The sequence below is a fragment of the Meles meles genome, chromosome 7 (assembly GCF_922984935.1).
Source record: "Meles meles chromosome 7, mMelMel3.1 paternal haplotype, whole genome shotgun sequence".
Classification (NCBI taxonomy): domain Eukaryota; kingdom Metazoa; phylum Chordata; class Mammalia; order Carnivora; family Mustelidae; genus Meles; species Meles meles.
In genome coordinates, this window is record NC_060072.1 from 53,342,769 (window position 1) to 53,486,947 (window position 144,179).

At 38.4% G+C, this 144,179-nt stretch overlaps 1 protein-coding gene and 1 long non-coding RNA gene across 2 annotated transcripts; one reads left to right on the plus strand and one right to left on the minus strand.

Annotated features, from left to right (window-relative positions):
• Positions 1–13,750: 13,750 nt before the first annotated feature.
• On the minus strand, positions 13,751–65,677 carry LOC123947309 (pregnancy zone protein-like). The gene is made up of 36 exons (XM_046013446.1): positions 65,535–65,677; positions 63,162–63,345; positions 62,069–62,222; positions 61,857–61,909; positions 61,308–61,328; positions 60,681–60,849; positions 59,353–59,437; positions 57,135–57,258; positions 55,128–55,242; positions 51,099–51,208; positions 49,035–49,196; positions 48,188–48,415; positions 46,763–46,826; positions 42,098–42,240; positions 37,762–37,911; positions 31,175–31,339; positions 29,134–29,239; positions 26,552–26,696; positions 25,941–26,169; positions 25,317–25,443; positions 24,878–24,999; positions 24,615–24,663; positions 22,546–22,629; positions 21,615–21,791; positions 21,240–21,327; positions 20,723–20,879; positions 20,252–20,326; positions 19,789–19,966; positions 19,277–19,500; positions 18,135–18,353; positions 17,852–17,982; positions 17,180–17,270; positions 16,238–16,306; positions 15,763–15,865; positions 14,727–14,768; positions 13,751–14,095 (listed from the first exon to the last, which is right to left on the minus strand). Exons 1-36 carry the CDS (start codon positions 65,615–65,617, stop codon positions 14,073–14,075), a joined length of 4,449 nt encoding a protein of 1,482 aa, XP_045869402.1. The 5' UTR covers positions 65,618–65,677; the 3' UTR covers positions 13,751–14,072.
• On the plus strand, positions 36,258–37,892 carry LOC123947310. Its single transcript, XR_006819737.1, has 2 exons — positions 36,258–36,302; positions 37,861–37,892. It is a non-coding gene; the product is annotated as an uncharacterized LOC123947310 (long non-coding RNA).
• Positions 65,678–144,179: the final 78,502 nt, after the last annotated feature.

Consider the following 144,179-nt stretch of genomic DNA (forward strand, 5'->3'; position numbering starts at 1 on the left):
TTATTTTGTATCTATTGACTGCTAGGTCATCATCAACCAAATTTTATGTGTCCACTCTCCTAGTGATAGAATCAAGATCACCTCCACCTTCCTGATACCACAAGTAATGCCTTAATAAATATCTTTTTAACATGTTTCATTGGACACTTGGATTAACTTTTTGGAGGGCCCATACACAGAGGTGGGCTTGCTGGATCTGAGGCATGTTACTCTCTCAGGATGGCTGTAACACACTGATTCCACCAAATAGTGCAGGAGGATTTTCATATCCTCACATTTCTAATGGCAGCTGGTCTTTACATTTTGCCAAACAAAAAGGTGTGAAGTGATATTGTATCATTGTTTCCATCTGTATCTATCTCACTATCAATGACTTTTTTTAGTTTTAGTTTGTAAATTTCTCGTTCATTTCCTTTTCTCATTTTTTAAATTATAGTTGCTATCTTAGTCTTGTTGATTTCCTGAATTTTTTTTGTATAAACCTAGATACAATTCCTAATCAGTTTTAAAGACATTATAGACATTTTCTTTCATTTTCTCGTCTATAACTGTCGATACTATCCTTTATTTCTTAATGTTGCACTGATAAACTTCAACTTCTTTTCCTTGTGATTTAGCCTTTTGCAGTTTGCTTTAAGATATTTTTTCCCAGCCCAAATTTGATTTTTGTGTTAATTTTATAGTTTGACCTTTTATAAGTGTATCAGCAAACTATCTGTATTCTAACTTTGCATGTAGTTTTCTTTACAGATCCAAGTTTTGTGTTTTTTTAAACTTTAATTTTCCTAGCCCCTTCTACTAACAATCTTATTAAATCCCCTTGATTTGTGGTGCTACTTAGATAGTCTGTTAAAGTCTCATATATACATCGATCCATATCTGAACTCTTAATTTCCTACCACTGGTCTTTTTGTTCATTGTTGCACTAGTATCCTTCTCCCTTGCATACATGTGATTTGAGCTTATTCATTTCACTGCACAAGTGTTTGATATTCTTGTTTTTTTTTCCCTCTGCAGCCCCTGTCAGTTAATATTTATTTTGCCTTGCAATTTAGTTCCATTTCTGTTTGTATACTTTTTTTTTTAAATTAACTCTGCTGTATATAATAGGACATACATATTTTTCTGATAGAGTTATTTCCAGTGTCTTCTGGTATTTCTATTCACATTGGTTTTTTTTTTTTTTGTTTTTTTTTTTCCTATGCACTTTATTTCTTATTTTTTATAAACATATAATGTATTTTTATCCCCAGGGGTACAGGTCTGTGAATTCGCCAGGTTTACACACTTCACAGCGCTCACCATAGCACATATCCTCCCCAATGTCCATAACCCCCCTCCCCCTCTCCCAACCCCACCTGCCCCCAGCAACCCCCAGTTTGTTTTGTGCGATTAAGAGTCACTTATGGTTTGTCTCCCTCCCAATCCCATCTTGTTTCATTTATTCTTCTCCTATCCCCCTAACCCCCCATGTTGCATCTCCACTTCCTCATATCAGGGAGATCATATAATAGTTGTCTTTCTCCGATTGACTTATTTCACTAAGCATGATACCCTCTAGTTCCATCCACATTGTCGCAAATGGCAAGATTTCATTTATTTTGATGGCTGCATAGTATTCCATTGTGTATATATGCTACATCTTCTTTATCCATTCATCTATTGATGGACATCTAGGTTCTTTCCATAGTTTGGCTATTGTAGACATTGCTGCTATATTGCTATATTGCTGCTGTAAACATTCGGGTGCATGTGCCCCTTCGGATCACTATGTTTGTATCTTTAGGGTAAATACCCAGTAGTGCAATTGCTGGGTCATAGGGTAGTTCTATTTTCAACATTTGAGGAACCTCCATGCTGTTTTCCAGAGTGGTTGCACCATCTTGCATTCCCACCAACAGTGTAGGAGGGTTCCCCTTTCTCCTCATCCTGGCCAGCATCTCTCATTTCCTGACTTGTTAATTTTAGCCATTCTGACTGGTGTGAGGTGATATCTCATTGTTGTTTTGATTTGTATTTCCCTGATGCCGAGTGACGTGGAGCACTTTTTCATGTGTCTGTTGGCCATCTGGATGTCTTCTTTGCAGAAATGTCTGTTCATGTCCTCTGCCCATTTCTTGATTGGATTGTTTGTTCTTTGGGTGTTGAGTTTGCTAAGTTCCTTATAGATTTTGGATACTAGCCCTTTATCTGATATGTTGTTTGCAAATATCTTCTCCCATTCTGTCAGTTGTCTTTTGGTTTTGTGAACTGTTTCCTTTGCTGTGCGAAAGCTTTTGATCTTGATGAAATCCCAATAGTTCATTTTTGCCCTTGCTTCCCTTGCCTTTGCCGATGTTCCTAGGAAGATGTTGCTGCGGCTGAGGTCGAAGAGGTTGCTGCCGGCGTTCTCCTCAAGGATTTTGATGGATTCCTTTCTCACATTGAGGTCCTTCATCCATTTTGAGTCTATTTTCATGTGTGGTGTAAGGAAGTGGTCCAATTTCATTTCTCTGCATGTGGCTGTCCAATTTTCCCAGCACCATTTATTGAAGAGGCTGTCTTTTTTCCATTGGACATTCTTTCCTGCTTTGTCAAAGATTAGTTGACCATAGAGTTGAGGGTCGATTTCTGGGCTCTCTATTCTGTTCCATTGATCTATGTGTCTGTTTTTGTGCCAGTACCATGCTGTCTTGATGATGACAGCTTTGTAATAGAGCTTGAAGTCCGGAATTGTGATGCCACCAACTTTGGCTTTCTTTTTCAATATTCCTTTGGCTATTCGAGGTCTTCTCTGGTTCCATATAAATTTGAGGATGATTTGTTCCATTTCTTTGAAAAAAATGGATGGTATTTTGATAGGGATTGCATTAAATGTGTAGATTGCTTTAGGTAGCATGGACATTTTCACAATATTTATTCTTCCAATCCAGGAGCATGGAACATTTTTCCATTTCTTTGCGTCTTCCTCAATTTCTTTCATGAGTTTGTATACTTTTAATGACTCTATATTGACAATGGACATATCTTCCTGCTTTATATTTCTTTTAAAATATATAATGTCCCTCACAGTCCCTTCTGATTTATTTTTCCTTAAATTTAATTTTGACAGATATAAGATTGTTACCTGGGCAAGCTTTTCTTTGGTTCATATTGATTGCTTTATCTCGTCTCAAGCTATATCTCATTTCAAATTTTCTTTTTTCATACTTTTTCTTTAAGTTCAGGCAACACACAGCTAGATTTTTCCCTTTTTTAAATCAGCTAGTTTAATAGTTCCTCTCATTTAATTTCTAAGTTTAATGCATTTACAGATAGTGTAATTTCTGAAATTTTTATTCATCTGATTTAAAATATATACATTCTGTTTTGTCTTATGATTGTTGTTTTAACCTAAGACATACTCATGTTTATTTATTCCTGTGACAGTGTAGACTTTCCACATCTTCAATGTAATAGGGGGATATTTTAGAAATTTCTTATATATGTTTAGACTCTCCTACATGTATCCTTTTTCCCATATGCTTTTTTTTTTTCTAAGTAATGAGTTATAAAGCTTTGTGCCAGTTACCAGTTCAACACCTTCCAAATCTATCCTTCATTGCCGACTTTGCCTTGTGGAGCTGGTGTCTATGAATTTTTATTCTTTGCCAGGATGTTAAGCTTTTCTAATAAAGAGTTCTAGAAGAAAAATGGAGAAGGAACAAATTTCCTTCTTGGTTCTAAGGTGCTCCTCTATGTAGTCTCCTTCAGCAGATGTGGTTTCCACAGTCCCGGCCTCCCCTGTTACCTGATTCCTGCAGTTTGCATGATCTGTTCAGCACCAATCTTCAGCAGTGTGTGTGTGGCTTCTATACTTTTAGGCTTCTGTGGTGCCCCATAACTAGCAGCAATTGGTGACTTCCTTGGATGATTTTCCCCAACACCTTCTGAGGTGCTTTCCAGCAAGAGTGCCACCAGCCCAGCACCTTCCCTTGTTACCTGGCTTCAAAGCCTTAGTGAACTTCTCTATCATCCAGTGATCCAGGGCTGCTCCCTCTCCAACAAAGTTCAGTAGTCAGCATTCTTTGTTCCTTCTTTGGATGTACTTCTGATCTGACTTTTCCTTGGTGCACTGTTTCAGACCGTGGGTAGTGTCTGCTCCATAGTCCTGTTATTCTTATATATTTTTAGATTTCTTTTTATTCTGTATTAACTAATCTCACTTGGGAGCCTGGATGGCTCAGTCGGTTGTCCGCCTTTGGCTGAGGTCATGATCCTGGGGTCCTGGGGTGGAGTCCTGCATCAGGGTCCTTGCTCAGCAGGGAGCCTGCTTTTCCCTCTGTCACTCCCCCTGCTTCTCCCCCTGCTTGTGCGTGGTCCTCTATCTCAAATAAATAAAAATTTTTTTTTAAATATCTAAAATAAATAAATAAACAATATCTCATTATCCCAATCTCCTGTTTTTGTTTATAATACTTTATATTAAACTTTCCCTCTTCAAATTATAATGTAGTTTTGATTCCCTGAGTGTACCTTGCCTGAAAGAAACTTAAACTTTCTCAGTTTCTTTGATTTTGCACATTGTATTCAAAGAAATCCATAATTAGCACTAATGTTTTAAAGCATTCTTGCTTTCACATCTTTTATAGCATACCCTGGTTTTTGTCTCTTTTTTGTTTGCAAACTTTCTGTCTTTTTTTTTTTAAAGATTTTATTTATTTATTTGACAGACAGAGATCACAAGTAGGCAGAGAGAGAGAGGAAGAGAAGCAGGCTCCCTGCCGAGCAGAGAGCTGGATGTGGGGCTAGATCCCAGGGGGCTGGGATCATGACCTGAGTGGAAGGCAGAGGCTTTAACTCACTGAGCCACCCAGGTACCCCGCAAACTTTCTCTTGAATGGTGTTCAGTGTAGGGCTCTTGCCTAGCAAAACTTCTGAGGTTGTGTATACATACAAATATTTCTTAATGTTCTCACATTTGAGTCATGATTATCTTGGATATAAAATTCTTTATTTTTTATGTTCTGATTTTTTATTTATTTTTTGGATATAAAATTCTTGATGTGAAATGTTTCCTTAGTGCCTCAAACTATTTTCCATTGTATTCTTGTATCCAGTATTGTTATGAACTTGTATTTAGTCTTTGTCTCTGGAATCTTTTATAATTTTTCTTTATCTTATACATTTAAAAAGAGTTTAGTGTGTGTCCAAGCTTGTGTTTTTTAAAATTTCTCTAAAGTAGTTATTTATATTTTTTTGATTCTGGGAAGTTTATTTCCATTATTGCTTCATAATTTTTCCTTTTCACTTTTACTTGCATCTCACCTGGGAAATCTAAGATGTAGATGTTCATGCTTTTACTTCAGTCTTTCAATTTTACTTAGCTTTCAATTTACATTGTCTATGTATTTATTTCAATTTTTCTGCTGCTGTTTTGAAAGTTCCTTGACTTCATCTTCAAGCTCATTATTTTGTTCTTTTGTTAATACATCAGAATATTAATCTCACAAATATCAAATAATGTATCCATATCTAATATTCCCATTTTTTATGTTATGGTTTCCAGTTTTTAATTTATATTTTTTATACCTTTTATTATCTGCTTTAAAATATTAAGATTGTTTTATATTATGTTTATTCTGGTAATTCTTCTTTAGGTATTATATGTTGAACATATGTGTTGAACAAACACAGTTTACTGTGTTTCTTTTATAGGACTTGAACAGCTGACATGTGTTTAGTTATTTTGGCTTATGAGCCCATTATTAATGGGCTACTTTGTCCAATATATATGTAGGGGAAGAGCCAAAGATCAGATCCTTGCCTGTGATCTTGCTAGTGACTTAAAATTATGGGGAGGTAAAGAGTCCAGGAAGGGAATCCCCAGTCACCAAGGGCCACTGATGACCACTCTTACTTGCTACATTTTTATATCTTTAGGTGACAGCAGTGAAAAGAAATCGAACCCAGAGCTTGGAGGATTGATAGGGGGAGAGAATGGAAAAATGAAAGCCTCAGGCACTGGTTATTCCACACTGGATTTGGTCCACTCTTCATACTTGCAGAGCTTTTTGGTTAATAGAATTTTAGTCTAGGCTTTTGCTGCTGATTTCTGTGGTGAAGAAATAGATTGTCCCAAACCAGCTTCAAAGAAAACCAGCCGCAGAACTTAAATAATCTTCTTTCAATTTATCAAGTCAGTCATTTCCCAAATTCCTTTCTCTTTGACTGCCAACTCCCCTGCCACTTCTTCATCAGCTCCAGATTGCTTTCATTTCCTCCATATTTTTTTCTAATATTTTGTTGGTTCCTACAACTTCTGTTTCTCTCTTGTTTATATTGTTTCTCAAGGGTTATCTGAAAGAAGGAAGAAACAGTCTGTACTAAATTTCCATTTTTTAAAAAATTTCATTTTCCGTTTTGTTGGAAATAACTGTTGAGTCTATTCTGTGCCTTTTTAAAACTTGTTTTTGATATTTGTATAACTTTTTAATTCTCTTTTGCATTATGAGTAATTTCCTCAAATCTTACTACAAATTTTTAAATTTTCATTTTATCTCTCTCAGACCTACTGCTTAAAGCATTAGTTGATTTCTTTCTTCTTCTTTCTTTCCTTCCTTCCTTCCTTCCTTTTTTTCTTTTTTTCAGTAGGCTCCATGTTCAGCCCAAAGACCAACATGGGGCCTAAACTCAGAACCATGAGATTAACACCTGAGCTGAAATCAAGAGTCAATTCTCTTTGGTGTGTAAGTTGGAGTAAAATTGCTGGGTCACACTGGAACTCTCTGTTCAGCATTTTGGGGGAACTGCCAGACTGTTTTCCAAACAGCTGCAGCTTTTCACATTGCTGCATTCCATAAATGAGTCTTCTCTTTTCTCCACATCCTCGCCAATACCTGTCATTCTCTGTTGTGTAGCTGTTGTCATTTTATTATCCCCACCCTACTGGGTGTGAAGAGGTGTCACACCCAGTGTGACACCCAGGTGTCAAAATTGTGGTTTTGATTTGCATTTCCCTAGAAACGAATGATGTTGAGCATATTTTGATGAGTTTATTAATTATTTGCATATCTTCTTTAGAGTCGTTTCTATGCAATTCCTTTACCACATTTTAGTTTTTTTGTTTTCTTATGGTTGAGTTGTAAGAGGATTTCATGTGTTCTGGATCCTAGATCAAATTCTGAAAATAGTTTTAAAATAGGGAAATGTGAGTCTTCTTTGTTCTTTTTCAATATGGTTTTGGCTGATTTGGGTTCCTTGCATCTCTAAATGAATTTCAGGATCAACTTGTTCATTTTTGAAGGAAAAGTACTTGTAAATTTGGCTGAGATTACATGGAATCTATTGCACTGATCACTTTGGGAGACATTGCCATCTTAATAATATCAATATACTAGCATAGTAAAATTTATATATATTCCATTACTCTGTGTAATATATTTTATATTAATACATGTCTTTCAATCTTCAATTGATATTTTGAAGTTCCTTACTCTACCATTTTTGTTGATGTTCCTTTTTGGCTCAATTTTGATGGGTTTATTAATTTTAAAAAACGTATAAAATGTTTACTGCAAAATTTATATTAATGTAAAGCTGAAATTAGACTTTCTCTATTAATGGTATATTGCTTTTAGAAATTAAATTGTGGTTATTTACTTGGAATATAGTAGGTATGATTATAAAGATTGTGTTTTTAAAGAATATAAGAGGGGCACCTGGGTGCTCAGTCCTTAAGCGTCTGCCTTCAGCTCAGTTCATGATCCCAGGATCCTAGTGTTGAGCCTTGCATTGGGCTGTCTGCTCAGTGGGAAGCCTCCTTCTCCTCTTTCACTCCCCCTGCTTGTGTTCCCTCTTTTGTTGTGTCTCTCTCTGTGAAATAAATAAATAAAAATCTTTGGAAAAAAAAAGAATATGAGAAGTTCTTTTTATTTCTTTTGTGCTATATCTAATGCTCAATTTATTTTTTATTATTTTTTTAGATTTTAATTAATTTATTTTTTATTTTTTTAATAAACATATAATGTATTTTTATCCCCAGTGTACAGGTCTGTGTAATGCTCAATTTAGTAGGTTTTGCTCTTGACAGCGGTTGAGATTTTTACTTATTTTCTTTTGTAATGTGTCCCGATAGCAACTATTCAGTGTTGCACAAGAAAATTTTTCTTGGCTTTTTGTTGACTTTACAATCATGTTATCTTTCTTCTCTTATGTGAGCTTTAAATATTTTCACTTTGAGTGGCACCTGGGTGCTCAGTTGGTTAAGCGGCTGCCTTTGGCTCAGGTCATAATTCCCACTGATTCCCTTGGAGTTCAAATACCTACTGTCACTGAATTTTTACACTTTGCATGGCAAATATTGCATGGTTTAATAAGAATCTGTTGTTTGCTTTTAACATGGATATAATTGGACAGATTGATTATGTAATCAAGGCCTACAATTATTTGAAGATAATTCTCATTTATCATTGAGCATGTTAAGGTCACTATTGAGAAATATCAGTGGAGTCAATGCCTACAAAGTTCTGTCATGAAACTGACCTGGTGCCTGACTTACAGGGCCTCAGTCTCACAGGTATAAATAAGACCACTTTCGTGCAAGCCAAGAACCCTGGGATTTGGGGGACTTTTAGATAAGAGGCATTCATCTATCTTTGTGGTACTGTGGGTGAAATGGTGTCATAGAGGGTCTTAAAAGCCTGAACCAAGATTCAGGCTTATGAAGGCTGCTGGACAGAAGTTAATTATGTTGCTTAATACTGAAGGCTCAAGATTTGCAGACAAAATCAAGGAGGCCTACATGGCTAATTAACCTTCCTACCACTTATGAAAACAATTGTGCAGACCTCATGAGACTGCCACTTCTCTTTTTTTAAAATTAAGAATAATATTTGCAGAGTGGAGACTGCCAGAAAAATGACCAGAAACTCAGCAATAAGGCAAAAATATGGAGTAGTACATTCTTTCAATACAACTTGGGGCCAAGGGCCACTTAAATTTTATCAAGGGGAATACACTTAGTTCATCATAACTTACTACAACTGAAAGGCTCCAGGCTCAGTGAAATTACTTGTGGATTTTTCTCAGGTAAACATGCAAATAATTTCTGTCCAGTGGAAAAGATAACCCCAAGGATTTTATGGCATATTTTACATTATTCAGTTTTATACACAACCCATCCTTCTTATCTTAACAGTTTTGTTAAATTGTTTGTAAATATCCTTGCTTTTTGGATGTTCTTTGAAGTGGTTATAACATCTTACTGGCTACTTAGTCAATAGGTTAAATAAAATCTTTGACATGTGTTTATGTTTTCTTGAGAATATAATTTTTATATGTGTGAATACATATTTTCTTTTGAAAATTATACTTTGATGAATAATTAGTGAAAAAAAGAAGATCTCATAGTTAATAATATTCATCTATGGGTCTTAGTATAAATTATAAAAATATTTATAGAGAAGGTGTTTTATTTTACATGAATTGCCAAAGGCATTCTTTTTTCCCCCATTTGTGTATTTATTTATTTATTTATATAATTTCTTTCAGTGTTCCAAGATTCATTGCTTATGTACCACATGCAGTGCTCTTTTATTTTCAATCTTTTCTTTTTGTATGCCTGGTATCAAGAAGCAATTTAATTTTATATTCAGCTGCTTAGTGTCTTTGGGAGAGAATTTTTGGGCCAAGTGATATCCAAGTGTACTGAGGATGAAAGTCTTTGTGTGGCTTATATATTAACAGAGTTTGGGTAATCAAAGATCATTTACTGGACATGACAAGTTTCATTTTGTCTGATTAAACACACATTGGATCTTGGCACAGATTTTCTCAAGCCAAACTTCATTTGACAATAATTTAAATCCTTGCAGACCTTTTGCAGTTAGTGGCTTGAGTATTCTTTATTTTAATATTATCTCATTAATTCTGGTTCCTAAATTTTATAAGAAGAGTGCCTGAGAATATAAAGTGAAAAGCATAAAGATATTTTGCTCACTGTTGCCATTTAAATAACAATGACTCCTTTATATTTTTAAAATCTCTAAAAAGAAGGGTCTGTAACTTGTACTTTGTTTCAAGTACTAATCAAATATTCCTTGAGGGAGCATGTGAGCACAGATTAAAATCTACAAATCAGCATTTTCACCCAAATGTGACTTGAAGTCCAGCAGTCTTAATGGCTCACGGGTTTATTTATTTGTATTATGAACCATTTTATTTTCTTTATGACCCATGGGAGAAATAAAGAAGAAAATCCTCCTGGAGAACTGTAACGGCAAGAAAAGATTCAGCTTTTTTTTTAAATAAAGATTTTATTTATTTATTTGACAGAGATCACAAGCAGGCAGAGAGGCAGAGAGACAGAGAGAGACAGAGAGAGAGAATCAGGCTCCCTGCCCAGCAGAGAGTCCGATGCGGGGCTCGATCATGCCGGGCTGGATCCCAGACCCTGAGATCACGACCCCAGCCGAAGGCAGAGGCTTAACCCACTGAGACACCCAGGCGCCCCTCATCTTTTTTGAGATAAGCTATAAACATGTTGTTAGAAGGCTAGATGTGAGAAACAAGACCCCATATCCCATTTTAGTTTTTGTTTGTTTTAAGTTATGGTACAAGATATTTTATATTAAACTGTGCAAGAATATATAAAACAAAAGAAAATTTCTTGGTTTTTCCTTCCACCACTCAATCACTTGGAACATGCTCATTTTTTCTGATTTATTTTATTTTCTTTTAAAGATTTTTACTGTTCATTTATTTGAGGGAGAGGGGGAGGAAGAGAGAGCTTGAGTCAGGGGAGGGGTAGAGGGAGAGAGAGACTCAAGGAGACTCAACACTGATGGTGGAGCCTGATACATGGCTCCATCCCAGGACCCTGACATCATGACTTGAACCAAAGTCAGATGCTTAACTGACTGGACCACCCGAGCACTCCATTTGCTCTGATTTAAAAGGCAGATAAGAATGAACCAAGTAAACTGGGCCAGTAATGAACATATATTATTTCAGTTGAATAATATAGTAGTTTCCTATAATTGAGTGGCTTAAACGATGGAAATTTATTCTCTCCTAGTTTTGAGGGCAAGAAGTCACAAACCAAGGTGTGAACAGCGTCACACAGCCTCCACGTGCTCTACAGGGCAACCACTTGCTTGCCTTTCTCTTTGCTTCATTTGTTGCCAGCAGCCCTTGGTGTTTCTGTCCCTGTTTCCGTCATCACATGACCTTTTCTCTGTGTGTCTGATGCTGTCTTCCCTGTGTGCATGCTTGTCTCTGTATATCTTCACCTTTTACGGAAAAACAATAGTATTGGATAAAGGGTCCATCCTACTCCAGGATAATCTCATCTTAACTTACATCTCAAGTACATCTGCAAAGACCTTATTTCCAGGTAAGGTCACGTTTGCAGGTGCCAGGGATTGGGGCTTCAATATATCTTTTGGGGGGCACAATTCAACCCACAACAGAGGTAATACATATTTACCCTTTTGATGATTGCTGACAGACAGTTTTGCAAGACAGAGGCAATAATTTTCCTCTTAGAGCTCAGTGAATGTATAAAAGGTACTTTTAAACAAGTTTTGCTGGGGCGCCTGGGTGGCTCAGTGGGTTAAAGCCTCTGCCTTCAGCTCAGGTCATGATCCCAGGGTCCTGGGATCGAGCCCCGCATTGGGCTCTCTGCTCAGCAGGGAGCCTGCTTCCTCCTCTCTCTCTGACTGCCTCTCTGCCTACTTGTGATCTCTGTCTGTCAAGTAAATAAATAAAATCTTAAAAAAAAAAAGTTTGATATTTGGGCGCCTGGGTGGCTCAGTGGGTTAAGTCGCTGCCTTCAGCTCAGGTCATGATCTCAGGGTCCTGGGATCCAGTCCCACATCGGGCTCTCTGCTTGGCGGGGAGCCTGCTTCCCTCTCTCTCTCAATCTGCCTGCTTCTCTGCCTACTTGTGATCTCTCTCTCTCGCTGTCAAATAAATAAATAAATAAAAATCTTTAAAAAAAAATAAACAAGTTTTGCTAAAAGTGTTAATAAATAACCCAAATTCCTTTTCCTTCTCATTTATTTGACGTTGGAAAACAATGAAAATCTTTTCCATAATACATTTGTGAAGCATTAAGCAATTCAGCTCAGGTTTAAGTAAAATGGTCTTTCTGGCTCATCTTCTTTCTTTTTTTTTTTAATATAGTCTTTTTTTCTCCTTTTTTTTTTAATTTTCAGAGGTAGAATTTACTGGTTCATCAGTTGCTCCTTAGTGCCCATGACCCAATTGCTCCAGCAGCCCCTCCAACTTCCCTCTAGAAATTCTTCTACCTCATTTTCCTTACAGGTATATTCCAACACTTGTGTGTTCTTCCATTTCTTCTTTACCTATCTACCTATGGGAATATGCTCATTTGGGCAGTGACCCGTTCAGTCACTCCTTTGTTTCACTGAGTGCCTGCGATAGTCACAGCACATTGAGTGAACATGCTGCAGACAAGGTACACATTTGGTTTTCAAAGAGGTCTGAGTCATAGGTAAAAGGACAATAATTTTTTAAAGTGTAGAATTGTATAAGAGTGAAGAGACACAAGTGTGCTAAACCATTTGATGAAGCATAAAGAATGGAGCCGAGCTCTGCACAAATGGCCTGTGTATTTGGAGATCAGCAAAAACTTCCTTCTTGCCTCCACCTAGAAGATGAGCTCTTAAAATGCACATCTGAAATAGTCTCTTGCTTCAAATTTTGCAATGGTTTCTACCAACAAATGAAAAATGTTGTTGTAGTCTTTCATTATCTTGTAATCTGATTCTTGCATATATCTTTGTCTCCACGTATACACTGTTTTATGCTTTCATCTAATTATGTTATATATATTCATGAAGTTAATCTTTAATTTTAACTTTGTAGTTCAGTTCAAATGGAGAAAGTAAGTCAAATGTAAAATTCACTTCATGCGCATTGAATAAATGAAGATAAACTGTGTCTGAATAGGGAAGGCTAAATATTATAAAAATGTTGACATACAGAATCATTATAAATTGACAAATATTCAATGCAGCACTACACAGTACCCAATGTGATTATTGGGGTAATTAACTTGACAAAGGATTTCAAAGTTTTACCTGGGGAAAATAATAAACAGTATTATTTAAAAAAAAGATGAAAAGAGAGAAATGACAGCAACCAGCCATAGTAGTTTTTTATTTAAAGACTTTATTTATTTATTTGAGAGAGAGAGTGAGCATGACTGGGGGTCGGGGAGGGGCAGAAGAAGAGGGTGAAGCTGACTCCCCACTGAGCAGGGTGCCCAGCACGGGGCTCCATCCTAGGACCCCGGGATCATGACCTGAGCAGAAGGCAGCCACTTAATTAACGTCATAGTCATTACTAAAACATTTTATTAAGCCACAGAAACGCAAATATTTTACTTGTAAAGAAAGGCATGCTGGATTTTATCACCCCAAAGATCTCTCTAAAGCTGTCCCTTTATAGTCATGCCAATACCCCACCCCTGCCCTACCATCACTAATTCCTGGAAATCACTAATTTTTCCCCATTTCTATAATTCTTTCATTTCAAGACTGTTAGATAAAAGGAATCATACTGTATGACCTTTTGAAATTGGCTTTATTTATACCAAACATCATGTTCTTGAGATCCATTCAAATTGTTGTGTAGATTAATAGTTTGTTCCTTTTTACTTCTGAGTAGTATTCCAAGGCATGAATGAGTCACAGTTAGTATAACCATTCACCTGTAATGGATATTTGGTTGTTTCCAATATTTGGAAACATTGTTTTCTTTTGCCTAAATTTCTGTGAATTACTTGAACACTTTTTGGAATTCCACTTTGATTTCTATGTAGTACATTAGCTCAGCTTTTCATATAACTTCTATAGTGTTTGTAAGAATGCTGCAGAGAACAGACACATACTTCAGAAGGGAAATCTACTATTGGTAAAGATCAAAAGAAATGGTAGAAGTGTATATGTCATAAACTTATTCAACATACAAATTTCATATATTTCCAATTCCTGTCCCCTATTTCTCCTACTATTTTCTCTCTTCTGATAAGGCTTTGTCTTTCATTGCTGGAGAAGATCATCTGATGAGGTCCACAATTTCCATTTTCAAGCATTTTTGTGTTCAGATTCTGAACAGTAGAATAAATGACACGAAAGTTAGGGAAATCCTGTCATCTACTGAAGGAATAACTTTTCATACTTCAATCATAAATATTTGATCTTAATAAATTTTAATTATTTTTAATGACAGGGCTGTTTTTGTTTTTTGTTTCCTATTTTAGAATGGAGAACTGAAGGTGTCACAGTGAGTGTTCTATTGTCAAAATGAACATTATTGACTGGCCTAAAGGAAAATCTTGTAGATCACATCTCTCATGCTGTGCTATATAGAAAACTACAGGGAAAATTTTCCTGACCTCAACTAGTGTAAGTTTAGAAGTATCCCGAAAAGGTCATAGGTGATAAACACATCACGACTGGTACAGAATATAAACTAAATATTAGATGATTTAGTTTTTATATGTTGCAAATTCCTGGACTCATCTGCAAACAAGTCACCCCAGACCCAGTAATTATAATTTACATGCATTTTTTAACCAAGAAATTCTAGAATATGTTTGAAATAGTTTAAATTCCTAAATGATACATCATGGGCTTTATAATATGATAAGAATATACTCAAGAAGCAACCTTATATGGACAACTGATATTTGTTTATTTTCCTTAGGTTGGCATTAGACTTCGCTGTTTATACTTTACCAGCACTGCAGGGATCCCTGTATTCTTCAATAGTGAATTCCTCTGAAACAGAATATATAAGACAGAAGGAGTGAAGACATTCAGTAATAGGCACATGGGAAGTTAACTGTAAATAACCTGTGTAAACTAGGAAAGAAAGTATAAAGACAGTTATGGAGCCAATGGAAATGAACGACTTCTGTACTAACGCATCCAGGACTAGTGGAGGGGGCAGTGAGAGAGAACTGGGCTTGGATACAGAAGTCAAGGGCAGGTTCCAAAGATGGAAGGTTCTCTATTGATGGGATACTCTATGGCCCTCTTCACAGCTGTGTTCTCTTCATTGGAATTTAACTTCCTCTCTGAACTCTTTCTCACTCCAGGAAGGAGTAAAATTTTACATTACCAGCATCTTAGGATGCTGGCAAATTTCTAGTTCTAAGTCATGAGCAAATGGAAGAATTTCCTGCTATATTCCAGAGTTTCTCAAATTTTGTGAGACTACTCAAGGCATGAGTCAACAATGGATCAAATTTGGGGTACCTGGGTGGCTCAGTCATTTAAGCATCTGCCTTCGGCTCAGGTCCTGGGATCTTTATACTTTCTTTCCCAGTTTCCTCCCATCCAACTCCTTTGCTCAGGGGAGGTCTGCTTCACCCATTCCCTCCATCCCTCCTCCCAGATCATGCTCTCTCTTGTGCATACTCTCTCTCTCTCTCAAATAAGTAAATAAAATATGTTTTAAAAAGATCAAATTTTAGGTCTCATATCATAAATCATACTGATTTTTTTTAGTTATTGCTACTCTACTTATATTTCTGGAATATTTCACTCCAGAACAAACAACTTTATAAGAGGATTTAGAAAGAACTGATCCTCTTATTGCTTTATAAGAACGGTTCAAGACTCGTTTAGGGGGCACAGGATTATCCAATGACCACAAACTCATTCTTTCTTCTGGTGAAAGATTGTGGAATTTTGTTTGAGTTAGGGTCATCCTTTATCAGGCTCATCAGTTTTTCCCTTTCAAAGCTCAGCATGTCTGAATCTCACTCACCTGTCTCGTAATAATCATAGGCTTTTACAGTGGCTGGTTTTAAATTGTCAACTTGGATGTCTTGTTCCACTGAGAAGGAGAAACTCAGGGTTTGATTGGTTAGCTGGAGAGACAGGAAAACTGAATTGGAATCAAAGATTAACTTAGTTTCTAGTTACCATTCTCTCTTCCTATGGTATTATCCAACCTTATGGTTATGCTATTCAACTGTATCAAAACCTATGGAAAGAATGGGACATTTTGAGACTTGCAGAATACACTCAAAGGCAGATATAAGAAGGACAAATGAGATGATTCTATGGATAGACAAATGTAGTAAAATGAGCCTTGTTGGTCAATCCAGGATTCATTTCCCTCTACCACTATTTTCTTCTCCCTCACTTGTATGTGTGTGCAAAACTTTATCCAGAATCTGGATTGATGTGTTGGAACCTCTAGTAGTTTCCCCAGATCTAGCAGAGTCACAGAATCTTACCTCTTCAAAGTAAATCAGGACATGGTTGGTGCTCACTTCAGTCCTTTGAATCTGAGGTTTTTGTTGGAGCTGTTGACCAAGAATATAAGCCAGATATAAGGGATGAGGAAATTCCAGGCTAAGAGCACTTTTCAGGTACTTATGATCTAACTGGCTGTTCAGAAACATCCAAGTGACTAATTGTGATTTCTTTGAGAATTACAGTGATATTTATTAAATGCTTTCTTATTATCTATCATCTCTATCATCTATTTATACCTACATATCTCTGTATCTATCTGTCATCTGTCTATCATCTCCCTAATCTATCTCTAACATACACGTTTTCTTTTTTTTTTAAGGATTTTATTTATTATTTGACAGACAGAGATCACAAGTAGGCAAAGATGCAGGCAGAGAGGGAGAGAAGCAGGCTCCCCAATGAGCAGAGAGCCTGAGGCAGGGCTTGATCCCATGAACCTGGGATCATGACCTGAGCTGAAGGCAGAGGCCTTAACCCACTGAGCCACCCAGGCACTCCCACATTTTCATGAAATTTGAGAATCATCCTTTATATGAAAAAAGAAGAAAGGAAGACTATCACATATATCAAATATATATGTGTATATGTATGATACATTTTTATATTACACATATGTCTATATACATTTTCTGCTTTTAAAAAATAGGATAATTCAATACCTCTCCATATACCTAATGTCTCAAGGGATGCTGGAGCATTATTAACCATGTCTATGACTTATGTATTACACTGTTAACCAGGTCTATGACTTATGTCTTACACCGCAGACCGCATAACAGCCACACCCACTATTGAAATGACTTAAACACTCTAGAGAAGAAGTGTGAGGGAGTAAACCTCTTGAAAATCCAATAAAACTGACAAGCATAAATGTCAGCTTTTATCATGATTTTGCTATCTGTGAGGGATTTAGGGCTTACCTTTTTCGCTGATGATTTCACAGGTATGAAGCCTGATATCATCTTCACGTCAACAATGACCATGTTGGAGCTTGGTCGTTCCCCAGCGTAACTATGAAGACAAGGCACAAGGACAAGGCATTCAAACAAAATTCTTTAGTGTTCATTCAAGACATAAACTCCCCCTCCTCTTTCATTTGTGCTGTTCCCTATCTTTAACTACAACTCAGCTTCCCCATCTATTCTATTTGTGTCTGCTCTGCTTGTTTGGAGAACCCAGCATTATGAAGTCACACTCTGGGGGTGCCTGGGTGGCTCAGTGGGTTAAGCCGCTGCCTTCGGCTCAGGTCATGATCTCAGGGTCCTGGGATCGAGTTCCGCATCGGGCTCTCTGCTCGGCAGCGAGCCTGCTTCCCTCTCTCTCTCTGCCTGCCTCTCTGTCTGCTTGTGATCTCTCTCTGTCAAGTAAATAAATAAAATCTTAAAAAAAAATGAAGTCACACTCTGCAGGTATGGCAACATCATATGCTCAGTGTTAAGGTTTTTCAGATTGGGTGAAGGAAATTTTCTTGTTAGTAAATATTGCAAGAATGCCGTATTCATAGTTTGTGACTTGGGACGATGGAGCTCCCCTGCAAAAGAAAACCACTTTCTCCATGTTCTACAAAAGGTCTCATCAACAGAAGGGTTTACCTAATGTTGATGTGAATCTGGAATTTCCTGTGAGCATGTACTCCATCACAATTCTTGGGGAGAGTATCAACCTTCAGAGTGAAGGGGACTTTCCCTTCTTTCTTAGGCAGGATGTTATATCTCAAGAATGTCTACAACAAATGGAAAAAAAAATCCTTTATCATTGCCCTCAAATAGTCTGTTCTCCTTAGCTCACACATCTTTTTCCATTTGGAGATTCATATCCAGTTCTTGAAGCTTTCTCCCCACATTTGTAGCACCCCCTAAACCCTGGAAGTCTCACCTGGAGGTACACACATCCTGACCCTGACACGGTCGTGCTGTACTCCCCTGGAATCTCTGGCAGCCCAACCTCCTGCAGCAACAGACGATTAGCATCGTGGACATGGAATTCTTCAGAGAACGTCTCTGAAGACTTGACCGTGACTACAGAGGATTTCTCCCTTTTACTGAAAGTTGCCGCTCCATATTTGGACAGGGCTTGGAGAGCTACCACCGTATCCTGAAAAAAGATGGGGCAGAAGTCACGGGAGTGAAGGTAACAGAATCATACTGGATGTAGATCACATCAATACTACTCTCTCTTAGAGTGGTTTCATGACAAACACAGACCCGTTATTAACCACAAACTATTCTATGTACTTTAGGGGGGACATTAAAACATTTCCCCATTCAAGTAGTCTACACTATACATGTGGAAATTAGATCCAAACATTGACATAGAGCAGAGGCTATTTCAATAATTTAGAAATTTATATAATAATGTATAATAATAATAGAAATTTATATAATAATATTTGTTGTAAACATTCAGGGAAAGGGGAAGAAAGCAGAGCTAGATTAGTAAGAGAACACTTCCTAATGAGAAGGTAAGTAAGAAGATTTACTTGAGGGAGGTACTGTGAAGAAGAAATAAAATTATGTATGAATCATGAGAAAGATTTATACAGACAGAAAGAGAGGCATCAGGGACTACCAGGTGGGAAACATGTGGAGACACAGAAAAAGGAGAGAGCCAATTCCAGAAAAAGTGAAGAGTTTAGTCTAATTAGAAGGGAGTATTTGTGTTTAGTGGGGAAGAGTAAATACTTTGAATAACATTAGTAGATTGTTTCAGTCTCCTTTTGGGTGAGAAAAATAAAAAAGATTTGCTTTACCAGGGAAGTCATTTTATGAAATATTGCTTTAGGAAGATTGATCCATTTTACATTTATGGGTTGACTAAGGAGAGAAGAGATGAGGTATTGTACAGAGGACAGAACAATAATAAATATATAAAATAATGAGGCTGGAACCTTTCTGGTGATGGAGGAACAGAGAATGCGTGAATTAGAAATACTATCTGATTATTCAACTCCTAGAATATGCTTGTGTCTACATATGTATTAACATATTTATCTTTCTTCCTAGAGGCTCTCCACAGACCTGAGTAGAGGAGAAGCCCCCTTTGGGGTTTTGTTGCTTCGTGATCCATTTCACAATACGTGAAGCCACAGACAGGTCTTCTGAAGATCGGGCAGGCCAAGCAGTCAGATAGGCAAGGAGCACGTATGAAGTCATCTCCACTTCAACAGAAGGAGCCCGAGGTTGATAATAAAATGTCGTAACTTCTTCAACTTTTCCAGGACGCTGCCAGTGGATTGAGTCCTCTTTGAAATGGAAAAGGATACTATCTTAAACTTAAAGTGTGATCTTATTTAATTAATTGTTAAAGATTGTATTTTTTTATTGCGTGAGAGTGCAAGAGATCATGAGCAGGGGGAATTGGTAGATGGCGTGGCAGACTCCCCACTGAACAGGGAGCCTGATGTGGGACCCGATCCCAGGACCTGGGGATCATTACCTGAGCTGAAGGCAGACACTTAACAACAGAGCCACCCAGGCACCCATCAATCACTGGTGATTCCGGAGGTAAATTTTGCAGTAGCAGCCCTTACCTTCTTTTATGGCATCTTTGTCCAGCGATTCAAGAAGATCACTTCGCCTGGCCTGGTTTCCTGCTAGGGCAAAGGCATAGGCCAGTAAGGCCTTGGTGTAGACAGGATTTCCTTGGCCCTCTGAGATGGATCTCCAGGCATTTTCCAGGCAGAATAGAGCATTGCGGACAACAGGGTGCTATAAGGTAGATAAAAAATCTTTAGATAGCACAAGCAGGCTAATGAATTGTCCACAGGCTAACACCAGATTAAAAGGCACAATGTGTCATGTTACATCATGGTTCTGACCGGAGAATAATTTCCTTGGCAGCTTCCAAAGGGATTTAGTTTTTTATGGTCTAGTGGAATATACCAAAATTAAATAACAGGACAACCACAACTTATTTTCCTTACAGAGTCACAGCTACAGGATTAGTATTCCTTGTATCTGTGAGGGAGGTAGAGGGACTGTTCTGGTACATACAGTGACAGGCAGTGGCATCTCCAGCAGAGCAATGGTGATGTAGGCAGAGAGCGTCAGTTCATCATCTACCCCACCCTGTACAGAGCAGAAGCAGAGACACTCAAACACTCCAATAGTCATTAGGCAGAGCTGGATCATTCTACTCCCCCACCCTCCCTACTCCACACACTCTTCACTAGAAAGCATCTTTTCTTGTGCAATATTGTTGATTTTTTCCCCATTCTCCTCCACTCTCAAATTCTCGAATCAACTTCAAATTATTTCCCCTCACTTTTAGTAATATATTGGGGTTTTTTGCACCCTATTTTATAATTCAGTAAAAATGGCTGTTTTATTGTCAGATTTCAGAAGCTTTAGAGAGTACCATCCTTCCTTAAAGATATGTCACTAGGACAGGAGGAATCAACAGGAGTGTCTTTGCCCCTACATGTCTCTGTTTTCAGGGACCAGAACAAAATGAACAGCATCCACCTTAATGGCGTTGTTTAGAAGCGATCCGGAGCGTTGGAAACAACCATTTTCTTTTTGTCTCTGTGAGATCCAGGTGAGGGCACTCGTGATGTGTGACATCTCCACAAAAATGTGTGACTGGGCTTGAGCAAAGGACTTGAGCACAAATGCAGTGAGCCTGTCCAGTACAGGAGAGACAGACATGAGGATCATCTCACATCTCTTTCTGTCCTGTCCCTCTTACTTTCCCTTAATGCACAGTATAGAACTTCTTCTACTACCTTTTCACTTTATAACACCTTCTGCCTTCTATTTCCATTTGGGGGGAATCTTTATTTTACTGCTATTTACTGTGCTATCACAGCTGGCATGCCTTCATACAAGAAATGATGCAGTCACATAGTAGTGATGACAGACATATGGATTTTTAAAGGATAACCCATTTCCCTGAAAGAACCCCATGTATCAGAGAATCATTATTTCTAGAGTTTGAGAATAGAATGGATCTATAGCAAGCATATGAAAATAATGATCTTACCATGTGTTTCCTTGACTTCTACCATCATGATCCCCAAAGGTGCTATATGAACCATCTCTGTGCTTATAATTCAACTGCCTTTGGTACCCTGAAGAGGAAGTTTTTGTGGATTTATGAAATAGAAGAGATGTTGGAGAAGTAATTAGTTTTTTTCTTCAGAATGTGGTTGGGAATCATAGGAAAACTCCTATTTTGTTAAGATGTCTCCAAGGCTTGATATGCCATTGAATTGCCTGGTATCAGAGTGGGACATTTTATTGGTTGTCACAGCAACAGTGATTATTAAATCTTAATCAAAGGGATGCTGATTTGAGTTCACTGACAGAGATATTTAGGGAATCAACTAAGATTTCTCCTTTTGGGATTATTGCTCACCACTGATGAGGTAACCGATGGCTTTGGACTTGATAGTCTCTGTCAGCTGTCGGGTCTCATTCAGATAGTTCAGAACATAGATGTTAGGGACAAAAAGGACCATATTTTGCTCTCCACAACCATACGGCATCTGGAGAAGATTCTGAAGATTTTGCATTGCAGAGCCTAATATGTCACCTGGGGAATGAAAGACATTAAAAAAATCAGAGGAGGGGTGCCTGGGTGGCTCAGTCAGTTAAGTGTCCAACTCTTAGTTTCTGCTTAGATCATGATCTATCTCATGGGTGGTGGGATTGAGCCCCGCTTTGGGCTCTGTGCTCAGTTGGGAGTCTTCTTAAGGATTCTCTTCCTCTGCCTCTGTTCCTCCACTCACTTGCATGGGGGCTCTCTCTTTCTCTCATAAAGAAATAAACCTTTAAAAAAAAACCCAGAGGCACTCAGGGCTGGTTTCTACTGGGATAAGAAGATAGATTACTAGCTAAACAAGAGGTCAAATCACGTATGGAGAGTAGGACAAGAAAGCATAAGAGGTGAAGAAAAGAAACAGAAAGGACAGAAAAAAGTGGGAGAAAAGTCGATGAATCCAGGATGGAAAAAACAATGGGTGGGCATATCTTTTCTGATGAACCACATGCCTGGTAAAAACCAACTGTTTTCAAATCTATTAGGAAGCCTCACCACCTAGCCAATCTCTGAAGATAAGGGCACAGAGAGATGACACTTTTTACTCTTTTGAGTACGTCAAGGTATAAAAAGTAGCACAACATCTCTTTAACCCCATCCTGACTAATATACAATGCAATTCTTAGCTTAGCGCTCTTTCTCTCAACCCAGTGCTTACAGCCAAAGTCTTCACTAACCATGGATGGTGAGGCTGCATGCACTGGAGTAATGAGATGGACAGTGGCTTGCCTTGGGCTGGGAGACTCACCCAAAACCGAAAATGTCGCCCTGGCAGATCCTTCAACCACATCTGAAGGAACTTTGAGTGACAACTTTTCAGATACACCAGTTTCTAAGGAAAGAAGATATATATATATATATATATATATATATATATATATATATATATAAGGGAAGGGAAAAAAATGACAGAAATATTCTAGTTTTTCTTTGAAATTTTTCCTCTTTGGATCAAATTTCAACCTTTCATGTCTTTTGATCATTCTATAATTTCTTTGATGCAATCTGAGTTTCTCCTATAACCGTGATTCATCTCACAGTGAAATTCATATTATGTTTATGCTAAATTTTTACAGATTTTCTTACATGTATATACCTTATGTTATTTCCTTCCCCTCATTACCTACTTATTTCTTTCTCTTTGTTGTTTATATTAATATTTATTATTAGTGTTTTTTGAAAATAACATTCATGTCATAAATATGTTTGAAGTGCATGCTATGTGACAGGTTCTGTTTTAAGTGCAGTGAAAAAATGATTTTCAAAATTTCCCTGATATCCCAGTTTTCATCTTAATGGGAATTGTAAGATACCTAATAAATATTTAGTATGATAGAGGCTAGTAAGTTCCATAGGGAAAATTAAAGTGGAGTGTTTGTATGGGTGAGCTAGGTAAGACAGAGCAAATCAGAAAGTGTAGGGTGAGGGAAGCGGGTTCCCCTCTTTGATAAGACAAAAGCATAGGTGACTGGAGACTTTAAGTATGTCAAGGTGTAAGATTTATAGATATCTGGGGAAAGGGACTTCCAGAAAGAATGAACAAAAAGCTAAAAGAATCCGGAGAGCATGCTAGCTGTGTTACAAGACCAGACTAGGAGTCCTGTGTGGCCAGAGGAGGGTAAGTGAGAGAGCTAGTAATAGGATATGAAGTCATGGTAGTAGCAAGGGTTTGGAGACAACATTGGAGACATAGCTTTTAACTTTCAGGGACATGGGAAATTCTTGGAAGGTTTGGACAGAAGAGGCACATGATCTGAAACATGCTTTAAATGATCCCTTTTGTTGTGGGATGTAGGGAAAGATGACCAGGTGACCAGGTAGGAAGTTATTGATATGATCCAAGAGAGAAAATGCTAGAATAGAGGTGGACATGGTGAGAAGTGGGAAGATTCTGGATATAATGTGAAGGTGGAGCCAACTAGATTTGAAAGTAGATTGGGTGTGGAGTGTAAGAGAAAGAACATATTAAAGGATGACCCCAAAGTTTTATTTCAAGCAGGTAGAATAATGGAATTTCCATCCTCTGAGATGGGGGAAATCGTAGGAGGTGTGGGTTTGTGGAGACCAACAGAAGAGCAGTTTTGAACATGCTAGGTTTGAGATGTCTATTTGTCTACAGGCCTGTAAGTGGAGATGATTCATGGGCAACAGAATACACAAGTTTGAGTGAGGAAAGCTGTGTGGACCCAAGTTGTTTATTTTGTGGTCTCCATTACAAAGTTGTTATTTAAGTTCTGTGACTAAATGAGATTATCAAGGGATGCTTCTAGAGAGGAGAGATCTCACCCTGAGCATTGTCCTCAAGATGATTCTAGATGGTGCAGAGTTGAATATTTTAAAGGTAATTTTGATATGATTATATTAATGGTATTAGTAAAATATTGGTTTTCAATATATGTCAGTGACCTGAAGTTCTTCTTCAAATAATGGACACAGGTAAATTAACCTTGAGTACCTTTAAACTATTTATTGAATAATAAATATTACTATTTATTAGATATTTTACATGTAGATATTTTAATACTTTGAAAATTGTTTAAAAAGAAGTTTGAAAAACACAGGGGTATGGAAAAGAATCCTGTTCTATGGTCTTCGACTTTAGTTCTCATTATCAGCCAGGAGCTTCTAGGTAAGTCTTTTAACTTCTTTAAGCCTTCACCAGGAAAAGACTTCTGAATCAAATATCCTTAGATTTTCACATGGGAGAGTACACTAATTTTTTTCCCCCAGAGGAATACATACCCCGAAGAGCATTCTAAAACTATATACTTTGGCAAGTGGCTTAACATGCGAATTTTGTCTCTTTTTGACATTTACCTGCACAGAGGAGTGTGTTGAAAGTTTCTTCCTGTTCTATTCCTTCAGGCTTTATATTGGGGAAAAAAAGTGAAAAAGAAGGTCATACTGAGTGTATAGGAAAAAATCAATCACTTTAAAATAGAGGAGAAAACATTAGTAAGAAACTGAGTTGTGGCTACATCTATATTTTTGGGAATGAAATGTCGCCGTCACAAACATATTAGATCATGCTGTATAATATAATAAGTCTTCTGAGACACAGAGAAAGCTTACTAGCATACCTCAACTAATAAGGGCTTGATTACGGTATCCTTCTGTCCAAGTTCTGGAACTCTTGGCACCTCCTTGCCGCACAACTCCTGAGATTGCAGAGCTTCCACAGTAGCTGTGAAATTCATCTTTCCTGGGGAATAAGATTCTTACGGAGTTAAATAGTGATTCTATATTGCATGGTTTGTCTTTTCAAGTTTCTCCTACACTGCATATATTGCAACATATATATATGTGTGTATGTGTGTGTGTGTGTGTGTATACATAATCATATATATATGTATATATATACGTATATATATACGTATATACATATATATATATCTTTCAAGGCTGACAGAAAAAAATCACTGTTGGAGGAGGAGAAAAAGACATGTATCTGGATCCGAGTGTGGAAAGCAAATCATTACAACATAAGAAGTAGGATCTGTCAACAGATTTACCACTTACCCAGTGACTTTGGGGTCACAGCCCAGGACATGGTTTCCTGCTTATTTCCACAGATACAGGGAGTGTCTTCATTCTTTTTCACTAAGTCGGCTGACTTGTCAGGGAAGGCTTCCAGCTGCACACTGACCTATCCCCATAACCATGCATAAGTTTGAGAAAGAACACAGGTAGAGGGACAATAACAGGGGCAAGGAGCTTCGAGGGACAATGGGAACTAATTGAGAGGTTTTGAGAAATTGTTCAAACAAGGTAAATCCTGTCCAACACTTTGTAGTTAGATGTTGCCAATAGGGAGCTGAAAAACTGACAAGAACTGAGATAATTCCCAGGGTTTAGGATTGTGCCAGCACAACGAAGAGGTGTTTGCTTTAGTCAGAGCAGAAAGAAAAAATCAGGTGGAAATGAGGTCTGAATACACAGAAAATACAAAGTCCCAAATGAATATAACCTTTCCACCTTGGGCCAGTCAGGGAGCTTTGCTCTTAGCAACTATCCCATTCCCAAATTAGGTTACATCATTCTTCAGCTATGATTTGCTGGGACATTACCTAGAAGACCTGCCTATTAAACGGCGACTGGGTGTCTCCCTTCCACTTTTGCTCTCCTCCAGAGAAGTGTCCTTACCCGAATACAATGGGCCAAATAGTTGAACACGGTGGCTTTCAGCATAAAGGCTTCTCCTCGCACTACAGAGTAGGGGAGAGTGAGTTCCAGGAAGAAGGGCTGGAACACTTGAAGAGAGATGATGGGGGAGAGGCCCAGCCCTGTGGTTCCAGACAAGCAGAGCGCGCTGGCCTTCCACTCCGTGATGGTGTCAGGGACCTTTACTGCCAACTCACTCCTACCTGATAAACTAGAGAAGGGAATAAGAGGAAGCTTTGCGAGGCAATCTTTTTTTTTTTTTTCAGCACAGAGCCTAGCTGATAGTGTGCTAACCTAGTAACCCAGTATGGTTAACGCTAAACCTGATAACTAGGTTTGGCACTCCTAGCAAAGTCTCTGAAAGGTTTTCCTTTCCTTTTAGGGATAAGAGTAGTTTCCTACTTATGATTTTAGATATCTCAGGACCAAATTAGAAAAAAAATTGCATTGTTGAGCTATGAGATCAATGAACTATGAGCCTAAAAGTTTACCAGGAAGAAGTGGAACAGAACTGCAAGGCTCAGGAACACCAGAATCATAGACGGTGAGCCACATCTTTTCCTCAACAAAATTCTGGGCAACACACAACTTACCTGAGTGGCACCAAGTCCCAGATCCAGGTCTCAGGGAAATACTTCCGGACCGTCTCTTTCACTTCCACAATGGGCGAGTTCTCTCTCGGGAGCATTGCAAAAGCTCCAATACCAGGTGCTCCAATACCAGGTGTGAGAGGAAGGACTGTGGCAGGACAATATGAGGGCTCCGTGTAAACCTCATTTTTACATGAATTTCTTAGTGTTGCCTAGTTTCTCGAGTAAAATGAGGTCATTTGCTCAGGGAATGTTTATTATTGGAATGGCCTAATCTACCAGCTTGTGACTTTGTTCATTTATCTATTTTTCTTCTAGGAAAGCGAATCCTATTGCTTCTTCAAAGAGTCTGGAGGTAAATGTATTTTTCTCTGGACATGAAAGCAAATGTAGTTCTCTAGAAGCAGATTATTCAATGGGCAAAGGGAAGAATAAAGAGTAATTTAATACATCAAATACTGCTTTCATGCTGAAAGCATGATCGACCACATGCTCTCCAATTGCAGCGAGAATCAAACAAGAAGAATGAATAGTAGCTACAGCAAGAGGATTTCAGAAATGCTTTTCTTTTCTTTTCTTTTTTTTTTTACAGTGGTTGAGATACGGACAGAAAATCTAGGATACAGTAAAGTATGTATTACAAACAGCAGAGACTCAATAAAGGACAGAAAATGAACTTCAGATTGGCCAGAGAAGACTTCACTGAAGTAGACTTTTAGATGATCACTGAAGGATGAGAAACAGAGAATGGAGGAGGTATTTGATGGAAATGGCTCTATGAACACACACGCAGAGGTCAGAAGGGATGTTCTGCAAGGAAAATGGAGGAAGATATCTATTTTAGGGCTGTGTTGAGTAAATAGTAGATGTATAGAATGAAACACCATGAAGATTTGGACAAAAAAATTAGATATGTTAAGGTAGGAGTTAGCTTGATTTAAAAAAAAAGGTGATACTCTAGAGATCAGAAGATAGAGATCACAGGTATAAATATATAAATAGAAATGTGATATATATATTTACATATATATAATAATATCATTTTCAAAACTCCATATGTTCTACCACACAGGAATATGATGAGAACATGTCCCTTTGCTCTTAGGACAGTGCTCTTTTTTCTGTACACAGAATTTTCTTTTTCTTTTTCTTTCTTTTTTTTTTTTTGTACACAGAATTTTCTTTCTGTTGAGGGAATAATCTTAGTTATTCCCCTGTTGTCAACTAGAACTTTATTTTTTGTTTTCTTAGGTAAATAATTCCTACTGTATTAAAGCATTTCTACTGTATTAAAGTATGTGGTTTTTAAAAAAAATTTTTTAAAGATTTTATTTATTTGACAGAGATCACATGTAGGCAGAGAGGCAGGCAGAGAGAGAGAGAAGGAAGCAAGCTTCCCACTGAATAGAGAGCCTGATGCAGGGCTGGATCCCAGGACCCTGAGATCATGACCTGAGCCGAAGGCAGAGGCTTAACCCACTGAGCCACCCAGGCACCCCTATGTGTTTATTTATTTACTTATTTTTTTTAAAGATTATATTTATTTATTTGACAGACAGAGATCACAAGTAGGCAGAGAGGCAGGCAGAGAGAGAGGAGGAAGCAGGCCCCCTGCTGAACAGAGAGCCTGATGCGGGGCTCAATCCCAGGACCCTGGGATCATGACTAGTTTATGACTAGCCGAAGGCAGAGGATTTAACCCACTGAGCCACCCAGGCGCCCCAGACGCCCTTATTTTTAAGAAACACTTTATACCAGCATGTTTCTCATTAAGAAGTAGGATTAGTCGATAGCCAAACATGCATTGAGAAATTTCTCTAGGCCTGACAGTAATCGAAAAGAATACTCAGAATCTTTTCAAATTTCCCCTATTTTCAGATATACTTGAAACCCACAAGGAGACTACTGGTATATCTGCTGAAAGTTGGATTATTCTATTGAGTCCAATACATCAAAACCTCTTTGATTTTTATAAAAGAATATGACATAGACAATAAATGCCTGTAGGACCCTTCGCATTTTTCAGCCTCCCTTGCCATAAGGGAAGACGTGATATATGCCACTTCCACAGCTGGCCAAAAAAAGTCATATGGAAACCAACTCCTTTCCCATGGTAATGACCTTAAATGTCACATTGGAGATGGAGTCATAGGTGAAACCAGAATGGGTATCCCAGACTCACTGATTGGTAAGGAGCTGCTCCGGACAGCCACTGAACTCAAAAAGAAGTTTCGTGTGAGCAGAAAATAAAAGCTGTCGTATGCTCGGACACTGAGATGTGGGGGTTTCTTTTACTGCGGTATAGTCTGTCTTACCCTGACCCATGTAGGTGTTGAAACCACCCGGATAAGAAGGATTCGAAATAGCAAGATTATTGAAGGATGGGACAAAAAGACAGTCAATTTTGATTTCAGAGAGAGAGAGAGAGAGAGAGAGAAACAATAATTGCTTTTAAAAATCCTATTTTTTTGGGAGGAATGTTATTTGGAGAAAACTTACCAAGAAGTTGCTCCAGAGTCACAATGTTTATATTCAGAAAAACATCATTTTCCCCCCTATTATCATAGCAGGCAAGTAAATCTCACCGTTACCTCCTGCATAGGCCATAGGCATTCCTGGGTACGGCGAAAACAGCTGACAAAAATGCGGCTTGCGGATTTTTGAGTTGGTAAAAATATTTAATCCTGCGGACTGGACGAAAATGAATTATGAAAGCATACTGGCAAACCAATCTTGAGAGTGGAATATTGTCTTACATTTGGACCGTAGGGGCCAAGGGCAGTGTGCCCCAAGATATCCCACATGGCGTTTGATTATTTTGAGTTGAAGTTATTTGGGGGACAGCTGGTACAGGGACACTCAGTCCCTTTTCTGTCCCTCTCACAGCAGTAACACATGTCCCACGTGAGAGCTACACTCCCTGTACTAAGAATGAAAAAAAAATTCTTATCACCAGAGGTAGAAACTTTAAGCCAAGAAAGTCATAGAAACAAGCCCTGTATTGTTTTGTTTTCTAATCTGTGACCTCAAGCCAAATTCCACTTAGAATCCTAAAGCTCTCAAAACTCTGTTTTCCTTATTCTGCCAATTTCTCACAAATGGACTGCATCTTTGTCCAAAAAGTGTACGAACTGGGGGCTCCTTCATTTCTGTAGGCCTCGGTTTCATTATTGGACCTTCATGAACACATAATGACACTGTTTTTTGTTTTTGTTTTTGTTTTTTATCTCCAGTTAATCTGTCACATGTAAATGTAATTCTTAGTTCAGCAGGAAGATCCTGAAGGAGGGTAGAGGAAGAATTTTTCCTTCCCTACACTATCACACTTTCATTATTATTATGCACAGAGCTTGTCCTCATGAAAATTCTGTACAATAGGGAACGGAGCTATTTTACAAGTAGGAAAACAGAGTCACGGAAAGTGGAGTTCATCCAGTTAGCAAACAGAAGTTGGGATCAGAACTCATGTCTTCTGATTCCTATTTCTGAATTTTGTGTGCTGTAAGCTGATGGCCCTTTAACTATCTTTTGCATCCAAGGAGCTAAATAAACACACTTGGATGTTTATCTTCCCTTTCTTTTCTCCCCCCAAACAAATATAAATAGGCAGATGCCTACAGGATAGCCGGACTCCTACAGTCCACCTGGTCCCAGACATCTTTCCCTTCAATACTAGTCACAGGCAAATACTACTTGCTGTCTTAGCTCAGAGTATCAGCACATTGTGGGACACTGAGGCACAGCTGTCTGTGGTGGCGGCCACATGGACTAGGGAGAAAGATGTCAGAAATATGTGTTTAAAGATGAAACAATAGGCTAGTAGACCTAAAAAGTCCTCTTTCTATCTCTGCCACCAAAGGAGTGATGATTCTGGAGGCTCCAGAACAGGGAGATTCAAATTGCTGTCTGCCCGGCTGCAGAAGAATGACCTGTTTTCCTCAAAGTTTAAAGAGAGTTGTTCATCCTTTTGGTGGTTTGGTGATAAGATTTAATCTCACAAGCTGGATAAACTGTCCTTGCAGAACACTGCCTCCTTACGGTTAATCTCAAAGACAAGCATTTTATAACAGACCTGTAAAGTGAGCTTGATTACCCAAGTTTTGTCAATCTTTTCTTTCTGAAAGGCTGCTTTCAAGTTTTCCTCAAATTCTGCTGCACTGAAAATGATGAAAGTATCAGACTTTTCGTTTTCAGTCATTTATTCATTCAATACGTATTTACTGTGCTAAGGGCTGCTAAAATGGCTATCCATAAGGTACTCACTCCCCTTCCCAAGGGTGTCAGAGGCACGATGGAAAATGTTAGGTTATTCTCACTTACTAGAATCTCTGGCAGAGGCTGAGAGGGGGATATGACAGTAATAAATAGCTTTGGGATCAACTTGGTTAAGGCTGTGGGCCCTAAAGGTACACCTCTTGCTCTTTAGAGGGCCAGATAAATTGGTGATTGAACATCTACATGTCTACAAAGTCCTCCATGCCTCTGAGGGTTCAGTATTTCTCTGTCATCTTTGCTTTGCTTTATGGGACACAGGATCAGATTCTAGAGCTGAGAAGTCCGCTTGTTCTCCATTTTAACAAGGACTTAAAACTCGGTTTTGGTTATATATTTGGGAAGATGAATTACCTCAAAAATACTGTAAATGTCATCATCATCCATGAACCGCTTTGGTGTGTACATGATTCCATTGTGAATTATGTCCTCTGCATTGATACACTGCTCATCATCTTCATTCAGGGGATATCCATATCCAGGGCTAAAGACATTCTTTACTGGCAGCAAATTATAGACCTGAAAAATCAAGACAACAAAGGGAAAAACTCTTGTTTTGTTTCTTAATTTTATTTTGAGTGTGATAATGTTCAATCTGGGATTTAAAAGATCATGGTGTTTCTTTAATACTCCCATGCCAACACTATTAAACGGAACACAATCATGGGAAGATCATAAAAGTTATGGATCCTAATCCTCCTTTTGTACAAGAGAAATAAATACATACAGAAATCAAATTAATTGATCCAAGTCTCAGATCCCATTTGGTTGAGTAAGAATAAAACTCAAGTTTCCTGTGTCCCAGCCCAAATGTACTCTTTTGTTTATTTTTTATTTTTCTTAATGAAAGGCATCTTGTTTTTGTTTGTTTGTTTGTTTGTTTGTTTTAGCATAACAGTATTTATTGTTTTTGCACAACACCCAGTGCTCCATGCAATACGTGCCCTCCCTATTACCCACCATCTGGTTCCCCAACCTCTCACCCCCCGCCCCTTCAAAACCCTCAGGTACTTTTTCAGAGTCCATAGTCTCTCATGGTTCACCTCCCCTTCCAATTTCCCTCAACTTCCTTCTCCTCTCCATCTCCCAATATCCTCCATGTCATTTGTTATGCTCCACAAATAAGTGAAACCATATTATACTTGACTCTTTCTGCTTGACTTAATTCACTCAGCATAATCTCTTCCAGTCCCGTCCATGTTGCTACAAAAGTTGGGTATTCATCCTTTCTGATGGAGGCATAATACTCCATCGTGTATATGGACCACATCTTCCTTATCTGTTTGTCCGTTGAAGGGCATCTTGGTTCTTTCCACAGTTTGGCGACCGTGGCCATTGCTGCTATAAACATTGGGGTACAGATGGCCCTTCTTTTCACTACATCTGTATCTTTGGGGTAAATACCCAGTAGTGCAATTGCAGGGTCATAGGGAAGCTCTATTTTTAATTTCTTGAGGAATCTCCACACTGTTCTCCAAAATGGCTGCACCAACTTGCATTCCGACCAACAGTGTAAGAGGGATGTTTCCCCACATCCTCTCCAACACATGTTGTTTCCTGTCTTGCTAATTTTGGCCATTCTAACTGGTGTAAGGTGGTATCTCAATGTGGTTTTAATTGGAATCTCCCTGATGGCTAGTGATGATGAACATTTTTTCATGTGTCTGATAGCCATTTTATGTCTTCATGGGAAAAGTGTCTGTTCATATCTTCTGCCCATTTTTTGATATGATTATCTGTTTTGTGTGTGTTGAGTTTGAGAAGTTCCTTATAGATCCTGGATATCAACCTTTTGTCTGTACTGTCATTTGCAAATATCTTCTCCCATTCTGTGGGTTGCCTTTTTGCTTTGTTGACTATTTCCTTTGCTGTGCAGAAGGTTTTGATCTTGATGAAGTCCCAAAAGTTCATGTTCGCTTTTGTTTCCTTTGTCTTTGGAGACATATCTTGAAAGAAGTTGCTGTGGCTGATATGGAAGAGGTTACTGCCTATGTTCTCCTCTAGGATTCTGATGGATTCCTGTCTCATGCTGAGGTCTTTTATCCATTTTGAGTTTATCTTTGTGTACGGTGTAAGAGAATGGTCGAGTTTCATTCTTCTACATATAGCTGTCCAGTTTTCCCAGCACCATTTATTGAAGAGACTGTCTTTTTTCCACTGTATCTTTTTTCCTGTTTTGTTGAAGATTATTTGACCGTAGAGTTGAGGGTCCATATCTGGGCTCTCCACTCTGTTCCACTGGTCTATGTGTCTGTTTTTATGCCAGTACCATGCTGTCTTGGTGATCACAGCTTTGTAGTAAAGCTTGAAATCAGGTAACGTGATGCCACCAGTTTTGTTTTTGTTTTTCAACATTTCCTTAGCAATTCGGGGTCTCTTCTGATTCCATACAAATTTTCGGATTATTTGCTCCAGCTCTTTGAAAAATACTGGTGGAATTTTGATCGGAATGGCTTTAAAAGTATAGATTGCTCTAGGCAGTATAGATATTTTAACAATGTTTATTCTTCTGATCCAAGAGCATGGAACGGTCTTCCATCTTTTTGTGTCTTCTTCAATTTCTTTCATGAGTGTTCTGTAGTTCCTCGAGTACAGATCCTTTACCTCTTTGGTTAGGTTTATTCCTAGGTATCTTATGGTTCTTGGTGCTATAGTAAATGGAATCAATTCTCTAATTTCCCTTTCTGTATTTTCATTGTTAGTGTATAAGAAAGCCACTGATTTCTGTACATTGACTTTGTATCCTGCCACGTTGCTGAATTGCTGTATGAGTTCTAGTAGTTTGGGGGTGGAGTCCTTTGGGTTTTCCATATAAAGGATCATGTCGTCTGCGAAGAGAGAGAGTTTGACTTCTTCATTGCCAATTTGGCTACCTTTTATTTCTCTTTGTTGTCTGATTGCCGTTGTTAGGACTTCTAATACTATGTTGAACAAGAGTGGTGAGAGTGGGCATCCTTGTTGTGTTCCTGATCTCAACTGGAAAGCAGCAAGCTTTTTCCCATTGAGGATGATATTTGTAGTTATACGCCAATAAGCTAAGCAACCTAGATGAAATGGATGCATTCCTGGAAAACTATAAACTCCCAAAACTGAGCCAGGAAGAAATTGACAACCCGAATAGACTGATATCCAGCAACGAGATTGAAGCAGTGATCTAAAACCTCCCAAAAAACAAGAGCCCAGGACCTGACGGATTCCCTGGGGAATTCTACCAAACTTTCAAAGAAGAAATAACACCTATTTTCCTGAAGCTGTTTCAAAAAATTGAAGCAGAAGGAAAACTTCCAGACTCTTTTTATGAAGCCAGCATTACCCTGATCCCCAAACCAGGCAAAGACCCTACCAAAAAGAAGAATTTCAGACCAATATCACTGATGAATATGGATGATAAGATTCTCAACAAAATCCTAGCAAACAGGATCCAACAGCACATTAAAAAGAGTATCCACCATGACCAGGTGGGATTCATCCCTGGGTTACAAGGATGGTTCAACATTCGCAAATCAATCAATGTGATAGAACAAATCAATAAGAGAGAAGAACCACGTGGTCCTCTCAATTGATGCAGAAAAAGCATTTGACAAAATCCAAATGTACTCTCTTAAAAAGGAAACCAAGGGGCTCCTGGGTGGCTCAGGTCATGATCTTCTCAGGGTCATGAGACTGCTTGAGATTTTCCCTTTCCTTCTGTTCTCCTCCCATACTTGCATGTGCACTCTTTCTCTTGTAGATAAGTAAATAAATCTTAAGAAAGAAAGGAAGCAGAAAATGTGAACTGAAGCCACTCATAATCCCATCACTCAGAAATAATCACTGTAAATTCTTGATTCATTCCTTTTTTTAAAGGATTTTATTTATTTATTTAACAGAGACCACAAGTAAGTAGAGAGGCAGGTGGCATGTGGGGTTGGGGGGGAAGCAGGTTTCCCGCCAAGCAGAGAGCCTGCTGTGGGGCTCCATCCTAGGACCCTGAGATCATACCTGAGCCAAAGGTAGAGGCTTAACCCATTGAGCCACCCAGGCGCCCCTCGTTCCTTTTTCTACTTTATAAATTGATTAAGTTGTTTTTAACTCTTACCAAGTGTTTTGTTTGTTTGTTTTAGTCTACTGTGTTGGGACCAGCTTTAGCTTGAGGAAAAAATAGGTGCAGTCATCCTGGAAATCCGCTGCAGTTCATTTTTTGCTCAGAGCCTAGTGTGGGGCCACCTGCTCTGTCACATAGCACCCGGGGCCATTAAGCAAACACTGGCCTCCGTGCAGACCTCCTCATCTGGCTGCATTCATCTCTTATCTATGCTACTACAATAACCTACTAACCATTTTCATCTTTCATTCTTGTTCTCATCCTCTCAGCAACAAACAGCAGTTCCTTAACAGGTGAATCTGAATTATCACTCTGCTGTTTAAAATACTTTAGCTTTGGGGCTCCTGGATGGTTCAGTTGGTTAAGCATCTGCCCTGTGCTCAGGTCATGATCCTGGGGTCCTGGGACCCAGTCCTACAGTGGGCTCCCTGCTCAGTGAGGAGTGTGCTTCTCCCTCTGCCTCTTCTCCCCTTCTCTCTCTCTCTCTCTGTTAAATAACTAAATAAATAAAATCTTAAAAATACACTCTTGAGATTTACCATAGCATTTACTGTCAACTCCAAATTCTGATTATTCACCAATAGACTCCTCTTCCCAGAGGAGGCTCCAGCCTCTACTCAAGATGCAGTGAACATTTGTTAAATGAATAAAGGGACAATGAAAGTAAACTACAGGTCCTTTTGGAAAGTGCTTTGGTACAAGAGGCATCTCTAAAAGACGAGTTTGAATGAGAACTTTTTTGTCCATACTTCAAACCAGTGAGTGAGGGCCTAGATTTTAAGGAAAGCTTAAAAATCAGGCATTTCACAGACTATCTTGAAATGTGGTGCATTCAAGGTGGCATCGAATGAGAAAGTTGATTCCAATTCTACCCTTCAGTTTTATTTTTGGCCTGCTCTTCCTGTAGGGGCTTGATCTATCCACGTTATGTTTTCATCATTTTAAAAATTAAGGTAATAATACCCACCTTCAAGAATTATTCTTCATGTATTCATTCATGGAGCATGTGTTGAGCATCTTTCATACATGAGGTACTGGGCTAGGCAGGGAACGTGGCAGGGAGCCATGTTGCTCCCTCACTGAGAACGTATTATAACAGAGCATGAAGCAAGATGAGACATGTGAAGCAGTCTGTGCAATGTCTTCTGTGGAAATGAAGTTAATTTCATCTCACACATAACTTAGTACACTGTGCCCGACCCTCAGAAGAGCGTGTCCTCTCGGTCACGACCTCCATTTTCTCAAACTGGTCTTCTCATGTGTGCATTTTCTGACAGGCAAGACTGAAAGGGGACTCACCGACTGAGGGGAGAGCTCAGCTTCAGGCTTCATCAGCAGAACGCTCTGGTCTACTGCACGGAGGGCACAGAGGGAGTGAGGACTGGCGGTGACCTCCAGGTTGTTGTGCATTTACAGTCAACTCCAAATTCTGTTCCACGCTAACAGAGCTAGTCACAATTTTCCTTACTTTCCATTTTGCTTGTGGCCTCTACCATCCTTTTCCCTCCCCACTACATATTAGGTCATTACCTTTTCCTTTTAGAATGCTCCTGTCTTAGCCTGACCCCAAGACTTCGGGGATGTTGCTCTCATTCTTTGACATGCCTGCCCCTACCCCTTCATTCCCCGACCATCTAAGAAGACACTCCTAATCACTATTTCAAAAAATGTCCCACTCCTTTTTTCTTTATGTCATCATTTTTGTTCTTTTCATTATATTTAGCAAAATTTGGAACTATTCCATGTTTATATGTTTCTGTTGCTTGTTTGTTTAATACCTCATAAGACTGTACGTCCAAGATGGTCAAAGAACCACATCTGATTATTCACCAATAGAACGCCTGTTCCCAGAGGAGGCTCCAGCCTCTAGTCAAGATGCAGTGAACATTTGTTAAATGAATAAAGGGATGATGAAAGTAAACTACAGAGCCTTTTGGAAAGTGCTTTGGTACAAGAGGCATCTCTAAAAGACAAGTTTGAATGAGAACTTTTCTGACCATACTTCAAACCAGTGAGTGAGAGCCTAGATTTTAAGGAAAGCTTAGAACCAGGCATTTCACAGACTATCTTGAAATGTTGCATTAAAGGTGGCATCGAATGAGAAATTTGATTCCAATTCCACCCTTCAGTTATATTTTTGGCCTGCTCTTTCTGTAGGGGCTTTATCTATCCTCCTTATGTTTTTTTCATTCTTCCATCCAAGTACTAACCAGGCCCGACCCTGCTTAGCTTCCGAGATCAGACGAGATCGGGCGTGTTCAGGGTGGTATGGCCGTAGACTGTTTTTTTCATTCTTAATATTAAGGTAATATTACCTACCTTAAAGTATTATTCTTCATGTATTCACTCATGGACAATGTGTTCAGCATCTTTTAAGATTTATATTTATTTATTTATTTATTTGATAGAGAGAGAACACAATTAGGCAGAGAGGCAGGCAGAGAGAGAGGGGGAAGCAGGCTCCCTCCTGAGCAGAAAGCCTGATGTGGGACTCAGTCCCAGGACCCTGAAACCATGACCCGAGACGAAGGTAGCAACTAACCCACAGAACCACCCGGGTGCCCCTGTTGAGCATCTTTTATACATGAGGTACTGGGCTAGGCAGGGAACGCGGCAGGGAGCCATGTTGCTCCCTCACTGAGAATGTATCATAACAGAGAATGAAGCAAGGTGAGACACGTGAAGCAGTCTGTGCAATGTCTTCTGTGGAAATGAATTTAATTTCATCTCACACATAACTTAGTACACTGTGCCTGACACTCAGAAGAGTGTGTCCTCTCAGTTACAACTTCCATTTTCTCAAACTGGTCCTCTCATGTGTGCATTTTCTCACATGCGAGACTGAAAGGGGACTCACCGATTGAGGGGAGAGCTCAGCTTCAGGCTTCATCAGCAGAACGCTCTGGTCTACCACACGGAGGGCACAGAGGGAGTGAGGACTGGCGGTGACCTCCAGGTTGTTGTGTGAGGCTGGCAGGCTCTGGGCTGAAGAGAAGCTCAAATTCACCTGTAAAGAGGATATGATTATGGCAGCAAATTTTCTAAGTATTGCAACCTCAAACATTCTCTTCTACTCCAGGCTAGGACTAGTTCTTTCTACACTCGGCTTCTCTTCTTCCATTTTAGGCCAGGCTTAAGAGGTGCTTACACCTTGGCACTACCAGTTAACTACCTCTGGAATAAACTGGAGATGTGGTTCAAGTTAACTCAGGTTTCCTGCTCCTTCTATAACTGGTGAAATGTAAATTGGCTTTGGTAACATTGAAACAGAAACCTGAATGGGAATAAGAACATGCATGCTAACGAAGTTACATACCTTGCTGTAGTTGACCTATCTCTGTGCGGTGCTTTTGTGGTGAATGTGTGTAGTTTGCGTGGCAGTGTGAAGAGTCATGCTCTGCCTCTGAGACCAGCCACCTGAAGTCCTCTCCCGGAGGCAGTCTTAGTCATCTGACATTCTACAGGAGTGCGCTACTGTTTGTTGGGATTGGGGATTTATTGGGTCATTAAAAAAACTGAACATCTAATGTATATCCTAAACAGTGACTGGTTGAGAAAATTCAAAGAACCATGAATAAAGAACAAGAGCTACAAAATAATGGAAAATTGTGTCAAATGTCTTCAGAGATTTGATTCTGCTTCAGCCAGTAGAAACTCACTGATAAGTGAATCTATCAGTTCCCAATGTTTGTGTAAACACTTCTTGAGTAGAATCCGAGTTTTATTTTATATTCAAAATATAAAATAAAATCATTTAGAATTTAGGTACTGTAGTAGCATCAGGTATTAGAAGTCCTAGGAATGGCAATCAGACAACAAAGAGAAATAAAAGGTAGCCAAATTGGCAATGAAGAAGTCAAACTCTCTCTCTTTGCAGATGACATGATTCTTTATATGGAAAACCCCAAAGACTCCACCTCCAAACTACTAGAACTCATACAGCAATTCAGTAACGTGGCAGGATACAAAGTCAATGTACAGAAATCAGTGGCTTTCTTATACACTAACAATGAAAACACAGAAAGGCAAATTAGAGAATCGATTCCATTAACTATAGCACCAAGAACCGTAAAATACCTGGGAATAAACCTAACCAAAGAGGTAAAGGATCTGTACTCGAGGAACTACAGAACACTCATGAAAGAAATTGAAGAAGACACAAAAAGATGGAAGACCGTTCCATGCTCTTGGATCGGAAGAATAAACATTGTTAAAATGTCTATACTGCCTAGAGCAATCTATACTTTTAAAGCCATTCCGATCAAAATTCCACCAGTATTTTTCAAAGAGCTGGAGCAAATAATCCGAAAATTTGTATGGAATCAGAAGAGACCCCGAATTGCTAAGGAAATGTTGAAAAACAAAAACAAAACTGGTGCATCACGTTACCTGATTTCAAGCTTTACTACAAAGCTGTGATCACCAAGACAGCATGGTATTGGCATAAAAACAGACACATAGACCAGTGGAACAGAGTGGAGAGCCCAGATATGGACCCTCAACTCTATGGTCAAATAATCTTTGACAAAACAGGAAAAAATATTCAATAGAAAAAAGACAGTCTCTTCAATAAATGGTGCTGGGAAAACTGGACAGCTATATGTAGAAGAATGAAAATTGACCATTCTTTTACACCATACACAAAGATAAACTCAAAATGGATAAAAGACCTCAATGTGAGACAGGAATCTATCAGAATCCTAGAGGAGAACATAGGCAGTAACATCTTCAATATCAGCCACAGCAACTTCTTTCAAGATATGTCTCCAAAGACAAAGGAAACAAAAGCGAAAATGAACTTTTGGGACTTCATCAAGATCAAAACCTTCTGCACAGCAAAGGAAATAGTCAACAAAGCAAAAAGGCAACCCACAGAATGGGAGAAGATATTTGCAAATGACAGTACAGACAAAAGGTTGATATCCAGGATCTATAAAGAACTCCTCAAACTCAACACACACAAAACAGATAATCATATCAAAAAATGGGCAGAAGATATGAACAGACACTTCTCCAATGAGGACATACAAATGGCTATCAGACACATGAAAAAATGTTCATCATCACTAGCCATCAGGGAGATTCCAATTAAAACCTCATTGAGATATCACATTACACCAATTAGAATGGCCAAAATTAGCAAGACAGGAAACAACGTGTGTTGGAGAGGTTGTGGGAAAGGGGAACTTCCTAGGTTCTTGATCTGTAAGTTGATTTGGATTGGAATGAAATGTCAGTATGCTTAGTTAAATAATATTTGACTTGGATTGCTGAATTTAACTATGCTAATCCTGCTGTGTGATGTATGAATTAATGTAACAGTTGGATTCATGTATCGTGAGACCTATATGAAAAATATTAATTGATTTACACTCAAGATGAAATAATATTCATCTCTAGGGTCTCCTGGATGGCTCAGTCGGTTAAGCGTCTGATACTTGGTTTCAGCTCTGATCATGATCTCACAGGTCACGAGAGTGACCCCCGTGCTCAGCAGGGAGTCTGCTTGAAGATTCTCTCCCTCTACCCTCCCTTCATTCATGCCTCTCTCTTTCTCTCTCAAAATACATAAATAAATCTTCAAAAAAATGAAGTAATATTCATCTCTAGCGTTCAATAAATTATGAAAACACTGCTTATGAAGAATTCTGTTTAAAGCATGTTTGTTTTTATTAGAAAATTTTAGTTTATTAAAATATATCTGTGAGTGCCCATTTCAAATGAACACATGAGTTATTGGGGATTATAATCAACTGAAAATATTGTTAATCAAGAAGTGGCTATGCTAGAAAGTGTAAAATGTTTTATTGATACGAGAACAAAAGAGAATTTTAAGACATACTTTGAGAGTCTTCACTTACTCATATTAATCAATGTTATCTTTAATAAATAATCATATCCAGTCAAGGCGGACAGGTAATTCAAACTCTTACCTTGTATTTAACATGTATACTAAATTTGTTATTTTTAAAGTAAGAAAGAGGGATATGAATTTTGAATGGTAAAGGGTTTAACAAACTACCCACGTAAGCAGGAAGGGTGTGGAAGTTCAAGACAGGAATCTCTCGTAGGTTCACAGAACATTCAAACAGAACAGAAGCTATGCTCTTGGACACCTGTCCAGATTTAATAGCATTCTTTACTAAGATGGAATGAAAAATTAAATCAACATCCATTGCGTATTTTTTGGATCATTATTTATGATCATTTTAAATATTTAAAAAGGATATTCTAATACAATTTTCCTTGGAGAAGTGTTCACTTGCTATAAATGCATAGCTTCAATCGCCAAAAAACTCATGTTAAAGAGTCTTTCTAGGTATATATATATTTTAGGTTTTTTAAAAAAATATTTATTTATTTATTTGACAGAGAGAGAAATCATAAGTAGGGAGAGAGGCAGGGAGAGAAAGACAGGAAAGCCGGCTCACTGCTGAGCAGAGAGCCTGATGTGGGCCTCGATCCCAGGACCTTGAGACCATGACCTGAGCTGAAGGCAGAGGCTTAACTGACTGAGCCACCCAAGTGTCCATCTAGGTATATTTTTAAAAAGATATGTGAAGTCAGTGAATGTCATCTGATTGTTAATGTTATAGTTACAGTATGACATTCTCTTGGGATAAATCTTATTTATATTTCAGTAGGCTTCTTATTACAACAGTGTATTCTTTGGAAATACAAGATCCCATTTGAAAATATGTTTGATTTTCTGCTGTGGTCCTTATTAGAGAGCCCAGGCTATTTTTCTCAACATGGGGCACATACATACATCTCTGTTCTGTATTATCAGAATTTAACTCACAGTGAATTACTGGTTTCTGTGATAGTACATGGACCTGTATTGGGGGGTATGGTGGGGTAAAATGACACATCCTTGGGAAGCATCATTTTTAATTGAAAATTTAGGGAACAAAACACTGCAAAATTAAGCTTTATAACAGAACAGATTTTGGATTCCACATGAATTTCAAGATAAAACAAGAAATTTTACAACGTTGTGCTTATGACCACCTGCTTTGGATGTCTTCACTAGCTCTCTCAGGCTGGGTATGTCATCACTGTCTGCCTTTGGAGGCCATCAGAGGATGTTTTAGGAACTCTATGCAGCAGTTTAAAAAACAGACACAATTTCCTTCTTTTCCATACTTCAAAAGGGAAGAGGAATAAAAGAACTGTTTGCACAAAAGACCCACCTTATTGGCAAAACAGTTTTCAATCTCGAGTTTCTCAGTATCGGCAATAATTTCTCCATTGGGTAAAATGGCATAAACCAGCAACTGGGCGGCAGGAGCGATGTCTGAGTCCACTCGAAAGGAGAAGGAAAATACCCCTTTCCCTGGAGAATAAAGAAAGTCCAAGATAATTGGTTAGGAAGAGGGAAGAGTTCTCAACTTTAGGAAGAAGAGGCTCTCCAGTTATTTAACTTACTCACATTTGGAGCACACTAAAGTAAGAGAAGACGTGCATGTCTACCATTGTGCATATACACTGACGTGCTGAACCAATGACAGTTTTCCTTAAGGATCTAAGATAAATTGTTCATTTCCTTTGCTTAAGTAGAGAAAAATATTTAACGCACATTTTTGTTTTAAAGTTTAAAAAAAAGAAAGATCTCTTAAGAAAGAAGTCAAAAGAGCAGAAAGTCTAGACATCTTTAATTATCTCTATTTATGATCCAAATCAACACAATTCCTGTCATAGGCATGAGGATAATTCAAAGAATGCAGCCCAGGGTCTACCTTCAGGTCAATACTGAAGAGATTCAAGTACAAATAATCCCAGACAAAACCAGCTGTGTCTCTGATTTTTATCAGAGAGGTCCCTGTATTTATCTTGGTGGTTTCTTTCTGTGTGCATACATAGTGCTTATAGGACATATCCACTTAATTTTCTCATAAATGTCCTAAATTCTGTGTAGCATAAAATGCTTTAAAAATTGTAGTTGTCCTCTATCTATAGAAAATTTGAGGACAGCTTGTGGTGAAAATATGCAGAAACCACAGGGTCAAAATAAAATTGGAACTTCTGACTTAGGTCATTTAGCATAATATCCTCTAGGTCCCTCCATGTTGCAAGTGGCATGATCTCATGCTTTTTTCATTTGGCTGAGTAGTACCGGGTAGGGAGTACAGTCAATAATACTGTAATAACGTTGTATGGTGATAGATGTGACTATATTTTTCGTGGCGAACACTGACTAATGTATAGAATTGTCAAATCAATATATTGTACACCTGAAACTAATATAACATTGTTCTAATTATACTTCAATAAAATAATTTGAAATGATAATATTAAAACCATACAAAGAACACATAAGAAGCATAATATCTTGAAGGCATGGGCCATATTTTATTTTGTTTTTTATTTTTTTTTTAAAGATTTTATTTATTTATTTGACAGACAGAGATCACAAGTAGGCAGAGAGGCAGGCAGAGAGAGAGAGAGAGGAGGAAGCAGGCTTTCTGCAGAGCAGAGAGCCCGATGCGGGGCTCGATCCCAGAACCCCGGGATCATGACCTGAGCCGAAGGCAGAGGCATTAACCCACTGAGCCACCCAGGCACCCCGGGCCATATTTTATTAATGTTTTTATCCAAAAGTCTTAATATTGAGCTATATGAAAATAGGAAAATATATTATCTTCAAATTCAGTTTTCATCAAGGATAGTTCAAATATATGAACCTCAAATGAAGTTTAGCTATCACAAATTATAAACAAAGAGATATTCTATCCTTCATTTATGAATTAGTTTAAAAATATTTAGTGTGGGGCAGAAGATATGAACAGACACTTCTCCAATGAAGACATACAAATGGCTATCAGACACATGAAAAAATGTTCATCATCACTAGCCATCAGGGAGATTCAAATTAAAACAACATTGAGATACCACCTAACACCAGTTAGAATGGCCAAAATTAGCAAGACAGGAAATAACGTGTGTTGAAGAGGATGTGGAGAAAGGGGAACCCTCTTACACTGTTGGTGGGAATGCAAGTTAGTGCAGCCACTTTGGAGAACAGTGTGGAGATTCCTGAAGAAATTAAGAATAGAGCTTCCCTATGACCCTGCAATTGCACTGCTGGGTATTTACCCCAAAGATACAGATGTAGTGAAAAGAAGGGCCATCTGTACCCCAATGTTTATTGCAGCAATGGCTACGGTCGCCAAACTGTGGAAAGAACCAAGATGCCCTTCAACGGATGAATGGATAAGGAAGATGTGGTCCATATACACAATGGAGTATTATGCCTCCATCAGAAAGGACGAATACCCAACTTTTGTAGCAACATGGACGGGACTGGAAGAGATTATGCTGAGCGAAATAAGTCAAGCAGAGAGAGTCAAGTATCATATGGTCTCACTTATTTGTGGAGCATAACAAATAACATGGAGGACATGGGAGATGGAGAGGAGAAGGAGTTGAGGGAAACTGGAAGGGGAGGTGAACCATGAGAGACTATGGACTCTGAAAAACAACCAGAGGGTTATGAAGGGGCGGCGGGGGGTGGGGTGGGGTGGGAGGTTGAGGAACCAGGTGGTGGGTAATAGGGAGGGCACGTACTGCATGGAGCACTGGGTGTGATGCCAAAACAATGAACACTGTTATGCTGTAAATAAACAAATAAAAATAAATTAAAAAAAATATTTAGTGTGTACCCGGTGTGTGCCAAGGACTAATAGAAAAAATGGGGTTTCAAAGACAAAAGACAAACACTTTTTAATCTTTGTAACATGTATTCTTCATTTTTCCTGGATATTCTGACCCATTTTGGGTAAATGAGCTGTTTGATCTCTCTAAATATGCTCTGTCAATAAAAAAATTTTATTTTTATTTTGTTTTAGTAAAATGATAGCTTGTCATTATTCAAATGAATAGAAAAAAGGGAAGCTACTTATGAGATTTAGACTGGGGACATGTAACAAATAAATAGACCAAATGTACTCAGCTTTTTGTAACAGACCCTTTTTTGAAAAGTTAATTATTCTTTCATCAAGAGATGTAGATGATTCAAGAAAATCCAGAAGGAAAGCATGATCTAAGATATAGAAATGCTGTGAACCAACTTGACTTAAATAACAGTTAGAACACACTCCACTTCTGAGCAAAAGAATAGAAATGCTAACATTACCAAGGTAGATCATATTTGGAGCCATAAAATGTGTCTCAGTAAATTTATTTTTTTTTAACTTTTAAAAGATGGTATTTATTTATTTGTTTGTTGTTTGTTTGTGTAGAGCATGCCCGAACAGGGGAAATGGGGGAGAGAATCTCAAGCAGACTTCTCACTAAACATGGAGCTGACTTGGGGCTTGATCTCATGACCACGAGATCATGACTTGACCTGAAATCAAGAGTCAGAATCTTAACTGACTGAGCAACCCAGGCTCCCCATGTCTCAGTAAATTTAAAAGAAATTATCATAATGGCATTAAATTAGAAATCAATGAGAAAAATTCTGAAAAAATCTCAATATTTAGAAACTAAATAACATATTTATTTTATGAATCCCCCATAGTCCAAAGTAGACATTCAAAGGGAAATTTGAAAAAAATATGTTTTTTAAAAAGATTTTATTTATTTATTTGACAGAGAGAAAGATCACAAGTAAACAGAGAGGCAGGCAGAAAGAGAGGGGGAAGCAGGTTCCCTGCTGAGCAGAGAGCCCGATATGGGCCTCGATCCCAGGACCCTGAGATCATGACCTGAGCCGAAAGCAGAGGCTTAACCAACTGAGCCACCCAGACACCCCTGAAAAGGTTTTGAACCAAGCATAAATGAAAATGTCGTGCAGATACTGGTAAGATGCAGAAAAAGCAGTATCTTGAAACCTAATGTTATTTTCCCAGCCCTTTCAAAATTTCTTTGTCATCCTGGGAAGGATTATACCCAAGGCCCCACCAGTATCTAATTTAGATAATTGAGATAATGATGTTTGGGCCTTTTGAGCTGATGAAACTTACATGAGATTTTTGGACTTGAGTGAATGCTATAAAAGATTGAGTCTTTTAGGGTTGCTGGAATGGGGTGAATGGATTTTGTATATGGATGTGACTCTTTGGGGCCAGAGTGCAGTTTCGATATGTAGACTAATGTCTCCAAAAGACAGCCTAATCTCAAAAACATCTATGTGTCGTGTTATTAGCAAAAGGGACTTGGCAAATGTGAATAAGTTAAGGACCTTGAGATGCGAAGATTATCCTGGGTTATCCAAGTGAGCCCAATGTAATCATAGAGACCTTTAAAGAGGGGGCAGAAAAGCAAGAGAGAGTTTGAAGGTGATGTACTTCTGGCATTGAAGACAGAAACTGAGGAAAGCAGGAGGTCCTTAGGCAAGGAAACAGATAATTAATTCCTTAGAGCTCCAGAAGGCTTGCAGTCCTACCAACAGCCCGATATTAGCCTAGGGAGACGTCTGACCAAAGACATAAGCTGATAAATTTGTGTGGTTTTAAGCCAGAAAGTGGGTGGCAATCTAATACAGCAACAATAGGAAACAAATGCAAACACCTACACAGTAAGCTTATTCTTTGGTGATTTTCTGCACTTTCAAATTATTTTATGTGTTTTAAAACATTTAATTATAAAATGAATATATTTTACTTTGGGAATAAAATTTAAAATATAGAAATGCTATAAAATGAAGAAAGAATACTAAATAGACTAAAATGAACCTAGTATGCTATCTTTTCATATTAGCTTCCTCATCTTTGGTTGATGGGTGAAGGTGGGTGACCATCATCTCCATAAAATGTACATGTAAAATATAAGATGTAAAAATAACTCCATCTTGCTACGATGTTCAGGATTGAGTATATGAGAGAAAAAAACCCGGAAACCCTGGAAATACTTACTGTCTCCTTGTTCAATGGACAACACGTGGGTTCCCGATCGAGAGATGCTTCCTCTTGCTTTGATCTGAAGAGAGAAATATATCCACTATCATTCTAAAAAGCACACACATATTAAACTTATGTAAGCATATTTAAAAGGTATAAGTAAATTATCTCATTACTCCAACCCTGAAGTTTCAAACACTCAAGTTCTCTTTCAGTATTTTTCTATATGTATAGTTATGCACCATAAATAACAGGCATATAAGTTTTGTAATGTTTTAGTATTTTACTTAATGCTTGTTATTTATCTTGAATATTAATACTTCAAGTTTACATGTTCTTTCAACAAATATTTTAGACATACACAAAGCAATATACAGTAAAGGCAGATATAAAATATATGTCGGTATTCTATATTGTTAAAAAACTAAATGTATGATACTCTCTATGTGCCAGGCATTGAACAAAATAATTTGGTTTTCAGATTTTATTTAATGTGCACAGTATTCCTATGAAATAGATTTAAATCCCATCCCTAGTATTCAGGGAAGATGACTGACATTTGTCTGTACAAATAAGATCATATGAATTGCCCAGGATCACAGAACTAGGAAGAAATAAAACTAAGATTCTTATTGTCAATATTTTCTTACTTATTTATAGAATTTTAAAAAATATTATTTATAGTTAATTATCCTATATAGAATTTCCTACACATAAATTTTTCTTCTTAAAATGACTTACTTGAATAACTATGAATTTTAGATTTTATTTTTAGTCTTGGGACACAAATAGGCTTATAGTTCTCAAAAGCATCATACCAATTTATGATATGCCTGTCAATGTCCTTTCCCCTGCAATTGCACTAGTCATGAACTTTGTAGACTATTTAGAAGATTTATATGTGTAAAATGCTATTGCTTTATTGTTTTTTTCACTTCTCCAATTATTGTCAAAATTGAGTAATTTCCAGAAGTATATTTTTTTAAAGTAGGCTCCTAAAAAGCTGGGTGTGGTGCATAAACAATGAATCTTGGAACACCGAAAAAAAAAAGTAGGCTCTTTGTGCAATGCAAGCCCAGCATGAGGCTTGAACTTGCAACCCTGAGATCAAGACCTGAACTGAGACCAATTGCAACTTGGGCGCTTAATCACCAACTAATCCAACCAGGTGTCCCAAAGTTTATAATTTTTATTTCCTGTTGATTAAGCTCCTGATTTTTTCCTCTCATTCAATAATTTTCCATTGGAACTAATAAAAACGAAATGTTTCTGTAGAGACCAGAGCATAAATTAAAGTGTTAACAATTTTATTAGGAAGCAACTTATTTTCAAGAAAAAAAGGGTTTACTCTGCTATCTTACAAAAGCATTGCTTAGATAGGAGTTCAATCATTTTGGGGTTTACACATTTAGGAAGAGCTACAGTGGTTTCCATTCTTACCAAATAATAGAAGGTTAATTCTTTCTCATCCTTCAGAATTTGTCCATTCAGGATGTAGTGTGCCCGGATGTCCTGCATTTGTCCACAGGTCATGGTACCAGTGAAAAGTTCAAGGTGAACAAAACTCTTGCTTGGGGAGAAAATATGCTTTACAGTGTTCTGTGCTTCTGTATGAACTTCTTCAAGCCACCAGTTATCAAAACAGTGGTTATTTTGTTTGTAAGTAACCTAGTGGAAAGAATAAAGGTCTTAAAAAGGCTATTTGTTAATGTACATTATGTATACATTCATCACTCTGAAGAGTTGTTTACTGAAGATTTTATGTGAACCATGCTTATTTGGTTCCATCATAATCTGCTTTCCCAAATAAAGCATAATCTGTGAGTGAATTTTCCTTAAGTTTATTTAAGGTTGTTCTATACCATTTTGGTGGATCATATTCACTCACAGTCAAGATCAATTATTTTCCTTAATACCCTTATGCTTATAAACTGCATAAAGATATTTAAATTTTTACAGAAAACAAAAAATGGCCGTACGCCAAAGACACCAAACAAAGTCTAATCTGTAATAAAATTGTAAAAATATAGAATTTTACAACGGAATATCAAGATGATCTAATACGTGTTTTCTGAAGCTAGACCATGCCACAAATGGAGTCTATCTAAAGCCAAAATTTTTGGGCAAGTAATGTTTTCTTATAATTTAGGTCTCTGAATTGCTTAATTTCTATTTTACTCTTTATTGCCATTTCTTTTCTCCTTAGAATTTACATGCTTCCCATATATCCTTAAATTATGTGACCTCAGCAATCTCTCTGTAGTCCTGGATGCCCCTCCCCACTTACCCTAACTGTAAAAAGAGAAGATGTGAAGTTGGTGGTATCAATGGAAATGTTCACCAGACCGTGCTCATCTGTGGTAAGGCTGGAGTGGTATGCAGTTACATCCACACTGACGCTTACAGTTTTATTGGGGATTGGTTGATCCTTCTCATCCACAAGAAGAGCCTAGAAGTGTGGAAATGATAGCTGGTGTTACATAGCAATGACATTTTACCCTTTCAGTTACGTTCACCTCTTGACCTCGTGGCCGCTGTCATTGACTGAAGATCTTAGAATCAATCTGAAAATAAGATTTGTTTTCTGGGCCCTAAACTACTTTTCTTTTTGACATTCCTATATAAATATTCTGTGAGCACAAAACAATTGAGAATATCCAAAAAAATGGACTCATGATATCACCCTTCCCTATTTTCTTCATCCTCAGTGTTCTGTCTCAGTATATGGTGCTTTTATCCATCCCATAGATTATGGCAGCAATATCAAGGGCCTTTCAAGCAATCATTGTCTCTCTTTCACTGACAAATTCTAACCCATGTCCAAGTGCTATCTCTTTCTCTGTTAAACACATTTCATTTATTTCTGTACCAGTTAAACCTGTTTAAGGTGAAATAAAATAAGATCACTTATCAAGAGGTTTCCAATGGAGCTGGGAGGCCATTAAGGAGACGGGCCTTCTGACATCCTCACTGGAGGACCCACGAACTTTTGAACTGGGCCCAAACTCACAGAAACACCTGCAACCTGCTGCAGAAGCTTTTACCTGGTGGTAGCCTTAGCAACCAATTATATTCAGTTGAGATTAGTTTTCTGCCAACAGCACCAATCAAAATTCCTTATGAATAACGTGTCCAAGAATTCTCTTTTGTCTTCAAAAACCCTTGTTATTTGTTCTTGGGGACAGGGGGCCACTGTTGGAATTGCTGCCCAAATCCATGTTTTCTGAATTGCAAGTCTGAGGCCCCAAATAAAGGCTTTGTTTTTATCTTAGCTCTACCTCTTTTCTCAGCTGACAAAACACAATATTTTTTCCCTACCTGATTTCCAATAGCTTTTTATTTAACTTTACACAGCTCACCCTCTTGCTGCTTCAAGCTTACTCCAAACCATTCTCTCTACGGCCTGAGTTAAACTGATCATGTTTTTCTCCTTAAATTCTTCAGTAACTTCTCAGTCCAAAATTCTGAACTTAACGTAAAAGGCCCTCAAGATCTGCTCTGGCTTACCTATAGCTCTCCAGCTCAATCCAGTTAGCTCTGTCTTCTACCTCAGTCAGTCACACTCTTAGTTCTCTGTTCTTTAAAAGCTGTTTAACACCTAGGGCCTTGGCTATTCTCCCCTCTTTATTAAATTTCTGGCCAAGTCATATTCATCTTTAAGTCCTCAGTTTCCTCACATTCTTTCTTGATCCAAAATGGCCCTGCCCCAACATATCTATATATTTATTAATTTCTTGCCAATTTGATACAAAATGCTGCAATAAATGAAGAAAATAGAAAACTCATAATGTCATCAACTGTGAAATATTTAGGAATATCACAGTTAACAAAGAGATTTTGCCTATCGTCTGTCAATTGCTTATCAACTGTCAACTCAAGGATTAGTTACTAAAAAAGGAAATTTAAAATGGCTGGAAACCAGAAAACTGATAGTTTACTAAGTTGGATATCAGTCTGAAAACTTAACAATAGTTACCAATATTGAGCTTTGAAGCTAAAAAAACTTTTAAAAACTATCAATATAAAAAGTCATCTAGATGAAAAATATCTTTAAAAATTATATTACAAAATCATTGTTTATAAAGAGGCAATCAAAAAAGTTAGCAGCCAAACTACACAGGAAAAATGTATTTTAGAGGTGTGTTAGGAAGTAAACGAATAAAAGCGTGCTTTATTTTTCTGGATGTGATGATATTTGCCCTTTAAGTTTGTTATTGGCTATAATTTCTTTCTTCATTCTAAATAAATATTTTTATAATCAATTGTACTTTTTTGGTATAAAAATTCATTTTCTTAATGTCCACATCCCCCAAATTATAGAAATTATGATTCTGTTAAGAAATTATTTTACCTGCCCAAAAAAAGGGAGCCCATGCCTATAATGTGCATCCGCTTTTGTAAATTTCAGTTTGGTTAAAATATTTGTGATTTCACACGATCCATGCCCAGTTAATTCCAACTCTGAAAAAGAAATAAGTGAAGTTGAATTGTTCTTTAGATTCAACTAGCCTCCCACACCCATCCCAGCCTCACTTCATCCTGGCAAAGTACTATCCCTATTCTATTTCTTATCCTTTCCAGAATTTTTCACAAACTAGAAAATATAATCGACTTGACAGCTTCACTTTCATACAAAAGTTATTACACCTAATTCCCAAAGTCCTCTGGTTTCACAAGTATCTTACTGGTTCCATCTTTGTTCTTAGGTTCTTCCCATCTCCTCCATGAGCTTGCTCCATTTTCTTTTCTGTCTCTCTCAGATCCCTCCCCTCATCTCCATGACTTTTTGCATGCAACGTGAGTTTTCACATTGGCTTCAAAATATACTTAAATGTCTATCACAAACTACTTCCCCAGCAAGATCCTTCTTTTCACTGTATGGCTCTTCCAGTATAGCCAACACCTGGTGTCTTTCCAGTCAGTGAAGTGTAGTCTGTGTTTGGGCTTCATCATCTAAAGCTTTATTGTTTCCCTCCATCTCTATGACTTCTAATTTTATTGTGGCTGGTTTATTTGACACTCTGTCCTAAATGTAGTTGTTTCTGTCCTTGGTTCTCTCCTTGTCTGTCTCTAGTCTCTAATTAGCAACATTAAGTGAGTTTGCTTTCAGAATAAATGCACTTACTCTTAGAAGGATATAGATACAATGGAATTGTTCCAGATTTACATTTCTGGTCTTGATTTTGCTCTGGTTTTCTTGGTACTCCAGATTATATTAATTAGCTTTGACACATTCTCATCATAATACTTCTTTCTCATCTACTCCTAATCTATTTAATGGCATTTCCTTTTCCCAGATCCCAGATTCGTAATCTTTGGAACAATTTTGAATAGCAATCTTATGTATCACATTGTAACCTCTTTTTTTTTTTTTCAAGTGCAGGTAAGTATTTATTAAAATTACCTTTCATTACTGAGCAGTATTCTGGTATAGGGTATATCACAGATTATCCATTCTCCCATTTGAAGGCCATTTGATTTACTTCTAGCTTTTGGCAATTATGAATAAAGACACTATAAATATTTATAAACATAAATATTCATGTACAGATTTCTTGTGTGAAGATAAGTTTCTCCCCCATTAGGTAAAATAAATATTTAACTTTAGCAGATGGACCAGACTATTTTCCAAAGTTGCTATAATATTTTGCATGTCAAGCAGCAATGTATGAGCATTCTAGTTGCTCAACATCTTTTCTAGCCCTTGAGATTGTCAGATTATTTATCTGAGTGTTCTACTTTGTTTTTTATTTTATTTGTGTTTTGGTGTTTTTTTTTTCTCATTTTATTTATTTTTTCAGCAAATCAGTTGCATTTCTGTACACCAACAACAAGACTGAAGAAAGAGAAATTAAGGAGTCAATCCCATTTACAATTGTACCCAAAACTATAAGATACCTAGGAATAAACCTAACCAAAGAGACTAAGAATCTATACACAGAAAATTATAAAGTACTCATGAAAGAAATTGAGGAAGACACAAAAAAATGGAAAAATGTTCCATGCTCCTGGATTGGAAGAATAAATATTGTGAAAATGTCTATACTACCTAAAGCAATCTACACATTTAATGCAATCCCTATCAAAATACCATCCATTTTTTTCAAAGAAATGGAACAAATAATCCTAAAATTTATATGGAACCAGAAAAGACCTCGAATAGCCAAAGGAATATTGAAGAACAAAGCCAAAGTTGGTGGCATTACAATTCCAGACTTCAAGCTCTATTACAAAGCTGTCATCATCAAGACAGCATGGTACTGGCACAAAAACAGACACATAGATCAGTGGAACAGAATAGAGAGCCCAGAAATCGACCCTCAACTCTATGGTCAACTAATCTTCGACAAAGCAGGAAAGAATGTCCAATGGAAAAAAGACAGCCTCTTCAATAAATGGTGCTGGGAAAATTGGACAGCCACATGCAGAAAAATGAAATTGGACCACTTCCTTACACCACACACAAAAATAGACTCCAAATGGATGAAGGACCTCAATGTGAGAAAGGAATCCATCAAAATCCTTGAGGAGAATGCAGGCAGCAACCTCTTCGACCTCAGCCGTAGCAACATCTTCCTAGGAACAACGGCAAAGGCAAGGGAAGCAAGGGCAAAAATGAACTGTTGGGATTTCATCAAGATCAAAAGCTTTTGCACAGCAAAGGAAACAGTTAACAAAACCAAAAGACAACTGACAGAATGGGAGAAGATATTTGCAAACGACATATCAGATAAAGGGCTAGTATCCAAAATCTATAAGGAACTTAGCAAACTCAACACCCAAAGAACAAACAATCCAATCAAGAAATGGGCAGAGGACATGAACAGACATTTCTGCAAAGAAGACATCCAGATGGCCAACAGACACATGAAAAAGTGCTCCACGTCACTCGCCATCAGGGAAATACAAATCAAAACCACAATGAGATATCACCTCACACCAGTCAGAATGGCTAAAATGAACAAGTCAGGAAATGACAGATGCTGGAGAGGATGTGGAGAAAGGGGAACCCTCCTCCACTGTTGGTGGGAATGCAAGCTGGTGCAACCACTCTGGAAAACAGCATGGAGGTTCCTCAAAATGTTGAAAATAGAACTACCCTATGACCCAGCAATTGCACTACTGGGTATTTACCCTAAAGATACAAACATAGTGATCCGAAGGGGCACGTGTACCCGAATGTTTATAGCAGCAATGTCTACAATAGCCAGACTATGGAAAGAACCTAGATGTCCATCAACAGATGAATGGATCAAGAAGATGTGGTATATATACACAATGGAATACTATGCAGCCATCAAAAGAAATGAAATCTTGCCATTTGCGACGACGTGGATGGAACTAGAGCGTATCATGCTTAGTGAAATAAGTCAATCGGAGAAAGACAACTATCATATGATCTCCCTGATATGAGGACATGGAGAAGCAACATGGGGGGGTAGGAGATAGGAGAAGAATAAATGAAACAAGATGGGATTGGGAGGGAGACAAACCATAAATGACTCTTAATCTCACAAAACAAACTGGGGGTTGCTGCGGGGAGGTGGGATTGGGGGAGGGGGAGCGGGCTATGGACATTGGGGAGGGGAAGCGAACCATAAGAGACTATGGACTCTGAAAAACAACCTGAGGGTTTTGAAGGGTCAGGGGTGGGAGGTTGGGGCAACCTGAGGGTTTTGAAGGGTCAGGGGTGGGAGGTTGGGGGAACAGGTGGTGGGTAATGGGGAGGGCACGTTTTGCATGGAGCACTGGGTGTTGTGCAAAAAGAATGAATACTGTTACATTGTAACCTCTTAAAATTGTTTCATCTAGCCTGTCTTCTTTATGTCTGCTAGAATTATATTTTCAACAATTAGTTTATTTAGAACATCTCCTTAAATATATCTGCCGATATCCAAGGTTTTTCATAATAAAGTCTAATCTTCGTTGCGCATGATTTACATTTTTACACACCTTAGCTCCAACTTACATTTTCAAATTCTTCTGTGACCAAACACATTTGCTTTACGTGAATCATGTGTTCTCAGTCCATCACGAGCTTTCAAAATTTTAGCCATTCTATATAAATCAGCTCATGTGGTACTTTACAAAATTTCTTTGTCTCTATAGAAGAATTAATTCTCTCTCTTCATACTCATACTCATATTCATACTTTAGTTTTTACATTGCTCATGGAAATTTTGTTATGGTTATAAATATATACATACAAACATATATACATATATACATATACAGACATATATGTAATTTCTTTTTTAGATTTCTAGATCCTTGACAGGAAGGACTGTGTTATTTCATAGTCCCCAGAAATGGACATTTGATAAATGCTTAACATATTGGTGAATTAATGAATTAATAAATATTTCAAAATAACATGAACCTGTTCCATCTTCTTTGACTTTGGCTTCCACTTGTATGCTCATGTCATACCCCTTCTGTCTCAGCTGGAATACTTTAGTCTTCACAAGTTGTGTGAAACAGCCTTCACTGTCTGCCTGAAGAGAAAGAAAGAGTTTTTGGGTCCTCTGGTTTGCTGTCAGAGAAGTCATTTATCAACCTGTGAATGTTTTTCATTGGCCAAAGGAAATTTTACAAAGTTCTGGCCATCTTTTAGGGGCTGATCCTTTCCCGAGCCAACAATGCATCAAATTTCTTCCCAAGTCAAACATGACATCAGATGTCTTCATTAATCGTCGAGTTACTCATTGCCTACCTCTCCCTTCCTCCTTCTCTTCTCAAAGTCTATCCCGTTTCTGCCAAATTAAATTAACTAGTTTCTAAATGTGCCATCGTACTCTCTCTGCACACATATTTTCTCAAGTGATAACATTCTTTTTCTTCCATTCTTATCATGGTCAACAGTTACTGCTTCTCTAAACACAGCTCAGATAGAACACTTCCTCTTCGATCACCTTCAGCTACACATGAACTAAGGATTACATTTTCTTAACTGTATTTCTTTAGCCTAGGATATTAATAAAAACATGTATTCTTTGAATAGATGAATCATTATAGTCATTAGATTTTCAAACTAAACATTGGGAACCACATCTTAAGAAAGATTTGTTTTCATCTTTTTTATTTACATGAAAATATGCATTGCATAATAAAGCTTAAGCATATTTAATGTACTTATATTTACTTAATCATTTTTAAATTTATTCATTCCTGTGTCCTTGATATATTAGAGTTTTGGCAACCCAATTTCTCTCATGTTTATCTTTCTTATTGATGTTTATTTTGACATTCATCATCATATTCGTCACCCTTGCCTTTCATTCATTTGCTCTCTGCAGGTTTTTTGTTTGTTTGTTTTTTTAAGAGAAAGAGTACACACACCCTTGAGTCTGGGAGGAGGGGTGGGGAGGGTTGGGGAAGAGACAGAAGCATTGGGGTAGAGAGAATCTTATGCAGGCTCCACACCCAGCATGGTGCCCAAAGTGGGGCTCAATTCCACCACCCCAAGATCATGACCCAAGCTGAAAGCAGGAGTTGGGTGCTTAACTGACTGAGCCACCCAGGCAACCCTCTTTGAAGCTTTGGGAACTTTCTTTTCCATACCCTTACAGTGTCACTCACTGCCACTCCCTGGGCTTTTATGTTATCTTATTATTCTTTCATATGAAGTTTAGATTCCATAGCAAGTCATTTGATTCTTCCACTAACCAAAAAAAAAATTTTTTAAGTAAGCTCTTCACCCAACAGGGATCTGGAACTCATGACCTGCATTCAAGAGTCATAGGCTCTACCAGCTGAGCCAGTCAGCCGTCCCCTCCCACTAACCAAATTCTTAACATCTGTCACATTCTTTTTCAATTATCTGTTTGATAAGTGAAGGCCAACTTTGGATACTTCTGTATTATTTTATGCCTTTATACCTGGCATGCTGATTGTTCTCAGAAGGAAGTTACAAAACTGGCCAAATAAATATCACTATAAATTCACGAACCGAACTTTCCAGTGGACTCCAAGTATTACCAGGTGATCTTACAATGTTTCCCTTACTCCACACTTCTTTCTGTTGTACTGTTTTCACCATACAATATTACATTCTTTTGTATTCTATTGCATTATAATCCATGAGAAAACAAGATCTGGTGTTAGTGTCTGGGGAGAATGGTTTCCACATATCTGTTGACTGAATTCATTTTTTAATATAATTTTTTAATTTTTTATTAACATATAATGTATTATTAACCCCAGGGGTACAGGTCTGTGAATCGCCAGGTTTACACACTTCATTGCACATACCTTCCCCAGTGTCCATAACCCCACCACCCTCTCCGTCCCTCCCTCCCCCCAGCAACCCCCAGTTTGTTTTGTGAGATTAAGAGTCTCTTATGGTTTTTCTCCCTCCTGATCCCATCTTGTTTCATTTATCACATACCTGTTGACTGAATTCTTCACAGATACTTTGTGAAAGTCTTCCATGGCAGGTCGAATGGTATCGTGAGTATTTTCTGCATACATTAATTGTCACCAGACCAGAGACAGGCTTTCCATATGTGTATCTATAACAGTAAAGCAGTTATACAAAAGGATATTTGATATAAATGACTCCTATATTTTTTCACATGATTTTATCCATTCATATATCCATCTTGTTCATATAACAATTATATTTCCTTCCATACCATTTGTACTTGAGAAGCACTTATTTTGAAACTAGGTCTTAATTATCTAAGCAGACTTACAACTACAACTCTATGAGAAAATGCTTACTGAATCTTCTTTGAAACACCTCTAAAGGGAAAATTAACAATGTAGTATTTCTCAGATCTTTCCTCCCTTTCAGTTGAGCTTTTACTATAAGACTATCTTATTTCCTTCTTTCCCGCCATCAGATGATCTAGGTTATAATTCCAACTTTGGCAACACCTAAGTTGTTTTAGGGAAAAATTTAAGGACATGTAGACAGAGTATTTCTAAATCTTCCCTAATTCATATGTGTTTTAAGAGGATAAATGAGAACTTAAATGGGAATTTAAATATTCAAAAACACTAGTTACATATCATTTAACATATCTGTTATAAATGAAGAGTAGCATAGTGACTTAGTCCGATTCTCCCAAATCTAATGGAAGGATATGCTGTGGTATGGTCTGAATGTTTGCATCCCCCACCCCCGCCAATGTATATGTGGAAGTCCTAAACCCCAAGGATGATAGTGTTAGGGGACGAGGTCTTTGGGAGGTGCATAGATAGTGAGGGTGGAGCCTTCATGAATGTGATTGGTGCCTTTATAAAAGAGGCTTCAGAGAGATCCTTTACACCTTCTGCCATATGAGGACATGCCAAGAGGGCACCAGCTATGAACCAGAAAGAACCTTCACCAGAACCTGACCATGCTGGAACCTTGATCTTGGATTTCTCAGCCTCTAGAACTAAGACTAATAAATTTCTATTATTTATAAACTACCCATTCTGTGGTATTTTGTCATAGCAGGCTGAGTGAAGTAAGACATGATGGGAAGCCAAACTTAGTCCATTGTTTCTCAGAGTATGCTTAATGGACCACCTACACTGAAATTACCTGGTGTATGTATTGAGATTCGGAATCCTGAATCCTTCCTCAGATTTATGATTGGAATCTCTAGATGTGGGGGTCAAGGAAGCTACATTTTAACCAATAACCTCCACAGATTCTGATGTCACCCAAGTTTGAGACCTATTGCTTTGGTCCAAACTGTGAGGTAGGTGAGTTTTGGCTTCGATGACCCTAATCCTCCCCTTTTTAAAGTTTCTCCCCCTAATTCCTAGGAGGGCTGATAAAGTAATAAGTCATTTACTGTATCTCACTTCGTTGAATGTTATCTTTAAGTGTCACTCAAAGGGCTCTCCCTTCTGAGGGAAAAATCTAAAGCATCAAAACTGGTGAGAGAGGTGAAAATATGATCCTCACGCTGTTTTCAAAAGCAAGAGGTAAGGTGTCCTCAGTGCATACGGAGAATGTTCTACTGAACAAAAAAGCAATCAGGGAAGAAGTAACTATGACACGTCTTTTAAATTCGACATTATATATCTATATATCTATTTAAGAAGGTCTGCTTTGTTTTTTTCCCCTAATTTTCCATAGTTTATGAAATTGGGAGCAATAAAAAAAATGGGGATCATAGGATACAGAATAACACAGAAGTTGTGAACATGAGCATGAGCTTGAGCTGGATGTCCTGTGTTCAGTTTGGCACAGTGTTGGGCATGTACAATGTTTCATGAAACTAGATTTTTTTTAAATTGTAGAGACAATTATAGGGTGAAGAGTTGAGGGTCTGGAGTCAGACTGCTGGAGTTAAATTCTAGTCTCCCATTTACTTGAACAAGTTTTCTATCCCCCATGTGTTATAGTTTCCTCATTTGCAAACTAAGGATAACTATCCCCATCTCACAAGGCACTTAAAACATTTTCTGGCACATTTTAAGTGTTCAGTAAATGCTTTTGTTTGTAGTAGTAAGAATGTCCTATGCTGCTACCCCTGCTCTCTAGCTGGAGCTCAGGTGTGCTGGAGAGAAGTTATTCTCTAATTAAAATACTTTGAAGTCCACTAATGATTAATTGCAATGAACATAGAGTAGGAGACAAAAATGGATGAAAAAATGTAACTCACAGGCCACAGGCAGATACCGTAAATTCTTCATCTAGAAAACTGATAGTCTTGGGCATTTTCACTTGGACCTCAAACTTGGGCAAAACTGTTGTCAACAGAAGGAAGAAAGAGGTGAAGGTGGGTGGGCAGGATATCTTGTAAGTATTTGTAATGATTCTGTTACAGAACCTTATAACATTGAAACAAATGAAATGATTTCAATTACATTAAGAAGCTGCAGGGTCTCTACCGACCACAAAAATGTGATTATGACCGTGGGTATTTGTACCATGTTTATTTATACGCTGGTACTACATTTCCCAGAATCCCCTTTGAACTTGGTTGAGACTTAAAGATGGAAAGAAAGCAGCATCGTTAGTTTCTGAAGATCATCATGATTAGTTCGATGTGGTGGCAGGTACAGAGAGATGAGGAAATTCCAATTTGTCCTTATTCTTTCCCTCTGTGTCCAATTCTTCCCAACTTCTTGTCCTGCTGACTAAAAGAGGCCCCAAACCCACCACCAGACACTTATTACAGAAATAGAGAAGTGGTAGATACGAAGATCAGATACATCCAGTCTTCCATAGATTCTTCTGTCCGTTTCCCTTTGTGGTTCACCTTGGGATCTGAAGGTACCCTCGAAGGTGCTAATTTATTCCTCCCCACCCACGGTTCAGGAGAACTGGTTGGTAATTTCCTATGATCTAGCTCCCCCTCCTGGACCCATACTTTCCCATTCTCTCTCACAGTTGTGTAAGGCTCGCTGTTCCTGTAATATATCCCTGTTCAATAATCCTCAGAGCAATTCAGGTGAATTTGGGGAATGATGTTTTTGTGAGCAGTCTCTTCATCCATGGCATGAAATACTTCATTTTCATGAGAAAATCCACATGGCTAATAACTAATAAGATGGCTTCAATGTCTGACCATTTTGAATAGAGTAGTCTAGGTGTCGATCATAGACAGCCAGGAGATATAAGATACAGATCAACAGATGCGTGCAGATATTTGTTGCGTTGGTTAACAATTTTGGTTTGAATAAGGTAATGGACTTATTAAAATCTCTCTTACCTCTTACTGGCTCTGTGATTTTGGTAAATTCCTAACTGTTCTAGTATTGATGTACTCATTTGTAAAATGGAGAATGTAGAGTATTGCCTCAGATGGTTGATACGAGGATTAAATAAGATAGTACATGAAAGATTCTTAGTGAATATTTGGATAAATAAAAAAAACTTGCTAATTTCCAACTATTATCTGTTAGATTTTTGCTTATATCTATGTGTCAAAACTCCTAAACTCTTAAGTAATGTCATAAATGTCTTGGAGAAAGGCAAAAGTCTTACCATATTCATTCACTTCAAAGGGGTGCTCTATTTTTTCCCCTGACTCCCTCTGAAGCTTGACCTTATAAGCACCCAGAGTGGGCTCCACTGAGAGTGGGAAGGACAGCTGGCTGAGTCCTCCTTGCAGTCTGAGACTTTGCCATTGGAAAATTTGGTTCCTCTTGGGATTCTACAGATAAAAATACTATGAGTTCATAGAAACAACTGAAATACATAATCTGAGTAGAGGAAAAGCTTTTTAGGGAGAGCCCATTGGGAGCTGGATAAGAGATGGTTGGTAAATTGACACCAAAGGTACTGAGCAAAGTTTTCTAGGAATTCCACACTGAGGAAAGGGCAGCAAGTTTACCAGCAATGAGATATTACAGATCAGAGTACCTCTTTTTGAAATTACGCATATCCAATTTGGTCAGAAATATTGGAAGGGTCATGAACTTGTATCATCTCAAGGGACTTTTCCCCTTCATTAGATCTTTTCCACTCTCCAAAGGATTGAAGATAGACAGGGAAAACTGTATAGTTCTGGTGAAGTGCTAGTGGGGAGGGAGGAAAGGGGTGGCAAGGGGCAATGGAACTTAACTTGTAGTAAGTCTTCATCCCAACTGAGATGCATAAAATATTACCTACCTCAATATAAACCAATGGGAACTGGAAAGAAAAAAAAATAGTGTGAGTGTGGGATAGAGGTCAGAACAAGAAAGACATTTCATCAGCATTGATACGTTGTCCAGATGAGAGGAAGTGAGTCTGTATATTTCTTGTCCAAACAAGGAAATGTGCCCCAGTTTGGTTTACATGTGTAGTTTGGGACATATAGCTCTTGAGAAGTCATCACTTTACCTTTATGAAATATTGTACAATTGAGGAAAGTTATGCTAAGGTAAAAAGGTCCAAATAAATTTATTTTGCAGATAAAATTTATCTCTGAGAAAGTCTCCATTTATCTAAGGGAGAAATCAAATGCACTTACTTTCCTTTGTTCAATAAAAATTATTGTGATCTTTAAAAGCATAATTTCAACTGAATATTTTATTTTAATAATGCAGTTGGTGAACTGGTTTCCCTATTCTCCAGCAGTGCAACTCTTATGAGATTGTGTTGGTCTCAGGTCTGCAAAAAATGGGCTTGACATTGTTTCCCATTTCCCCCAAACTCATCCACTGTAATGAGACTTACCGTGTCATTCAAAGGGCGAAAACTTACATCCACAGAGACAATGCGGAATCTCACTGAAACATAGAGATTTTCCCCATTAAACTACCCAGTGGGAATCGAGGGTAAATAACACAGATAACAACATGCCTGGATTTTCGTGACTGCAAAATAAGGTAATAGGGAACCACACACCTGCCCCGTAAAGTGGCCCTTGCTGATTTGGTTCCTGATACCTGTTTGTCCCGGTTTGTAGATGGGTTTGTCTGTTTGGACAAAGACAAGGCTGTTTACTTTCGTGATGTGCACTGTCTTCCTCTTTATGAACTGCAGGGTTGGCCCCTTCACCTCCACAGTAATCAGCCCTGAGGAAGACGGGAACTCCGGAAGCTGTAAGGTAGAAAAGAGCTGAAAAATCTGTGCAGACCTACTTCAGAATGTCTCAGTCTTCATGACTTTCTTATTTCTCTGGTCAGTTCCAGAGAACGAGTGAGGAATAAATCGAATATTATGTCCCTGGATTTATAGATTCTTGGGTTTAATGTAACATGACAGTAACACTTTGTTGATTTAAAGGGGAAATGTCACTGCAATGAAAGGAACTAGTTCTTCACACAGTCATGGGGGTGAAGGAAATAACATGCTCTCATTTGCACAGCAAGACGATGGCATTAAAATGATTATCAAATGTTATTTTCCAGTGGTCAACATCAACATTATGTGTTATCATTGGTAGTAAGCCAGTATCATTAACTATTTCATTCCTTATGTAATAAAAGGTCACAAGGACAAGACATTAACCAATGACCACTTGTGAGATCTTAAGTAAGTCACTTAAATTTATGACTTTTAGTGTTTTTATGGGTAATGGCGTGAACTTTATTTCCCTCACAAGTTTAAGGGCAAATGAAATCTTTCCTATAATTACTATTATGTTTTGCATATTGCACTGGATTTGTTTTTAAATATTATGAAAGTATATTCAGTAAAACATAACTTGAAAGCCACTTTGTACTTCTCAGTGTTTTCATTATGCTTTTTTTCTTTAAAGATTTTATTTATTTATTTGACAGACAGAGATCACAAGCAGGCAGAGAGGCAGGCAGAGAGAGAGAAGGAAGCAGGCTCCCCGCTGAGCAAAGAGCCTGATGCCGGGCTCGATCCCAGGACCCTGAGATCATGACCTGTGCCAAAGGCAGAGGCTTTAACCTACTGAGCCACCCAGGTGTCCCTCATTATGCTTTTTTAATGTCAGGGGTCAGGACTCAAGGCATCAGCTAATATGCTCTTCCTCTAACGAGCTTCTGTATCCCAAGGAGTCATACTGACAGTGAACGGGCTGCAGTAGAAGGAGTTCTTCTCTGTCACCACGTCTGCAAGGAGGGTTCTGGTCTGCAATCCATACTCCAGAATTATGTTGAGTGTCACCGTCTCATTCAGGTGATTAAGCATGACACAAGCTTTCTCGGGAACTCCAGCATACAGCTGTGATGGGACCAGCACCAGATACTGCCTGTGGAGAAGAGGCATCTGGATCAATCATGGAGAAGTTAAAAAAACATCATTATTGTGGTGGTATTCTAGATCATCTTTTCTGGAATCTCCAATCATAGAACAGAGCCAGATTTCAGCAAGAAGGTAGAGGAATGTATTCTTCAAAGGCCAATCCAAAAGACGTTAGAAACTCAGAAACCTCCAACCAGTTAAACATTAATATGTTTCTGTTATGCTGTGGAGATATTCACCCTCACAATATTTGTAAAACTATTCATAAGCTATGGATAAGCAGTCCATGAGTCATTTTGTATTTTGGATAGAAATTATTTTCAGGGGTGCCTGGGTGGCTCAGTCAGTTAAGTGTCTGCCTTCAGCTCAGGTCATGATCTTGCGGTCCTGAGATAAAGCCCCACGTTGGGCTCCAAGTTCAGCAGAGAGTCTGCTCCTCCCTTTCCCTCTGCCCTGCCCCTTTGCTTGTGCTCTCTCTCTCTCTCAAATAAATAAGATCTTTTTTTAAAAAAGAAGTCATTTTCAAATTTAGAGATGGGATACCATTCAGCTTTAACAAAAGGAAATATTGTCATTTGCAGCAACATGGAGATGGGCTTTGATATCATTATTAATGAAATATGCCAGAGAAAGATAATATTGCATGCTATCACTTATACGTGGAATATTTTTTTAAAAAGTCAAATTCATAGAAACAGAGAATAGAAAGGTGGCTGCCAGGGCCTGGAGTGAAGGGGTGTTGAAGGAAATATGGAAAGGTTGGAAAAATGGTTCAAACTTTCAGTTATAATAAGATGAATGAAGTCTGGGGATATAATGTAAGACATGGTGACTATAGTTGATAACTGCATTGTATAAATAAAATTTGCTGGAAGTTGAATTTAAACATTCTCAGAAGAATAAAAGAAGAAGAAAAGTAAATATGCATGAGGTGGATGTGTTAATTCACCCAGTGGGAGGAATCCTTCCATATATGTGTATATGAAATCATCATGTGGTACAGTTGAAATATTTTGTAATTTTATTTGTCAATTATATGTCTATAAAGATGAAAAAACTTTTTTTTTAAGCAACCACAAAATGTGATGAACCCATTGATTATCATGAAAGCATTAAGAACCTGCCTACCAGTGGTCTTGGGTTTCATGTGGATGATATGAATGTTGTTATTCCAGGACACTAAAGTGATAACAATTAATAGGTAAGGAGGAATTGAATTGCTTTGCAGTATTTTTCCAGGAGCAATTTTAGCTCTTTTCTCTCTTACAGTCGCTGATGTTGGAAGACAAGCCAAGCTAGGCAAGGCTAATCACCAAATACATTACCATGTCCCCCCAGAAGAAAATACCACTTTCCTGCTGTTCTTTGCCCATCCTTTGCAACCACTCAAACGCGCTGTATTTGCAATGCTCTGGTTTGCCCAGGCCTCTCTCTCCTTCTGAAGTGACCTTGTCTATCTAGATACATCCTATTTACTTCATAGGACTTTTCTCAAGAACAGCTGTCTTTCTGCACACTTAGGTGATACCCCTTCTCTTATATTGCTTAAAGGTTCCAGGAGGAGGGAGATTTTTTCTGTGGGCATTCTCACAAAATCCTGCAGTGCTTGCTTCTGGTTTTGCACTGTATTCCTTTCTCTGTGCACTATCTCCTCCTATTTTCTATACTGGGAGGTATTGAAGGCAGAGCCCACATTCCGTTAATCTGTATATTACCAAGATCTAATGCCAGCCTCTACAGCTTTCCCAACACATTGAGTGATCTGACACACAAAGCCTGGCTTGTGTGAAAGTCATGCATCAATCCTGAGGATCCCTGACTGGGGGAAAATAGGGCCACTGAGCCATTTCACAGTGGACAAGACACAGCAGCCCTTTTCATGAGACAATTATAAAAATATGCTTTTCCCCCCCTTTTGGTGGGAATTTTATATTATTATTAAATGAATGTTGTATAATTCTGTAATCTTATTTGGTGAATGTTTCATAAATGTTACCACCCTATCTCTCTGTGTTTTCTAGAACTGGAGTATGCCCCTTTCCAAATGAGCCATAACAATTTACTGACCTTTCCAAACCCCTTCAACAGCAGATAACTTCACAGGAAATCAGAAAATAAGTAAGAGAGACATAGCAAGAGGCAGATAGCACAATGAGATAGAGAATGACAATAGAATTTTCTGGAAATGTTGCTTACGGTTTTGAAGCAGTGGAAGCATCTCTGGGAAGGAGCAGGAAAAATACAATCAAGACTGGATTGGGCAGTTGATTTCCCCTCATGGTGGGGAGAGAAAGGAAATAATAGGGAGCTGAGTCCTTGATTCCTTGAACTCTGTTCTTGTAATCTCTGGTTTTTATTTTACTTGATGGGCAGTGAAAGTAAACTGCTAACCACTTATTTTTGTAACATATTAACTACTTGCAGTATAAAAAAATCAATTCCAGATTATTTCTACAACCATCAGTTTTCTTTAATCCACCTTCTCAAATTTTCTAAGTCTTTGAAAAATAGGACTTTTAGGCTACACTGGCTTTGATTTTTAATCAGTACCTTAAATATTTTTAAGAAGAAAAAAAATAAATTATATGACTTGATAAGATCAATTAATATTCTTGACTTTCAATTTCTTTTTTAAAAGAGGTATTAATGTCAATACATATCCTATATCAGTTTTTAATAGTCTAGGGAACATCACATATTCCCCTTGGCTTCATCCTATCTGGTTCTTTAATGAAACAAAGAAGTGAAATTTATCACAGGATTTCATTTGTTTATTTATTTTTTAAATAAACATATAATGTATTATCATAAGATTTTAAAGAAAATAAATCTGAAGACAATCTCTCCCTTGGTTAGCAGCTTAACGTGTGCAATTTATAGCTCTCTTTATGTTTGTTTGTAAAGAAAATGATAGTTCGTTTGGATACAACCAATGGAATACATACTTATTATTTCTAAGTTCATTGAACATCTAGAATTAAAGCCAATTCATTCCTTTTATCCCTAATGAAATGACCTTTATTTGATGAACATTCTTATTTAATTCTACTTTGAGCAATATAAAAATGTTTTATCATGGTGCCTGGGTGGCTCAGACAGTGAAGAGTCTGCTTTCAGCTCAGGTCATGGTCTTGGGATCCTGGGATCAAGCCCCATGTTGGGGGGGGGGGGGGTCCTTGCTCACTGGGTTGTCTGCTTCTTCCTCTCCCTCTTCCTGTTGCTCAACCTGCTTGTGTTCTCTCTCTCTCTGTCAAATAAGTAAATAAATAAAATCTTTAAAAATATTACCAATTGTGATTCATCATCCTATTTGCTTTCCAAGGGAGATTGGGGTGTTAGAATCTATTTTCATGGAATCCACACTGTTACATTAATTTAACTGGCACCCCAAAAAAATAAAGTGGGCATATTTTGAGTATAGAACCATTTAAAATAGGATGTGGTGAGAAACAGGCATTTCTGTAGATGAAGTCCATTTTGTTTTTGACATACTTTTTTTTTTTAGATCTATTTATTTATTTGAGAGTGAGAGAGAGAGCACGAGTGAAGGGAGGAGCAGAGGGAGAGAGAAAATTTTAAGCAGGATCTGAGCCCAGTGGGGAGCTAGAGGCGGGGCTCAATGTCACTACCCCGAGATCAAGAACTGAATGAAATGAAGAATCGCTTGCTTAAGCAACTGAGCCACCCTGGCGCTGCTTTGTCTACTTTTGGTAAATGATCTGAGAGAGTGAGAAGTGATGCTTGTGTACGCGGCCACCCTTGTGAACTGTAAAACTATAGGTACGTAAGATATTTCAATTCCTGGGAGGATAATAAACTATGGGTGACATAAGCCAAGTCAAAGAGAATAAGCTATAAGAAAGCATTGTCCTGGCCCTTAGTGGTTGGCAAATGTTTGCTGAATGAATATAAAACTCTACTATTTTATTTTGGGTCCTTCCCTCACTAGAATATTCATGATTTTTTTCTTTTCTACTGAGCTCCCCTGTGTTCTCCCTCTCTACTCCTGCACTTCCATAAATAACACACTTTCCATCTGGTTAATGTGGGATAAACCAATGTATAATAAGTAATAAATGACTTATAAGAGGTCCTATATTACTTTTCCCAGGCATAAATAAACTTATTGGATGTGCAAAGAAACCTGTATTTTGGCCAAATGTATAATGACTAAAAGTAAAAATTCGTATTTGGATGAAGCAAAAATCATCACTGTAGCTTGAACTTCAGGCATGCAAGAATAAACTGGGTGTCATCAAAACTTTTCCATCTTGATTTTTAATTGTAAATTTTATTAGGTATATTTAATATATTATTATGTGGCATAAATAATAATTTTCTCAGCATTATCAACTAAAACTTTTACATTCTTTGGTCTTAAATCTTTTTTCTTATATTCCCTGAAAGAATTTTGTTAAACGTGTAACTCGTCACACTTCCTTAACTTAAATTTTTTCATCATGCAGAAGATGATAAAAAAGTGTATTATAAATACTGCTATTTTAAAAATAAAACTATCATACCATTTTTTAAACATATCTAATGAAATGTACATACTGTCAGTAATTTATTGCCTATCATCATCCATTTGCTGGATTCTTTTGTTGCTAATTGGAAATTTTACATCATTCTTGCTTCTTCTTGATCTTATATTTCCTTTGTAGTTCCCCACATAATTTTATCCTGGTGTTTTATTCTTCAATATTATTTATTTATTTATTTAAAAAATTTTATTTATTTATTTGACAGAGAGAAAGAGAGAGAGAGAAAGCACACAAGCAGGGGTAGCTGCAGGCAGAAGGTGAGGGAGAAGCAGACTCCCTGCTGAGGAAGGAGCTGGATGTGGGGTTCAATCCCAGGATACCTAGACCATGACCTTTGCCGAAGGCAGGCGCTCAACCCACTGAACCAGCCAGGTGCCCGTACTCTTCAATATATTTTAATGAACACCTTATCATTCATTTCTGTAACTAAAGATAATCAAAATGATTAGAAAAAGTTTTTGTACCTATAAGATTGTGAGTAGTAATGCAATTTTTCTGGATTGAATTCTCATTACAAGTGTTGTCAGTATATTACATATCAAGAGCATATATATCTACTACAGTCTTATTAAATATGAAACACAAAAGATAAAATGAAATACGTTGTACGTTTCATCCATCTGGTCTGCAGTCAGATTTTGTATCCTTGAATGAATATTATGTATTGCTCTATTAATGCAAGTTTCCACTATCTATTTACCTCCCATTTTTTCTATTCTATTCTATTTCTCTTCTAGAATATTCCTGTTCTGTTTCTTATCACATAGGTCTGAGCACCAAGAAATCTTGGTCACATAGAGAAGAGTGAAATGAGAGGTTCAATTAGAACAATATCATTTGAGTATTTAGGCATCACAGTTATAAGCCAAAGGTCACATTATAATTATCATTAAATATAATTGTAGTTATACAATTATAATTCTCAGACGAAAAAAATAGCCTCCTTAATTTTGCTGAAAGCAAAGCACTAGTAACTAGGTCAATTGCACAAGAGTTTGGAACTCAGTCATTAGAGTCAATCTCATTCTCAGTTTCTAGGAAATGAACAAAATAGACTTACTGGTAATGGCTACTGATTGTTACATTCTTACCTAAAGACAACTAATGAACTTTTAAAAATTTGGAAAATTCAACAAAGAAAATTAAAACATTTCTAAATCAATTATGATTTTGTAAATTAAAACCTCATAAAATTCTTTACTTATTTACTAAATCATGACTCACACCTTTAGCTGATAAAATTTCTAGAAAATGTTCACCAATAACCTAATTTTGCAAAGCCAGTTCTCATTGTCAAAATAATTGGTCAGATAAAACATTTCTGATAGGACAAGTAATGCTTCATTTTTTTATTCTAATAAACCCATAAATACACATCCGTATGATAATTGTTTGACTTCTAAATTCTAGGGTAAGGTAGAGTCTAGCTGGGTACTTGTTACCCAGGGGCAGGAGGACATTTCCACTTCAGAATTTCTTTTTTCTTTTAAATTTTATTTTATTTTTTCAGTGTTCCAAGATTCATTGCTTATGCACCACACCCAGTGCTCCATGCAATACGTGCCCTCCTTAATACCCACCATCAGACTCACCCATTCCCTACCCCCCACCCCTCCAAAACCCTGTTTTTTTTTCAGAGTCCACAGTCTCTAATGCTTCATCTCCCCCTCAGATTTACCCCAATTCATTTTTCCTTTCCTTCTCCTAATATCTTCCATGTCATTCTTTATGGTCCACAAGTAAGTGAAACCCTAGGATAATTGACTTTCTCTGCTTGACTTCTTTCACTCAGAAAAATCTCCAGTCCCGTCCACGTTGACCCTTCTGATGGCTGCATAATATTCCATTGTATATATGGACCATATCTTCTTTATCCCCTCGTCTGTTGAAGAGCGTCTTGGCTTTTTCCACAGTTTGGTGATTGTGGGCATTGCTGCTATGAACACTGGGGTACAGATGGCCCGCTTCAGTATTTCTTCCCACTCTCTCTGCTTTATTCTTGTGGAACTCTCGGAGGAAATAGACATTGTCAATGGCTGGGGAAAAGAGGAGGCGCTTTAAATGAAAGTTGTCATTATTTCTGCCACCCACTGCTGCAATATGTATGAGTATAGAAAATTTCAAAATGAGCCCAAATTACCCATTTATAATGTTATATTTTTTAAATTCCAGGAATATGTTTAGGACAGATGGATAAATAAGGCCAATAATGGGCTTTGATGTCTTAAAGGAGTTTTTGCAAAGGTCACATTTTAAAAAAGATTTTGTTTATTTATTTCAGAGAGAGAGAGAGAGAGAGAGCACAGGTAGAGGGAACTGCGGGCAGAAGGAGAAGCAGGCTCCCCACTGAGCAAGAAGTCCAATGCGGGACTCGATTCCAGGATCTTGGGATCATGACCTGAGCCAAAGGCAGATGCTTAACTGACTGAACAACCCAGGTGTCCCCAAAATATCAATTTTTTGAGTTGTCTTTTTGGAAGAGGCTGGCAAGAAGTTTCTGACTCCAAGATAGATCCAAAATACATATAACTGTAAGTGAATATTCATATATTAAAATAGATCTGCAAATTATATCTAAATTATATTAGTAACATTATGATAGTGATTTTGTATAATTATTACCTATGAAGATCAGAGGATTATTGATTGTACACAATATCAGGGATCCAGAAATGATGTTGAAATCAGTTGAGGCCAAAGCTGAACCTGAATGGTAGATTTGAGCCAAATGTCAAAGTCAGAGGTCAAAATCACAGCATTCCAATTTTTAATAGTAACGAAAATTTAATGAAATTCCAGTGATCAGTTAAATATTCATTCAATAAATATTTGTGGAATGAAGTAATAAGTAAAATAATTTGATATCATTTCCTGGCTAAAATAATGTTCATATAAGCAATAAAAGTATCTAGAAAAGAATAAATCTGAAATACAGTGTGAGAATATTTTTTTTAAGATTTTATTTGGGGCACCTGGGTCTCAGTCAGTTAAGTGTCTGCGTTTGGTTCAGGTCATAATCCTGGGGTCCTGGGATGAAGCCCTGAAGAGGTTTCTCTGCTCAGCAGGGAACCTGCTTCTCCTCCTCCCTCTGCCCCTTCTCCTGCTCATGCACACACTCTCTCTCTTTTTCTCGCACTGTCTCAAATAAATAAAATCTTTAAAAAATTATTTATTTGTTTATTAGAGAGAGAGAGAGAGAAAGAGAGAGCAGGGAGAGGAGCAAAGGCAGAGGGACAAGCAGACTTCACGCTGAGCACAGAACTGGACGCAGGGCTCTATCTCACAACCCTAAGATCATGAGCTGAGTGGAAATCAAGAGTTGGACACAACCGACTGACACCCAGGTGTCCCTGGGAATATTTCAACTGGACTTAAGTTTGGACAACACAGCGGTTAACGGAATAGACTCACTCTTACATATTGTGCCATCTTGGGCCAATTATACAACTTCTCAGTGCTTCTGCTTCCCCAGCTGTAAAATTGGTTTAATAATAATAATAATTCCTGTATGACTGGATTACATTAATTAACATAGGTAAATCATTACTGTTATTTATTGACACATGAAAAAGAGAACCAAAGCTAAGCGATGGTTCTAATAGTAGCATTAAATATTTGCATAAACAAGACTAGAGGAGAGTAAGTAACCATGAAAAGAGTTGACTTTGTGTCATTGATAATCTGATGTGTTAATTATATAAAAATTAAAAAAAATTCTTAAAATAAAGCTATTTTAAAAAGCTCTACAGAAGACATCATTACCTTTGGACATACTTCTAAACCAATGTTATTTTCAAAGAATGAAGTGTTTACAGAACATTGAGCAACTGTGAGTGGGTGAGAAATGTGTCCTTGCTGTGCTAGTGTATGTAGAATGGGGGTAGAGTTATAAGTATTGCCAGGTGTAGAATAAAACTGGACTCAAGATTTTGACACAACACAATGTTGCAAAGTTTTAAGTTTGAAATAAATTCCAGAAGAGTTTTTTTATGCATTTCATTTCACATCTTGCCCAAGTAATCAATCCAACATTATCATTATTGTTATTATTATTATTTCCCATCAATCAAAAGCAGAAAGAAGGACTTCTATTTGCCAAAAATGTGGAGTAACAGAAGTAATAGAAATTTCTCTTAATTACCTGTTGGCAAATCAACTGATGAATTTATTACAAGAAGCAGGGGAGAACAGTCCTTGTGAGGCTGCTGGAAGCAAGCTGATTACTATTAACAAAAAAATGGGGAGTTTATATTTAAGATTTCTCTGTAATTAAGATTACAGAGAATTACAGGCAATTGCATATTTAAGATTTCTCTGTAAATTACAATCTCTCTCTCCGATTATGCAGTAATACCTCTTCAGGATGTAGTCATCACTGACAGTATGTTAAATATTATATATTTTATATTTCATTTTTTTTCTTGGAAGAATTGGACTAAGTGAGTGATCACCTAAGTATTATGGGATGGTGGTGGAGATTTGGGGTTGTAAACCTTTAGAATTACTCATTTACAATTTTTAGCATTGGGATTGTGAAGGGGAAGCTATAAGTGAAATAACAGCAGTTATTTAGGAAATTAGAACTTCCTCAAGGCTGTGAGAAAAGTCCAGAAACTGAAACAATTATATCTTTAGAATAATGCTTTCTAATATAAAACATAGATAATTCCATGAAAAGGTGAAGTAAGTAAAAGACATGTTTAAAATACTGTAATAAGCTATGAAAATAGTGAACAAGTTGGAGTGTCTAGGTGGCAGTTGGCTGAGGGTCTGACTTCTGGTTTTGGCTCAGGTGGTGATCTCAGGGTCCTGAGATGGAGCCCAGCAGGGAGTTTGTTTGGTTTTTTTTTCTCCCTCTCCCTCTGCAGAGAGTTCTCTCTCTCAAATCAATCAATCAATCAATCAATCTATCTTGAAAAAAATGAAATAAGTTAAAAATGGAAACTGAAAAATATAAAAATTAATGTGTGTTAAAGGAAAAAGTCAAATATGAAAAATAAGATGAGGTAGTAAAAAAAAGAAAAAAATTGTCATCTGAATAAAGAGTTAAACTGGGGATCGCCTCCCCTCCCCAATGTCCATAGCCCACTCCCCCTCTCCCAATCCCACCTCCCCCCAGCAACCCCCAGTTTGTTTTGTGAGATTAAGAGTCATTTATGGTTTGTCTCCCTCCCAATCCCATCTTGTTTCATTTATTCTTCTCCTATCCCCCTACCCCCCCATGTTGCTTCTCCATGTCCTCATATCAGGGAGATCATATGATAGTTGTCTTTCTCCGATTGACTTATTTCACTAAGCATGATACGCTCTAGTTCCATCCACGTCGTCGCAAATGGCAAGATTTCATTTCTTTTGATGGCTGCATAGTATTCCATTGTGTATATATACCACATCTTCTTGATCCATTCATCTGTTGATGGACATCTAGGTTCTTTCCATAGTCTGGCTATTGTAGACATTGCTGCTATAAACATTCGGGTACACGTGCCCCTTCGGATCACTATGTTTGTATCTTTAGGGTAAATACCCAGTAGTGCAATTGCTGGGTCATAGGGTAGTTCTATTTTCAACATTTTGGGGAACCTCCATGCTGTTTTCCAGAGTGGTTGGACCAGCTTGCATTCCCACCAACAGTGGAGGAGGGTTCCCCTTTCTCCACATCCTCTCCAGCATCTGTCATTTCCTGACTTGTTAATTTTAGCCATTCTGACTGGTGTGAGGTGATATCTCATTGTGGTTTTGATTTGTATTTCCCTGATGGCGAGTGACGTGGAGCACTTTTTCATGTGTCTGTTGGCCATCTGGATGTCTTCTTTGCAGAAATGTCTGTTCATGTCCTCTGCCCATTTCTTGATTGGATTGTTTGTTCTTTGGGTGTTGAGTTTGCTAAGTTCCTTATAGATTTTGGATACTAGCCCTTTATCTGATATGTCGTTTGCAAATATCTTCTCCCATTCTGTCAGCTGTCTTTTGGTTTTGTTAACTGTTTCCTTTGCTGTGCAAAAGCTTTTGATCTTGATGAAATCCATAAGAGACTATGGACTCTGAAAAACAACCTGAGGGTTTTGAAGGGTCAGGGGTGGGAGGTTGGGGGAACAGGTGGTGGGTAATGGGGAGGGCACGTTTTGCATGGAGCACTGGGTGTTGTGCAAAAAGAATGAATACTGTTACGCTGAAAAAATAAATAAAATGGAAAAAAAAAAGAGTTAAACTGGGGAAAGCTCAAAATTGTCCAAAAAAGATGAAATCATTTGGGAATAGAAAAGGAGTTGCCATTAGGGGCATAGAAACTGTAACGAGCTGCAGGTGGGTGTGTTGAGAGTTTGGGGTGGGCTGTTTTTATGGGCAGGGACTATGAAGAGGGGAGAGCTCACTTAGAGACTGTTAAAATCAAACACAGAGAACAGCTTTGAAAATTCCCTGAGCAGACTAAACCGGTCCAATCATACACATAAAGCTCAAGTTGGCTTTTTTTTTTTTTTTTTTTTTAGTTTATTTATTTGTTGGAGAGAAAGATAGAGTAAGTAGGGGGAGGGCATGCAGAGCCAGAAGGAAAAGCAGTCTCCCCCCTGAGCAGTGAGCCTGATGCGGGACTTGATCCTTGGACCCTGGCCTCATGATCTGAGCTGAAGGCAGACACGTAACCAACTGAGCCACTCAGGTGTCCCTCAAGTCAGCTTTTTGTGAGGTTGACCTGATGTGGTCATTGTTCATATCTCTGGAAACCAGAGGCATAAATCTCCCCAAGGTTCATGTGAGGGAACCCCTGACCAATTCCCTATCATTTAAGGAAATTCCAACATTATCAGTTTTCTGTAAATAAGGCCTTTATGGGAAATCAGTCTCTTTCTCATGTTTTCTTATGTTTTTCCTCCCTTTTCCCTTGTTGATTTTTGCCTGAGATTTTCCATTTTAGATTGAAATTCTTTCACATGCTTCCCCTTTTTTCACATTTCCCCCTTTGATCAAGATGCTTCAAAGAAAACAATGCTGGTCAATTCTGTCATTCAGGTGTTGTTAATTTTTGTCAAAGTCATAGTTCTTTATAGATTATATTGTATAGTGTAGAGAAGGGTTGTCCTCAAGTGTGTTTTTCCATGAAGCTGGGGGACCATCTCATGTGTCTTGTTCCACAGAAGAGGGACATGGTATGGAATATCACTGACCTTCAAGAGGGTTGAAATCCAAGAATCTCAGTTATATCCTTTAAGAGGGTTGGTTTAGTTTCTGTGATCAGTTGAGTTTCAGGAAAATCCGTTGAAAGGAAAAGAATTTTATTTTGAACCTACATTTGGGAAGAAGTCATTTGCTTACTGCCATAGAACAACAGAAATTTAATAAAAACAATTAATCTGATGACCCAAAGCCCAATGATCACTATTTGTTAAAACATACTTCTCAGCTAATTTCCTCAATTGCTCTTTTTATTATTATTATTATTTATTTTCAGTGTAACAGTATTCACTGTTTTTGCACCACACCCAGTGCTCCATGCAATACGTGCCCTCTCTATTACCCACCACCTGGTTCCCCAACCTCCCACCCCCCCCCCCCGTCCCTTCAAAACCCTCAGATTGTTTTTCAGAGTCCGTAGTCTGTCATGGTTCATCCCCCCTTCCAATTTCCCTCAACTCCCTTCTCCTCTCCATCTCCCCATGTCCTCCATGTTCTTTGCTATGCTCCTCAAATAAGTGAAACCATATGATCTTGACTCTTTCTGCTTGACTTATTTCACTCAGCATAATCTCCTCCAGTCCCGTCCATGTTTCAATTGCTCTTTTTTAATAGATCAAAACTGTCCCAAGTTCCAGGAGTTTGGTCAACTTCAGCTAGCTCCTTGCTACTATCTTTCAATATTTTTAGTTCTTGTGTTATTTTTCTCAAATCACTCACATAAAAACAAGTAGGACCCAGATGCCCCCCTGCTAAGCAGTAAGCAGGTTTAGGGCTCAGCAGTTTTCTAGCACTATTCCTATAAGGCTACCTTTTTGGGCTTGTGGATATTCAAAAGCTCAGTCAGCAGCATTGAAAGTGGTAGACACGACAGTCAAAAGACTACAGATTGTGTTTTCAAGGTCTGCTACTGAAATCCAAGCTAAAAAGTCTCTGGAGAAAGCATGTCCAAACCCTTTCTATCTACTGTAGGATTACTTGCAGACAGCCCCTCAAAATTATATATATTATATTATATTATATTATATTATTCCCAGTTCTGATGTGTCCTTTTAAGTAGATAGGAGAAAGACTCTAGATTAGGTTTATAGGCAGTAGGGGAAAGAATGTTTCTTATTTTTGGCATCAGGGCTGAGGGCAATGATCCCACAGTGTCTTTTCCAATTAAGAGAAAACATAGAACATGGTCCCCCTTTTTTTCACATAAAAAGAAATGCCCGGGGTGTCTGGGTAGTTCAGTGGATTAAGCATCCACCTTCTAGTCAGGTCATAAACTCAGGGTCCTGGGGACGAGCCCTGAGTAGAGCTTCCTGCTTGGTGGGGAGTCTGCTAGTCTCTCTGTCCCTTCCCCTGCTTGTGCTCGCTTTTTCTCTCTCCAATAAATAATAAGTAAAATCTTAAAAAAAAGAGAGAGAGAGATATATACCTAATGTATTCTAAGGATGAAGCATAGTTGGGTTCTTGGCCCAGATTCTTTTTCCTGAAATGAAAGAGGGCATATTAGGATCAGAAATATAACCATTTATATGGAACACATGAGATCCGGTTTACTAGCATTATGGAAATGGTTTTATGAACATCTTAAATTTCTATAGACCTGAAGTAATAACTGAGCTGATCTAGTATAAGTAAGATTTTGGTGGAGGTCTGGATAGTTAGGGAAAAAGATATCTAAGGAAAAAGCAAGTTGAATTGTTTCCCTTGTGTTCATCTAGGTTGTATAAAATAATATAGTTACAAATATTGGGTGGGAGAAATCCTAGAGTCCTTCCATCTTCATCATAGTTTTCAAGAGAAAGATTTTGGATACAAGTCCAGACCTGACTGACCCTTTATGAGTACGGCATACCCAATGGAAATCCCTAATATTTGGCACCAGTCTTCTAGAAAAAGGACATATATGGCTTCAAAGGTACTGCAGGAAAATCCTTTATCTTTACTAGATAGGTGTCACCATCCTTCTAAATACAGTAGCCAGGCCACGATTCAGGTTCATTATGAGCATTATTGCTCTGGCAGAAAGTCAATAAACAGTAATGTAGCAGAATCAGAGAGTTTCTGTAAGGTGGGGATAAAATGATGTGTCAAAGCCAAAGTAAAGACTGGTAGAAAAACTAGGAGATCCACTGAAGGCCTAGATGACATGATTCAACTAAACATAGGGTAATTAAAAAAAATGTGAAGTTATGCAGGCCTAGTTTGGATATCTTGGGTAAGTTGTCTATTTCAGATGCTGTCTGTTTCAGTTCCCAGAGATTTGTAGTTTCAGGTCACCCGTTGGTGTACAAGTTCGCTCAGGTTTTGGGGCCTTCTTGAGATCTAACACATGGATCCAGGTGTCTATTTCTTGAAGTCTGGTTACACAGAGATTAGTTAATAACTCCTCTACCAGAATCTCTCTTGCCAGAGAGCTTAAAGAATTTTTTTGGAGATGTCTTTCCAGTAGACAAAGTTTCCAGGCTCTAAGATGTGAATTTGTCTTCATGTTCTGGGATTGCATTGTGGAAAGACTATCCTACAAGAACATGATTATTTTGTAAGTACTTGATCAGGCCTTTGCAAAACTGAGAAACTGAAGTATATCCCCCTTTATTACTTGTGGGTTAAAATAAGTATGTATGTTTGTGTGTGGGGAGGGGATATCTAAATGCATTGTTTTTTATGTAGTTATTTCAAAAGGCAAAAGTTAGAGTGGCTCAGATGGTTGAGCATTCCGAGCATCCCACACTGGTTTCTGCTCAGGTCCTGATCTAATGGGTAATGAGATCAAGCTCTGCGTCAGGCTCTATGTTCAGTGGAGTCAGCTTGGATATTCTCTCCCTTTGTCCATTCCCCCATTTGTGCGTTCTTTCTTTCTTTCTTTCTTTCTTTCTTTCTTTCTTTCTCTCTCTCTCAAGTAAATAAATAAAATCTTTAAAAAAATATGAAAGTTTATGCATCCTGAAGTAGATCTAATATATAGAAGAACCAACGGTAAACATTTGGCCAGGGTATTTGGAGAGTTTCAACTAATTTAGCTGAGTCTGAACACGTCCATTTGTATATTTGACCAGATCTGAAGACTGAGGATGATAAGCACAATGGTGGTGTTGCAGAACTAGTGAGATACTACAGACTCATCGAAGTATTTGAGTAGTGAAGTGGGTTCCATGATCACTATGAAGTTTGGGGGGAACAGGGTGATCCTCAAATGAGAATAATGTTTTCTAATAATATGTTAGCTACAGAAAAGGCAGCTAACCTGTCTACATGGGAAAGCTTCAGTTCAGTGTAAAAACATGTAAACCATTACTGGAACATACTTATATCCCTAAGATGGGAGCAATTGTGTGTGAAATCCATTTGCCAAACCTTGAATAGTACATTGGGTAAATTAAAATGTCCAGGAGAATTACAGTTAAATTTCCCTGGGTTAAGGTCAGGACCAATGGAACAAACAAGATAAACATGTTTTGCAGCCTTGCCAATATTTCACCACTAATATTGATTCATGAATGTTTGCTGATTAATTATTTAATTTCACGTATGGTAGTTAATAATGGAAATTTTAGACCTTTCTAGCAGGACCCATTTGTTATTAGGTTCAAATCAAATTTTCTTTTCTTCATAATCCCTTAGACATTGAATTTTGTTTTTCCTATTTGGAGGCCAATTTTTGATTTCCCTTATTAATCTTCTTACGTCAGCACCAGGGAAAGTGCTTTTCTAGTCTTTGAATCCCAAAGGAGCCATGGTTTTTGTGGGGGCATCATCAACGTGCCTCCTTATGGCTCCCAGAGTCCTAAGACTTAGAATGCCCAGGGACTGTAATAGTATCTAGCTAGAACTGCTTGTAGGAACAAAGCAACTAATAAATTTGGGACCTAAGGACCACTTTTAATTTTGCCTCTGCTGGAAGAAAGGAAACCTCATCAGTTTCCACAACATTCCAGAACCATGGGCTACTCCATGGGCTTTCGGTATAGGCGTCCACTGAGGAGGGAAGAAGGACAGCAAGATTGAGACTGTTTCAGTAAATGAGAGTGATGTGAGGGATGGTTAGCAAGAGAATTTCATAAGAAGCAAGGTGGCTTTGCTGGAAGGTGCTGGGTGTTGTATGAGCTCAAGAGAGCTTCGACAGCGTGAGGCACTAAGATGTTCAAAAAGTATCCCATAACTATTTTTCTCAATGGCCTTTACCAGAAAGGCAGTAAAGTTCTAAGGTATAGGGGTAACCTCAGACCATGAGATATCATTATTGGCTGTAGTAATCTACAGGTTGGTGGTAGCCCCCTGTTTTGGGGTAAGTACTCCAAGGGCATGTTCCTCTTTTTCATATATAAAATCAAAAAAGGGTAGCTGATAATTTGAATGTCCAAGGGCAAGTGGACTTATTAAGCTTCTCTTCAAGGTTTTAAAGGCCAAGTCATCTTAATTTTCCTAGATAATGAGGTCCGGTTTAGGCTTTTTTTTTTTTTTTCTTATAAGACACGTAAGGGTTGGGATAGTAATGTACTTAAGCTTGAACAAATTGAAACTTTTACTTTGAGACCCTGTGTCCCTTAGTGGTTAAGAGTTTTAACAGATGAATACTGTCTTTTTGTGAGGAATCTTGAGAGGGTAAGCCTAGAAGTAAATCATCTACATATCATAGTAATGTGGGGCCTCCAGAAAATTTTATATCATCTCGACACCTTTTAAAATTTGTGAATAGTAAGAAGAACTTTCAGTAAAATCCAGGTACATTACTGTCTAGGCATATTGTCCTTCCCAGAGAAAGTAGTATATGGAGATTAGGAACAATGGGATGGTAAGGAATAACAACATTATTTATTACTTGGAGATCTTAGACAAGTATCTATTTTCAACCATTAGGTCTTCATATAGATAAAACAGGGATATTTCAAGGATTGGTGCAAGGAATAATAAGTCTGTGTGCTTTATAGTCCACTATGATCTTATACCTTGGAAATCTTCCTTGTTTATAGGGTATTGATAATTTAGAGGGGGCGTTAAGGGATCAATTTGGATCTTAACAGGAGGGTCACTATGAATTCTGCCTACGTCTATGAAGAATTTTGCCCATCGAGTAAGGGACACTAAAATTAATAATGGAGATGAAACTCATGTTTGATCTTCTCTGGTTTGTAAAGTATATGTGAAAGGAAAAGGTGTTGGATTTTGGGAAGTTATATTCGAAGGATATATATACAGTTCAGGGAATTTGAACTCAAGGAGAAGAAATGGCAGTATGATATTTTTCTAATCACTAATTCACTGATGAGAAATGGATGTCTATCGTGCAAAAGTCCCAAGGAAAGGTATAAGATTAGAAATAGGAACACACTGTGGCTTATTTGAGACCCCCCCCCCCATTATTTGAATAAATGGCTTACTCTGAGGAAGAGAGTATTTAATTGTTGTGGGGTTGAACACCAATACAGTAGCTTGCTCCTGTGTTAATATTGTAAGAATTTGTCCCTGATCTGAAGGGTAGTTCTCCCTAGTCTACTTAATGGTAGAATGGGAAACAGTCCCTGTGTTTCCATGGAGTCCACTCATTGGCATAGTTTTGACCCTGGGATTGGGATGAGTCTGACACTTGGCTCTTGGAAAGCTCTGTTCATTAAACCTTTTTAATTTGTAGCAGTCCTTTTCCTAATGGCCAGGTTTCTTACAATAATGAATCTAATAGGGAGAGTTTGCTTAGGAGATTCCCTATACTGAATTTGGAAATTTGAAATTTTAGTTGCCTTTTTTTTTTTAAAAAAAATCATCTTCTAGGGTGTGGTTAATTTGATGAGATCAAGGGTGGATACTATTTCCCATGCTATGCAGGTTCTCTTGACTAACAGAGAACTAACTGACTAACATGGGAATTAGATCTCTGTCTAAACCATTTGTAAACACTGAATTAAAGGCTTCCCTGGTGAATTCAATGTCCCAGGGAGTCCAGAAATTTCTTTAAAAACAACTTGAAGTCTACTATAGTAATGATGAACAGATGAAGTCTTTTAGCCATTGGCATGAGCTTGATCACATGAAAGGTCTGGTGGCTGACTTAACTGGAATTGTAAAGATTGTTCAGGGCTTTTCTAATTGCAGGTTTCATCCAACGTTGGGCTTGACCTTCCCCAGCAACGTTGGGCTTGACCTTCTCCAGCAAGCTGTGGACTAATCGATAAAGATCAGAGAAGCCAGGTTGGTAAATTTAAAATTACAAAATTGAATTATTTGGCAAATCTATGAGGATCCACAGTTACCTTGGGAAAATTTTTAAACTGTAGCTCTAAGTTCAGGTTTGGTCCATGGATTGTTAAGAATTCAATGGTTTAGCAGGATCCTCAGAGGCAGCATTTTTAAAGGGAGGATTTTAACAGGCTCAGTCGGTAAGGTTTCAGCTTTAGAGAAGACGGGGAGTTCAGATAGAGAAAGGCATTAGAAGAAGGCAAAGGTGGCTTTAAAGGAGGTGGGGCAATGGCATTGGGGGAACCTTTACTGGTATTGCTAAAGAAAGGGCCTCAGATTTCTTTTTAAATCACCTTTCGGTTTTTTATTTTTTAAAAGATTTTATTTATTTATTTGACAGAGATCACAAGTAGGCAGAGAAGCAGGCAGAGAGAGGAGGAAGCAGGCTCCCTGCCAAGCAGAGAGCCCGATGTGGGGCTCGATCCCAGGACCCTGGGATCATTACCTGAGCTGAAGGCAGAGGCTTTAACCCACTGAGCCACCCAGGCGCCCCCACCTTTTAGCTTTTTATTTATTTCAGTTAACTTAGTATCTTGTAAAGAGGCAAATTTAGAATCCTGAATACATTTAGAATACTCTAGGTATTGATTAAAATAGCTATCCCATTCAGTTAGTTTTTTCTATTACTATGGTCTTCTAATATAGTCTGAAGAAAATCCAGTCTGGGAAGATGGCAAGTTCCCCATAGTGGCCATTGAAGTTCTAATTTAGGGACACTTGGAGCCCCTAAATGCACCAGTTAGAGCATTTAAGTGGTTGGGATCCCTCACCTCAGAGGTTTGTGTTTTTTTTTAAGATTTTAATTTATTTGACAGAGAGAGAAAGAACACAAGTAGGCAGAGCGGCAGGCAGAGGGAGATAGAGAAGCAGGTTCTCTGCTGAGCAGGGAGCCCAACGTGGGGCTCAATCCCAGGATCCTGCGATCATAACCTGAGCCGAAGCCTGAGGTCTGAGCCACCCAGGTATCCCCTCAGAGGGTTTCTTGAAAGCAAAGAGAAAAGCAATTCCTGAATAATCTGGTGGGTGTGGTTTTATGGTTGGGAGCTGTGTTTTGTTTTACAGTGTTCCTTTCACAGGATACTTCTTTTTTTTTCCTGGCAGATGGCCATTGCCCTAGTTGTCTGACAATGACCAGATGTCTCCTACTGAACAGAAGTTCTCTTGTAGTTGGCAGGTGACTAAATGCCAATTTGGCCTGTGTGCAATCAACTTACCCTCTTACAAGAGTCTTTTACTTCAGACATCAGAATCTTTTATTTGGAAGAGGTGAGCCCTCTAGTAGCATATTTTTTGTTTGACCTGTGCTGACCACATTTTTTTTTTTTTTTTGCTCTTAAGAATTCCAAAGAATTATACCAAAATTCTAGCATGCTTCTGGAAACCAAGAAAACAAATGAATATTCACCAAAAAGGCAAAGCTCTTAAACAGATCTCACATGAAATTAGAAAACTCAACTAAAAGGAGAGAGCTCAGAATGTGGGAGACACATGAACCAATCATAAGCAGCAATTTCTGGAAGCAAGGAACTCAAGGGGCTTGGAGAAGAGAAGGCACCTTGCTCCATTTGGAGGATCTTATCCTTCATGGTCATCTCCTTTGGATCCCTCCTTCTTTTTCTTCTTCTTCTGAGTGAGAGTGACGGAGTGGGGAGCGGGGAGTGGCAGAGTGTGGGGGAGATAATCTTTTTTTTTTTTAAGACTTTATTTATTTATTTGAAAGAGAGAGAGGGATCTCAAGTAGGCAGAAAGGCAGGCAGAGAGAGAGAGGGGAAAGCAGGCTCCCTGAAGAGAGCCCAATGTGTGTGTGTGGGGGGGGGGGGCTCAATCCCAGGACTCTGAGATCATGACCTGAGCTGAAGGAAGAGGCTTAACCCACTGAGCCACCCTGGTGCCCTGGGGGAGATAATCTTAAGCAGACTCCACTCCCAGGGCAGAGCTCCTGGCAGGGCTCCATCTTACAATCCTGAGATCACAACCTGAGCCAAAATTAAGAGTGGGATGCTTAACCAACTGAGCCACCCAGGTGTCCCTGGATCCTACTTCTGATACCAAGGAAAATTGACCTAAAAGAGAATAAACTGAAGAAGCTCAAAATTGTAAAAAAAAAAAGGGGGGGTGAGTTTATTTGGGAATAGCAGAGGAATTGCAATTTGGGATGGACAAACTGTAGCAAGAGGAATGTGATGAGAATTTGGGGTAGGCTGTACTTATGGGCAGGGAATGTGACAAGGGGAGAGTACATTTTAGAGACTGTTAAAATCAAAAGCAGAGACCAGCTTTGAAAATTCCCTGAGCAGACAAAACCAGTCCAATCATACAAATAAAGTTCACTTTCACTTATTTTGTGAGATCAACCTGATCTGGGGCATTTCTTGTTTATGTCTATAGAAACTATAAATAAAGATATCCCAAAGTCCATATAAAGTAACCCCTGAGTAGTTCCCTATCATTTAAGAAAATTTCAACCTTATTGGTTTTCTGTAAGTCAAGCATTTACGGAAAATCATTTTCTTACATTTTGTTTTCCTAAGTGAAGAGTGCATATTCGTGAGATTTTTCATTTTATATCTTCCAGTTCTATTTTAGATTGAAATTTCTTCACAAAGTAAAATAAACCAAAAGGGAAAAGGATAAGATACAGAAAAGCAGACAAATGACAATTTTAAATAAAATAAGTGTTTTCAAATGTCATCAGACTAGAAATGTTACTGCCTGTTTCTCCATAAAATATCTAGAATGAAACAGACAAGTTTGAAAAGTATAACAGTTAAGTACAAGACTAATAGCAACTCAGTATTTCCTTCTACTGAATACACAGTGGGTAGTGATAGGTTCCAAATAGAGACAGCAGCTCCATCTTCATGAAAGAAGGCTGAAAGACACTTCATTCTTGCCTCCTTTGTTTAGAAACGTTGGGTGGTGTTAAAACAGAAAATCGAACAGTTATCCCTGAACTGTGTATGCTGTCCACTGGAGAAGGAAAGCAACTCTTCCAACCATCTTCTGCTTTATCATTGCATTTAAGAGCATAAAAAAACCAGGGCCAGAAGGCACTGGGGAGAGAGGTAAGGAGGAATGTGTCAAAGTATCAAAGGAAGTTTTATTGTATCCTGATGTATAACAAATACGAACATCTTAAGGTGGATTTGAATTTTGTTTTGTTTCTGTATTTCAAAGGATTAGAGATACAGGCCATGGGCCTAGGATTTAAACCAATTTGAACACAGCAGATCAAGCCAGGAGCAGTGCTCTTCAAACAGTTCTGACAATGATAGCGGTAAGAAATACATTCTACATACATATGTATGTATATGCGCATACAACTGAAAAAAGTCATCACCAAGTAATACTTCAACAGTTATGTGCAATGCACAGTGACATTGCTGGTTGTGATTTTCTAAAATGATTTCAGGATCTGTTAATACATGGTAATCTTCAGTTTGAAAAACACTGCCTTAGAGAAAAGAGTTTGGGTAGAACACTGGGAATTCAGAAAAGTGCTAATGACTACATATTGACCTATAAGTATAGGGTTTAGAAGGGCATTTAAGCCATGTATGTGTATATCAGGAGGATGGAACCAAGGAAAATCTACATACCTCTTAGCGTGGGAGTCTGGCAAGATTCCTACTTATTTGAGGATACATAAAAATATTCTAAAAAATGGTAAAAAAAGAAGAAAATCTTAAATATCAAGAAAAATGATCATAAACTTTAAGACTCAGAGGAAGAGTTCAGTTTTTTAAATGGTTTACTAATTGAATTAGATATAAATTTAAAGTTAAAACTGGTCATCAACTGTTGAAAGATATGACCTCCATGGAACAGGGACAGAAAGTTTAGGAAAGAACAGATTAAGGTTCTAGGAAAACTAGATATAAAGGAAATAAAGAAATGAAAAAACATAAGTACAAATTATAATAACACAAAAAGTGCACTAAAGTTAGTAAAAAATGAACTGATATTTGAGAATAAAGGATTGTTTTAGGCTAAAGTTTGAGTAGTTTCTAAGATGATGAAGACAGAGATGTAGGGATTAAAATGTTGGGAAAGAAAATTTAGAAAGCAAAATAAAAAAGAATCATGAAGTGTATGTTTATAAAAAATTATAACAAATGAGATAGAAGCAACACTTAAAATATTAGAGAAGAAGAATATTTGGCATTAACATATGTGTAGCATATAAGTTGATTTATTTTGTAAAAAGTACTTCACTGGGTCTAATTTAATAAATTTTTTTAAAAAAATCAGACATGTATTTTAGAACATCACATTCTTTATTTTGATACCTACCAAGATTATCACCTGATATTTTTCTTCTCAGTTTACATTGTTAATTTACAACATAAACAGATATTAATTCTTTAATACCTGCAATAAATCATACTTCTTTCTAATATATTACTTTTGTAAGAAGCCTTTAAAATACTAACAAATCGATGTTAATCAATATGGTTTGTCCATAGTTTTGTTTTATGGTTTTAAGTTAGTATTATATAGAAGAAAAGGATCATAGTATGAAAGAGATAAAAGAAAACTTAGAATAAAAAAAACAAAGTTTAGTTAGTGCATAACATTTGGTAAGGAGAGAAATTAGGTACAATATTACTCAAGTACATTTTTTTTTTAAATGGTAGAAAATAAGATGACAGAATGATCAGATTATCAGGTTATGTGAGAGCCTAACTTGATCTAATCACTTGAATTGCTTGGCTGGATTTTCACTGATTAAATTTACTTTCCTTTAAAAAGCGAACTCTCCCAGTGGAAATCTGTCTTCAGCCATTTCAGAAATGGAGTGCTTGCCATCCAAGGTGAGTTATCCCTTATCCCTAGGAGTTAGAGAAAAATTGGAATAGTAGAAAACTACTATCGAAGTTGTATAATTCTTTTAGGGCAACCAAGCATCCTGGGGATGATAAGGGAATATTGACATTGGACATGTGAATTTAAATACTAGTGACTCCATGTCCAGGGCATGAAGACAATGTTGCATAAAAAAAATATTAGTATCGAACTACTTCACCATTCAATGACTGTGAGCTCTAAAAAATTACGTATAATTATAAATGTTCGTGTGAGGACTATGGTAGTATAAAAGTGGAGCATGAATTCACTGCAACTGTATTGGATTTTTCTTGAGCCCAGTGTTGGGCACACTATCACAGTGGTATTGGGACAAAGCCATGGACAATAGAACTCTCTCCAAATTGACTTAAGTGACCGAATTGCCTATGAATGTTCTGACTAAAAGCTATCAGATAAAATAAAAGTTTGTGAGAAAACTACAGCTTTAGTTTCACTTTATCTTCTGGGTGACAATATTCAGCAAAAATACACCCACCAATGTCAAATTTAGTTATCCCCTCTGTTCAATAAATCTAATTGCTCCAGTGTGCTCAGACATCTCACCAAAATGAAAATCATCTAAATTTTATTTTCCAGAATCATTCATTAGAAATTCCTTGGAACATATTCCAAAAAGAGGATATCTCCCATACAGGTATCCTTTTCACAACATTGGCCTTCTCATCAGAATTTGTGTGTTATTCCTTTAGCTGTTGTCTTTTGGATACTTAATCCTATTGCATTTAGGATCTATTACTTTTCAATACTTTTCTATCCTGGTTAAGGAAAGGAAAAAGTCAAGGCCTAAGAGAAGACTACATTTTTTTTTCCAATTTTTTTTTATTCGTTTATTTGTTTATTTACAGCATAACAGTATTCATTGTTTTGGCATCACAGCCAGTGCTCCATGCAGTACGTGCCCTCACTATTACCCACCACCTGGTTCCTCAACCTCCCACCCGCTCCCACCCCCCCGCCCCTTCAAAACCCTCTGGTTGTTTTTCAGAGTCCATAGTCTCTCATGGTTCATCTCCCTTTCCAGTTTCCCTCAACTCCCTCTCCTCTCCATCTCCCCATGTCCTCCATGTTATTTGTTATGCTCCACAAATAAGTGAGACCATATGATACTTGACTCTCTCTGCTTGACTTATTTCGCTCAGCATAATTTCTTCCAGTCCCGTCCATGTTGATACAAAAGTTGGGTATTCATCCTTTCTGATGGAGGCATAATACTCCATTGTGTATATGTACCACATCTTCCTTATCCATTCACCCGTTGAAAAGACAGTCTCTTCAATAAATTGTGCTGGGAAAACTGGACAGCGATATGTAGAAGAATGAAACTCGACCATTCTCTTACACCGTACACAAAGATAAACTTGAAATGGATAAAAGACCTCAACGTGAGACAGGAATCTATCAGAATCCTAGAGGAGAACATAGGCAGTAACCTCTTCGGTATCAGCCACAGCAACTTCTTTCAAGAGAAGACTACATCTTTAAATTGTCGGAGCTTTTAGTCTTGTATGAATGGAAATCTTCCTTTCTGTTTCACTCTAACCCTGAATGATACAGTAGGCCCACTTCTCATCTCTCTCAGACTGTGCCTGTCTCTCTCTCGCTCTTTGTTATCTGTTAGTTTGTTTGCTTTTCCTCCTCTGCTATCCATTGTGCCAGCTGGTGCCATAGCTCTAATTCATGAAGTGGGAGTGTTACTTCATGTTGAACAAGAAGAATATTTTTTGTGAAATATAATTTCCTCAGAAGACTCCAGTTTTCAGCAGGTTTTTTTTTCTCCTATATTATCAGATAAACCCGTCATTGGTGATGAATTTCTAGTAAAGTTTTTGCAAAACTATGAAATGGAAGAAGATGTTCGAATGCTATTGGAGATGCCAGCAAATGGAGAAAAAGAACTAGCAGGAAGGAATGATGTGTCTCAAGCTACTTCACCAGGTTTGTCTGTCTTTATGAGAGGTTTTGAGGACATGAGATGTAAGAGCCAAGATGTTATTACTGGTTTCTTGTATTTGCTTAGGACCTACTTCAGGCTTTTAGACGCTCTCAATTGAATTGCTCATACATACAGTCCCTCTTTCACGTATATATTTCTACATGCACAGATCTTAATCTCAAATATCCCTGAGTCAGGAAAAACTGACACTTGTCATTTTCCCTCCGGGCTAGTTTTCTTTGAAGGGTCAAATTTGAAGCTGGATGATCAGGAGGGAGAAAAGATATCCCTGGTTTCTGAGAGGGACCAGGGCAGAATGTGTGAGTCAAGAGCAGAGAAGATCCTAAGGAAAACTCACCACCACGCCAGGAAAGAGGTACAGCCAATGGCAATTTGTGTGTAAAATTCATCTCTCAAAATGGACATTTATCATTGTGTCAGAGGCCTCCTTGAAAGGAGAACTGCCTTTAACTCGGCCACATTCGAAAGTAAATGATAGTGGTTTCAAATACTTGAAGTTTCCCAAAGTTCCACTCATGAGAGTACACGAACATGAAAACTTCACCGTGATTAAAAAACAATGTAATAAATACAGTTTTTTTATTTTTAAACTAAATAAGATTGAATAATAAATACAATTCATTTCTATTTTAATGAAGGCATACCTGCCCCATAAAAAGAAGAGAAAATTTCTCAAAATGTTGTATGAAACAATGGAAGAAGTGAAGAGCTGCGTAAGTATTCTTTCTTTCTTTTTTTTTTTTTAAGCAAAATATTTTCTTTATTAACGTATAATATATTGTTTGTTTCAGAGGTATAGGACTGTGATTCATCAGTCTTACACAATTCACAGCGCTCACCATAGCACATATCCTCCCCAAAGTCAATCACCCAGTCACCCCATCCCTCCCATCCCCTTCTACTCCAGCAACCCTCAGTTTGTTTCCTGAGATTAAGAGTCTCATGGTTTGTCTCCCTCTTTGGTTTCATCTTGTTTGATTTTTTTTTCCCATTTTATTTATTTTTTCAGCGTAACAGTATTCATTCTTTTGCACAACACCCAGTGCTCCATGCAAAACGTGCCCTCCCCATTACCCACCACCTGTTCCCCCAACCTCCCACCCCTGACCCTTCAAAACCCTCAGGTTGCCCCAACCTCCCACCCCTGACCCTTCAAAACCCTCAGGTTGTTTTTCAGAGTCCATAGTCTCTTATGGTTCGCCTCCCCTCCCCAATGTCCATAGCCCGCTCCCCCTCTCCCAACCCCACCTCCCCCCAGCAACCCCCAGTTTGTTTTGTGAGATTAAGAGTCATTTATGGTTTGTCTCCCTCCCAATCCCATCTTGTTTCATTTATTCTTCTCTTATCCCCCTAACCCCCCATGTTGCTTCTCCATGTCCTCATATCAGGGAGATCATATGATAGTTGTCTTTCTCCGATTGACTTATTTCACTAAGCATGATACGCTCTAGTTCCATCCACGTCGTCGCAATTGGCAAGATTTCATTTCTTTTGATGGCTGCATAGTATTCCATTGTGTATATATACCACTTCTTCTTTATCCATTCATCTGTTGATGGACATCTAGGTTCTTTCCATAGTCTGGCTATTGTAGACATTGCTGCTATAAACATTCGGGTACACGTGCCCCTTCGGATCACTATGTTTGTATCTTTAGGGTAAATACCCAGTAGTGCAATTGCTGGGTCATAGGGTAGTTCTATTTTCAACATTTTGGGGAACCTCCATGCTGTTTTCCAGAGTGGTTGCACCAGCTTGCATTCCCACCAACAGTGGAGGAGGGTTCCCCTTTCTCCACATCCTCTCCAGCATCTGTCATTTCCTGACTTGTTAATTTTAGCCATTCTGACTGGTGTGAGGTGATATCTCATTGTGGTTTTGATTTGTATTTCCCTGATGCCGAGTGACGTGGAGCACTTTTTCATGTGTCTGTTGGCCATCTGGATGTCTTCTTTGCAGAAATGTCTGTTCATGTCCTCTGCCCATTTCTTGATTGGAGTTTGTTCTTTGGGTGTTGAGTTTGCTAAGTTCCTTATAGATTTTGGATACTAGCCCTTTATCTGATATGTCGTTTGCAAATATCTTCTCCCATTCTGTCAGTTGTCTTTTGGTTTTGTTAACTGTTTCCTTTGCTGTGCAAACGCTTTTGATCTTGATGAAATCCCAATAGTTCATTTTTGCCCTTGCTTCCCTTGCCTTTGCCGTTGTTCCTAGGAAGATGTTGCTATGGCTGAGGTCGAAGAGGTTGCTGCCTGCATTCTCCTCAAGGATTTTGATGGATTCCTTTCTCACATTGAGGTCCTTCATCCATTTTGAGTCTATTTTCATGTGTGGTGTAAGGAAGTGGTCCAATTTCATTTTTCTGCATGTGGCTGTCCAATTTTCCCAGCACCATTTATTGAAGAGGCTGTCTTTTTTCCATTGGACATTCTTTCCTGCTTTGTCGAAGATTAGTTGACCATAGAGTTGAGGGTCGATTTCTGGGCTCTCTATTCTGTTCCACTGATCTATGTGTCTGTTTTTGTGTCAGTACCATGCTGTCTTGATGATGACAGCTTTGTAATAGAGCTTGAAGTCCGGAATTGTGATGCCACCAACTTTGGCTTTGTTCTTCAATATTCCTTTGGCTATTCGAGGTCTTTTCTGGTTCCATATAAATTTGAGGATTCTTTGTTCCATTTCTTTGAAAAAAATGGATGGTATTTTGATAGGGATTGCATTAAATGTGTAGATTGCTTTAGGTAGCATGGACATTTTCACAATATTTATTCTTCCAATCCAGGAGCATGGAACATTTTTCCATTTTTTTGTGTCTTCCTCCATTTCTTTCATGAGTACTTTATAATTTTCTGTGTATAGATTCTTAGTCTCTTTGGTTAGGTTTATTCCTAGGTATCTTATAGTTTTGGGTACAATTGTAAATGGGATTGACTCCTTAATTTCTCTTTCTTCAGTCTTGTTGTTGGTGTACAGAAATGCAACTGATTCTGTGCATTGATTTTATATCCTGGCACTTTACTGAATTCCTGTACAAGTTCTAGCAGTTTTGGAGTGGAGTCTTTTGGGTTTTCCACATATAGTATCATATCATCTGCGAAGAGTGATAGTTTGACTTCTTCTTTACCAATTTGGATGCCTTTAATTTCTTTTTGTTGTCTGATTGCTGAGGCTAGGACTTCTAGTACTATGTTGAATAGCAGTGGTGATAATGGACATCCCTGCCGTGTTCCTGACCTTAATGGAAAAGCTTTCAGTTTTTCTCCATTGAGAATGATATTTGCGGTGGGTTTTTCATAGATGGCTTTGATAATATTGAGGTATGTGCCCTCTATCCCTACACTTTGAAGAGTTTTGATCAGGAAGGGATGCTGTACTTTGTCAAATGCTTTTTCAGCATCTATTGAGAGTATCATATGGTTCTTGTTCTTTCTTTTATTAATGTGTTGTATCACATTGATTGATTTGCAGATGTTGAACCAACCCTGCAGCCCTGGAATAAATCCCACTTGATCGTGGTGAATAATCCTTTTAATGTACTGTTGAATCCTATTGGCTAGTATTTTGGTGAGAATTTTTGCGTCTGTGTTCATCAAGGATATTGGTCTGTAGTTCTCTTTTTTGGTGGGATCCTTGTCTGGTTTTGGGATCAAGGTGATGCTGGCCTCATAAAATGAGTTTGGAAGTTTTCCTTCCATCTCTATTTTTTGGAACAGTTTCAGGAGAATAGGAATGAGTTCTTCTTTAAATGTTTGGTAGAATTCCCCTGGGAAGCCGTCTGGCCCAGGGCTTTTGTTTGTTTGGAGATTTTTGATGACTGTTTCAATCTCCTTACTGGTTATGGGCCTGTTCAGGTTTTCTATTTCTTCCTGGTTCAGTTGTGGTAGTTTATATGTCTCTAGGAATGCATCCATTTCTTCCAGATTGTCCAATTTGTTGGCGTAGAGTTGCTCATAGTATGTTCTTATAATTGTCTGTATTTCTTTGGTGTTAGTTGTGATCTCTCCTCTTTCATTCATGATTTTATTTATTTGGGTCCTTTCTCTTTTCTTTTTGATGAGTCTGGCCAGGGGTTTATCAATCTTATTGATTCTTTCAAAGAACCAGCTCCTAGTTTCATTGATTTTTTCTATTGTTTTTTTGGGTTTCTATTTCGTTGATTTCTGCTCTGATCTTTATGATTTCTCTTCTCCTGCTGGGTTTAGAGTTTCTTTCTTGTTCTTTCTCCAGCTCCTTTACGCGTAGGGTTAGGTTGTGTACTTGAGACCTTTCTTGTTTCTTGAGAAAGGCTTGTACCGCTATATATTTTCCTCTCAGGACTGCCTTTGCTGTGTCCCACAGATTTTGAACTGTTGTGTTTTCATTATCATTTGTTTCCATGAATTTTTTCAATTCTTCTTTAATTTCCTGGTTAACCCATTCATTCTTTAGAAGGATGCTGTTTAGTCTCCATGTATTTGGGTTCATTCCAGCTTTCCTCTTGTGATTGAGTTCTAGCTTCAGAGCATTGTGGTCTGAAAATATGCAGGGAATAATCCTAATCTTTTGATACCGGTTGAGACCTGATTTGTGACCCAGGATGTGATCTATTCTGGAGAAGGTTCCATGTGCACTAGAGAAGAATGTGTATTCTGTTGCTTTGCGATGAAATGTTCTGAATATATCTGTGATGTCCATCTGGTCCAGTGTGTCATTTAAGGCCTTTATTTCCTTGTTGATCTTTTGCTTGGATGATCTGTCCATTTCAGTGAGGGGAGTGTTCAAGTCCCCTACTATTATTGTATTATTATTGATGTGTTTCTTTAATTTTGTTATTAATTGGTTTATATAGTTGGCTGCTCCCATGTTAGGGGCATAGATATTTAAAATTGTTAGATCTTCTTGTTGGACAGACCCTTTGAGTAGGATATAGTGTCCTTCCTCATCTCTTATTATAGTCTTTGGCTTAAAATCTAATTGATCTGATATAAGGATTGCCACCCCAGCTTTCTTCTGATGCCCATTAGCATGGTAAATTGTTTTCCACCCCCTCATTTTAAATCTGGAGGTGTCTTCACGTCTAAAATGAGTTTCTTGTAGGCAACATATAGATGGGTTTTGTTTTTTTATCCATTCTGATAGCCTGTGTCTTTTGATTGGGGCATTTAGCCCATTAACATTCAGGGTAACTATTGAGAGATATGAATTTAGTGCCATTATTAGCCTGTAAGGTGACTGTTACTGTATATTGTCTCTGTACCTTTCTGATCTAGTACTTTTAGGCTCTCTCTTTGCTTAGAGGACCCCTTTCAATATTTCCTGTAGAGCTGGTTTGGTGTTTGCAAATTCTTTCAGTTTTTGTTTGTCCTGGAAGCTTTTTATCTCTCCTTCTATTTTCAATGATAGCCTAGCTGGATAGAGTATTCTTGGCTGCATGTTTTTCTCGTTGAGTGCTCTGAATATATCATGCCAGCTCTTTCTGGCCTGCCAGGTCTCTGTGGATAAGTCTGCCGCCAATCTAATATTTTTACCATTGTATGTTAACAGACTTCTTTTCTCGGGCTGCTTTCAGGATTTTCTCTTTGTCACTAAGACTTGTCAATTTTACTATTAGGTGACGGGGTGTGGACCTATTCTTGTTGACTTTGAGGGGGGTTCTCTGCATCTCCTGGATTTTGATGCTTGTTCCCTTTGCCATATTAGGGAAATTCTCTCCAATGATTCTCTCCAATAGACCTTCTGCTCCCCTCTCTGTTTCTTCTTCTTCTGGAATCCCAATTATTCTAATGTTGTTTCGTCTTATGGTGTCACTTATCTCTCGAATTCTCCCCTCATGGTCCAGTAGCTGTTTGTCCCTCTTTTGCTCGGCTTCCTTATTCTCTGTCATTTGGTCTTCTATATCACTAATTCTTTCTTCTGCCTCATTGATCCTAGCAGTGAGAGCCTCCATTTTTGATTGCACCTCATTAATAGCTTTTTTGATTTCAACTTGGTTAGATTTTAGTTCTTTAATTTCTCCAGAAAGGGCTTTAATATCTCCAGAGAGGGTTTCTCTAATATCTTCCATGCCTTTTTCGAGCCCGGCTAGAATGTTCAGAATCGTCATTCTGAACTCTTGATCTGACATAGTACCAATGTCTGTGTTGATTAGGTCCCTAGCCTTCGGTACTGTCTCTTGTTCTTTTGTTTGTGGTGATTTTTTCCACCTTGTCATTTTGTCCAGATAAGAGGATATGAAGGAGCAAATAAACTACTAAAAGGGTGGCAAAGACCCCGGAAAAATGCGCTGTAACCAAATCAGAAGAGACCCCAAATTGTGGGGGGGAGAAAGGGGATAAAAACACGTTCTTTCAGAAAGTGGTTGATTTTCTGTTTCTAGAGTTGCTGTTCTTCTTCTCTTCACTCTCCCGTTGGATTTGTAGGTGTTTGCAATGTTTAGATAAGCTATCAAGCTGATCTCCTGCTACCTGATGTAGTCTCAGGCTGCTACTTCTCCGCCATCTTGACTCCTCCCCCCAAGTATTCTTTCTTAATCTGCCCCTAGTCACTGAACACTCTCTCTTCCCAATACCTTTATCCACTTCTTTTTTTTTTAAAGATTTTATTTATTTATTTGACAGATTAAGATCACAAGTAGGCAGAGAAGCAGGCAGAGAGAGAGGAGGAAGCAGGCTCCCTGCTGAGCAGAGAGCCCGATGTGGGGCTTGATCCCAGAACCCTGCCGAAGGCAGAGGCTTTAAACCACTGAGCCACCCAGGCGCCCCACTTTATCCACTTCTTTGCCATGTTTATTGGCTTGACCAGCAGCTGTGGTCTTAGGTTCACATTAGCAATGAAATCTAAGAGACACAACAAGCTTTGTCCTGCCCAATTTACTTTCTTTATGAAAGTAGGCAAGACAGAGGCGCTTGAGGGGTTCAGTCCAAGTGTCTGACTCTTGGTTTTGGCTCAGGTCATGAACTCAGGCTTGTGAGACCGAACCCTGTGTTGGGCTCCGTGCTCAGTGACGAATTTTGAGATTCTCTCCCTCTGCCCCTGCTCCAAAGCACTCTCTCCCTCTCTCTAAAATAAATAAATAAATAACTTAAAACTTAATATATATACAGGGCAGGGAAAACCACAGTGTATGGAGGTCTCCCAGAATGACATTCTGAAATCCCTAAATCATGTAGTATTAGGGACCCCTGTGGTCATAAAGTCATGACAGATGAGGAGGGATTGGCTCAGACCACCTCTGTTCAGGGTGGCCATCAGACACCGATATTTCCAGTTTTTATGCTGTTAGTCACATAACTTCTTCCAGTGCTCATCCCGGGCATAAGGGACCAGCTCTCTTCTCAGGTGTTGTGGCAGGGTTCTCTCGAATCCCGCAGACACAAAAGGGTGAAGTGAAGTGAAAGTTTAATAAGTGAAGGTGAGAGCAGAAAGGAAAGAAAAAAAAAAGGGTGAAGTGAAGTGAAAGTTTAATAAGTGAAGGTGAGAGCAGAAAGGAAAGAAAAAAGCTCTCTAGAGGGAGAGGGGTTCCAAGTGGGTTGCCACTGTGGGCTGTCCCTGGCAGTCTTTTATTGAGAACTGATGGAAAAGCTCCTTGTGGCCTTGAGATTCTTGTGACGTTTTGGCTTGAACAAAGACTGTTGGTAACATCCTTAATGTTTATTTCTGCTTTGAGGTCTGGTCATTTTCTGTGGTTACAGTGTAGCTGCCATAAAAAATATTGCCTAACATCCAGGGTGGAGTGGTCTGGTTTGTTCCCTTATCTCTTTTTCGCCCTGTCTCAACATCTCTGCTTGCCAGGAATAGTTCTGGAGCCCAGTCAGGGCCCTCCTCTGTTTCGCTGCCTACCCTTAACCTTTCCCTACTCAGTATCTCTGCTTTATCATTCAGGTTACCCTTTACTCAATAAACTTGACAGTGAGTACAGGGTGATCTGATCCAGAGTCTCATTTATCTTACATCTGAGGTACCCCCCCCCTTTTTTTTTGTTTTGTTTTTTTAGAGAGTTTGTTTATTTATTTGACAGGCAAAGATCACAAGTAGGCAGAGAGGCAGGCAGAGAGGGGGAATAGGCTTCCTGCTGAGCAGAGAGCCCAATGTGGGGCTTGATCCCAGGACCCTGGGATCATGACCTGAGCCAAAGGCAGAGGCTTTAACCCACTGAGCCACCAGGTGTCCTATCTGAGGTACTCCTAAAAATTATTTGAATTAGTATTTCAAGGAGGATTTGACCAAAGATAAAGTCCTTGGGCATCCCTGAGGCTGGAAGAAAGAACATAAACCAGCTGTTCCTCTCCCCCTACCTTTTATTTTTCCTTCCATTTCTCTTCTTCTTGCTCCTTGTCCTCATGGTTCTCTCTTTTTCTCTGTATGTGAGCGTCTCCCTTTTTCACACATGCGGTCTCTCTCCATAACAATTCATGGAAAATTTTACAAATTTTAATCTTAGTCTATTGTGTTCTTCTTTGGAATATTGTGAGAGCATATGGACATGCTTTTCAGACCGATTATGAGAATATTTCTTTTCACACTTTGTTTCTGAATTCTATATTTTATCCAAGTCTCTAGCTGCCCACAAATACATGGAAACTGTACAATTAATTTGAACATCTTTTGAAAATTTCTTCTAGGAAAAATTAGTTTCAAGGATGCTACATCTTCTGAAATGACCACTGCTTCTAGAAGATCAGCCAACTGAAAATATTTGTGGACTCTCTTTGAATGACTCAAGATTTCAAATAATGAAACATTGTGAATATCTCGTAATGCTTTCTACATCAGCCTGGGCTGACTTGTCACCAACACAATTACAAAGCAACATCTAAACCTGAGAAATGACTTTTTAAGGGAAACTGTAATTCTAATAAATGAAGACTTCAATGACTATACATTGTTGATATAAGAAATTATATCAAAAGTTGTCTAGATATGAATTGTTTTTGCATATTCTGTGAATAAAATATTTTTTTGATATGCTACTGGATTGTATTAGATAGCATTTCACTTAGAATTATCTATACTCCTAATTGATATTGGTTAGTTTTCATTTTTGGAGCCGTATCTCTGGGTTTTGGCATTAAGCTGACTTTATAAAATGAAGTGGAGGTGTTATACGAGGGAGTAGTTGAAATATTACTGGAAGTCCCCAGCTCACTAAAGGTTAACTATAACTCAGTTAAGTGCCTTTTTTAGTAAAATTAGTAAAATAAATATGGTATTTATTCTGTTCTAGCTTTTGATTATATTTGTGTCAATTTTAGTCATTTACTTCATACTAGGAAAAGTCTACTTTCTCTTTATTTTCAAATTATTGCACTGATACTCATTATAATGATCTTTTGTAATTAGTGAAACTATATAATATATTGTCCAATTTAGGACTTCTGACATAAAATGGTCACTAGTAATAATTAATTTGGGGATAACAGGCACAAGTCTGTAGGTCCCAGACCGACTAGTACATAAGTTTAGTACATAAATTCTTCACTCATAAATTATTCATTGTCCAGTTAGGCAGACTTATGTATCCTTTCTTATTCCAGTGCTGGTTTTATGGGTCTCTATTTTTCACTTCTGTAAGAACATTAGTTTTTACATTTATTTTCAAAGAATTTGTTGGTTGAGTTCACTCCTTTTTTTTTTAAGATTTTATTTATTTATTTGACAGAGAGGTAGAGAGAGCAGAAGTAAGCAGAGAGGCAGGCAGAGGGAGGGGGAGAAGCAGGCTCTCTGCTGAGCAGGGAGCTCAACTTGGTTCTCGATTCCAGGACTCTGGGATCATGACCTCAGCTGAAGGCATCCGCTTAACCAACTGAGCTACCCAGGCACCCCTGTTTACTGCTTTTTAAAGTGTGATTTTCTATTTTATTTTTTATTTTGATCATTATTAATTCACTCTTTCAAGTTCCTGAAAATTAGCTTTTTGTAATATTTTTAACTTCATAAAGTGAGTCATTAAGATCATTATGTATAATCTTTCTTTGATTAGCTTATTTTAAATCAAACATTTCCCTCAGAAAACTCCTTTTCTTCTGCTTTGGTGGTTGTGGTATGAAGAGGCTTCAATTTTCATTTCTTTTTAAAGAGTTTGTAATCTCAGTTCTGTCAACCTTATAGTTTCTTTGCATAACAGGTTTTAGATTTCTATTTCTTTCTTGGTATTTTTGTGAGGAAAGTCAAGCTTTTTGTTCAGTTATTTTTTTTCAGTTTTTTCTCTCTCTCGAGTCATGTGGCAAGATGTCTTTCTCATGCAGTTCCAAGGATCCCTGGGCCAAAAGAACTTTCTAGAATCCTTGTTTCAGAAGTTTTGGTTACCTTCCTTTTAAAGCTTTTTTATCTTTTCAAGTTACAAATCAGCTTTCCTATAATTTTTTTTTTTCCTTGATAGTTTCCTGAAGCCTGACTGGCTGTCAATCAGATTTGTTGCATGTATAAATTTTTCATATAGGCTATTCATGTCTAAATATCCATTATTTTAAAACACTTCCAAGCACCCTGGATACCATCAAACTTAAACCTCTCTTTCTCAGGGGAATGGCTTTAAAGCAGAGAGATAATTTGAACTTGTAAAACCGAAGTGGGATTCCAAATAAATTACAGTTTTAAAGAAATTAAGAAGACCCCTTTCACTTGGTTGCTTTTTTATGGTGACTTTTTGCTGTTGTTCTGAAATAGTCTTATTTCCAAATTGAAGTAATTTTTCTGCTGTGTGAGTGTTTGTTGCAATACACCTATAACATTGAATAACTTGGGTTTAAGCATTTTATCCTTTTGGGGGCTCTGTATGACTTATTCAAAGATCATCAAAGTTTTGGAGAAATCACATGTATATTTCTGTCTTCCTGTTATTTCTTTCTCCATTCTTATCTTCAATGTATTTCCAAATCAGAGAAGGACATTCTTTTTGCCCTGTAATTTGAAAATAAGATTTCATGACAGGCCAACATTTCCACATCTTTGACATGGCTGGCATCTATGACAATTATCTTGTGGGCACGTGTCTAGCTAGGCTATCTTCTTCCATTTCTGTAATGTCAGAAATCTTACTGAAGTGCTTCTGCACATTTTGAAGAAGCTAAAAAGTGAGCAATCTTTCATTATGAAAACCTCAATATTATAGGTAAGCGAATTACATCCTTTTCAGCCATCTTCTGTACACGATATGCAGGACATTTTTCATTTTTTTTGGTAAAAATTGATAGACTAAATAGAATTTGTCAAAACTTACATTTTCATGGTCTGCCAATGTGAAAAATCTAGTTTGTATTTGGAGAAGGTATCAACAATCTTTTGTTTTATATTTCCTGTGGTTTTGTTAATAGCTTCATTAGAAATCAAGGAGAGGATTTAAAATTTCATCTTTCATATCAGAGTACCTAAGATCTAAGGAGGACATTTTTGTGAATATAATTTGATAAAAGTTACTTGATATGCTGTTGAAGTCATGATCTTTGGTAAAGATCTGAAAAAATAGCTTTAACTTATAAAGGACCAATAGACACGTCTGTCAACAAAATTTCCCTCTTGTTTGCCCACAGGCCATTTTAGTTGTGACCTTTAAATCAGAAAATGTAATTTTACTAAGTTTTTCATAGAACAGTCCTGGGATGGATGCAATTATGTGTGTCCCTTCAAGTAGCATGCCAAAACAAATTCAGTGGCTATTATTTTTAACTAATTGATTTGGGAGATGATAAAAACTTTTGTCTGACCTTGGAGTAATCACCTGCCATACTGTAGACTTGTGTCAGGCGAACGTGATAACCACTACACTACGGAAACCATACTGTAGACTTGTGAAAAACAGTTTTTTTCTTTAAAATCACTTTGAGGTATGACTAACATGCAAAGAATTCTATATATTTTATGCATACAATGATGAGTTTGTAGATAAATATATATCAGTGAAAATTTCACTAGTGATATACACATATCCATCACTTCCAAAAGTTTCCTACCATTCTCTTTATTATTATTATTATATTTTTTGAGATTCAGTCTTCATGTGCTTTTATATCCTTTTCTCCACCATGCTTAATTCCAAATTCTTTCCTGCATGTTGTGCAGGTTGCTCTCTTGGTTAACTCCCTGATCCAGTTGCATGTATCCTTTCATCTATCATTAAAATAATACATAAAATTAAGTGCCTGCCTTCATCTCAGGTCATGATCCTGGAGTCTTGGGATCAAGCCCCATGTTGGGTCCCAGGCTCAGAGGGAGTCTGTTTCTCCCTCCCCCTAATCCTTGCTCCTTCTCTCTCTCTCTCTCTTGCTCAAATAAATAAATAAAGTCTTTAAAAATAAAATAAAATAACACATTTAGCTTTATATTTTTAAATTTTTTTTGTATTGTCTGGGTGATGCTGGCCTTGGTATATCCCCTGGGCTGAATGTATCACCCCAAGGTTCACAAGCTGAGACCCTAATCACCAGTGGGATGGTTTTTAGAGGTGGGGCCTTTGGGAGGTACTTAACATTATATTATTTCTTGAGGCTGGAGCTCTCATGATGGGATTACTGCCTTGAAGAAGGAAGGAGGAGACACAGAATCTCTCTCTACAACTTGTGAAGATACAGCAAGAAGACAACCATCTGTATACTAGGAAGAGGGGTCTCACCAGATCCAGACCATGCTAGCACTCTGTTCGCAGATTTCCAGCCTCAAGAAATATGAAAAATAAATGTTTGTTGTCTAAGCTACCCGGTCTATGATGTCTTGTTATAGCAGCCCAAACTAAGACTACAATGCAACCATTTTCATTTTCATTATCTGAACTCTTATACTACATAATAACAATAGTCATGATGTCAAAAATTAAAGTAGCACTCTCTTAATACTGAGTATAACTTGTTCACAAAGTTAAGGATGGATTGTTAATATTTATGAGCACAACACACTTAAGTTGCTTGCTTAAGTAGCATCACTTTGAGTGATGAAATAATGGATGGCCCATTTTTGTGATCCATGGATCATGGTGGTCTGTATCAGTGGTTGGAAAAAAAACCCAGTAACTATAAGAGACTGATAATGCCATATACAGTAGACATTCAAAACAGTGCTGTTTCCAGGCCCTGTATTTTGCATCATCATATGTGTTTTGTATTTTTTCTCCAACTCCTCACTTCCAGAAATCTGAATTTTTTTTTGCATCCTGGGGAATGCTTACCAGGAAATGGATTTTCATTGCCATTAGTTGGCCAGACTTTGGTGAAACAAGATGGTTGGTCATTGTAGGGTATCCGTTCTTACTGAGACATTGGGAAAGAAAAATCTGACTCTGCATGAGGATCTTATTGCCCTGCTCTTATGTCAACAGTTTTTTTTGGAGTTTGTTTTCTTTTTTGCTGTGGTGTTGGAATGATCTAAGGTGCCAGTGAGAAAGCACAGGGGAGGGAAATATTTTTAAAATAAATAGTTTAAATTCTGAGATCTAACCCTACCATACTTAATAACATCTGCTGAACACATTAGACTCATTTTGAAATTGAAAAGCAAGCAAACACTCAAGCAAAAAAAAACCCAGACTCTTACAGAGCTTGCTTGATTTGCAGAGCAGAGGGTCATAGGATAAACAAGTAGCTTCTGCTACAAATGCTCTTTGATCCACTTCGTGTATATTCAGAGCAGTAGGAAGGATAATTAGTTGAAAATCCATTTTTTTCTTAAACAATATTATCTGATTTTCACCAGAAAAATAATAAGGAAGAGATTAATTTGTCACTATTTTGCTAGAGCACTCCACAAGGATAATTGGCTAAGTGCTTGCCATAGAACAGGTGCTATCCTAAGAATGTGACACTTATTCATGCATTTAATCCTTACAGTAATCCAGTGACGGAGTTGATACTATTATCTCAATTTTATAGTCGAGGAAACTCATGCACAGATAGATTGGCAAATTGCTCAATCTGGAACTTGAACCTAATCAACTCATTTCAGAGACTGTTTTTAAACTTACAATTAAAAAGATAAAGCTGAAATCATCAGTGGGAAAAGAAATATTAGAGCTAAAAAAATGATTCATTAAAATTGTCTGATGAAAAGCAAAAACACCTAAACCAAGAGTTTTAATATACCAAAAAACCAGATACAAGGAAAATAAAGACAAGAGCAGGTCACAAAAACATTTTTAAAAATTAAGAATAATATTACTGAGAACAACATACTTGTCTGATTACTAAAATTTTATGGTGAAATAAACATAGTTGAAGGTACAGACACAAATTCTTTATTAAGGAAACTAAGTCTTCACAAAATAGTTCAGCTATTTTCAAACAAATATAAATCTTGGAAATGACTGCCAAACTTTTCTGAAGATTCTACTGTCTGGTCATTTTGAGAGAGAATTCCTCTCTGGTAGGGCCTAGCAAAGTAAAAGTTAGGCTTTAAAACAAATGGGGATATGTGTGTGTGGAGACCCCTACCTTAATGTTTGTGGAATATTAAAGAAAAGTACTAGCATTATTTTCTCTGGTTCCCCTTTTTAAATTTTTGTTTTATTATTATTTTTTTTAAAGAAACTATTTATTTATTTGAGAGAGAGAGAGCCTGAGTGTGGGGAGGAGGAGTGGGAGAGGGACAAGCAGACTCCCCACTGAGCCTGGAGCCCAATGTGGGCCTTGATCCCAGGACCCTGAGATCATGACCTGAGCTGAAGTCAGATGCTTAACTGACTGAGCTACCCAGGCACCCTCCCCCTCTTTCTTCAGAAATAAATAATTAGCAGGAGAATGGAGAAGATAGTTTATTTCTGTATAGAAGCTTATTTATAGGGTTGATGTTATAGGCTGAATGGTGCCCCCTATTTCCAAATCTATATGCTGAAGCTCTAACCCCCAATACCTCAGTCTGTGACTATATTTAGAGGTGGGGCCATTGAAGAGGAGATTACATTTAAAAAGAGGCTGTTAGGGTGGGCCTAATCTAATCTGACTCGTGTCTTTATAAGAGGAAATTTGACACTACAAAGACACACGAGGAATTTAGAACACAGAAGAAAGACCATGAGGACATAGCAAGAAGGGCAATGGCCACATGTAAACCAAGGAAAAAGGACTCAGAAGAAACCAAACCTGCTGACACCTTAATCTTGGAACCCCAGCTTCCAGAACTGTGAGAAAATAAATTTTAGTTGTTTAAGCCCGTCAGTGTGTTGTATTTGTTACAGCATTTCTAGCAAATGAATGCAGACAACAGTAGGACCATTTCCCCTCATGCAGGTTAAAAGGCCCAGGATGCCAATGGAGTATATCGAGATTATATCTCCAGACTGCTGTTTGCATTTTCCAGTTATGCTGGGGCTGTGAACAGCCAAGACTACTCACCAGAAGTTATTAGATTAACAATTAATGCAAAACTATAAAAGCTATCATAGAGGTGTGTTAGTCCCATATTATTCTTAGATAGATTTTTTTGCTGTTGCTAAAAATTCACACTTGCTTGTGTAAATACCAAATTGCACAATCTTGAACAAATAAGAAGGGTATAGATATGGCAAAATGAGAGAAGTCCCACAGAGAATATTATAGGATGGGGAGAGGCCTCAGCAGAGGATGCAGAATTTTTTTTTTTTTTTGAGCAGTCATCAGGGCACCTGGGACAACCAGATGACTGAAACAGCTGACACCTTTCTCCTTCCAGGTAGTCCTGAGGCCAAACATTGTTCCATGAGCAACCCAACTAGGGCTCTCTGTTCTAGAATGTTGGAGATAGAGGTACAGCTTGGGGAATCCCAGGGCTTCCCAATGGTGTTGTGAAGGCTATTTTCCTGGAAGTTGCTGGAAGGAGGTGGGGGGAGATAGGGAAATGGGATTTATAGAGCTGAGATGGGGGCGCCTGGGTAGTTCAATCATTAAGCATCTTAAGCCTTTGACTCAGGTCATGATCCCAGGGTCTTGGGATCGATCCCCGCATCAGGCTCCTTGCTCAGCAGGAAGCCTGCTTCTCCCTCTCCCACTCCCCCTGCTTGTATTCCCTCTCCACCCCCTCTCTCTCTGTCAAAAGGAATAAATAAAATCTTAAAAAAAAAAAAAGAGTGCAGAGATTCACATCTGGGCAGCCAAGGCCACCTTGGGATTCCAAGGGGCAGGGGCCGGTACCTGGAGAACTCAGATCTGGCAAGGAGGTGTTGACCAAGAAGAAGAAATAGTAAAGAAACCAAAAACATTTATTTGGAGTCAATGGATTTAAATCCTGGAGACAGAGTGGACCAAAATCAAAAGTGAGTAGTATAGGCTTGTAAAGGCAAAACCACAAGGTTACCTAATCTGTTTAGAAGGAATGGGTGCTGATAGAGTTAAAAAGACTATCTAATACACAATTGTTATTCAGTTAACAGATGCTACATTATCTCTATTTCACTGCAAAGTAGTAAGATGTATTCCATAAGATGGTGCAGGTGCAACTGACAGAAGCCAGAAGTTCATGGTGTTCCAGAAATTGAAACAGGAGACATGCATAAGTCCTGCTTCCTCAATATCCTTCTGACCCTATTCTGAGGGACTCTTTTTTTTTTTTAAATATTTATTTTTATTTGTTTATTTACAGCATAACAGTGTTCATTGTTTTGGCATCACACCCAGTGCTCCATGCAGTACGTGCCCTCCCTATTACCCACCACCTGGTTCCTCAACCTCCCACCCCCCCCACCCACCCCCGCCCCTTCAAAACCTTCTGGTTGTTTTTCAGAGACCATAGTCTCTCATGGTTCATCTCCCCTTCCAGTTTCCCTCAACTCCCTCTCCTCTCCATCTCCCCATGTCCTCCATGTTATTTGTTATGCTCCACAAATAAGTGAGACCATATGATACTTGACTCTCTCTGCTTGACTTATTTCGCTCAGCATAATTTCTTCCAGTCCCGTCCATGTTGCTACAAAAGTTGGGTATTCGTCCTTTCTGATGGAGGCATAATACTCCATTGTGTATATGGACCACATCTTCCTTATCCATTCATCCGTTGAAGGGCATCTTGGTTCTTTCCACAGTTTGGCGACCGTAGCCATTGCTGCAATAAACATTGGGGTACAGATGGCCCTTCTTTTCACTACATCTGTATCTTTGGGGTAAATACCCAGCAGTGCAATTGCAGGGTCATAGGGAAGCTCTATTCTTAATTTCTTCAGGAATCTCCACACTGTTCTCCAAAGTGGCTGCACTAACTTGCATTCCCATCAACAGTGTAAGAGGGTTCCCCTTTCTCCACATCCTCTCCAACACATGTTGTTTCCTGTCTTGCTAATTTTGGCCATTCTAACTGGTGTTAGGTGGTATCTCAATGTTGTTTTAATTTGAATCTCCCTGATGGCTAGTGATGATGAACATTTTTTCATGTGTCTGATAGCCATTTGTATGTCTTCATTGGAGAAGTGTCTGTTCATATCTTCGGCCCATTTTTTGATATGATTATCTGTTTTGTGTGTGTTGAGTTTGAGAAGTTCTTTATAGATCCTGGATATCAACCTTTTGTCTGTACTGTCATTTGCAAATATCTTCTCCCATTCTGTGGGTTGCCTCGTTGTTTTGTTGACTGTTTCCTTTGCTGTGCAGAAGCTTTTGATCTTGGTGAAGTCCCAAAAGTTCATTTTCGCTTTTGTTTCCTTGGCCTTTGGAGACATATCTTGAAAGAAGTTGCTGTGGCTGATATCGAAGAAGTTACTGCCTATGTTCTCCTCTAGGATTCTGATAGATTCCTGTCTCACGTTGAGGTCTTTTATCCATTTCGAGTTTATCTTTGTGTAAGAGAATGGTCGAGTTTCATTCTTCTACATATCGCTGTCCAGTTTTCCCAGCACCATTTATTGAAGAGACTGTCTTTTTTCCATTGAATATTTTTTCCTGTTTTGTCGAAGATTATTTGACCATAGAGTTGAGGGTCCATATCTGGGCTCTCCACTCTGTTCCACTGGTCTATGTGTCTGTTTTTATGCCAGTACCACGCTGTCTTGGTGATCACAGCTTTGTAGTAAAGCTTGAGATCGGGTAACGTGATGCCGCCAGTTTTGTTTTTGTTTTTCAACATTTCCTTAGCAATTCGGGGTCTCTTCTGGCTCCATACAAATTTTAGGATTATTTGCTCCAGCTCTTTGAAAAATATCGGTGGAATTTTGATCGGAATGGCGTTAAAAGTATAGATTGCTCTAGGCAGTATAGACATTTTAACAATGTTTATTCTTCCAATCCAAGAGCATGGAACAGTCTTCCATCTTTTTGTGTCTTCTTCAATTTCTTTCATGAGTGTTCTGTAGTTCCTCGAGTACAGGTCCTTTACTTCTTTGGTTAGGTTTATGCCCAGGTATCTTATGGTTCTTGGTGCTATAGTAAATGGAATCGATTCTCTAATTTCCCTTTCTGTATTTTCATTGTTGGTGTATAAGAAAGCCACTGATTTCTGTACATTGACTTTGTATCCTGCCACGTTACTGAATTGCTGTATGAGTTCTAGTAGTTTGGGGGTGGAGTCTTTGGGGTTTTCCATATAAAGAATCATGTCATCTGTGACGAGAGAGAGTTTGACTTCTTCCTTGCCAATTTGGATACCTTTTATTTCTCTTTGTTGTCTGATTGCCGTTGCTAGAACTTCTAATACTATGTTGAACAAGAGTGGTGAGAGTGGGCATCCTTGTCGTGTTCCTGATCTCAACGGGAAGGCTGCAAGCTTTTTCCCATTGAAGATGATATTTGCTGTGGGTCTTTCATAGATAGATTTTATGAAGTTCAGGAATGTTCCCTCTATCCCTATACTTTGAAGCGTTTTCATCAGGAACGGATGATGGATTTTGTCAAATGCTTTTTCTGCATCAATTGAGAGGACCATGTGGTTCTTCTCTCTTCTCTTATTGATGTGTTCTATCACACTGATTGATTTGCGAATGTTGAACCAACCTTGCAACCCAGGGATGAATCCCACCTGGTCATGGTGGATAATCTTTTTAATGTGCTGCTGGATCCTGTTTGCTAGGATCTTGTTGAGAATCTTTGCATCCATATTCATCAGTGATATTGGTCTGAAGTTCTCCTTTTTGGTAGGCTCTTTGCCTGGTTTGGGGATCAGGGTAATGCTCGCTTCATAAAAAGAGTCTGGAAGTTTTCCTTCTGCTTCAATTTTTTGGAACAGCTTCAGGAGAATTGGTGTTATTTCTTCTTTGAAAGTTTGGTAGAATTCCCCAGGGAATCCGTCAGGTCCTGGGCTCTTGTTTTTTGGGAGGTTTTTGATCACTGCTTCAATCTCGTTACTAGATATCGGTCTATTCAGGTTGTCAATTTCTTCCTGGTTCAATTTTGGGAGTTTGTAGCTTTCCAGGAATGCATCCATTTCATCTAGGTTGCTTAGCTTATTGGCATATAACTGTTGGTAATAATTTCTGATGATTGTTTCTATTTCCTTGGTGTTAGTTGTGATCTCTCCCTTTTCATTCATAATTTTATTAATTTGGGCTTTCTCTCTTTTCTTTTGGATTAGTGTGGCCAATGGTTTATCGATCTTATTGATTCTTTCAAAAAACCAGCTTCTAGTTTCATTGATACGTTCTACTGTATCTCTCGTTTCTACCTCATTGATCTCTGCTCTAATCTTGATTATTTCCCTTCTTGCATGTGGAGTTGGTTTGATTTGTTGTTGATTCTCCAGTTCTTTAAGGTGTAGAGACAGCTGGTGTATTCTGGATTTTTCAATGTTTTTGAGGGAGGCTTGGATGGCTATGTATTTCCCCCTTAGAACCGCCTTTGCTGTATCCCATAGGTTTTGGACCGAGGTGTCTTCATTCTCATTGGTTTCCATGAATTGTTTAAGTTCGTCTTTGATCTCCTGGTTGATCCAAGCATTCTTAAGCAAGGTGGTTTTTAGCTTCCAGGTGTTTGAGTTCCTTCTGAACTTTTCCTTGTGATTGAGCTCCAGTTTCAAAGCATTGTGATCGGAGAATATGCAGGGAATAATGTCAGTCTTTTGGTATCGGTTGAGTCCTGCTTTGTGACCCAGTATGTGGTCTATTCTGGAGAAGGTTCCATGTGCACTTGAGAAGAATGAGTATTCTGTTGTTTTAGGGTGGAATGTTCTGTATACGTCGATGAGGTCCATCTGATCCAATGTTTCATTCAATGCTCTTATTTCTTTATTAATTTTCTGCTTCGATGATCTGTCTATTTCTGAGAGAGGCGTATTAAGATCTCCTACTATTATTGTATTCATATCAATATGACTCTTTATCTTGATTAATAGTTTTCTTATGTAATTGGGTGCTCCCATATTGGGGGCATAGATATTCACAATTGTTAGATCGTCTTGGCGGATAGTCCCTTTAAGAATTATGTAGTGTCCTTCTGTATCTCTGACTACAGTCTTTAGTTTAAAATCTAATTTATCTGATATGAGAATCGCTACTCCGGCCTTCTTTTGAGGCCCATTGGCATGAAAGATGCTTCTCCATCCCTTCACTTTCAGTCTGGGTGTATCCTTAGGTTCAAAATGGGTCTCTTGTAGACAACATATGGATGGGTCCTGTCGTTTTATCCAATCTGCAACCCTGTGTCATTTTATGGGCGCATTTAGGCCATTCACATTGAGAGTGATTATTGAGAGATAGGTTTTTATTGACATCGTGTTGCCTTTGAAGTCTTTCTGTCTATAGATTGTTTCTGTATTTCTGTTCAATGATATTCTTAGGATTTTTCCTCTTATAGGACCCCCCTTAATATTTCCTGCAGTGTTGGCTTGGTGTTTGCATAGTCTTTTAAGCCTTGCCGGTCTTGGAAACTCTTTATCTCTCCATCCATTTTAAATGTCAGTCTTGCTGGGTAGAGTATTCTTGGTTGCATGTTCTTCTCATTTAGTACTCTGAATATATTTTGCCAGCCCTTCCTGGCTTGCCAGGTCTCTGTGGAAAGGTCTGACGTTATTCTAATGGGCTTTCCTCTGTATGTAAGAAGCTTCTTTGTCCTAGCTGCTTTTAAGAGGGTCTCTCTTGAAACAAAATTCCCCATTCTAACGATAAGGTGCCGTGAGGACTTTCGAGAATCTAAAATCTTGGGAGGAAATCTTTCTGCCTCTAGTACATGAACGTTGTTTCCATTCGTGAGATTGGGAAAATTTTCATAGACAACTTCTTCCACTATATCTTCTAGACTTCTTTCTTTTTCTTCCCCTTCAGGGATTCCAATAATTCTGATGTTGGAACGTTTCATGGCATCGTTTATTTCCCTGATTCTGTTTTCGTGGCTTCTGAGCTGTTTGTTCCAGGCTTCCTCCTGATCCTTTCTCTCTATCTGTTTGTCCTCCAGATCACTAATTCTATCTTCTGTCTCAGTTACCCTAGCTTTTAGAGAATTTATATTGGATTGGAACTCATTGAGAGCATTTTGAACATCATCCCTGGTGGCTTTCAGTTCTGCCCTAACATTGTGAACATCATCCCTGGTGGCTTTCAGTTCTGCCCTAATCAATTCTGTTTGGTCATCCATGGCTTTCTCCAGCCTAGCTATTGCCTGGATAATTGTTAGTCTGAATTCCTTTTCTGACATATTGTCTATGTCGATAGCCATTAGCTCTGTTGCAGAAGGCCCATCCTCTGTATTTTTCTTCTGTTGGGTATTCCTCCTCCTAGTCATTTTGGTAAGAGATGACTAAACAGATGCAGCTGGACTTATCGATTGTGGTGCAGTCAATGTGCACCCTGGAACGCTTCTGTGCAATCAGGATTCCCCACCCAAATGAGAGAAAAATGAGAAGAAAAAGAAATAGAGAAGAAGAAAGCAAAAAAAAAGGGGAAAGAAAAAAGGAAAAAAAGAAGAGAGAGAGAGATAGGAAAAAAAGGGAAGATACAAGAGAAGGCTCAGCCCAAATGGGCCACAAGGTAAGATTTGTGGAGTATACAAACAAAAACAGATAGACAAAAAGAGTGATAAAAGTATATGACAAGAGAAAAAAATATGTATATATAAGCAAAAAAAAAAAAAAAAAAGGGAAGAACCTCATCAGAAAGAACCCCAAGTATAAGGTTTATATATTATCAGGACAAACACAAATTCACAGAAACACTGACAGAAGGAAAAATTGGGAGAATGGCTATAGATTCTCAGTGTGGGTGAGGAAGGTTATTTTGATTCTTCCTGAAGGTATCTTGATGTTTTTGTTAAGGGACTCAACTTTCCTAAGTTACAGGGGGATTAGAAACTGGTTTGCCTATAGGGGTAGCATTGATTGGGGAAAGGGGATTACCTTGAAGTTTAACTCTATATGTATAGTAGAAAACAAAAATTAAAAAAGAATAAACTAGACTAAACTAAGTTAAAATTAAAAAAGAATTAAAAAAATAGAAAAACAAAAGAAAAACACGGGTGTATGTATCAAAAATTTCAGGTTAGAAGGTTATTAAAGAATTTGATGTACTGGACATCTCGGTGTGATGGTAAATAGGTTAAAAAATTATCTGTATGTATAAAAAAAAAAGAACCAGAATATTGGTAAAGAGTTAAAAATAAAAGTTGTATTTATGAAGTAGTGGTGATTGTTCTCTTGTAGTCTTTTTTTTTTTTTTTTCTTCCTTCCTGGTTGGTTTTCTGGGGGAGGGGCCTGCCACGTGGGTTTTCAGACAATGATGTTCCCTGAGTTAGGTCCTCCCGCTCCCCTCAAGGGGGTGAGCTCTTTTTTTTTTTCAGGAAACTGTTTTTTTCAGCCTTTTGTTCTCTGGGGGTTTTTATGTTCTTTCATCTGCTTTCTCTCGCCTTGACAGCTTTTGATGGTTTTTGGAGGTTTAGAGGAGAGCAAACAGCACCCCGACCTCCCTCTCAGAGAGAAGCCTCAGACTGTTTTGCAAAAGCTGCTGGCAGAGTCGGTTCTGAGTCACTGTCCCTGGGGATGCAGGAGCTCCTCGTTGTACCCAAAACCAGGACAGCGGTGGCTGTCTAGGCAGCTCCAGACCGCCAGAGAGGTTCCGAGCAGAGATCGCACACTGAGATTTTCCCGCTGTCCCGGGCTGGGAATGTCTGGTTTTTCTGGCTGCCAGAGCTCCAGGCTAGCGCCTATGAGCACCTATCCCAAGGGAAGGTGTGGGACGCGCGCGTTTCAGGATTGCCGTCTGGCCAGGCTCCCAGCCCCTCACGGGAGCCAGACCCCACTCGTTCTCGGGCGCGCTGGCGTTCAGGCGCGCTGGCGTTCAGGTGCACTGGCCGCTCAGGGACGGAGACCTGATTTCTCCGCCGCACTCTCTCTGGCTCCGCGCCAGGGGAGGCTGTCCTGGGTCCGGGGACTTAGGTCCCTGACCCTAACTGCCCAGGTTCCCACTATTACCCACCGCGATCCTTTGCTGTTCGTTTTTTGAGTGCTTTCAACCAGACTCCAAGTTAATGCTGGTCCCCAGACGCAGAGCACTCTCGTTTTGGGGTGTTACTTTCCAATCGGTCACCTCTGGTGGCTCCCTCCCCCTTTTGTTTATCTTCCGATATCAGTCGGATGTTCCCAGTCTGCTTTACCTGCCACTGGCGTCTTCTGCTCCTGTAGAGATCCAGACGTGTATAATTCTGATCTTAGGCTGATTTCTTGGGTGGTCGGAGTTCTTTGGTAGGTAATCAGCTCACTTTAGGGTACAGGTTGAAATGGTGCCTCCTCCTACTTCCCTGCCATCTTCAAGCTGAGGGACTCTTTTAGCCATGTTTACTTCACTTTGGAATCTTCTTCCACATATGTTCATGCAAGAGGCTGAGCCCAACTTCCCTTACCAGAGACTGTCCCCACCTTTCTCCGTCAATTCGGAGTACCACCTGTGGTACTACATATTTCACAGTTGAGAAAACTGAAGCAAAAGATGTTACAAAATGTGCCTAGATTGCAACCTTGACATTTTAGCCAAGGTAGTGTGCTTCCTGAGTCTATGCTTTTACTACTGTACCATATGCTTCTACAATGAAGTAATTACATAATTCACAGGAAGTAATTCAGAAATAATATCAAATATAATTACCACACAACATGTATTGACTGAATTCTCTCATTAAAACACAGACTACCAGATTGGGCTAAAAAAAAGAACATTCAACTTAAAACAATTTACAAAAACATTTAAAATAAGAATGTTATATAAAGCCTAAGGTAAAGAAATGGGAAAATGGAAAATGTACCCAAATCAGGAGCTGGTATATCATCAGCATGCAAGATGTTATTTAATGATGAAAATAGTAAATTGGTTAATGATCAGCATTACATAATAGACAGCAGTAAAAGATAATTTATCAAGAAGATACTAAATCAGAGAACATAAATCTACAAATATTAGATGAGCATTAGAAACACAGAAAGTTACTAAAAATAGTAACAGCATCGAGTAAGTCAATAATATGAGCAACACACTTTATTTAAAGCAAGTTTAAAGACTCTCGTATGCTTTAAAGAGTCTATATTAGTAAAAAATGGTCATTTATGTTGTCACAAATAAAATTTTAACAGATTTTACTAAGTATTGATTTTACTGTCCACAGTCTCTGATCATAACATAATAGAAAAAAGGATCAAAGTGTTGCAGGATTGCAAGGTTCTTGTCTCATGGAGTCAAAGAATAAATCTTGTGGACAGAAAGGTGGGAAGTGAAGTGAAAGTTTATTAAGTGAAGGTGAGAACGGAAAGAAAAATAAAAAAGCTCTCTAGAGTGAGAGGGGGTCCCGAATGGGTTGTCACTGAGGGCTTTTTTAGTTGGTCTTTTATAGGGAACTCGGTAAATATCTCATCTATAATATTTAAGACAAACAAGGTGGATTTGTGACTTTTATGAAAATATCTCATTTATATTTAGAATAAACAAGGTGGATTTGTTGTACTCTTTTCTCTCTGGTAAATATCTCATCTATAACATTTCCCCACAGCTGGGATTTCTGCGAGCCTGGTCACCTAGCCCCCTGAGTGAGCCTAGTCCCTTAGCCCTCTACCTGTCTCTTCCTACCTACCCCTACCTGTTCCTTACTCAAAAGGATTTCATTCTCTCATCCAAAACCAAACAAGTAAGCCACCAAACCCCAGACAAATAAGTTGGCATTTGTTACAGAAATTAAGAAATGCATTCATGGATAACCCTTGGAAAAGTAATGATCAAAACGGTGTTATAAAATATTTAAAATGCAATAAAAATCACTAACATTTTATATAAAAATATACAGGGAAGGACACCAAAAACAATACTCCAGGGAATTCTCATAAATTTTAAAAGTGCTCAAGAAAAACTACTAATAAAAGTATTCACAGTCCTTTTTAAGGAATTAAAAATATTAAATATGAACTTTGAGATTTAACATACATAATTTTTTATCTAAGGAAAGCAAGGTGTTGTAGTACAGAGAAATTTCCATTTCAAGTCAGAATACCCGATCAGAACAGAGCCCTTGTTCTGTCGTTTATGAGTTTTGTGATTTAAGTAAGAAATCATCGTTGTTGAGCTTTGGCTAAAACAAACAACATGATTAAAAATTGGTTAAAGAAGAAAACGGAAACACCAAATTACTTAGCAAACTAGCTCTGGTTATACAAATATTTTATTTTACTTGAAAAATCTCACTGTCCTGGGAAGTATCTGGATAAATGGATAATAGCCTCTTATACAGACAACCAGACTAATTTGTTGAAGGATCAGAGGCCAGAGTAAGTTACTTCAGCCAACAGTCAGCTCTTCCCCAGCCAAGAGCCTGCCACCAGCTGGACATTTGAATGGTCTCACCCTAGATCATTTAGCCAGACTGACCTCAGAACAGTTGAGCCAGCCCTGCCCGTTAGCTGGGCTGATCCATGGTTGTAAGTTTTCAAAATATGATTTGTCAAATATTCAAAATTATTTTAACAATATTATTTTGAGGGACACCTGGGTGGCTCAGTCGTTAAACGTCTGCCTTTGGCTCAGATCATGATGCCAGGGTCCTGGGATCGAGCCCCACATTGGACTCCCTGTTCATCTGGAAGCTTGCTTCTTCCTCTCCCTCTCCCACTCCCATTGCTTGTGTTCCCTTTCTTGCTGTGTCTTTCTCTATCAAATAAATAAATAAAATCTAAAAAAAAAACCCAATATTATTCTGACGCTTACATCCTTAGGAAAATTTTTTAAAAAATTAAATAACTCACAATATGCCTCAGATATATACACCAACACACAAACCAGATTATGACAATAAACTTATATTTTCCAGATAGAAAAAGGCATGGCTGGTTTTGATTTCTACTTTGCCATCTTCCTGAAGCTAAAATGAGGAGGATAAATGTGCTGAGAATTCAGGGAACAAGTTTAGTTTCAAGTTGGTGGTTTTTCTGCATCATTATAAATACTTGTGGTGTTTCCATATAACCTCAATAACAAATATTAATCTGTGAGACTCGCTCATTCAACATTTTTGACAGATATCATTTTGAGAGATGGGTAAATGTTAGTTTCTAATTTTTAGTAGATAGGATAGTAAAAAAGGATAGAATAATACTGAACACCAACTCACGTACCTGTTTTATTTTTTCATGACTGTCTCAACAATATAAGAATATAAATTTGAGAAGTTCAATGTTGTACTACTAGAGACATATGAGACTCAAGTTTTATTCCTTAAGAATAGAAAACTTGTCCTTTAAAAAATCAACTTGGGGCCAATGTACAGCACAGGACTTAGGACATTACATCTATGTTTGAAGTTACTTTAATTAAAAAAAGATTTAATTCTTTCCCTTCTTAACAGATGATTTATTAGGTACAAAGCCTGAAGCATCAGTGACCGCCATGTTAGAAGTGCTGCAACTTTCATAACTTTTTAAAAAAGGCACAAAATTTAACATTGAAAAAAATTTGCTCATCATTTAGGAAAACAAATTAATAATAAAAATGCATTTTTATGCAAAGAAATTTATCATAACCTTTGTAGCTTTCGTGGTTCTGATATTGGAATAATTTAATAATAAACTGAAATTTTATTTATTTGTTGATTCAGTGCCCACACAATCCAAGACATTTAGAACCCTCACTTGGAAGGTGGAAACAAATATAATCATTTTGCCAATCTCTTACTGGTTGGGAACTCTGGTGAATGTCCCTGACTCCTTTGGCAGTTGCCTTGGGCATTGTTTAGAACACACAGACATGTTGTTATTTCACGAACCAAATTACTGTACTTCAAGGACAACCTGGCATCCTTGGCAATATGCCACCTCACTTGGGCATCATGGCAGGGGTCACTTCTTCTATGGCCTACTGAAGGGTCAGTTGGTAAGGCTCACCCTGAGCTAGGGCATCAGTTTTTGAATGCCAGGGGTGTCAGTGACTTATGAGGCAGGATGTGGAAGACAATGAGGACGGTTTCAGGCTTTTGCAGGTGAACTCACACACATCCTGATGCCATAAGGGCCTATTCATGATCATCCACTTCTTGGCTTCCCATTTTCCAAGATATTGGGTTAATCTCTTTAGACCAGCCCAATAGTCAGTACAAGAGGCTAATGGCCAGGGTTTATGAGTGATCACCAGCCAGATCATGCTGAGCTCACCTACTGGCTGCTGTGGTTTGTTTCTGTTTCCAACCAAATTGTGTCAATGTTGGGCTGAACAGGGTCCATAGTCCATGTGGGCAAATTTCCTTGATTAGATCCTGCTGTATACCAGGCTTCAGAGGAAATATATCCTGCTCCCTCTTTATAGGACTAGGATAGGGGGTGGGGAATCTCCAGGATCTACATACTAGTAGCACCCACCTGTCTAGAGACAGCACTCCTCTGCTGCAAAGAGACATGTCCCCTAGTCAAAGTGGGATTTTGAGCCATGACAGAGGTGAATTGATGGAACATATTGTCAACCCATTCCTTGCTAGGCAGGAAAGTTACCATAACGTGCTGTCCTTCAGTGAGCAGCTCTACTTGATGGGAGGCGGGAGAGGGGTGCTGTATACACTCCTAGGAATGATTATGTTATGGGGGTATATCAGGTTTCTGGCCTCTTCTAGAGCTGAGGCCAAAACCTAAGAATAGTCACTCCTGTTTGTTTTCTGCCACAGGGTCCATCCCATACTTTATGGAGTCATGGAAACATCGAACTCAAACAGCAGCCCTACTTGGGAGATGCCCGAAGCTTTAATCTGCTTTACCAGTACTTTTGCCTTTTCAAAGGCAGCTTGTTGCTGATCTTCGGTCCCACAGGTGCCCTTTCTTTACCAGGCAGTATAAGGGATGTGTGCCAGGTAGGGAATAAAAGTTCTCCATAGCCTCCAAATCCCTACAAAGGTTTATACCTTGTTCACATGCTTAGGGGTTGGATAGGTTTGCACCTTATCAATCACACTTTCTTAGACAACACAGGTCTCACCCAACCAAAAAATTCCCCAAAGATTGACAGTGGTGCCCGGCTCTTGACTTTTCTTTGGGTTAGTTGTCCATCTTCTTCTTCACAGATGTTCCAGCAAAACCTGCAGAGCGTCCTGCAGCAGAAGCAAGTGTTCCCATGTTAACTTTATAACATCAATGGAAGGGGCCCATTTTACTGATGTGGGGACGTACAACAGGGACAGATCTTAGGTTTCCATCCCATGACATAAGGTGGTGTTGTGCAGGTAAACTTGTTGTGCAGGTAAACTTTCATCCTTGATGAAAGGATCATCACTGCCTCTCCTACAGGAAGGCAAATTAATCCTGAGACTCAGTGGTCAGGGGTATCCTGAAAAAGACAATTACTAAGTCCAGCAGAGTGTGATATACTCCTAGGACCTTGGCCAAGATATCTAAGATGGCGGCAATGTTGGACACAGCTTCAAGTATGGGGGCAAGGGTATGGAATACCCAATTTGCAGTGTCCAGAGGCCCTTCCTGACTATAATTTTGTGCTCTTCATATCTGTCAAGGGTCTCAAGGGGGCCATAAGCTTCTGAGGTTTGCCATGCATTAAAGGATCAGCTCTACTGTCCACCAGTGCTACCCTTTGTGTGTTTCTGGAGAACCAGTGCATAGTGTGCTCAATGTGAGGCTTCTGGCTGCCATCAATGGCCCTCACCTGGAGGCAGTCTTGACCTGCAGTTATACCCAGGGCACAGCAGGCACCACCCTGAATAGCACTGTGTCCCTGAGACCCCTGATGGAGCAGATGGTGCATCCGGGATGACAGGGGCATGAACAATTGTTCAGACTTTAGGGCTTTCCACAGGGCATTCAAAACAGTGTTAGGTTGTCTGTGTGTTCAGATGGGGTCCCCACAGCAATGAGGTAAAGCCACATTTGCTTCTGGGTTATATTTACCTGGCTCTTTATAGCCAATTAGGATAGCCTCTTGGTTTTCCAAGCTCCTTCTCTGTCTTGGGTCTTTCCCACAGATTGTATCTGTTCCTCCGATTTATTAGTCTTCCCCAAATCTGCAATAGATTGCCCATCATGATGAGGTCTTGTCCTACAACTGGACTCAGCATGGATATCAGTGTACCATATCAGCAAACGGTATTTTCAAGTGGTCCCTTGTACTCACACTGCAGTCCACAAGCATCTAACATACAAGCTACCCCTTCTCACATGGAAGTTGATGGCCAGTATGGGATTTCCCCCACAGAGGTCTCTTTCCCAAGGCCATTTCTTTAGTTTTCTGGCTGGCTCACCAGTTGTTGGCTCACAATTCTCTCAGGCATATACCAGGTAAAATCAGAAACCAGCCCCCCCATATGTGGAGGGCAGGGAAAGACCAAGGAAAAAGGCAAGCTACTCCAGATGGTAGGTAGTAGGTTTAGTAAACAAGGGAACTTACACATGAGGCTTGTCTTGGGCAGCCTTGGGATAAGTGAATCCCTGCCTCTGCCCGCTATATCTTAAAAGTTTATGTGGAGGTCTTACCTGGGTTCAGTAATTTATACCAGCCAGAAGCTCTCAGCACCACATGACCATCTCAAGGCTGCACCCTATGTATATTCCAAGGACAGAGAATGGATGAGGAGCCTCTAACTGAGAAAGTTGAGCTTAGAAGTCAACCAGTGGTCAAGTCCTCTCCATGACCTCCTCCACCATGCCCACAAACATGAACGTGCAAACACATATGAAGTGCTCATCACTAGATGATTAGACTAGTAGAAGTGTTCATCACTACAGAGAAATCAGCAATGGATTTTGTCTCTGCTGAAATGTTCAAAGGGCAAATGTAATGTGTACGTTTTAATTTCTGTGAAGTTGCAGGTACAAGATGTGATTTCACTATTAAGATCCAGCATTATTTTTTGGTAGCCACAAACATGTAATTCTAGTTCCTGTTACTGTTTGTTGGTGTAAAATGTTTTAGCTCAAAAGAAGCAAATTTTGGGTATCACCAGTGGGCTATGTACTGAGATTGGGTGACAAGTTTCTAGCAGTGCATTAATAACGTATGCAGTGAGAAAGATTTCACTATCCTCTTCCCCATGAACAAAACATAGGGGTGACATGTCAGGCCCATGGAATTCAGAGGAAAGAACACATTTCTTTTTAATAAAGAAAAATAGTGAAAACTCAGATTGGTTTCTTTCCACATTTCTTTTGGGATGGGATTTTTCATATCTTCTAAAGGTACTGTTTATAAAATCAGGAACTATAACTTATTTATTAAAATATTTTAAAATTTATTTTTATTTATTAAAGAAAGGAAAGTCCACGGAATTTATAGGAGGAGGGACACAATTTGTAAAATTATTATGTGCCTGAGGACGTACTTAGAATCAAAGGAAGCACAGAACGCGCTGCAAAGCTCCCCTTAAACCTCATCCTTATCCTAGAAATAATAGAAAGTAGCATGGAAAAAGCATGCTATATTATTATAGTAATTAAAAGCGTATAGTATAAAATAGAAAGGCAGATCAATCTACAGAATAAGTAGAGAAGACAGCAAGCAATAGAATAAAGTTAGTGTCAGAATTCGTTGGCACAGACAACATTAACTAACAAGACATTTCTGGTAAGTGGTAACCTATTTAGAAATTAATCATATATAGATGATACAATATACTGAAATAAATTCTAGGTCGATAACATTAGTTAAAATTAAAATAGACCAGAAAGTTTTAAGGGCAATTTACAAGGGAGAAAATAAACACTGAATATAATCATATACAAAATATTTATCTTCTGGACTCATTGCACTGGAAACTGGAAGGGACATGAAGCATCATCTTTGTTGCTCTTCTATTTGTGAAGATTTTTGTTTTAATACTTACATTACTCGGTGCTAGTGATAGTGGTATTAGTCACACAGATGACACTGTATGTGTAATGGGAGTATTTTCGTGCATACCTCTACTATAAACATCAACCTGGTGACATTATATCAGAACTTTAAAAACTTCACCTACAAATACCTATCCAAAGTCAGTAATAACTTAGGGATACATATTTATGTATGAGAATGTTTATACAACATTATTCTGAGTTCATTTAACATTACTGAAAGTAATGTTAAATAACTTTGTTCAGCAAGTGTACAAAGTTATAGTGTATCTATATGATGGTCATCAAGCTATTAATTTCATGTTTTTAAATTATTCTAATGATATGGCAAAGTCATTATAGGTAATGTTAGGTTTCAAAAACGGCAGACTAAAAACCCAGTAGAGGACAATCTCAATTATGAGACCTGAGGAAAATAAGACAAATTGAATCATGGTTATCTCTGAGATGTTGACATAATGCAATTTTGGTTAATTTCTTATTTTAAATTCTCTGAGCTACTTTCAATAAGAAGTAGATTCCTTGTGCACAGTAAGCTGAATATTTCCTTCTATAGGTTTGCCATATACATGCCTAATAAAATAAAAACATAAAATTACAGAGATTGATGTCATTATTAATCTGTGAGCCTGTTTTGAAACCTTTCTTTAGTGGCTAAAACCATTAGTGCACCTACATTTAAATAGCCAATTACTTTAAATTTTATTTTCTGGAGGAAATCTATAACAATGCAATTTTAATTACATTAAATGCTTTAAGCAAAGAGATTTTAATTAAAAAGTTAGAAATAAACAACATGTAGAAGTCATATATCTAAATCACTAAGACAATATAAACAAATAAAGACATTAATAAAAAAGAAAGAATGATTGTTGGCTTTAATTTCTTGGGATACTATGTTGCATCTTTTAACTTTTCTGCATTACCAAAATATGCTATAATGAGCATACACTATTTTTTACCTTTTTAAAAAAATTTATTTATTTTTTCAGCATAACAGTATTCATTGTTTTTGCACAACACCCAGTGCTCCATGCAATACGTGCCCTCCCTATTACCCATCACCTGGTTCCTCCAACCTCCCACCCCCGCCCCTTCAACCCTCAGGTTGTTTTTCAGAGTCCATAGTCTCTTATAGTTTGCCTCCCTTTCCAATTTCCCTCAACTTCCTTCTCCTCTCCATCTCCCAATGTACTCCATGTCATTTGTTATGCTCCACAAATAAGTGAAACCATATGATACTTGACTCTCTCTGCTTGACTTATTTCACTCAGCAAAATCACTTACAGTCCCGTCCATGTTGCTACAAAAGTTGGGTATTCATTCTTTCTTTTTTTTTTTTTTTAATAAACATATAATGTATTTTTATCCCCAGGGTTACAGGTCTGTGAATCACCAGGTTTACACATTTCACAGCACTCACCATAGCACATACCCTCCCCAATGTCCATAACCCCCTCCCCCTCTCCCAACCCCACCTCCCCCCAGCAACCCCCAGTTTGTTTTGTGAGGTTAAGAGTCATTTATGGTTTGTCTCCCTCCCAATCCCATCTTGTTTAATTTATTCTTCTCCTATCCCCCTAACTCCCCATGTTGCATCTCCATGTCCTCACATCAGGGAGATCATATGATAGTTGTCTTTCTCTGATTGACTTATTTCACTAAGCATGATACCCTCTAGTTCCATCCACATCGTTGCAAAGGGCAAGATTTCATTTCTTTTGATGGCTGCATAGTATTCCATTGTGTATATATACCACCTCTTCTTTATCCATTCATCTGTTGATGGACATCTAGGTTCTTTCCATAGTTTGGATATTGTAGACATTGCTGTGCCCCTTTGGATCACTATGTTTGTATCTTTAGGGTAAATACCCAGTAGTGCAATTGCTGGGTCATAGGGTAGTTCTATTTTCAACACTTTGAGGAACCTCCATGCTGTTTTCCAGAGTGGTTGCACCAGCTTGCATTCCCACCAACAGTGGAGGAGGGTTCCCCTTTCTCCACACCCTAGCCAGCATCTGTCATTTCCTGACATGTTAATTTTAGCCATTCTGACTAGTGTGAGGTGATACCTCATTGTGGTTTTGATTTGTATTTCCCTGATGCTGAGTGATGTGGAGCACTTTTTCATGGTCTGTTGGCCATCTGGATGTCTTCTTTGCAGAAATGTCTGTTCATGTCCTCTGCCCATTTCTTGATTGGATTGTTTGTTCTTTGGGTGTTGAGTTTGCTAAGTTCCTTATAAATTTTGGATACTAGCCCTTTATCTGATATGTCGTTTGCAAATATCTTCTCCCATTCTGTCAGTTGTCTTTTGGTTTTGTGAACTGTTTCCTTTGCTGTGCGAAAGCTTTTGATCTTGATGAAATCCCAATAGTTCATTTTTGCCCTTGCTTCCCTTGCCTTTGCCGATGTTGCTAGGAAGATGTTGCTGTGGCTGAGGTCGAAGAGGTTGCTGCCTGTGTTCTCCTCAAGGATTTTGATGGATTCCTTTCTCACATTGAGGTCCTTCATCCATTTTGAGTCTATTTTCGTGTGTGGTGTAAGGAAATGGTCCAATTTCATTTTTCTGCATGTGGCTGTCCAATTTTCCCAGCACCATTTATTGAAGAGGCTGTCTTTTTTCCACTGGACATTCTTTCCTGCTTTGTCGAAGATTAGTTGACCATAGAGTTGAGGGTCTATTTCTGGGCTCTCTATTCTGTTCCATTGATCTATGTGTCTGTTTTTGTGCCATTACCATGCTGTCTTGCTGATGACGGCTTTGTAATAGAGCTTGAAGTCTGGAATTGTGATGGCACCCACTTTGGCTTTCTTTTTCAATATTCCTTTGGCTATTCCAGGTCTTTTCTGGTTCCATATAAATTTGAGGATTATTTGTTCCATTTCTTTGAAAAAAAATGGATGGTACTTTGATAGGGATTGCATTAAATGTGTAGACTGCTTTAGGCAGCATGGACATTTTCACAATATTTATTCTTCCAATCCAGGAGCATGGAACATTTTTCCATTTCTTTGTGTCTTCCTCAACTGCTTTCATGAGTACTTTATAGTTTTCTGCAAATAGATTCTTAGCCTCTTTGATTAGGTTTATTCCTAGGTATCTTATAGTTTGGGGTGCAATTGTAAATGAGATTGACTCCTTAATTTCTCTTTCTTCTGTCTTGTTGTTGGTGTACAGAAATGCAACTGATTTCTGTGCATTGATTTTATATCCTGACAATTTACTGAATTCCCGTACAAGTTTTAGCAGTTTGGGAGTGGAGTCTTTTGGGTTTTCCACATATAGTATCATATCATCTGCGAAGAGTGATAGTTTGACTTCTTCTTTGCTGATTTGAATGCTTTTAATTTCTTTTTGTTGTCTGATTGCTGAGGCTAGGACTTCTAGTACTATGTGAATAGCAGTCGTGATAATGGACATCCCTGCCATGTTCCTGACCTTAGCGGAAAAGCTTTCAGTTTTTCTCCATTGAGAATGATATTTGCAGTGGGTTTTTCATAGATGGCTTTGATAATATTGAGGTATGTGCCCTCTATCCCTACACTTTGAAGAGTTTGATCAGGAAGGGATGCTGTACTTTGTCAAATGCTTTTTCAGCATCTATTGAAAGTATCATATGGTTCTTGTTCTTTATCAATGTGTTCTATCACATTGATTGATTTGCGGATGTTGAACCAACCTTGCAGCCCTGGAATAAATCCCACTTGATCGTGGTGAATAATCCTTTTAATGTACTGTTGAATCCTATTGGCTAGTATTTTGGTGAGAATTTTTGCATCTGTGTTCATCAAGGATATTGGTCTGTAGTTCTCTTTTTTTGGTGGGATCCTTGTCTGGTTTTGAGATCAAGGTGATGCTGGCCTCATCAAATGAGTTTGGAAATTTTCCTTCCATTTCTATTTTTTGGAACACTTTCAGGAGAATAGGAATTAGTTCTTCTTTAAATGTTTGGTAGAATTCCTTTGGGAAGACGTCTGGCCCTGGGCTTTTGTTTGTTTGGAGATTTTTGATGACTGTTTCAATCTCCTTACTGGTTATGGGCCTGTTCAGGTTTTCTATTTCTTCCTGGTTCAGTTGTGGTAGTTTATATGTCTCTAGGAATGCATCCATTTCTTCCAGATTGTCAAATTTGTTGGCATAGAGTTGCTCATAGTATGTTCTTATAATTGTCTGTATTTCTTTGGTGTTAGTTGTGATCTCTCCTCTTTCATTCATGATTTTATTGATTTGGGTCCTTTCTCTTTTCTTTTTGATAAGTCTGGCCAGGGGTTTAAAATCTTATTGATTCTTTCAAAGAACCAGCTCCTAGTTTCATTGATTTTTTCTATTGTTTTTTGGTTTCTATTTCATTGATTCTGCCCTGATCTTTAGGATTTCTCTAAACCCTGCTCGGTTTAGGGTTTCTTTCGTGTTCTTTCTCCAGCTCCTTTAGGTGTAGGGTTAGGTTGTGTACTTGAGACCTTTCTTGTTTCTTGAGAAAGGCTTGTACCGCTATATATTTTCCTCTCAGGACTGCCTTTGCTGTGTCCCACAGATTTTGAACTGTTGTGTTTTCATTATCCTTTGTTTCCATGAATTTTTTCAATTCTTCTTTAATTTCCTGGTTGACCCACTCATTCTTTAGAAGGATGCTGTTTAGTCTCCATGTATTTGGGTTCTTTCCAGCTTTCCTCTTGTGATTGAGTTCTCGCTTCAGAGCGCTGTGGTCTGAAAATATGCATGGAATGATCCCAATCTTTTGATACCGGTTGAGACCTGATTTGTGACCCAGGATGTGATCTATTCTGGAGAATGTTCCATGTGCACTAGAGAAGAATGTGTATTCTGTTGCTTTGGGATGAAATGTTCTGAATATATCTGTGATGTCCATCTGGTCCAGTGTGTCATTTAAGGCCTTTATTTCCTTGTTGATCTTTTGCTTGGATGATCTGTCCATTTCAGTGAGGGGAGTGTTAAAGTCCCCTACTATTATTGTATTATTATGGATATGTTTCTTTGATTTTGTTATTAATTGGCTGATATAGTTGGCTGCTCCCATGTTAGGGGCATAGATATTTAAAATTATTAGATCTTCTTGTTGGACAGACTCTTTGAGTATGATATAGTGTCCTTCCTCATCTCTTATTATAGTCTTTGGCTTAAAATCTAATTGATCTGATATAAGGATTGCCACCCCAGCTTTCTTCTGATGCCCATTAGCATGGTAAATTGTTTTCCACCCCCTCACTTTAAATCTGGAGGTGTCTTCACGTCTAAAATGAGTTTCTTGTAGGCAACATATAGATGGGTTTTGTTTTTTTATCCATTCTGATAGCCTGTGTCTTTTGATTGGGGCATTTAGCCCATTAACATTCAGGGTAACTATGGAGAGATATGAATTTAGGGCCATTATTAACCTGTAAGGTGACTGTTACTGTATATTGTCTCTGTACCTTTCTGATCTAGTACTTTTAGGCTCTCTCTTTGCTTAGAGGACCCCTTTCAATATTTCCTGTAGAGTTTGCAAATTCTTTCAGTTTTTGTTTGTCCTGGAAGCTTTTTATCTCTCCTTCTATTTTCAATGATAGCCTAGCTGGATAGAGTATTCTTGGCTGCATGTTTTTCTCGTTTAGTGCTCTGAATATATCATGCCAGCTCTTTCTGGCCTGCCAGGTCTCTGTGGATAAGTCTGCCGCCAATCTAATATTTTTACCATTGTATGTTACAGACTTCTTTTCCCGGACTGCTTTCAGGATTTTCTCTTTGTCACTAAGACTTGTCAATTTTACTATTAGGTGATGGGGTGTGGACCTATTCTTGTTGACTTTGAGGGGGGTTCTCTGCACCTCCTGGATTTTGATGTTTGTTCCCTTTGCCATATTAGGGAAATTCTCTCCAATAATTCTCTCCAATAGACCTTCTGTTCCCCTCTCTCTTTCTTATTCTTCTGGAATCCCAATTATTCTAATGTTGTTTCGTCTTATGGTGTCACTTATCTCTCGAATTCTCCCCTCGTGGTCCAGTAGCAGTTTGTTCCTCTTTTGCTCGGCTTCTTTATTCTCTATCATTTGGTCTTCTATATCACTAATTCTTTCTTCTGCCTCATTTATCCTAGCAGTGAGAGCCTCCATTTTTGATTGCACCTCATTAATAGCTTTTTTTATTTCAACTTGGTTAGATTTTAGTTCTTTAATTTCTCCAGAAAGGGCTTTTATCTCTCCAGAGAGGGTTTCTCTAATATCTTCCATGCCTTTTTCGAGCCCGGTTAGAATGCTCAGAATCATCCTTCTGAACTCTTGATCTGACATATTACCAATGTCTGTGTTGATTAGGTCCCTAGCTCTTGTTCTTTTGTTTGTGGTGCTGCCTCTTGTTCTTTTGTTTGTGGTGATTTTTTCTGCTTTGTCATTTTGTCCAGATAAGAGGATATGAAGGATCAAATAAAATACTAAAAGGGTGGCAAAGACCCCAGAAAAATGCGGTGTAACCAAATCACAAGAGACCCCAAATTGTGGGGGGGGGCGGAGAAAGGGGATAAAAAGAGGTTCAGAAAAAAAAAGAAAAAAATTTAAAAAATAAAACAAATAAAGAAAAAATATAGAAAAGAAAGAAAAAATATATATTTTAGATAAACTAGTCAAAAAACGTTAAAAAAGAAAAGGGTAAACGTTTTAAAAAATTTAGCAGAAGAAGAAAAAAGAAAGAAAAAAAATTGAAAAAAAAAATTGAATAAACCGCAAGACTAAAGAATCATGGGGAGAAAGCCATGAGTTCCATGTTTTGCTTTCTCCTCCTCTGGAATTCCGCTGCTGTCTTAGGTATTGAACCTGCTTTCCTTGATAGATGAACTTCGTCCTGGCTGGATATTTTGTTGATATTCTGTGGGAGGGGCCTGTTGTAGTGACTCTCAAGTGTCTTTGCCCAAGGCAGAATTGCACCGCCCTTACTGGGGGCTGGACTAAGTAATCCGCTCGGGTTCGCTTTTGGAAACTGTTCCCTGAACACTTTCCATAGAGTTCCGGAGGACAGGAATGAAAATGGCGGCCTAGTCTCCAGCCCGGAGGAGCCGAGAGCCTAGGGCCCCACTCCTCAGTGCGCCCCCAGAGGACAGCACCCAATCACACCCGAATCCCCAGCCTCCAGCCGCGCTCCGAGGTCACCCAGCCTGCGACCAGTTCAAGATAACCCCGAGCTGAGAGTTTAGTCCTCGGCTCTGTGTCTGTAGCCGGCTTCTCTGTTATAACACCTGTGAGCTCTGCGACACTCCGACACCCCCAATCCTTCTGTGATCCTGCGGGACCCGGGGCCACGCTGACCCCGCGTGGTCTTCACCCTGGTTTAGCCTCTGGAGCAATGTCCCTCAGTGGAACAGACTTTTAAAAGTCCTGATTTTGCGCTCTGTTGCTTCGCCACTTGCCGGGAACCGGCCCCTCCCCCCGCGGTCTATCTTCCGTCATTTTAGATTCACTTCTCTGCCAGTCCTACCTTTCAGAAAGTGGTTGATTTTCTGTTTCTAGAGTTGCTGTTCTTCTTCTCTTCGATCTCCCGTTGGATTTGTAGGTGCTTGCAGTGTTTAGATAAGCTATCGAGCTGATCTCCTGCTACCTGATGTAGTCTCAGCCAGCTACTTCTCTGCCATCTTGACTCTTCCGCCAATTTTTTCTTAAAATGTAAATTATTGGGGCGCCTGGGTGGCTCAGTGGGTTAAGCCTCTGCCTTTGACTCAGATTGTGATCTCAGGGTCCTGGGATCGAGCCCTGCATTGGGCTCTCTGTTCAGCAGGGAGCCTGCTTCCCCCTCTCTCTCTGCCTGCCTCTCTGCCTACTTGTGATCTCTCTTTCTGTCATATAAATTAATAAATCTTAAAAAATTTAAAAAATGTAAATTATCTTTATTTTTAATTGCACAGAGTATATATGTATGGTTTTACTCTTAAAAAGCAATCAAAGCATTAGGTAGAAAATGTGAAGAACAAAATTGTCTTTAAGGAATATCAGAAGATTCCTCAAGGTGGAGTTCTGTGACAATTCATCAATTTCATCTTCCATTTAGTGACTCTTTCATCAGCGTTCTCCATTTTCCTAATTAGTCCATCTGCACATTCTTTTTTTCTTTAATTTCTTAGATTTTATTTATTTATTTGTCAGATAGAAAGAGCACAAGCAGAGGGAACAGCAGGCTGAGGGAGAGGCAGGCTCACTTCTGAGCAGAGAGCCCGATGTGGGACTGAATCCTAGGACGCTGGGATCATGACCTGAGCCAAAGGCAGTCACTTAACCGACTGAGTCACTCAGGCTTCCCCATCTACACATTCTTATTTTAAAAATCAATATGCTGAATTTCAAGACTTTTCATTGATTTTTTAAAAAAGATATGTTATGCACTCATTTCTGAGTATATAAATTTTACTTATCAATAAATTCTTGTTCTGGTTGATCTTTAACTGTTTTCTTAGTTATAAGCTACTCATTTTTCAGTTTAATATCTTGATTTCAAGTTGTTAGTCTTTAGTCCTTGGGTTATTCATGTTTATGTTAGGGGATTCCCAACTGGTCTATTTCAGAGTCCTGGTCTGCTAGTTGTAATATCTCTCCAACAAAGCAACACAGATGTTGACACACAGGCAAGCATGACTGATGGTAACTTGTTCATCTGGACTTGGGGGATTTCCATTGCCCAGGAGTTTTTCCAGCTAAGAAGGTAATTTCCTGCCTCCTCAAATATTGGGACTTTCCTGTCCCCTACTTCTTTTGCTTCCTCTTGCTCCAATGCTAGAAATGAAGCCCAAGATAGGGATATTAAAAAGGTCAGCCACGCCCCTTCTTTACCGTTAAAGACTTCACGTTTAAAGCAGACAAGCTGGAGAAGAGGCAAAAATTTTTTTTTAATATTTTATTTATTTATTTGACAGACAGAGATCACAAATAGGCAGAGAGGCAGGCAGAGAGAGAGGAGGAAGCAGGCTCCCTGCTGAGCAGAGAGCCCGATGCGGGGCTCAGTCCCAGGACCCTGGGACCATGACCTGAGCTGAAGGCAGAGGCTTTAACCCACTGAGCCACCCAGGTGCCCCAAGAGGCACCTTGAAGTTTAACCTTGAAGTTTAGCATGCAATTTTAGAGGACTAGAATGAGACTTTCCTTATAACTAGAAATCACTGAGGTACTTTTCATTTCTAATTATCCAAAAGGAAAAGTAAGGTAATATGCATGAGATTTGATTCATAGAGAAAAAATTAATCCTCACATCAGGTCTGAGGAGACAAAGCTTTATGTTTGCAAACTAGCTGTCCTTGCTGGTTACACAAGCTCGGCTAATGCTTCTGCATTTAGTTAGGTGGTGGAAAGAAATTAGTTTGAACTACCTGGCTAGTCCTCCACCATACACCAATTAAGTGCCGTGTTATTTGTCCAAAGTCCCAGCCTGCCTTTGATATCCGGATACCCCACAGTGCAGCAGAATTACCCAGGAATCACCACAGCTCTCATAGTGGTTTTCTCTGGGAATTTTGAGCTACAAATTTTTTCTTTAATCTGTAATATATAAAGATTAAATCAAAAAGTCAGAGTAATCACATGATACTGTCCAATAGAACTTTCTGGAGTGATGAGAATGTTCTATGATCTATGTCTGTGCTTCTCACTTTGGGAGCTACATATGGCTTGTGAGCACTTGAAATGTGGCTGAGATAAGTGAGAGACTGAATTTTAAATTATATTTAATTTTAATTAATTGAAATTTCAATGGTCATGTATATGAGTGCAAAACTATATTATCTTGTGATATAAATAGGAAAATAGTCAGAAACAAACCATAAGAGACTCCTAACAGTAGAGAACAAAGTGAGGGTTGATGGAGGTGGTGGGAGGATGGGCTAGATGGGTGGTGGGCAGGCACTTGTTATGATGAGCACTTGTTGTACGTAAGTGATGAACCACTGAATTCTACTCCAGAAACCAATATTGCATTGCATGTTAACTAAAATTTAAATAAAAAAATAGTAGCCTTAAATTATTAACTAAAACCATGAGCCATTACACATGTTCAAATAATTAGACATATAGTAAAAATTCATGAAATTAGCAATATTACTTCACACTTTCCCCCCTTGCCTTCTATATGTTTCTATATTACTTCTTTTTAGTTGCCTTCATCTTATTCTCACATCTTTCTATAGATTCATCGTTTTTGGTGCACAATTTAAACTGACAAGGCACAGATAATAACTTTGAATTAAGGGTTTACAACTAAGACATTTTCTGGTGCATCCATAGTCATTTGGGTGACACTGTCAGTGAAAAGAATTAAAAAGACCAAATGCATTCATAAAAAGCAGGTGTTGTGCTCTTGACAAATCATGAACTTTTGTTATATCTGCTGTTAATAAATAGTATTAGAAGGGCAATGCAGGTCATAAGAGATGGATTTTGGAATTGGATAGGAAAATGAACATTTGAATTCCAAATCCATAACTTCTGAGGTATTGATCATGGGAAAGTGTGTCTCAATATTTTTCCCAGTAGAATGGGAATAATGATACCAAAATAGAACTTTTATGAGGGCTTTAGAAGGTAACAAAAAGGGAGTATATTCTTATCAACTAGTGTAAATTCCTTTTACACAGAGTGCTTTGAGCATAAATGGTTGGCTCAGTTGGTTGAGCACCTGACTCTTGATTTCAGCTCACTCAGGTCCTGATCTCAGGGTTGTGAGACTGAGTCCCAAGCTGGGCTCCACACTCAGCTCAGAGTCTGCTTGAGATTGTCTCTCTACCTCTGTCCCTCCTTCCCACTTGTGCTCTCTCTATATAATATAAATAAATGAAATCTTAAAAAAAAGAGACTTACTACTTCAGAAACCATCATATAAACTGGATTCCAAATACTGAATACCAAATACCAAAATGAAATTATGACAGTGATCTTAGGTTAGGAAAAAATTACGTGAATATTACAGGCTGAACTAGGAGATAAAGACAGAGTAGACGCATAAGTGGAGACAGTAACAGGAGATAAGGAAGGAGGCAAGGAAGAGATACACATATAAACATGCTATTTAAGGGGTGCCTGTGTAGCTCAGTCAGTTGAGCAAACTTGATCTCAGCTTAGGTCTTGATCTCAGAGCTAGGCATGGAGACTACTTAAAAAAAAAGTGTTATTTAATAATCAGGTCCTTCCAAAACTGGACAGATTTTATTATTTTTCTTATCATTAGTAGATAATATCTTCATAGCTATTATGTACTATATGTCCCCCCACCTCCCCAAAAAAGCAATGGTGCGTTTTCAGAGAGCCTCTCCATGATGATTTCATACCAGCCAAGGATGGGCTGTAAGGTTAATTGGAAGGAGAGCTGTGCCACACCTCTGAGAGACTCATTCACCCACTGAATTTGATTAACGTGTGGATCCTGAGAAAAAAGAAAGTGCATTTTGTCGCATGCTGATTTTTTTTTATTTATCAGAAAATGTCAGCAAGGACCTTCCCAGTTATTAAGATTATAACCTACTAGGACGCCTGGGTGGCTCAGTCGGTGAAGCAAGCATCTGCCTTCAGCTCAGGTCATGATCCCAGGCTTCTGGGCTCGAGTCTTGCATTGGGCTCCTTGCTCAGCAGGGAGCCTGCTTCTCCCTCTGCCTCTGCCTGCCTCTCTGCCTACTTGTGCTCTCTCTGTCAAATAAATATATAAAATCTTAAGAAAAAAAAAAGGGGGGAACTTTCAAGAAAACATGTAGAAACAAGTATAAAACTTGTTAATTTGTTTAAAATGAAAAAAAAAAAAAGATTCTAACCTACTGATTCAAAACATGAGGATGTCCTCTGATTCTCCAGGGGTAATTGATTGCTCCCTGGGTTCACCTGGCTACATATTGTAGCTCTTGGTAGATTTTAAAGATGCCAGATTTTACAAGTCTATTTTCTGCATAGTGTCTGTGAGCTTAGAAAGCTTCTATGTAACTGTGCTCAGCGGACAGATTGTTGTGGGAGCCGGAAGTTCCACAGTTAATTCTAACACAAGGATTCTAAAACACACAAAACAAAATGGGGCAGGGATCCTGACAGCAGCTTTATTCTCTTGGAAGTCATGATTCATTTCCTTTTGATCATTTTCTTTCTTTCTTTCTTTTTTTTTTTTAAAGATTTTATTTATTTATTTGACAGAGAGAGAGAGAGAGATCACAAATAGGCAGAGAGGCAGGCAGAGAGAGAGGGGGAAGCAGGCTCCCCGCCAAGCAGAGAGCCTGACGTGGGACTCGATCCCAGGACCCTGAGACCATGACCTGAGCTAAAGGCAGAGGCTTAACCCACTGATCCACCCAGGCACCCTCCTTTTGATCATTTTCATCGTTATCACCCTCCTGTGGATCGTACCCCCCTCCCCCGATAAAACATTGTTTTAGACTATCCTTGCCATACTCTTGCTATTTAGTCCCTTCACTGCTGATCGATTTCTCTAAAGTAATTGCTCTGAATTTCTGGGGAGGTGGGTGGAGCCACTTTTCTGAATGGGTAAAAACAATTCTCACTTTTTCTATCCTCATCTAAGTAATGAGTAACTTCTGAAGAGGCCCTGGAACCCTTCCCCAATCCTTTTATCCCTCCACTCTACAAAGGGCGACTTTATGACTAACTGTAACCCAAGCGCCTTCACAACATGGCACCAAGCCTCCTTTCCAAATTGTTTTCACGGCGACTCTCTGTTTGTTGAATGCTTCAGCAGCGCTGGATTATTACTGTTCCCAAAGTTCTCTGGATTCTCCAGCCCCAGGCCTTCACTAACATTGTTCCTTTGCTTACAGTAGCCTCCTATCATCTCTCTTCTCTAATGAGACCCACCTGTGGCGATCTCGGCCAGTTCCCCACTCACATGTCCTAGATTCCTTTTATCAGCCCCTTGCCCCACTCCCAGTTTCCCTGTGCTTTGCTTCTAACAGCTTGTGCCTGGGAACTTTTTAAGAAGCCTGTCCCTGGGCCTCTTGGCAAGTCCTGGGGGTTTTGCCACTACCTTGGGGTTTGCCCATCACTAGTCATTGCCTGGCATTAGCGTATAGAAACTTAGCTTGCTTTCTTAAACATGGGAGGGACTGAAGTGTGACTTAGGCCCTGCAGCTTCCTGCCAGCTCAGGCAGAAGTTAAGTCATTGCCCAAAATAAATTGCCCCCTTGATTGGCTTCTTTCCTTCCCTGTCTTGCTTTCCCCCATTCTCTTTTTGGTTTCTCTGGGGGCCACTTTCTTAATAACTCCCTGGTTCATTTCTCAGAATCTGATTCGGGGAAGCTGATCCAAGATAACACCTCTCGATAATGAAAATATGAAGCGTCCATAATGTTTTGATTTATTTGTCACTTAATTCACTCATTATATCATATTTACTCATTACATAATTTATTCATTATTTAATATTAAGAGCCTACTGTGTGCCAAGTCCTCTTCTTCCAGTTATCAAGGAGACAGAAATGTATTTTGTTTATTTACACTTTTTAATGTCACTTTGATTATGGCTATTTATGTTCTTTTCCACATACTTTTTAAAAAAAATTACTTATTTTAGAGAGAAAGAGAGAGAGAATGTGCGCACACTTACGGGGGAAGTCGCAGAGGGAGAGAGCAAGAGAGAATCCGAAGCAGACTCCCTGCTGAGCAAGGAGTCTGATAAAGAGGAGCTTCAACTCTCGACCCTGAGATCATGATGTGAGCCAGCATCAACAGTCAGATGCTTAGCTGACCAAGCCACCCAGTCGCCCCTTCTCTACCCATTTCTAATGAAATCATTTTGACGGCAAAAAGAGTATGTTCTCTTTTGATCTCACCTTATTGTGTGTAGTAAGGGTTCAGTTAATTAGAAATCTTGTGAGGAACTGGGAAATATATTTAACTTTGCTCACCCAGGGAGGGGAGGTGGAGAGAAAGAGAGAGAGAGAGAGAGGAAGAAGAAAGGCAAGAATTTATTTACTTATTTATTTATTTTTACTTATTTATTTTAAGTAAACTCTACCCCCAATGTGAGGCTTGAACTCAGGACCCTAAGATCAAGAGTTGCCTGCTCCACTGACTAATAGGTCATAAGGCTACTAGGAATACACAATCAATAATTAAGATCAACCTGCCTCATTTTTGTGGATTACTTTGGAGAGAGGAGGAACAACAATGTGCATAAACACCTACATATTTCCAATTATAACTTACAATTTCTTCAACAGGCTTCACGTAATCTTCCAGAGATACTGGTCAAACATCCCTGAGAAGGATATAAGGCTAACCATAAGGAAAGTGTTTATTTTTTGTGTCTTCAGAGCTACCCTACTAAATTAATTAGATAAATCAGAAAGCATTAGCTTATTGCAATCTGAGACATAGAATCGATTTCTCCTTTACTCCAACACTGTTTACTCACTGTCTTTGTTCAAGATATGATATTCTTTTGTTTGGTCCCTTGCAATAGTCTCTAACTGGATCTCTGCCATTTGTGCTGCCCTAATCTAGATAATTCTTCTGTAATTATCAGTGTTATCATCTCAAAAAAGAACTCTCCTCTTCTCTTCTCTGCTGAAAGCGTTCCATTGTGTAAATGTCAGTGCCTTCATATTTTGGGAGGTAGCTGGTCATTCATTGCTTTTTGTTAAAGTCCTGGCCTGTTGGGAGCCTGGGTGGGGCTCAGTGGGTTAAGCCTCTGCCTTCAGCTCAGGTCATGATCCCAGGGTCCTGGGATTGAAGTCCACATTGGACTCTCTGCTCAGCAGGGAGCCTGCTTCTCCCTCTCTTCTGCCTGCTCCTCTGCTTACTTGTGATCTCTCTCTCTTTGTCAGATAAATAAATAAAATCTTAAAAAAAAAATCCTGGCCTGTCTTCTGAAAGCTGCTATCCAGTCACTTCCTACCATGCTGCCTAACCTGAAGCCACAGACCATGTCTTTCCTACAGTTATTCCCTCATTAGCATTACCTGCACTTTTTCATTGATATTAATAGGTTGTATTCTGCCCTTTCCCTTCCGTACAGGGGATTGCTTTCTCTCTTACCTTGCTGTTGGAAGCATGGGGGCAGCCCCTTCTTTATTTAATTCTCCCAAACACAACTGGAAGACTTTGTGTATGAGTTAACTACCTCATCCTTTATCTCTCTGAATTCACTCCTATATATTCCCATTGACATATGTCTTTATTACCTGAAAAATTTGTCATTTTATTTTCTTTCAATTGTAATTTTTTCCCCCATTATTCTTTGTCCATGCCACTATAGAGCAGTTACTACGGTGCATTATACATATTTTTATTTAGGTTCCCTGATCGGTTTCCTGCTTATGAATTTTGCATTGCTTCTTCACCTTTTTGTTGCTATCCCAAATCAGATTAACCAGCATGTAACAGGAGCTCAATACGTTTGTTGATTACATTGATTTGCTTCAACCATATTAAAATATGAAGATTCATAGTAAATACCAGGTATTTACTATGACATTATTCACTGTCAATTTGAAGGACAGATTTCTATGGAATTACGAATCAATGTTTCTTATAATGCCAAATAGTTTAGGTGATATTTAAATTTTATTATAAAAGTTTAATGTTCCCTAACACATAGTCACTAAAGAAAATTAAGACAAAACTCCTAAGATATAAGATAAAAATAAATTCCTTATAAACCAATTATAAAAATAATATCCGAAAGTGGTTTGTGGTTTGGGTGCCTACATCTGTGTGTATATTTTCCATGTAGACTCACCTTAACAATACTGCATTTTCCTCTTCTTTTAACACATTACACAGAGTAAATTAGGTGTTTTTGAATTGTGTCAACACCCTGTGAAATATTTGAGACAGCTGTGTAATATTCGATCACAATAGGTTAATTTTATTACCTTTTTTTTTTTAATAAGAGGGCACCCTTCTTGTAAGAGATACATTCTTGAAAATCTCAGTGTAAAACTTATTCACTTCAGGACTTATCCTGTTAAAAGATGACATGTGTTTTTTGTGGACTACTTAAAGTCTAGTCCCTGTGTGGCCATAGCAGAAATAGCTTAAAGTACACTCAGTTTGCCAGCTTTATTTTATTATTTAATTTAATTTAATTATTTTTGCCAGCTTTAAAACTATGAAAAGTGAACTGTTTTTGTCAGTTAAAAAATATGAAGGGATGGCACCCGGCTGGCTCAGTTGGCTAAGCGTCTGCCTTAGGCTCAGGTCATGATCCAGGGTCTTGGGATCAAGCCCTGCATCAGGCTCCCTGCTCAGTGGAGAGCCTGCTCCTGCCTCTGCCTGGTGGTCCCCCTGCTTGGTCTGTCTCTTTCTCTCTCTAACAAATAAATAAATAGAATCTTAAAAAAAAAAAGAATTTAAAATCTAAGACTTAAGATTTAAAATTTGAACAATTTTGCCATCAATAACTGCCTGTAAGATTTTCAGTGTGGACTGATGTTATGTCTTTTGGAATTTCGCAGAAGAGAGGGAGAGATGACTGTGTCAATATCAAAAGGCAGTTAGGTCACATATGAAGTGAGGGCAACCTGGATGTGCTTCCTGTCCCCCACCCCATTACTTTTTCAAGGTACATCTCTTTATATTCCTTGGTAGGCCGAGTTCAGGAAAGTAGTGGGGCAGTTAGCCTTAGAAACTTAAGAGGACTTCTGGGAGGTGAAGAGATCACTGCAGCATTGACTGCTAGGGAACAGTGTAAAAGATATATCTGAGTGGCGTGAGGTAAGCCTTATTGAGCCCCAGTGATCCGTGAAATAAAGGTATCCCGGCAGGACACTGCAGAATTACCCCCTTTTTTGCATTGTATTTGCTTCTTTCCCTTTCCAAGATGATTGCTAAGTATTTTGTGTTACTTTATCTCTAGGGTTTTCACTAAATAAGAAACTCTTAGAAGACAATCTCATGATTCCTGTGGTCTCGTCATGTATCACAAAGGATTTCTTCTGCTGAGCTCTGCCCCTAATGTTGCCCTTTATTGGAGACAGTGGGAAATCATTTTACACAGGCAATAGAACAACGTTTTTTGTCCCTAAAATGCAAATTAGTAATAATATGTCTTTAAAAACTCTTTAATGGTCCATAATTACTTATGGGTTGAATCCCAAACACTTTAGCAAATTTCTTCTTAAGAAGGTTCTTCACTACCTAGCTCACTTTCCTACTGACACGCTTTGCTAATTTCCATGAAAACATTAACAATTTCTTATATGAGCCACACACTCTGTCTCTCCGTGTACATATGTGTCTGTCTGAAATCTTCTTTCTAGAATGTCTCTCCATGACTTGTTTTCTGTCAGCTCTGTATCTCCTCCTTCATGGTGCATTTCAAACTTTCATGACTCTCCAGATAAAATTAGTTGGCACTGTTTTAAACTCCCATAACTCGGGCACATATCTCTATTACAGAATATCATGTTCCTGTATAAATGTTTGCTTTTATGTTACATCTACACGTGGTTGTTGGAATTTCAAAGGCACCACTGGTATGCTTTATTCATTGTTAACTTTCTAATAGTGAGACTATTACAAGCCCTTAACAGATGCCAGTGCTATTTTAAATATTTAATAAATGCGAACACCTTTTGAGTTACTTGTGGCTTTTAGTCAGTTTCAGAGATTGCATAGGATTTTGTCTCTGCTCAAACTAAGCATATTCTTAGGAAGTAAACTAGGAGAGTTTAATGCTAGCAAGAAAGATAGCTTCTTCCTATTCACTGAACCCACCTTACGATGTGTTTGAAGTAAGCACTCTTTTTTTCTTTAAATTTTATTAGGATATAATTGACTTATAGCACTGTATAAGTTTAAGGTTACAGTATAATGATTTGACTTATATCCATTATGAAATGATTACATTAAGTTTTGTTAACATTCATCATCTTGTGTAAATCCAAAAAAAAAAAAGGGAAAGAAAAAAATTTTTTTTCTCATGCTGAGAGCTCTTAGGATTTACTTTCTTAACAACTTTACTTTCTTTAACAACTTTCTAATGCACTATGCACTATGCAGCAGTGTTAACGATTGTCATTCCTAGGACTCATTTATCTTCTAACTGGAAGTTTGCACCTTTTGATGGCCTTCCTCCAATCCCCGTCCCCCATCCCTCAGCTCTGGTACCCACAAATCTAATCTCTTTTTCTATTTTTTTCTTTTATTTTTAGATTCCACATATAGGAGATCATACACTATTTGTCTTTTTCTAACTTGCTTCATTTAGCATGATATGATGCCCACAGGGTCTACCCATGGTGGGATTCCCTTCTTTTTTAATAGCCAAATAATGTTCATTATCTATCATCTATCTATCTATCCATCCGTCTATCACCTCACAATGAAGGAGGCACTCTTTTTCCCCAGATTTTTTTAGGCAAAAACCCATTTACACAGTGATTAACAGTGGTGAGACAGTGTAACCCAGAATTAGACACTTTTTTTCTTTTTGACACTGTTCTTTTAATGGAGAAAGATGCACCTTTCCAACCGATAGTGTCTTTTGCTGGGTTCTCACCATTGCACATTTCAGATAAAAAAAGGGACCAAAGCCAGTCATCTTCTAGTGTTCATATGTCAAAATATGTTAAGAAAACCTAACTCAAAATTGCAATTGAGGGGGCACCTGGGTGGCTCAGTCAGTTGGACATTGGACTCTTGATTTCTCTTCAGGTCATGATCTCAGGGTTGTGAGATGTAGCCCTCTGTCAGGCTCTGTGCTAGGTGTGGAGCCTGCTTTAGTTTTCTCTCTCCTTCTGCCCATCCCCCCACCCCCAACCTGGCCCTGCTCTCTTCACAAATAAATAAATATATCTTTTTAAAAAAATTGTAGGTGGTGGGATACCTATGTGGCTCAGTCTGTTAAGTGTCTGCCTTCAGCTCAGGTCATGATCCCTGGGGTCCTGAGATTGAGTACAACATCAGGCTCCCTGCTTGGTGGGGAGTTTAATTCTCCCTCTGCCTGCTCTGCCTGCTGCTCCCCCTGCTTGGACTCTCTCTGTCTCTGAAAAATAAATAAAATCTTAAAAAAAAAATTTCAGTTGGCAAGCCAAGAAAAGAGGGTTTTATGCATGTGACACTTGTCACAGCTTCATAGTCCAACAGGAAGACGGATAGGTTTTTTGTTTTTGTTTTTGTTTTTTTTTTTTTGGCGGCAACAGAGAGCTGCCCTTGTCTGTAGCCAATGAGAAGCTACCACAATTTCAAACTCTCATTTTCCTTCAATAAACTTTTGCTCAAAACAACTCATTCCAGCTTCCCTGTTCCTCCTATAAAATGACACTGTTCTCCTTTGTTCTCTGGACTTGCTTATGGTTCACCATAATTTGCTTCTGTCAAATTGTAACTCCTCTGCTATTCTCGAATAATCTCAATTTTGCTGGCTGAATTGTTCACCTTTTTTCTTTTACAAGGTTGACAAATGGTATGGCCAGCTTAAGGAGCACTGACCCGTGTTTTGTTCTTGTTATATTTTCGCTCACCTCTTTCTAAAAAGACAGTCTTTTATTGTGTATTTCTTTGCTTTGAAGATTTTGGCCAAACCTAAAGAAAATTCATCCCACTTAGTAGACCAAGACTGTCTTTATGCCTTTAACCTAAAACTTCTCCACCTCACAGATAGGAAGGAGTTTCAGATTGGTGATCATGTACGTTATCCCTTATGAAAAGTAAAAACAAAAATTTACTTCTCTTTATGTTTTTCCATTACTGATACCTTGGCATTTCTTTCTTTCTTTCTTTATTTCTTTCTTTCTTTCTTTCTTTCTTTTTTCAAATTTTATTTGTTTGACAGAGAGAGACACACAGTGAGAGAGGGAACACAAGCCGGGAATGTGGGAATGGGAGAAACAGGCTTCCCGCTGAGCTGGGAGCTAGATGCAGGGTTTGATCCCAGGACTCTGGGTTGAAGGCCTGAGCTAAAGGCAGAAGCATAACAACTGAGACACCCAGGCGCCACACCCCACCCCTCACCCTGGCATTTCTTTGCCCCTTGTCATAACTCTCCCTCCAAGATGTAATTCTACAATGAGTAGAATGAGTAGAGTCACTATGACTCTAAATTACATTTAGAACATTTTTATTGAGGAGTCAAGATGGCGGAGAAGTAGCAGGCTGAGACTACATCAGGTAGCAGGAGATCAGCTCGATGGCTTATCTAAACATTGCAAACACCTACAAATCCAACGGGAGATCGAAGAGAAGAAGAACAGCAATTCTAGAAACAGAAAATCAACCACTTTCTGAAAGGTAGGACTGGCGGAGAAGTGAATCTAAAATGACGGGAAGATAGACCGTGGGGGTATGGGCCGGCTCCTGGCAAGTGGCAGAGCAACAGAGCGCAAAATCAGGACTTTTAAAAGTCTGTTCCACTGAGGGACATTGCTCTGGAGGCTAAACCGGGGTGAAGACCACACGGGGTCAGCGTGGCCCCAGGTCCCGCAGGGTCACAGAAGGATCGGGGGTATCAGAGTGTCGCAGAGCTCGCAGAGCTCACAGGTGTTATAACAGAGAAGCCAGCTACAGAGACAGAGCCGAGGACTGAACTCTCAGCTCGGTGTTACCTTGAGCTGGTCGCGGGCTGGGTGAGCTTGGAGCGTGGCTGGAGGCTGGGGATACAGGAGTGATTGGGTGCTGTCCTCTGGGGGTGCACTGAGGAGTGGGGCCCCAGGCTCTCGGCTCCTCCGGGCTGGAGACTAGGAGGCTGCCATTTTCATTTCTGTCCTCCGGAACTCTACGGAAAACGTTCAGGGAACAGAAGCTCCCAAAAGCGAACCCGAGTGGATTACTTAGTCAGGCCCCCGGTAAGGGCGGTGCAATTCTGCCTTGGGCAAAGACACTTGAGAGTCACTACAACAGGCCGCTCCCCCAGAAGATCAACAAAATATCCAGCCAGGACGAAGTTCATCTATCAAGGAAAGCAGGTTCAATACCTAAGACAGCAGCGGAATTCCAGAGGAGGAGAAAGCAAAGCATGGAACTCATGGCTTTCTCCCCATGATTCTTTAGTCTTGTGGTTTATTCAATTTTTTTTTTCAATTTTTTTTCTTTCTTTTTTCTTCTTCTGCTAAATTTTTTAAAACGTTTACCCTTTTCTTTTTTAACGTTTTTTGACTAGTTTATCTAAAATATATATTTTTCTTTCTTTTTTATATTTTTTTCTTTATTTGTTTTATTTTTTAAATTTTTTTCTTTTTTTTCTGAACCTCTTTTTATCCCCTTTCTCCGCCCCCCCCCCCACAATTTGGGGTCTCTTGTGATTTGGTTACACCGCATTTTTCTGGGGTCTTTGCCACCCTTTTAGTATTTTATTTGATCCTTCATATCCTCTTATCTGGACAAAATGACAAAGCAGAAAAAATCACCACAAACAAAAGAACAAGAGGCAGCACCACAAACAAAAGAACAAGAGCTAGGGACCTAATCAACACAGACATTGGTAATATGTCAGATCAAGAGTTCAGAAGGATGATTCTGAGCGTTCTAACCGGGCTCGAAAAAGGCATGGAAGATATTAGAGAAACCCTCTCTGGAGAGATAAAAGCCCTTTCTGGAGAAATTAAAGAACTAAAATCTAACCAAGTTGAAATAAAAAAAGCTATTAATGAGGTGCAATCAAAAATGGAGGCTCTCACTGCTAGGATAAATGAGGCAGAAGAAAGAATTAGTGATATAGAAGACCAAATGATAGAGAATAAAGAAGCCGAGCAAAAGAGGAACAAACTGCTACTGGACCACGAGGGGAGAATTCGAGAGATAAGTGACACCATAAGACGAACAACATTAGAATAATTGGGATTCCAGAAGAATAAGAAAGAGAGAGGGGAACAGAAGGTCTATTGGAGAGAATTATTGGAGAGAATTTCCCTAATATGGCAAAGGGAACAAACATCAAAATCCAGGAGGTGCAGAGAACCCCCCTCAAAGTCAACAAGAATAGGTCCACACCCCATCACCTAATAGTAAAATTGACAAGTCTTAGTGACAAAGAGAAAATCCTGAAAGCAGTCCGGGAAAAGAAGTCTGTAACATACAATGGTAAAAATATTAGATTGGAAGCAGACTTATCCACAGAGACCTGGCAGGCCAGAAAGAGCTGGCATGATATATTCAGAACACTAAACGAGAAAAACATGCAGCCAAGAATACTCTATCCAGCTAGGCTATCATTGAAAATAGAAGGAGAGATAAAAAGCTTCCAGGACAAACAAAAACTGAAAGAATTTGCAAATTCTACAGGAAATATTGAAAGGGGTCCTCTAAGCAAAGAGAGAGCCTAAAAGTAGTAGATCAGAAAGGTACAGAGACAATATACAGTAACAGTCACCTTACAGGCTAATAATGGCCCTAAATTCATATCTCTCCATAGTTACCCTGAATGTTAATGGGCTAAATGCCCCAATCAAAAGACACAGGCTATCAGAATGGATAAAAAAACAAAACCCATCTATATGTTGCCTACAAGAAACTCATTTTAGACGTGAAGACACCTCCAGATTTAAAGTGAGGGGGTGGAAAACAATTTACCATGCTAATGGGCATCAGAAGAAAGCTGGGGTGGCAATCCGTATATCAGATCAATTAGATTTTAAGCCAAAGACTATAATAAGAGATGAGGAAGGACACTATATCATACTCAAAGAGTCTGTCCAACAAGAAGATCTAATAATTTTAAATATCTATGCCCCTAACATGGGAGCAGCCAACTATATCAGCCAATTAATAACAAAATCAAAGAAACATATCCATAATAATACAATAATAGTAGGGGACTTTAACACTCCCCTCACTGAAATGGACAGATCATCCAAGCAAAAGATCAACAAGGAAATAAAGGCCTTAAATGACACACTGGACCAGATGGACATCACAGATATATTCAGAACATTTCATCCCAAAGCAACAGAATACACGTTCTTCTCTAGTGCACATGGAACATTCTCCAGAATAGATCACATCGTGGGTCACAAATCAGGTCTCAACCGGTATCAAAAGATTGGGATCATTCCATGCATATTTTCATACCACAACGCTCTGAAGCGAGAACTCAATCACAAGAGGAAAGCTGGAAAGAACCCAAATACATGGAGACTAAACAACATCCTTCTAAAGAATGAATGGGTCAACCAGGAAATTAAAGAAGAATTGAAAAAATTCATGGAAACAAATGATAATGAAAACACAACGGTTCAAAATCTGTGGGACATAGCAAAGGCAGTCCTGAGAGGAAAATATATAGCGGTACAAGCCTTTCTCAAGAAACAAGAAAGGTCTCAAGTACACAACCTAACCCTACACCTAAAGGAGCTGGAGAAAGAACACGAAAGAAACCCTAAACCGAGCAGGGTTTAGAGAAATCCTAAAGATCAGGGCAGAAATCAATGAAATAGAAACCAAAAAACAATAGAAAAAATCAATGAAATTAGGAGCTGGTTCTTTGAAAGAATCAATAAGATTTTAAACCCCTGGCCAGACTTATCAAAAAGAAAAGAGAAAGGACCCAAATCAATAAAATCATGAATGAAAGAGGAGAGATCACAACTAACACCAAAGAAATACAGACAATTATAAGAACATACTATGAGCAACTCTATGCCAACAAATTTGACAATCTGGAAGAAATGGATGCATTCCTAGAGACATATAAACTACCACAACTGAACCAGGAAGAAATAGAAAACCTGAACAGGCCCATAACCAGTAAGGAGATTGAAACAGTCATCAAAAATCTCCAAACAAACAAAAGCCCAGGGTCAGACGGCTTCCCAGGGGAATTCTACCAAACATTTAAAGAAGAACTAATTCCTATTCTCCTGAAAGTGTTCCAAAAAATAGAAATGGAAGGAAAACTTCCAAACTCATTTGATGAGGCCAGCATCACCTTGATCCCAAAACCAGACAAGGATCCCACCAAAAAAGAGAACTACAGACCCATATCCTTGATGAACACAGATGCAAAAATTCTCACCAAAATACTAGCCAATAGGATTCAACATTAAAAGGATTATTCACCACGATCAAGTGGGATTTATTCCAGGGCTGCAAGGTTGGTTCAACATCCGCAAATCAATCAATGTGATAGAACACATTGATAAAGAACAAGAACCATATGATACTTTCAATAGATGCTGAAAAAGCATTTAACAAAGTACAGCATCCCTTCCTGATCAAACTCTTCAAAGTGTAGGGATAGAGGGCACATACCTCAATATTATCAAAGCCATCTATGAAAAACCCACTGCAAATATCATTCTCAATGGAGAAAAACTGAAAGCTTTTCCGCTAAGGTCAGGAACACGGCAGGGATGTCCATTATCACCACTGCTATTCAACATAGTACTAGAAGTCCTAGCCTCAGCACTCAGACAACAAAAAGAAATTAAAGGCATTCAAATCAGCAAAGAAGAAGTCAAACTATCACTCTTCGCAGATGATATGATACTATATGTGGAAAACCCAAAAGACTCCACTCCCAAACTGCTAAAACTTGTACAGGAATTCAGTAAATTGTCAGGATATAAAATCAATGCACAGAAATCAGTTGCATTTCTGTACACCAACAACAAGACAGAAGAAAGAGAAATTAAGGAGTCAATCTCATTTACAATTGCACCCCAAACTATAAGATACCTAGGAATAAACCTAACCAAAGAGGCTAAGAATCTATTTGCAGAAAACTATAAAGTACTCATGAAAGAAGTTGAGAAAGACACAAAGAAATGGAAAAATGTTCCATGCTCCTGGATTGGAAGAATAAATATTGTGAAAATGTCCATGCTACCTAAAGTAATCTACACATTTAATGCAATCCCTATCAAAGTACCATCCATTTTTTTTCAAAGAAATGGAACAAATAATCCTAAAATTTATATGGAACCAGAAAAGACCTCAAATAGCCAAAGGAATATTGAAAAAGAAAGCCAAAGTGGGTGCCATCACAATTCCAGACTTCAAGCTCTATTACAAAGCCGTCATCATCAAGACAGCATGGTACTG

Coding starts and splice junctions, on each gene's coding strand:
- LOC123947309 (XM_046013446.1), bottom strand. CDS start 65,617: ATGAGGGGAAATCAACTGCCCAATCCAGTCTTGATTGTATTTTTCCTG. Junction 17,983..18,134: donor CAGGATGTGTGTACCTCCAG/GTGAGACTTCCA, acceptor CATTTGTTGTAG/ACATTCTTGAGATATAACAT. Junction 14,096..14,726: donor CAGGGATCCCTGCAGTGCTG/GTAAAGTATAAA, acceptor TCTACTGTTCAG/AATCTGAACACAAAAATGCT.